The sequence below is a fragment of the Aricia agestis genome, chromosome 7 (genome assembly GCF_905147365.1).
Source record: "Aricia agestis chromosome 7, ilAriAges1.1, whole genome shotgun sequence".
Lineage (NCBI taxonomy): Eukaryota > Metazoa > Arthropoda > Insecta > Lepidoptera > Lycaenidae > Aricia > Aricia agestis.
Genome location: NC_056412.1, coordinates 17,969,169 through 18,113,347, shown reverse-complemented (window position 1 = coordinate 18,113,347; position 144,179 = coordinate 17,969,169). Strand labels below are relative to the sequence as shown.

Here is a 144,179-nt window from a genome sequence, read left to right as displayed (position 1 = left end):
TCACATTCCTACCATTCTGTCAATGTTTATTTGACATCTGCTTCGTAGCCACAGTAGCCACGCCTACAGCGTCATCAAGCTCAAAAACAGCCTCGTAAGTTTACAACATAATAATATGAATAATAGTCATAATTATTTAGGGTGTGTAGAATTGTATAGTATTCCTATTATATTAATAAAGTTATTTTAATTATTGTGTAGGCTCTATTAACGACGGCGACGTTGGAAGAGCATTTCTTATAGAAACATAGCAATCAGAAGTAACTCAGCGCTACTAATTTCCGAGAGAACTATATAAGGGACAATATACAATATACATACCCTAAAGCATTATCACTAATATTTTAATTTTACACCTTGTAAAAGTATGTATGTAGCTGACACACATAATATTATTATTAAAGCAATATTATTGTATAGTGTGTGTGCTACTTGGCTGGACAGTGGACTTGTTATTAGATCAATAATAATCCTTGCAAAAACTTGAAAACCTTGAGGCTGTTTCCATATTTTTCTAAATTAGTCTTTATAACAGGAAAGATGAGTTCGCTTCCTTTACTATCAAAAATATTCCTAGCTAGATGTTACGCGCTACTTCGTTTGTGCAGATATAATTTTAATAAAACTATACAGGATGTAATAAAACATTGATTTTGTTAGATACGCCATCCACTACAAAGCGCGCGGCGCGGCGCGGTGGTTGCATGGCTCACGGGCCAATATCTATATATTAAGAGGATACACCAGGGGCTAGAGAAATGAATAAAAAGTACGTGTAATATCTATAGCTGTCTCCCTTACCTCAAGCCTATACCGCAGAACGCGATAGAGACAACTGCAGAAAATCCAGAAAATCAACGATTCGTTGTCCCCTGATTCCTTCTCCTAAACTTAACCGATTTAAGTACTTTTTTCACTAAGGATTAAAGAAAGGCTTGAGCTGTGTTCCTATGTTTTGCTTTTTTTTGTATAATCTAGCCAAATCTGTTTTCTGGACGTTTAAACACAGCGGAAAATCTGGCCATTTTTTTGGGTTTTGGAACGTTCATATCTTATTTAATAATTAAATTATGAAAAAAAAAAGAAAACATAGGGACATTGTATTAGTGGCCGTAGATATTCAGGAAAAAAATTATAACTTTACGAGCATTATCCAGGGAGGAAACAGGGGACAACGTTTGTATGGAAAAAAGGGCGGTGTGGACTCCTCTTAATACGTGAGCCAAAAACTTTGTATCCCTTTTGACGAAAAATGGGGAAACGTAGGTGAATGAAATTTTGCACAGTTATAGTTTATATGGTGAAGGAGTGCATTGAGCTAATATTATTTTGAAATTATGCTTTTATCATACATTTTTTTACAAATAAAACATTACACACACTACAACATACACACAAGGAAAAATGACAGATTTTTTATTAACAAGCCTATGCACACGAATTATACTCTTTTATTTATGGTTGAAGTCTGTTGACAACAAGGTGACAAATTGAAAATGGATTAAATAGTTAATGGAATCAGGCGTTACTTTGCGAAAATCCATAGTTATTATTTTTAGCAATATTCCGCGAAAACAAATTTGTTTTCGCGGAATATTGCTAAAAATAATAACAAACTAAATTTTGAAAATGGATTGTAGTTTTTTATTGAATCTTAGATACTATGAGACAATAACTGATCAGCTGAGTCCCAGAGACGAGAGTTGAAAAAAATATGATAAAGTCAATATTTTTTTTAAATATAGGTAGAGTTGAAATTAAGGTTGAATTTCGACCATTGGGCGATCTCTAGTTGGTTGAAAAGCTTATAGCGTAATTTTATTTCAATTTTTGTCGATCGCGGTCATTTGCCGTGTTGATCGGAACGGAATAGCAAAATATTCTTCTATCTGCTAAGCAAACGTCAAACTACCACTTTTGGTGTTATTACTAATGAGAGCGCGTTTTCGTAGTTTAAGGTGACGCCGCGTTAAAGTAAAAAACCGTGTTGAATATGTTTGTTTTCTATGAGAGGCCGGGCAGGCCTCTCATAGAAGAAAACAAGCAATGGAACAGCAAAAAATGGAAATGGCGTAAGCGACAAAATGGTTTTTGTAGCGTAATTTAAAAACCATCAATACATTTCATATAAGCTATGGGCAAATTAAAGTGTATGCTTGAACCAATCTATGTACAAATTTTGAAAGCTTAAAATAATTTAAATCACTCTCCACTGTTGGCAAAACAGGAATCCTTTTTTTACAGAGGTCTTTTTGATTGATTATTCTGTGTTATAAAAGTTGATCAATCGTACTATGCTATGGGTGATTCAAAGACAAAGACATGATGAATACTGGCAATGAACTTTAATATCTTAGCTTAAGTTATTGCTGAGAAAAATCGATATCGCTACAGCCAAATTATCAAGGCGTCGCCTTAACAGAAAAAGAGGAACTGGACGGAACAAGGATCAGCGGGGCTAAAATGGTTGCTTTGGAGAGTCATGATATAAATCATAATATTATGATTCATTTTTTTTAAATCGCAAAACGTAACTCTGCTGGCAATTCATGTCACGTCAGCAAATGAATTGTGAAAACTGTCAAACTGACAAAATATGTCAAATCAGTATGAATTACTAGACATGAATTGCAAGCAGTTTTGCATTTTGCGATAAAAAAAAATGAATCATAATATTAAGATTCAAAGCGACCATTTTAGCCCCGCGGACCTGTATTAACATTGCATTAATTTTAGCTTCTAAGCCTACTCGAGAAATTATATGGTGAGCTCTATAGTCCCCAGTACACGGAACTAACTTTTTTCTGATACATACAAATTTACCACTTTGTGAGTGCCTTGTTTACGATGAGTCCGACAAACTTTTCTATGCGAAAAATTTCGGCGCTGCTGCTTTTGCGAATGCGTGACTCCTGGAATTGTCGATATGACGTCACCATGGCTCCTCGTACATACTTTTTACTTAACTTTCATTTTTTTTAATTTGTTTAATAAAGTTAATTTAAAAACTGTGGTCAACTTGTCCGACAAGAATCACGCTGCGTATGGAGTGTCCGACACTCCAAAGATGTCGCTATGACGTCACTATGACTCTTCGTACATACAACTTTAATTTTTTCAAATTTGTTTAATAAAGTCAATTTAAAAACTATGGTCCAGTTGTCCGACAAGAATCACGCTGCGTATGGAGTGTCCGACACCCCAAAGATGTTGATATTACGTCACTATGGCTCTTCGTACATACAATATGTCGGACAAAAATACCAATGATAGATAATGTTATTCTAAATGCTTATATTAACTTGTCCGACAAATATACTGAGTTAAATATTCAGTCCGACAAGAAAATGAAAAAAAAACATGAACGAGATATCTAGTTAGTAGTTTTTTTTATACGTCATAAATTGTAAATCTTCATTAAACTTTCATTAAATCAACTGAAATATAAAAATAAATCAAAAACCTTTTATGTAGTTTCATAGAAATAAACCTTATTGCTACTGCGGAACCCTTCATAGGTGAGTCCAACTCGCACTTGGCCGGTTTTTTAGGGTTCCGTACGCAAAGGGTAAAAATGGGACCCTATTACTAAGACTTCGTTGTATGACCGTCTGTGTGTCTTCAGGCTGTAACTCAAGAAAGATAATAGCTACAGATTTGAAATTTTCACAGATTATGTATATCTGTTGCCACTATAACAACAAATAAGAAAAATTTATACGTGGGAGAGCCATGCTTCGGTCCAATTGGGCCGGCTCGACCGAAGAAATACCACGTTCTCACAGAAAACCGGCGTGAAACTGCGCTTGCGCTGTGTTTCGCCGAGTGAGTGAGTTTACCGGGGGCCCAATCCCCTACCCTATTCCCTTCCCTACTCTCCCCTATTCCCTTCCCTTCCCATCCCTACCCTCTCCTATTACCCTATTCCCTCTTAAAAGGCCGGCAACGCACCTGCAGCTCTTCTGATGCTGCGAGTGTCCATGGGCGACGGAAGTTGCTTTCCATCAGGTGACCCGTTTGCTTGTTTGCCCCCTTATTTCATAAAAAAAAACAAATAAAAATAAAAAATAATTTCCCATACCACAAATGTGATTTTTTGGCCTTTTTTGCTCTATACTAATAATGACAACAGGTAGGTACTTGAATTTTTCACAAAATCCTTAATTATATTATGTTTACTTTAATATTTAATAATAAAATTTATATAAAATAAAAAAATCCCATACAAAAAACACAATGTATGGTCTAATTTTGCTCTATACTTAATGGTACGGATAACGGAACCCTTCGTGAGCGAGTCCGACTCGCACTTGGCCGATTATTTAAATATTGAAGAATAAGAATAAGAATGGATTTATTTTTAGCATCACACAATACATCATAATATAAGTATACAGTTCGACTATAATATTATTATAAAATTAACTACTACAATGCTGTGTGACACCAAAAATTGGCCCCAGCTCAGTAAACGCAGCAAGCAAGCCCGCTGCACTGATTTTCTGCAGAGGCCAATGAGTGGCTTCACAACGCTTAAACTAAACTAAACACAAAATTATTTACAGAAAAAAACAAATAATAATAGCGACAAGAAGTCAAGAACTAGCAAATTAATTTACGGAGTAGGTGTTGTTGTCTTAACTTTGAAAAGAAAAAAAAAATACAAATTTGACAGATGGTAAAAATAAAAAAATAAAATAAGACTAAAATGGTGGTTTGACATCTGCGGACTGCGTTACTAAAACGTGGTTTATGACGTGGCAATAATAAAAAAAATCTAAATAGGAATACATGAAATATCTAAACAAATTACGTGTAAATTTATAATTCCAAGTGAAGTGGCAATATATAACAAGACACCGAGAAAAAGCAACCGGCCATTATGGGATATTGTTATGTGCCTCACGCCGTTCGACAACCTTCACTACAAGCCAGTGGTGCATACACCTCAGGTCCACCACCACTGTCCGTTGAATTGAAAGTAAGTGACGTCTGTAATGCAAACTAAAGGTTTTTTTTGGTTTTCAGCGCCCGGAGAGGAGGTGGGAGGTTGTTCCAACAGCGAGAGGCCGCATACTTAAAAGATCCTCGGAATGTGGCCGTCCTATGCTGTGGTGTCAAGAATTCAAGATGCGGTACCGGGAGGCTCTAGTACGAGTGTTAACCTCACTTGCCCAGGATAATTTCTCATACAAATAGGAAGGAGTTTGGGTGCTTATGATGTCAAAAAGGAGTACGGCAAAATGAAGTTTTCTGCGTGCTTTCATCTTAAGGAGGTTAGCATTATTAATAAAAGGTGTAACATGGGCGGCATGAAGGGCTTTCTCTTCCCCTTCCCCTCTATAATATTTACTAAGGTTGCTTAAAAACTGCCTGTTTTTCTTTAAAATCAGGCGTTCTATTACTTTAAAAAAGGCAGTTTTTAAAGCAACCTTAATAAATATTGTATTTTTGTGTTTTTTCCAATGACTGGCACTGTCCAATCACTAGTCATTTACCCTAACTACTTAATTTAAAGTTGCATGTACGGGGAGACATAATGACGTCACATCAACATTTTTGGGCTGCTGGAAACTCCAATATGCAGCGTGATTCTTGTCGTACAAGTTGACCACAGTTTTTACATTAACTTTATTAAACAAATTTGAATAAAATTAAAGTTGTATGTACGAAGAGCCATAGTGACGTAACATCAACATCTTTGGGGTGTCGGACACTCCATACGCAGCGTGATTCTTGTCGGACAAGTTGACCATAGTTTTTAAATTAACTTTATTAAACAAATTTGAAAAAATTAAAGTTGTATGTAGGAAGAGTCATAGTGACGTCATAGCGACATCTTTGGAGTGTCGGACACTCCATACGCAGCGTGATTCTTGTCGGACAAGTTGACCACAGTTTTTAAATTAACTTTATTAAACAAATTCCAAAAATTGAAAGTTGTATGTACGAGGAGCCATGGTGACGTCATATCGACAATTCCAGGAGTCAAGCATTCGCAAAAGCAGCAGCGCCTAAATTTTTCGCATAGAAAAGTTTGTCGGACTCATCGTAAACAAGGCACTCACAAAGTGGTAAATTTGTATGTATCAGAAAAAAGTTAGTTCCGTGTACTGGGGACTACTATATTATAAGGGACAAACACTAAAGCATGCACATTATTTTTTACTTACTATATTTTGCTACCATATTTGCCCCGGGATTGTAATTAGAACCGCACAAAACTTGATCAAAATCAGTTCCCTAAGTTAAGCTACACTAAAATACGCATCAAGACGTACAGATAGACAGACGGATACTTGCGGATAGTATTAGTAAATATCTCGTTAGCATTCGAAATCTATAAATAAAATGATGGTATATAAGGTAAATTCGGCGGATATTTGGGTATATTTTAATAAACTATAACAATGAGGTGGATCGCAATTTTGTTCGCCGTGCTTCTGGCCTTCGTCAGTCTTTCTGCCGCTGGTAAGTGTGCTCAATTGATCACAAAGTGACCAATATTGTCCCTCTTTTGGCACCAACAGAGAAATTCCGTACTCCAGAAGCACTTACCTACTCCACTTTTAGCTTATTTTATCTTATGAAAACTATTCCAATCGCAAAACTAAACATTGGTGTGTGACAATAAATCCAAGGATAAAGACAATTATTACGACCACAACAGCTTTGATTAGTTTACCACGTTTGGCATCTTATTTTATACTTGTATACTTCTAACAGAGTAGACAGAATGATAGAGTATGCCGACTTAGAACTGATGTTGAAATTTTTAAATTTGACGTATTATGACGAAAATCGTCGCTAGGGTTGTTAACTGTTACCTACGAATTTTAAAATATGACATATTCGATGGACGTGTTCCTCTTTGGTCGTATTGTTGTTCGTGTTTTGGCACATGCGATTAAAATTGTCAGAATCCAATTTTGAAATCTTTATTTTAATCCTTCGATCGCGGATTCTTGGAAATGCTATTGTATTCTATTGCTGTCGCAATCACCGGTGCTCTTATGGGGCTTGAAGGATTAAATATTTAAAAATAAATTAAATCAGCCAGCGCGAGGCACATTCCGTTTATAATCCTAGTGAAACCCGACGAATTTGACAGATATTGAAACATGTCCGTCTCTTTGCAGTCGAACTACTGGTCGTTATGTCTATTGTGTCGTTATGTCTATTGTGCTTCTAAAGCGTGTCACACACAGAGCAGGTAATGTAAAGATGTATATTATAGCACGATACATCTCAATACATCTTTCTATAGAAATCGTCAGGAGACCACACACAGCAGCTATAATGTATATTTTTACATCTTCGTATCTTAAGATACCGAGCTATATGAAAATATATATTTACATTTTGATACATCTAAATACATCTCAATACATCTCAATATATTTCTGTATATTACGATACATCTCTTCTCTTCATAGGGTGTTCAAAAATTTCTTTGATTATATTATTATTATGTACTAGCGACCCGCCCCGGCGTCGCACGGGTATAAAATATATAGCCACCGAAAAAATTATTAAAATCGATAGCCTATGATCCTTCACGTGGTTTACTTCTTATGTGTGCCAAATAACATAAAAATTGCTCCAGTAGTAATTAGCGAGATAAGCCATTTCAAATAATTTCTCCCGTTTTTTTCCACATTCTCCTATATAATTAGTCTTAGCGTGATAAAAAGCGTGACCTATAGCCTTCCTCAATAAATGGGCTATCTAACACTGAAATAATTTTTCCTAATCGGACCAGTAGTTAATGAGATTAGTGCGTTCAAGTTATAATTTTCCCCTTTTTTTCCACATTTTCCTCTATTTCTTCGCTCCTATTAGTCTTAGCGTGATAGAATATAGCCTTCCTCGATAAATGGGCTATCTAACACTGGAAGAATCATCAAAATCCGCTGCGTAGTAGTAGTAGATTAAAGGGAACAAAGGGACATGAGCGAAAAAAAGCTACTTTGTCTATACATCATATAATAAATAGGTAGAAATGAAAATTCTGTACATTATGGCGCAGTTTCACTGGTTGATAGGGCCCGCATGCGGGGTGCGGGAGATCATGCCATGACCAATAGACATGCGCCATTCGTTGTCATAGACTCCCCGTATGCTGTATACCGTACGAGTTAACGACTAATGCAAATGCGCCCTTAAAGATATTCAAAAAATAATAAGCGGGGGGTGTCACTACATCGCTATAGAAGCCAAAACTGTGGTTAGTTTTTTGTCTGACTGTCTGTATGTTTGTTCCAGCATCACAAGAAAACTACTGATCCGATTTGAATGTGGTTTTCGCAGATATATTTGTCTTCTTCCAACTTAAAATCTGGTGTATAAATCCCCCCCCTCTAAGGGGACAAAAGAGGGGGTCAGATTTTGTATCAAACTTTTTTCTTTAATGGAGTTACTTCACGTTATTTACTGTGTTTTTCAACTTAACATCTGGTGTATAAAATTTCCCCCTCCCCTCTTAGGGGATAAAAAAGGGGGTAAGATTTTGTATTAACTGATAAAGTAGAAATACTTTAAATGGCAAAACAAATTTTGCTGGGACAGCTAATTTTATAATAATATGTATAGATGATAGAGAGAGACACACGGTGTTACCACCTCAGCACAGCACTTCACAGCAGGCACTGCAGGCAGTCTGTTCCCCAGAGCCTTAATTTTCAATCAAATATCTTCAATTCACATCGTTCTGTTTTGAGCACATATTGTAACATTTTGCGCGCATCAAAATCACAATCCGAATCATCTTCTGATAAACTATCTAGTAAATCTAATATCAAGTAACTCGAAGGGTCCATAGTATTACGATTTACGATATTAAAAATATAAGAACAGCCTGTATAACACCTCAGCAGCTGAAATGTGCGTCAAGCGGGGCGGCTACCATTGAAAAGTAGCGAAATATACATTACATTACCTGTTGTGTGTGTGATAGATTAATATAATGTAAAGATGTACATCCCGGGATGTAATAAACATTACCTGCTCTGTCTGTGACACGCTTTAGGTAAAGAATTGATAATTTAATATTTAAGACTGTCTAACTCTATCAATAGTTCCCTACAACTAGAAGCTATTTATAAATTTTCCAAGAGCACAAGAGACTCTCTTTCTTTACTCTCTAATCTATTTGAATGAATGACCGACTCGACCAGCGAGAAATAGATACAGGAACCAGGTTTATATGCATATACAATGCATAGATTATTCTTGTGGAACAAAATTTGTTTGCTGAAAAGAAATACAGAAATCCTTAATTGTTGGATTCTTGAACCATGAAAACATTTAGTGCTACTAAACTTTAAAGCTTACATGTTATATTATCATCTCAACTGTAAGCATTAGGCACGAAGACGTACAAACGGACACTCTTTTCCATTATGTAAAACTAAGTAGGATGTATAGAATGTAACAAAACAAACTTTTACTAGTATTCGTAGTATATTGTGTCCCCACTCTCCTGTATATACTTTACTATGACAGAAGCAGCTCTGAAGTAGTTAAGATTTGTTTGGGAAAACTCATCATGCTGCGGCGCTGGCCCACACAAAAATTTGCGCAAACAGTTTGAAGCGTATGACTACAAAACTTTTTTTTACTTTTTAGAGGGACCTTCGCCTTGTAAGTTCAAGGCGTGCCTCAAATACTGCGAGGACAAATACGGCAAAGTGGACAACGCTATATGCATTCAAGGAAGTTGCAAGTGCCTATGGAATAAGAAAAATTAAAACAACCCCAAAAGTAGCGACTATGTAGGTTTAATGGCAAAATAAAGTGTTAATGTTTCACAAACGTGTTTTATTAGTTGATGCCCGCAAATCCATGCATAAATTTGTTTGCATGAATCGTATATTTTTCCGCGATGCTACGTCCTTTCTCGGAAGTCTTGAAGTATCTTCATCCTAATATTCATCAAATTGCAATCGGTTGAAGCAGAAAGACAGACTTTCGCATTTATAATATCAGTAAGGATTATATATTATATAGTATTGTATAGTAAGGACTATATACTAGATATATTTTAGGATGTTGTATCACCAGTGCAAATACCAACTTGTCATTGCTATTTCAATTATTTTCAATCATCAAAATTGGTGAATTCGAGCTCGGAAATTAAAGAAATTTTGTTGGTCATAAAGACGATGCTTGGACCTAACTGCCTTACAATGAGATTTTTTTTATTTGCAGGGGCATTATTTATTAAAAAGCATTGGGCAACAATAATATTGCTGTTCATAAGAACTATGTCGCTAGGAATATTGTTAATGTGCCAATTTTTCAGTCAAAGAAAAATTGGCACTTTAACAGTTCTTCGAAGAGACTTGGGATGCTAAGAGGGCTAGTTGGGATGCAAAGCTATTTCCTATATTTTGTTCCATGACCGTCATTATTTTTACGCTGACGTCGAACACCGTACACCCCTTACTTTTTGTTATCCAGGGCACGTCACCAATAGGAATTCAGCACTGATACCTCGTATCAGTACTAAACAGTATAAAATAGTAGAGTATCTTGATACTTGTTACTGTACTATTTTTACTTCAAGTTATCTGTAGTATGTAGTCAGCATGAGTCAGTAATTGGCATTGCAATGTGACGCGGTAAAGACGCGCATTATATTCCGTGCATTCAAAATTGAAATATTTCCTACACAAGAACAATGCAATAAATTAATAATAACTTGTAAGCTGCTACTTTCACAATAAACTCAATACGAGGTACACAGTACGCACCCTATTATTACTTTAATATATACTCACATAATATGGTAAACCCCGGTCAAATATAAAGCCAAAATATATGCATTCCCAAATCCAAATGACTTAGGGCCGGGACACAAAAACACGACACGACGCGACGTCGTTTCACGATGCGACGTCTTGTCGTGGGAATCTACGACGCGCGTCGTAAAAAACTACGACACGACATCGCACGACGTCGCGTCGTAGAAACTCATCATTGAATTGACGTGATTTTTTACGACGCGACGTCGTACGATGTCGTGTCGTAGTTTTTTACGACGCGCGTCGTAGATTCCAACGACAAGACGTCGCATCGTGTAACGACGTCACGCCGTGGTACAACACGACGTCGTATCGTGTTTTTGTGTCCCTTCCCTTCCCATAATAACAATATGCAAAATTTTAAATTACGTAATATCTCCTTTTAAATTATAATCAAGCCTTTGCCATTTTGTGTCATCAAACTAACACCATAAACGAGTCCATTCCAGTTTTACTGTCATTTTAAATTGAGTAACATTATTATATTTTACAGCAAAAGAAAATTTAAATCACCTTTTGATAAGAATAAGAGTAATGAAGGTTATGTATTTCAGAGAGGGAATCGTAGATTTTACGAGAAAAGCGATAAAAGACAAAGTATTTTACCGGATTCTAAGGGTTTTAAATGAATATAAAATTCGTTTTATCCATAATAGTGTTTTAAATGTGTCAGTCTGTTACCATCTTATTGTTGATTTGTGAGAAGTCTAGATTTATAGTTCACATAGATTCTGATGATAGACCTACCTACTTTGATTTATGGAGTTAAGTTTAAAATGTTTGGCTCCAAATAATCTCATGGCATGATGTTTGCTTTTACAGCAATCCTTTTAATTTTTTGTTGTAAAACAAAACGTAATACATCTGAAATATTTTGCTAACACCCACCTTGAACGGATATCTCTCAAAGTGGATATTTTAAATTAATTTAGAAATATGTAGAGAACAGAACTGATAAACCTGCAATGTAATTAGTACTAACTATGTTATTCAATACTGTAAAAATACAAATATGAAATAATACATGTAACACCATTATGTGGCTTTTTGGGGCTTACCGCTCATTGTCTTGAACGATGCCAAAATTCAAGATTTAATCGCCCCCATTGTCTTAAAAACATAGCAACTCAGAAGGGTTTTGGTGTCATTATTTACTTTTTAAAGGTTGCATTACTTATTTTTGTCTTGTCCATGTTTGTCACGCAAGAGGTTGCATATACTAATGAAACATTTTCAGATCTGGAGTACATAAAACGGACCCTCGAACGGTGAGGCAAAACATCACCAGGGAACCCGCACATGGTTAGTCCGAGACGTATTGACCTCTACCATGACTACGTAAATAATTAGTATGGCGATTTTAGTTCCGTAAGTGACCACTAGAGGCGCTGTAAAATTTGCCACACTAGATTTTTACGTAGTCGGTATCGAGTATCGATAAAAACTATAGCTTTGAACTCATACCGCCCTACGTTGATACGTACGTGCGGAGTTCGTTCCGTTCGGAAAAAAGCGAACGTGTGCGGCTGCTAATGTATTTTCTACTGATCATAGTATTTTACTCTTCCATCCAATAGAATCAATAAGTAAGAATTGAGATGCTACTCTTCTTTTGACTTCGGCGTAGCTTTAACATAATCCATAATAATATTATAAATGCGAAAGTGTGTCTGTCTGTCCGTTTATGTGTCTGTCTGTCTGTTCCCACGCCATAAAATAATTTTGGCGGAACGGAATTACGGGCGTCATTAAGTAGTTTACAAATTATTCTACTGAGTCCTTCAGTGATGTATTGAGTGGAAATTGATGTTGAGTGGTCCTTCACAAATTCTTGGACTCCTTAGATAGATACAATAAGGTATTCAATAATGACAATTTCATAGAATTTGCCTGTGAAACTCAAGGCTAATAAACGAACTTCGTTTCCGAAGTTATTTAATTAATAATCATCGTCTGTTTATAATTTTATTGACAGCTTCCTAAGGCAAAATGAATAACAGTAGATACTCGTACTCGTACGAAATATTTTCCTTGTAGCCCAAGAGCCAGCCACTGCCAGATTTTCGTAATTTTTTAAAAGCTGAAAGTTTACCTGTTTACCCCTATAAAGGTAAGAACGATCAGCAGCTATGCGAAACCATATTTGCTGGTCGTTCTCACCTCTATAAACAACTAAGCTTTTAATAAATGATGAAAGTCTGGCTGTCGTTGGCTCTTGGTTTATAGAACTTACACATTGGCAACAATTTAAAAAAATCTAAAGAACTCGTCAAACTAACAAAACTCATCTTTCCATCGGCGTGGCGATGGAAAACTGTTTTAAAGTAGTTTAGGTTAACATGCACGGATTTTCTAAGCTTTTAAACTATTTTTACTCTTCCCCTAAAAAACTGTTGGCCAGCAAAACCTGTCAGAACCAATCAACTAAGACTCAAAGGCTTACAATGGTCCTATGCTTTTAAAAGCTGGAAACAATTACGGTTCGTGAGGTTGAAAACTTAAAAATTCTAACATTCAATTTACACTTTCTTAAGTAAACAATTTGGTTTGGGAAATATTTTTATGCTATTTTGGATTCAAATGTCTTTTATAGCTTTGATTTTAGGCTTTGTATCTGTTACGGGCGATTTATACAGAATTTTCCGACTGAAGTATACTTGTAAGTTCTCTACAAATACTGAATCATAATCAAAGGAAAAGACGGCGCGTTTGCGCGTGAAAATAATCGGCCAGGTGCGAGTCGGACTCGCGCACGAGGGGTTCCGAACCGTTATAGAGCGAAAATATAGAAAAAAAAAATGTATTTTTTGTATTATAAAAAAAGAGCCCCCCTTAATTATTTATTTTATTTTAATTTTATTATTTAATATTAAAGTACACATAAAATTTAGGATTTTGTGAAAATTTCAAGTGTCTATTATGTTACCATTATGGATTACGAGCCAAAAAGAACAAAAAAATAACGTTTGCTGTATGGGAGCCCCCCTTAAATATTAACTTTATTTTGTTTTTAGTATTTTTTGTTATAGCGGCACCAGAAATACATAATCTGTGAAAATTTCAGAAGTCTAGCTATAGCGGTTCTTGAGTTACAGCCTGGAGACAGACAGACAGACAGACGGACAGACAGACGCACTATGAAAAATGGTAGAACTAGAGCATATCATAAATGGTTTTTAAAAATATCACAATTTGAACGAAATATTTATTGAATTCGATACTCTAATAACCAAATAATCCTAATCAGACATTTTTTCTACTAAAACTGCATAAATATTTTTTTATCATAGGTTGAAGTAAGTTGAAGTAGCGGATGGTTCATTCAAATGTTTGCATACACACAATTCAAATGAATATTGTGAAAAAAATATTTAGCACATGCATGCGGTTTTAAACATTTTTAAAAAGGATATTTTATGTTCTTAATAATGAGCTATTAACTTTTTTAAATATGCTTTTTATTTTTGAGTAAGTACTTAAAAATTGACATGCCCTATTTTTCACTTCTTTTTTTTTTCGTCGAAGGTTTTCACATTTACCCACGTCTCCCCACGCGCAACTTTATATGTTATTTGATAGCCTAATTATTCATAAATGAAAAATTAAAAAAATCAACTGCGGAAGTTTGCGGTCCTGGAAGTTATGGGGAAAAATGTGATAGCGGTCGGAGTAGATAGTTCGGTATATTTTGCGGTTACTGCTGACATAGTTTACAAAAACAATATTAACCACAATATTTTGATAGCAATAGCTTATCATCTATTTTGCACCTTTCCACTGATGGTATCAATTAGGTACTTGGGACGTTTTACCTATAATACATTTATTTATTTATGGTATTTCGGACTCTTTTACAAACCCTTGAGATATTTTTTCTGTCGTTAAGTATTTTTTAACAAACCGTAATCATATCAAAAATTCGATATAGTCAATTTTACTCGCCGAAACTAAGATAATAGGTGGCGCTTGGTAACCTTTTACCTGCCGTTTTATCTATAAATTTTGTTACTTGGATACCAATTGCTGAAATAATTATTTAATTTTAAATGTGGTTAGCCCAAACAAACACTTGACGCGTTGTCGCTTGTCCCCGCTGTAAATCATACCTAATATGGTGGATAGTAACGGTTTTTTCGATCAGTCGTAGTTCCACTGTCGCTTAGGCAACCAGCGTGCCCGCTCTCGCGCATTTCCTTACTAATGTTTTGTGCGATACGACACTTGGTATCTATTAAAATTATTATTTTCAAGCTAATTTGATTTTTTGAGTTTTCTGTTTTAAATATAAGAACTTAGTACTTACCGCATCGGTAAGTTCTTATATTAATTTTATAATAAACTCATACCAAATATTTTACTGATTCCGTAGCAAAAGTTGATTATAAAATAAACGAATTTGTGAAGAGAATCATCTTTTTATTTTGAACCGACTTCCAAAAAAAGGAGGGTTCTCAATTCGATAGTATGTTCGTTATTTAGTTATGTTTGTTCGCAGATAACTCCACTATTTGTAGACCGATTTTTAAGATACTTCTGTATAGGACATAGTTGAAATTTGGTACCACGTTCACAAAAGTTGTGATCTGATGATGCGATCCACGATGAATCGAGGCAACTCCTTAAAATTTGTAAGGAGACATGTACATTGTACAGGGGTATTACTGTAGTGATTTTGACTTTTTCTGAAGGATTTCAAACATATTATGTACTACCAAAAAGTAACATTCTGCAAAAATGTATAGGTACCTTGGTTCCGAAGGTGCTGTATAGGATTTTTCAATCCTCATAGATAGATGTTCAGGGATTTCAGCATTTAAACAACTAATTTAAGCATAATAATATGCCAATATATCAATTTCATAAATTGTCATCATCATCACCATAAAGTTATTATGCCACGCTGCACGAACCGTCAATCATGACCCTATTATTGGTACTTCTCATGGTCGTAAATCAATCACATCATAATGTGTATTTTTTTTAAATACACCCAGGTACAGTTAACTTTTGTGGTAGTTATATACACTTAGATAAAATTATCCACCACTGACTGCGTACAATAATATGCGTAATAGACATCTAGATAACTAAAAAAAACCGGCCAAGTGCGTATCGGGCCACGCACAATATAGGGTTCCGTAGTAACGCTAGTTTTTGATAATTTTTCACCATCTCAGTAACATTTAAAGGAATTTTAACGAAAAATTCCTTTATACTTTTCATACATTTTGTTTATGTCATCGACTATTACTAAATAACATGTTAAGTCTTCTTAGCCGTGAGTGTTTTCCTTTTAAATTCAGCATCTTTGCTACTCCCGTGAATATTTTCACATTTCCATTAGACACATCCACAGTAGAATGGGGGGGCGGGGCACTGGACTCTTAACGTATTTTTCCACTTTAGAACTTCATATTTCACAAATTGACCCCGAAATCGGAAAATGATTTTTGAAATGAAAATGTTTTGGGATGGACACGAAAAAAAAACCGGCCAAGTGCGTGTCGGGCGACGCGCAATATAGGGTTCCGTAGTACCGCTAGTTTTTGATAATTTTTGTATAAAAAAATAAAAATAAAAAATGTTTTATTTCTGAGTAGATTTTAAGAAAATACTTTCAGAATGTTAATATTAGCTACGGTACCTGGAGTATAGTTAATGAATGTACATTTATAGCGTGTTTTACATTACTAACAACATCATCTCAGTTACATTCACACTTGGGCACTATAAAATTACTCCTGCGTAGCTGGCCTGGTTTCAATGAAACCGGCCACCGTCACCGAAACCGGTGTGGGAGCTATTATTATTATTATCAGTTACATTCAAAGGAATTTGAAGTTTAAACGAAAATTTCCTTTGTACTTCTACGAATACAATCTTTTAGTTGATCGACTATTACTCAATAACTCATGAATGTCTTCTTAGCCGTGATAACTTTCCTTTTAAATTCAGCATATTTCTTACCCCCGTGAATTTTTTCACATTTCCAGAAGCAACCGTTTAGCTGGTAGAAGGGGGGGACACTAGACTCTAGCGATTTGTTCCACTTTAAAACTTCATATGTTATGATTTACGTAATTCAGTACTTAGTTTATTGTTTTTAGAATACTAAATTATTGTAACTTAACTATTTTATACTAAATTAGATGGTAGTTTTAATATTTAGATCTGGCCACACTGACAACGTGTATAATCCCAAGGCTACGTTCGCTTCACTTGGAGTGGGGGTTGACGGGTAAAAATTGTGTATAAATTCCCCAAGAGCGCAGTATGATACGAATTTTGACGGAAGAACAATTGTAAGAGGGATCTCTGCCCGAAAGTGTACCACTGTATAATATTGTAGAATAAATGTATTTGAAAGTCATCATGCAGTTTCTTATCACATATTTCACAAATGGATCCCTAAATCGGAAAATTGTCTTTGAATACTCATAATATTTTCAAAAAACCTATCCAACGACACTCCACACGGTGGGGTGGACGCGGAAAAAATAAATCAACCCCGCTTAATGTGTATCGAAGGTACCACAAAAAAAATTAAAGGTTTTATATTCTTACCATTTTGTCGGTTTGATTAAGATGTACATTCATGCCGAATTACAGCTTTATAGGCCTCATAGTCTCTGAGAAAAACCGCGGACAGACAGACGGACAGACCGAAACTATAAGGGTTCCTTGTTGACTAGCCGTAAAAAAGAGAAAAATAAATTATTATCAAACAAAAAATTGGAACTGACTTCCATGGCAAAAACAAAATTAATATTCTTATGAATAAACTAAAAAGTGTTACATAATTCTTATTTTATAGTAGTGCTTTTTTAGGGTTCCGTACCCAAAGGGTAAAAACGGGACCCTATTACTAAAACTTCGATGTCTGTCTGTCTGTCTGTCTCCAGTCTGTATCTCAAGAACGGCTACAGATAGACATCTGTAATTTTTACAGATAGTGTATTTCCGTTGCCGCTGTAACAACAAATTCTAAAAAAAAATAATTTTCCCATACAACAAACCTGATTTTTTGGCCTTTTTTGCTAGATATTTAGCTTATAACACTTTTTTTGACGATTTTAAGATGTTTTATGATTTATGCTTCCCGTTAAAGTTAACATCTGTAAAGACCATAAACAAGCCAAAGTGGGTATCTAAAGGCATAAAGAAATGCAGTAAAAATAAACGAAAACTCCTTTGGAAATATAGGTTAAGCCCAAACAGCCAAAATAAGTCGAAATATCTCCGATATAGCGCAATACTTAAAAAAATAGTAAGACTAACACAGCGATCTCAAAATAATTATAAAATAAAAGCAACAAAAAATATAAATAAAACTATTTGGAAAATAATAAATAAACATAAAATTAAACATTCTGATTATATTACTAAATTAATTAATAAATCCAATACAATAATTAACCCAGATCAAATCGCCAATACATTTAATAATTATTTCATCGATAAAATTAATCCAATATCTGATTATGGTAAGAACGTTTGTGCAAATATTAAAGGACGCAGCGAATCAATGTTTATGGCACCTTGCATTCCCTCTGACATTATAGACATTATTTCACAATTGCCATGTAAAAATAGTATGGGATACGATGACATATCAACCAAAATAATTAAATCCGTAAAAACTATTATTGCTAAACCCTTATGCCATATATTAAATTTAAGTATCTCTACAGGTATTTATCCAGACAAACTAAAGACGGCCATCATAAAACCATTATTTAAAAGAGATAACCGTGAAAACGTAGAATGCTATCGGCCAATTGCTCTTTTACCTGTTTTTTCTAAGATTATGGAAAAATACATATATAAAAATATATACTCGTACTTCGAAAGCTACCATTTGTTTGCTAAGGAACAAAAAGGTTTTCGAAAAAATAAAACAATTAATAGAGCAATATATGATTTTTTGAACATCATAGTAAGTAAAGTAGATAAAAAAATACCTGTTTCTGCAATTTTTTGTGACATGACTCAAGCTTTCGATTATGTGGACCATGAGATACTGTTGAAGAAATTAAATGCGTATGGTATTAGAGGCAATGTATTAAAATTAATTAAATGTTATTTAAGTAACCGATCGCAATTTACTGAAATTAAATACTTAAACAAAAATACAAAGACTGAAGAAAAGGTATTTTCCAAGAAGCGATCAGTTAGGTATGGCGTACCGCAAGGTAGTGTGTTGGGTCCTTTATTATTTATTATCTACATTAATGATTTGCCATTTGCTATAAAGAAAAATATGTCCCTTTTTGCGGATGATAGCACTGTTATAATAGAATGTAATGATAGAAACCAATATGAATATGATATAAATATGACATTAAAATTAATTATAGAATGGATGACTAACAATAATTTAAAAATTAATTTAAATAAAACTAATATAATACAATTCTGCCAAAAATTATCACCTTTAACATTAAGAATAAATTATAATAACATTGACATTAAAGAAGTGACTAATACAAAATTCTTAGGCTTATTTATTGACAGTAAAATTAATTGGAAAACACAAATAGATAATTTATGTAAAAAAATTAGTAAATCCGCGTACGCACTCTCTCGACTTTCATCAATTATAAACACAGATGCTTTGATTACAGCGTATCACGGTTTGGCCGAGTCACATCTACGTTACGGAATTATACACTGGGGCAATTCCGTACAACGTGATTTAGTATTTAAAGCTCAAAAGCGGTGCATCAGATCCATGTTCAAATTGAAAACGATAGATAGTTGCTTACCATGGTTTAAGAAATTTAAAATCCTTACAGTTCCATCCTTATATATTTACGAAATCGCGGTTTTTGTTAAAAATAATCCTGAATTATTTGAGACCTTTGCTTCTATTCCACGGAATCGAAGACACAATAATAGATTAAGAAGTATTAAGGCCAATACCGAATTAATGCACAGAAGTATATTCTGCATGGCAATTCAAATATTCAATAAAATACCGGAGCAAATAAAACTTTTACAAATTAGACAATTCAAAAAACTTTTAAAGGAATATTTGATAGACAAATGTTATTACTCTGTTAGAGACTTTTTAAATTCACAATAACTATATTGAGTACTTACTAAACATTTTATACATAAATTTATTGGATTTTTTATCTAAATTTAATATATTAACATAATATGATTATTTATTTTTAAGTAGGAATTTTAATAATTACATTTTTTATTTTATGTTATTGACAATGAATTATATTTGCTATTTGGATTTATTTATTTTTTGACATTATTTAAAGTAAGTGCTGATAATAATAATTATCTATCATGTAATAAACTCAAAATGATTAATTATAAGAAGAAATAAAAATGTAATTTGTAACGCGTATTTGACATTTAGTTAAACGAAAAATATAATTATTACGGTGACAATATTCACACACCAATGTAATGGTATGATGTGTAGGTACGTACCAATGATTAAACCATCTTTGTAAAACCACATCAAGTGAATAAATGATTATTATTATTATTATTATTATTATTATTATTATTATTATTATTATCAATAATGGCAACAGCTAGGCACTTGAAATGTTCACAAAATACTCAATTGTATTTATACTTTTATAATTAATAATAAAATTAAAATAAAATACATAAATAATCCTATACAAAAAACCTATTTTAGCCTATTTTTGCTCTATAATGGTACGGAACCCTTCGAGCTGTGCACGAGTCAAACTCACACTTGGCCAATTTTTACGATTGGACTAAGCCTAAACTATATAATATCTGTACTCAATCTTCATACATTTTAGAAGTCGGTAAGTAAGTTACGGTTCATTGGAATACTGAATATTGTTTTTACCGAGGAACTCGGCTTCAATTATTTGTTTGAAAATTATTTATTCAAAGGCATATTTCAAATATTGTATACTTGATAGGTTTTTCTTCAACAGTTTAACTTCAGTTATTTTCGATTGCAGCATATCAAGCAAATTTCCTCACTGAGTCTAAAAAGTAAAAACTTTTGAGTTCTAGCTCAAATTTATTTGGCGGCTGGTAAATAATTACTTACACTAACAGAATTTTATTTGTCGTATAGTAAACATTGCTTGTTATAATAATGGGATATTATGAAATTTAGACCCCTTTGCTTGTTCAATTAATAAAAAAAATCTCTACTTAACCCTTTTCGAACCATTTGGAAAAAAATATATATTTAGATATCTTTACTAGATTGAAAGATAAAACGTTTTTGTCGGTTGGTAACTTTTACCTGCTTCTAAATTTAGGTAAATTGTAACCAAACGCCACTTCTACGCTAAGTATACAGAAATACCTTTTTTTAATAAACCAATTAATAAAGGCATTAAAATACTTTAAAAATCCATTGGATTTTTTAAAATATCTCTAATAGCTAATTTTCTACGATTTTTTAAAGAAAAAATGAATCTTTAAACGGCTCTCCTGTAAAAATAGCTATATGTCGCTTGGTAACTTTTGCCTTTCCACCGTCGATTTATACTAACGCTTCTATATAAACATTTCAAGTTTAAGAAAACCTTATGTGAGAAATGTGAAGGATCTTGATGAACAGGCACTAAGCCTTTTGAAGGTGGTACCTGATGGTGATCCTACATTTACACCGGAAGTAATTTTAGTTAGGAATAGCGAGGATAATAACAATTAGATATAACATTAAGTAACTAAAACCTAGTTATATAAAACCAATAATATTATAAGATTTGTCTAATCTGAGATCAATTAGTTTGGTGTGAGGTATAGATAGGTACTATACTTTTATATTTTGATGTTATTTGATTTTATAATTTTATGTATTTTATTATGCTTGTGTGATAAGTAATTGTTTAAGTTTTCTTAATTTTACTCATATTAGTACTTACTTATAAAAAATAAACATATAAATACTACTCGTATTACTTTTTTCTCTTTTCTTTTTTATTTAACCTAAAATAAATATGTATACATTGAAAAAAAAAACAAAAATTGATTATTTTTAAAATCTTTCTATATCACTGTATACATGTGCCAAATCTCAATACAATACGATGAAAAACCTTGAAGTTACAGATTTTTGATCCGATACGGACCCAAATTTTCCACTGTGAGACGGACAGACATCGAAGTCTCAGTAATAGGGTCCCGTTTTTACCCTTTGGGTACGGAACCCTAAAAAACCAACGTTTACACTAAACACACGGAATTCATTAGGAAATCTAATATGGAATACGCGTGTATGCGGCCAGCCTAAGGCTAATTCTAATACTAGTCACAGCCAAAGCATCCATGAAACTTTTTAGTAAGTACTTACATACTTTTTTTAGACTAAAATATTATTATATAATAATACTAGCTGTCCCGGCAAACGTTTCTTTGCCATATATATTTCGCCCGTATTATTTTATTGAAGTGACTAAATAAGTATGTCACCATATCAACGTCCATCGCTATCCCGTCGCACAAACAATGGTCGCCGTCAGTCTCGAGTTGTAATAATTTACTATTATTTATTCAACAAATTAATGCACTTATAAATATAAAAAGTACCCAGTAGCCGATTCTCAGACCCACTGAATATGCATATAAAATTTGGTTAAAATCAGTAAAGCCGTTTCGGAAAAGTACGCGGCGTAACATTGTGACACGAGAATTTTATATATAAGATAATATTCTATTCGATATAAGTAAATATAACGTCAATCTCTTTTATAAATAGCATGAATAATTAAAATCAGGTCGTAGTGAAAAAACGACGTAAAATATTACCATAATCTAGGGGCAGGTGTTCAAACAACCACTAAAAGGGTGAGCGCTTTTAGGGAGCGGCAATTTTCATAAAAATAAAGTTTACGTTTGACTATATTTAGTGAAATCTGCCTTAGGCTCAATTTATGCCAGCGCGGAATGGAATGGAAGCGACTTTTTGCAACAGTATACCACACAAATTAATTCATCAAGCCCCATACGGTCACCGGTAACCGAGACACAATATAAATTCATTGTGTCTCGTTTTTCCACGATCGACGGGTTAAATACGAGTCAAAAAATTGGACGCGTAGAATTCTCAAGAATTCTCCGATGCCAATATCCTCGCATGAGGCTTCCGTTCCGATCCATTCCGCGGCGGTGTAAATCGAGCCTTAGAGTTTAGGATAGGGTCGTGATGGACCTCATTTCCAAAAATAGATATCAGCATCTAGGTTGCTGGTCTTTTAAAAAGTTTTTAGGTACGGTCATAATTTTTAACCTACTACAACACTAAAAGGAAGCATAATAAGTCACTCTATGTACTATCAGAGAAATTGATTCCTAGGCAGATGAGGGACCTACGTAGATGGTCTTACGTCAAACCCTCAATTCATATTGTCAACAGTATGATCCGACCAAATGACGTTAGTCTGTCAACTGCCTAGGAATCAATTTCCTCGATGGTACATAATTAATATTATGTACTAGATGATCATTTATCGCGCAGAAACTGTACCAGGATAAATAGTATTATATGTCCATTCCCGGGACTCAAAGTATCTCCAATCTCCATACCCAGCAAAGTCCGTTCAGCGGTTTGGGCGTAAAGAGGTAATAGGCGGACAGACTGACGCATTTATAATATTAGTATAGATGTGCCCTCGTAGCCGCTATAAGGTTGGTCTAATGAGGTGTCAACAGAATATTATAAGGGTGGGTTGCACCAGAGGCGTAGTTAAGGTTAAGGTTATCGTCAAATATGGCATCCATTATGGACTTTTACCTTGTACTATTATCTATTCTGTGCCTTTATTTGAATTTGACAGTTCATTTGACATTCTGAGGTTAAAGTTATAGTAAAAGTAAGTTGGTGCAACCCACCCTAAGTAGGCGAGTTGTAGACTCGTAAGTTTTTTAAACTTATTACTTGTTTCTAATAAATTATACATCGTAGAATTGTTACAAAAGTATATTTTCCGATTTCAGTACAGTATGCGTTAAATATATTTTCTGTACACTCAAAAAAGCTACATTTAAGAAAAAAACTTCCTATTCATAAATATTAAAATGTCTGCTTTAGAATCTCTGAGAGATAAATTTAAAGAAATTGGTATTCTAACTGTTGCTTCTCAATACATTTTGGATAATGTAATATATGTTAGAAAAAATATAAATAAATTTAAAGTTAAAAGTGACATTCACTGTAGAAATACTAGAAATAAGCACAAGCTGGACATGCCAGTGATCAGACTTAGTAAAGTCAGTAAATCTTTTAAAGGTCAATGTATACGCCTTTACAATAAAATCCCAGAAAACGTTCAAAATCTTTCCATTAATAAATTTAAAAAAGTAGTCAAAGAGCGTTTGTGTGCCAAAGCTTATTATAAGGTCAATGATTTCATAGAAGATGGCACATCTTGGGAGTAGGATGGCTTCTTGCAAGGCTACTTCTACATCATTATATTATGACTTACAATTATGTATGTTGACATTGTATATAATATTAAGTTACAAAATTGTAAACTTTATTTTAAAAGAATAATTTTTCTCTCACTTTTTTGGTAAAAAGTGGAACCCGTGCGAGTTTCTTACGCCGGTTCTTCTCGCCGGGGTAGTTCCCGAACCGGTGGTAGGCATCAGGTAGACATTCTGAAAAAATTTGATTCTAATTTATTCAGAAATAAAACATTTTTTATTTTTATTTTATTTATTATACTAAACTAACCGGTTTCAAATAGTCTGTTGCCTGTTGCTAGTCGTCCGGTAATCGGATGAATAAAATAAATCTTAGTCATCCGATTACCGGGTGAATTAAAAAAAAATTTATCCGATTACCGGACGACTATTTATTTTATTCATCCGGTAATCGGACGACTAGACACTTCGTTTCAAATACAACAACATCAAATTGTTCATTTACATGTAACACAAAAACCCTTGTCTGTTTGTTTATTCAGGTATCGTACAAGAGGAGCAACGTATAGCGAGTATAAACACAACAACATGATTTACCCACAGCAAATATGTCAAGTTTACGGGTAACTCATTAAAAACATTTGGCGCAATGTTCGTACAAGCGAGGTAAGCTCAAGCCACACTGGCATCTGGAGGCCTATAATTCTCATGACTCGAAGGGCTTCAAATTCGAGCGCAGGCTGTCTCACTTTTTAAGGCACAACAATTTTTAAGGCAAGAAAATAGGGAACTAGGTTTAGTAGATTTTCTAATTATTATCCAAGATCCCAGAGCCTTGAGACATATTATATTTTCAAATAGTAACTTAACCTAACCTTAGGGTCAACCCACACGTACCACAACCACACGACATCGCAACGACAAAATGTCGTCGAGTAGTGGTTACGTGTGAATGGTGTCGCTGCAGCTTTTTGTAGTTGCGTTGTGGTACCGACAAAATGCCTACGTGGTTGCGTTGTCGCCAGTGGTTGCGATGTACGTACGAAAGTCAATATGTCGTTGCATATCGACGCAACGTTATGGTTGCGATGTGGTCGGTATCATACATAATCGTTGAACATAAAAAAAAAAAACTCCACAGCAGAACATATAACCTCCTCCTTTTTGGAAGTCGGTTAAAAATATAGTCGACAACGACTGCGCTTGATAGACAATGTTTAGTTATTTTAGGTTTAGTTAAAGTATTTTTAGCCAACTACGACGTAGCCGAAAGGAATGTTATTATTTTGTCTGATGTATGTGCCCTATTAGCGACTAAACCACTAATCCGATTTAAATAAATGAGGTATCGTTAGATTAGTAATAATCCCGTCACTCACAACGTGACGACCTCTGTGGCTCAGTTGGTGGGCAGTTGGTAGCTCAAGCCGGGGGTCGCGGGTTCGAATCCCGCCGAGGGAACAAAAAGTTTTCAAAGTTCCTGGGTCATGGATGTGTATTAAATATGTGTATAATATAATAAAAATCTTAAACATATGTATAGTATAAAAGTATTAAATATATTTCCGTTGCCTGGTACCCGTAACACAAGTCCTTCAGGTACTTAGCACGGGGCCAGACTGGCGTGGTGTGAAGCGTCCATAGTGATAATATATTATCACAACTTATTCTTTACATAGTCGGGTTATACTTTTCTAAACTTATTACTTGTTATCTGTTTGTAGCTATAGTTCAGCGCCCTCTCTACGGCGACGCTGTAAGCTGCAAACAAGCTTGATTGTTAGAACTGATAGGAAACTTCGGAGCTCTAAGATAAGACTCCAATAACTCCACTTCCAATCACTCGCTATCTGTAATGGAAAACAAATAGTTTTAAAACTAAGAAAGCAGTTTTCATGAGTTTTCTAATCTGTGTAACTGAAAATTTGTTGCTTTAAACAGAGATAAGATGTAAAATGTATGAGACATACGATTTTGATAATGAAAATTTCGCAGAAGTTATTTCTTCATACACTTAGACTGGAGATAACGTGCTACACTTTATCGGAATCGTATAGCTTAGGAGTCTGAAAGCTGAAACACGAAGGGTTTTTAGTTTTTCATGATTCCGCACTGAAATATTCTCTATTTATAATTTATTATCTTTTATATAGTTCATTACCCTTAATAATTATGATATTTTAATAATGATAAAAACAAAATATTAATATACTATGGCGAAACAAGGTTACCAGGCCATAACAGTATAAAGAACATTGTCTAAAATTGTTACATACCTACCTAATACCTATACTATAAACTATAATAATAACAATGATTATTTTACTCCTCATGCGCTATGTTTGCTGTAAGTTGTAACTCGTAACCCGCTGCGTCAAAATAATATTATGGCATTTGATATTTACCGGGCCTGGAGGCACTCGTTGGGGTGTTTGTTTGGGTGAAGCTATAATTGACTAATAATTATACCCTATAAAGCCAAATTTATATCTATGGACGAAGCGAAATACGTTGATTAAGCCACCAATTCCTAACCTATCAATTTCTATCCTTTATGGCAGAAGCGATTTTCATTAAGAATTTGGTTGAATTTCGATTTGTATAATAATATTATTATTATCATAGAGCTGTGTTATGTGTACTTTAAGTTTGTCATATTGGGCTGGTTGACATAATATGGATTGGTAGCATTAATAACTCCCACAACGGTTTCGGTGACGTTGGCCAGTTTCATTGAAAGCAGGCCCTGGTTACGCAGGAGGAATTTTATAGTGCCCAAGTGTGTGCGCAGTTCACAAGAGCACTCTCTATTCAGTATTCCTTTACTAGCATAGCCCAGGACGGACGACCGACACTACTGGCGAGAGATCAGGTGCAGGACCTACTTTTTACATGCCCATCCGACGCATGGATCATCTTACTTGTCAGACAATCAGCTGATCAGCCTGCATTGTCCTAACCAAACTTGGAAATAACAAGTTTCCAATGTGGGAATCGAGCCCATGACCTCCGAGTCAAGAGCCGCGCTCTAAACCACTGGACTATGGAGGCGTTTGGTAGCATTATACTAAGCTTTATAATTACATAAGAGCGTCCGTGGCCTAGTGGGAGGCCTAGAGGGTGCAGGTTCGATCCCGGGTGGAGGCGTGTACCAATGTGATATTTTCAGATCTCTAGTACATAATATTACGGATTGCTCGCACGGTGAAAGAAAATATCGTGAAGAAACTTAGTAATTAATCCCATACGTATTGATCTTGTGGCGGTACCCACAATTCGCCTAACATTGCTGCATCGCGCTATCGAAGTTTCGGAGAACGGCAAGATATATACAACGTCTGAAATGACATCAGTGGGCTTCGGCCTGACCGAGCATGCTATCTCGCTCGGTCGGAAGATCTTCCTTTTCGGCCGCCACTAACAACGTTAAAACCTGTTCATTCCTCTGGATTAGGCTGACTATAGTAAAACTGCCGTATGTGCTTGGGTAACTATTCGGACATTTGAAATCCTCTCCCAAGCACTGCAGTATATTTCGATAAGTTCTTACTATGCTCTAAAAATACTGTTTTAAGCTGCGCGTCCACTGGATCGGAATCGGAGCTTACAGAGCATACGGAGCGTCGGCATTTATGAAATGCCGATGGGGTGCGTCCACTGCATTCGGATTCAGCATCGGCATTTAGTTATTCTTTGTCCGTCATAGCTCATAGCCTGTTAACGTGCATTTGCATTATGGAGAATAGTGACGAGGATATCTCTGTTGCTGTATGCTGAGCTCTATTTTATCAGAACCACTTTCATTCATTATTTTCCCAATTTCAACCCAAATATTGTCTCTCCTCAGTTGGTCATGAATTATGATAATGTTGATGTTTTAGATTGTAAAGTTCTTCATATTTTCCACTTAAGTTATTAAAATATCGTCATTCATCGTGAATAAGTATTTATGTATAATAGCCGTCGCGTCGTCGCAAACACGTCAGAATTGGAAACTTTCGGAATCCGAATGACGCGTTCACTGCGGATGACGTCATCGGCAATAATACCGGTCTCAGGCGCAGAAATGCCGATCCAGTGGACGCAGTACCATAGAAATCAATACAAAGCAACAAATCCGTACGCTGCGTACGCTCTGATTCCGATCTAATGGACGCGTAGCTTAAATCATCCACAAATAATGCAAAGGCCTTCTTATATACATTAAGATCAAAATTGAAACGGACTATACTGCCCACTACTCGACATAGTTCTTAGCATAGTCCGACAAACTCCTGACCCTAACGAGACATGAGACATGGTATGTTCGTTTAGTAGACCTGAGAAGAGAATGAACCTTATGGCCTTGGTATAGAGGTAATGCAGAGGTATAATATTTGCGGATACACCCAACGAAGATAATCCAAGTTGGCCAGACCTTCAACCTTATGTCTTTAAAATTAAGGTCCTATGAGAGGTAAAATAATCTGAACGGACATAGTCAACAAAGATAATCCAAGTTGGCCAAACTTGGTCAAATCGTTGATGGCTGCACTCAGCCTTTGTAACTAGGTAGTAATTGAAAACTAACTTCCTATAGTTTATACTGAACTAGATGTAAGATGATGCCCATGGACTCCAGGAATTCGTTTATCGCACAGGAACCGTACATGTTTAGAGCACAAAATGTATCATATTATATCTTTTTCCACGACTCAAAGTATATTCATACCAAATTTCATCATAATCGGTTAAGCCGTTTTGGCATGAAGAAGTAACAGACAGACACACTAATTCCACATTTATTATATTACTAGTTTTTGCCCACGGCTTCGCTCACGTTAAGAAGTATTATTATTAATTAAGTAGGTATCAAAATCTAAGCCCGATCGGTTTAAAGTTGACAAAGTTTCATACAAACTTTCATCCCCTATTCTATCCCCTTGGGGGTAGAATTAATCAAAATCCTTTCTTACCTACGTTATAACATCTGCCAAATTTCAGTCCGATCCGTCCAGTAGTTTGGGCTGTGCGTTGATAGATCATTATGTCAGTCATTTTACTTTTTTATCGAGTGTGTATGCTATGAATATAATTTTTTTAACTCTCCTACTTAATGTATCAATCTTTTTAATTTTTGTTGTTTCCTTTTCTGAAAACATGGTTCTTTCGACCTCTGGCGACCGACGGGGGGACCCACGGGTTTAAAAATACTGGGCCAGATCAAAAGGCGAGCTTTAAAACAAGAATCGGTCCACCCCTTTTGATGCTACGATTCCACGGACAGACACGAAGAACGGACAGACATGATGAAATGTGTCATGAATATACTGATGTCCTGCCTGAATACCACCATTTCCTGATAAGGAACTTAACTTGACAGATAAAGTATGGAGAATCTGTCAAAAAAGTTGTGAATAGCATAGTCAGCACTTTATCAGAAAGTGGTGAAACAGACGTGTTTAGACGTGTTTTTCAACCTTTTTATTCATGATGTAAAATATATTATGTTTTATGAATAAGTATATCAAATGTGGGAAAGCCATGCTTCGGCACGAATGGGCCGGCTCGACAGAGCGAGAGAGATATTACTTTCTCACAGAAAACCGGCGTGAAACAGCGCTTGCGCTGTGTTTCGCCGAGTGAGTGAGTTTACCGGAGGCCCAATCCCCTTCCCTTCCCTTCCCTTCCTTACCCTCCCCTATTACCCTGTTCCCTCTTAAAAGGCTGGCAACGCACTTGCAGCTCTTCTGATGCTGCGAGTGTCCATGGGCGACGGAAGTTGCTTTCCATCAGGTGACCCGTTTGCTCGTTTGCCCCCTTATTTAATAAAAAAATGTTGTCCTATCAATGTTTTTAATTTTTAATTTTACTGAAATAGTTTTGTCGACCTCTGGCGCCTACTACAGAAGCTTTACAACCTCTGGTGAACCACGGGTTGAAAAAAATGGACTATAATAGTTTGTATAAAGCTGTTTGAACGTCTAAAACTAATATTGACATTGCTAAGCGGGCTTTTAACCCGACGATGTGTTTTATTTGCGAGAAATGTTGAATTTTTATTCACAGTCATCATTATCACCAAGAAAAAAAAACAAAGCTAGGCTATAAAATATATAAAGGGACTTGGCTGTTATCAGGATAGGTCTTCATCGTAAAGTTCTGCTTCAAGACAGTGGCGTGGGAAAACGGGCTAGGAGAATTCAGTACGAAAAGATACCACCTTATAATCTCTCTACTATAATTGTTATTGAGTTTCTATTATTAGAGATTATGAAACAACGACAATTAGTCGTAATAATTTCCAATTGAAACTATGGCGTCCGCCAAACACTTGAATTGCGAGCGGCGCGTTCAACACCGGTCACCGGAATCATCTTTTCTCCATTTTCTCCTTCTCCTTCTTTTTTATCCACAGACAATAAATCATAGTTGATAGTTTTGCCATATTCGGCCAGTATCATTTTAATTGGCCGCCTATTCAGTGTTTAGCGTTACGTCAGAGCGATAACTCTATTTCGTTTGGAAATTACGAATTACAATATTAATCTACCAAAAATCATATTTGAAGTAAAACTATTTCCGCAGCGCCGTCATATAAATAAAGAAAATGAAAACACTTCTACGACAATAATATTATGATTTGAAATTAAATTGAGGAAATAATGTTTTAGGTTAGGTACAGGCACAGAATATATATTAGTTGGTACAGGCTTTCAAAATAAAATAATCTATAATGTTACAAATGCAATTTAATTGAAAATTAACCAAAGTATAAAAAAATTACCAGTTTATCAACAGGAAAGAATTATTAACAATCATGATATTTTAAATTTAGGGATATTGCTCGTCGAAAATGGTAGGGGCAACAAACGCATATTATTGTGTCCAATAATAGTATTATTGTCTACATAACACGCAATGCACAATAGTTAACTAATAATGTCTCACTTCTTCTTCTCTACCTCTTCTTGTCTCTTCATCTACCAATCACGACCCGTCTGATCACTGACCTACCATTAGCTTGTCCCCTGAATAACGCTCTCTCCCCGCCCCACCAAAGAGACCTAAAAATCTAATACAGTGTCTTCTCCTACCAAATTTTGCCGAGCAATCTTAAGGTTGTGTGAGAAACATAATTTTTTATTGTTTAATCAATATTAATTATTAAAAGTAAAAAAAGGAATTGAGCAAGATTAGTAATTACTCCTGTCTCTACCACTGCCTTGGATGCCAATGGTACATCACATTTTCCTAGTCTATTCTATTCATATTATATTACCCTACAAGAACTATAAAACATTGTAAAGATAACTAGAGATACAATAATTATTTGGTTACAATTATCAGGTTATCCGTTATTCAATAACATAAAACGTTTATAATTTAACTAACAAGGTATATTCACATATTTACAAGTTTCATCGTATCTATGTTTTTGATAACTCTTTGATATTAATGTTAGACACTAAATAACTAGTTTTTAAAAGTTTTAATGACAAATAATTATTTATGTCTTCTTCAATTGTCACAATATGGCCGCACTTAGAGAAATTAATTATGACTGTAGGTATTTAACATTATTTTAATAAAGGTTTATACATGTCCTTACATTTTCTGTCAAATTCTTCATTAATTATTTTAAGTTAACTAATTATTAACTGTCTCTGACTGCGGCCGTCAAATTATTGTTGATTGATTGTATTAAATCGGTTAAAAAACAAAAACCGATTTGTTTTAAAAAATACAGGGTGCAATTTAACCTTCCTGCCAAATTTAGATATATTGATCCTTGTTAAAAATAAAAATACACGTATTTCTTCTTTTATAATCACTCAGTACTAAAATTTTGAGAAATAGCCTCTGAAAGTTATCCTACCAAACACTACAAAATATGGACACATGCGCGGCCCGGCCCCGCCCCGCCCTTCCATTGACATTCTTGCAGTGACGGATTAAGACTACTTGATGCCCTAAGCAATCCATGCCTGTGGGGCCCCCCCTATCCGTATCTCAAATAGAATCGGTCTTTGAACCTTTACTCTCTCAGACGTGATGCCCTAGGCAATTGCTTAATTTGATTAAGGGCTAATCCGTCACTGCATACTTGTTATTATCAAAAGTTGAGAATTTTTCCTTCATACTTTGACGAACTTAGGACCGTCAAATGTAAAGGACGTAGACAGGTATGTTTAGAATAAAATTAATTGATACACATCAAAAGAATGGAAAATTACAACTTTTTAGTTACGAAAAATAAGCAGTTTAGAACTTTATAATAAATCTAAACCACATCCTTTGCATTTAGGCGTATTTATAAAATTCAATTAACTTATGTACACAGTACAACTAATTAAAAATCAAAACAACCCACCTCTAAATCTTATTTACTTCCATCTTGTCTACACTTAACATAGTTCAAACCATAAACCTATAATGCTAAAGACCAACAAAGAGTGCGAGAGAGAAGAAAATCCTTTATGGAATTATAACAAGATGAAAAGAGAGAGGCAGTCTAATGAAAATTGTAACCACTTTTATTTGACAGGTCAGGTCAGGTCGCCAAAAGTCGTCAGTCGTTTTTATGCCCTTCCGGTATTTCCAATATATTGTTCAATTTGTTTGCTATTTTTAATAAATATTATTATATTTCAAAATGGTGACTTGTGCTGTAAGTATTTCCAGTGTAAATCATAAGAATAATCCTGAAAAATATACATTTCACAGGTAATTAATCTTCATGTCCTAATTGCTACAATGTGTTTATTTTTGCTATATTCCGTCTTTAGTTCTCCATTTCAAATAAAATATTGTGAATCCTCCCTTTTACTTTCATATTTTGGTACTAAAGGTACTATTTATTGTTCTTAATAATAGTATATAAGTTGCAGTTATACCTATTCTGTCAGAGAACTGGCGATTAGGTTAGCTGGTACCGATTGCAAAATAATGAAGATTGAGAACAGAATTAATACTGAGTACAGAATAAGAATTATTTAATACTTTTTAGTTCATTTAAGTATGATATTACTATTGTCATTACCTTGGAAGTCGGTTTTAATTTTTTGTTTAAAAATAATAATTTTACTCTTTTTAGCTGTCCTGGTTTTCTATACTTACAGTTGGTGTTTTAAAGAATCAAAATCAAAATTGCTTTATTTCTAAAAAATCTAAAATAAAATATATTTTCAGAATACATGGTGCCTACCACCAGTTCGGGAACTAAGCCGACGAGAAGGACCGGCGTAAGAAACTCGCACGGGCCCACTTTTTACCAAAAAAAGTGAGAAAAAAAATATCTTTTAAAATAAAATTTACAATGCTGTAACTAAAAATTATACAATGTAAACATAGATACATACATAATAATTGTAAATCATGTAAAAGTAGCCTTGCAAGCAGTCATTCAGCATTCTACTCCCAAGATGTGCCATTTTTCATGAAATCATTGACCTTATTATATGAGCATTAAGCATTAATAAATTTAAAAAAGTAGCCAAAGCCAGGCTTTGGCACAAAACGTTCTTTGACTACTTTTTTAAATTTATTAATCGAAAGATTTTGAACGTTTTCTGGGACCATATGTTCCCATTTGAATATCAAGGAGTCACCTCGATTTCTCATGGTTTCCATCACCAGACCACCACTTTTGTGAACATGATACCTACTCGGAACAATACAATGTACAACAAAAGAAAAATTTTGAAAATCGGTTCATAAACGGCGGAGTAATCGTTGCACATACATAAAAAATATATCCACAGCCGAACGTCTAGACTCCTCCTGTTTGGAAGTCGGTTAAAAATAATTGTAATAAAAATATTATGATACTAGATGTCCCGCGCGGCTTCGCCCGCGTAAATTACGAATTTTACGGAAAGCGTACATTTTCCCATAAAAAATAGCTTATGTCCCTACTCCCTTCACTTGGTCTACTTTATATTTGTGCCAAATATTGCCATAAAAATTGCTCCAGTAGTTCGTAATTTCTAATATTTCCCCTGTTTTTCACACATTTTCCTGAGTTTTATTAGTCTTAGCGTGATGATATATTATAGCCTATAGTCTTAACTCTTACTCGATAAATGAGCTATCTAACACTGAAATAAGTTTTTATATCGGACCTGTAGTTCCTGAGATTAACGCGTTCAAGCAAACATACTCTTCAGGTTTATAATATTAGATAGGTATAGATTTTTTTAATTATCGCTTTACAAATTCGAGACTCGATCTAAAAGACTATGAAAAGTACCTATAACAGGGTCTTTATAGGCTCATAAGTCATAACCATAGGACGATGCATGGTATAATATGGTAGCGATGATGATGATGAATGTAATTTGCAAAGTAGCATATGCTTTCCATTCTTAAAACAACGCCAAAATTCCCAAATTTGTATCTATAAAGAATCAGGAGTTCTCTCAGCACCTTCCGAACCACGGTATACCAGGTATATCTCGGTGCAAAATTTGACTTGTTGGTAGCATATGCTTAGAATACTTCTCACGAAACCGAAGTCACCACATGTTTCCCTATAAATTTTGAGGAGTTCCCTCGGTTACTTATGGATCCTTCATTAGATCACCACTTTTGTGAATATAATACCAAATTGGGATGATACCCTATATATCAAAAGAAAAATTTGAAAATCGGTTAACAAACGGCGGAGTAATCGTTGAACATAAGAAAACGAACATAACACCTCCCCTATTTTGAAAGTCGGTTAAAATTGTAGCCTATGTGTTATTCTGATGTATTAGCTATGTTATTGTAAAGTTTCATTGAAATCCGTTCAGTAGTTTTTGCGTGAAAGAGTAACAAACATTCATACATCCAAACAAACTTTCGCCTTTATAATATTAGTAGGATTTTATGATATGTATTTAATTTAAGAATAAAATATAATATACTAGCTGTTGCCCGCGACTTCGTCCGCGTGGACTTCAGTTAATAGCGCGCGGTGTCAATAAAATTGGTGTCAAAAGCTTTTTAAAACCCTGGTACCCCTTAAATCAAAATACCCAAAACAGCCGTGTAGTGTGCACATAATATGATATTTACTTTTGAACTTAGCTGCATAATGCATTACAGAACTTTAGCTTTGCCCAATAGCCAATACCCATAGGCCATAAACTATTTAGTATTTATTATTGGTAGACTGTTGTTTCTGATTTCTATGTTGGTACGTGAGTTATTTAATAACATGTATAACAATCGAAAGCATCGAAATATTAACTCAACATGGTACCACCTCTTATAGAAATACATATGAGCAAGCGATAGCGCGATCTAGGCGACTCTTGGCGCCATCTGTTCCAGTTTTTGGAACTAACTTAATTTGAACAAATTTACGCATAAACACCCCCTTACAACCCCTTTTTCCAGTAAGAAGTAGCCTATGTCCTTTCTCAGGCTTTAGACTATCTGTGTACAAAATTTCATTACAATCGGTTCAGCAGTTTTGGCGCTGTTGTTTTTGAATTTGATATCTAATCTAAGTTGGTAGGTGAGTTCTTAGTTAATAACGTGTATAAGAATCTAAAAACATAGTACATCATGGTACCACCTCTTATAGAAATACGCATGAGCAAGCAATAGCGCGATCTAGGGGACTCTTGGTGCCATCTATTTTGAGTTTTTGGAACTAACTTAATTTGACCAAATTTACGTATTTTCACCCCCTTACAACCCCTTTTTCCAGTTAAAAAGTAGCCTATGTCCTTTCTCAGGCCTTAGACTATCTGTGTACAAAATTTCATTACAATCGGTTCAGTAGTTTTCGCGTGAAAGCGAGACAAACAGACAGACAGACAGACAGACAGAGATACTTTCGCATTTATAATATTAGTATAGACTATGTGTGTTATTTACTTTCAATGTAAGGGCTGATTTACCAGATAGATTTTACCTGAGTAATAAATAAGTAACTTACTAGTTGGTAAATAATATACACATATACATATAATGTGTTATGTGTATATTATTTACCCCTATAAGAACCTCATGTCATAACATATCCGACGATTGAAAAATCATTCCAAAAGAAAATGTGTACCTATCTACTTTTCAATCGTCACCTTTTTTTGCCAATTAAAATTTATGATACCTACCTAATTTGAAATACAAATCTGTCAAAGTTGCATATTATTTATTTCTTATAGAAACTCAGGTATAATAACTCGAACGGACTATACTATCGATAGTAAAATATACATCACTAACACACGCACACATTGACAGATCGAAAATGGTCACGCATTTTCGGGTTGTCAGGTCACCTGACCTGACTCAGGTGGTCTATACGACAGTATGTATATTAAAGTGTATGGTTCAAACTGCAATCCGTTTTGCTCTAAGCAGAGTCTAGCGCGTTTTGCACATTGTCTTTAAGACTTTGAAAGTTTGTTAAGCACAACTTTGTCACTTTTAACCTCGTCAGAGGCATGTCTTCGAGGCTGGCTAGGCGTGTGCAGGTGTTGAGAAGTTGCGAACTGTCCATAATCCGAGTCTTTGATTGTTTCGCGATTCAGATTCAGGATACAGCTGCTGCAATCGAGAGTCATCAATCAGCTGTTACGAAGACGAGGAGGGCTTTCTTGCTCGTACAGTCTCTGGGTTCCGCGTAAATTTCGCCACTCAAAATGTAGCACCTCCACCTATGCCTCCACATTTCATAACACTCGATCGTGGTTAGGGTACATTGTAACAGACACTAATTAAAGCGCGGGGGCCGGGGGGGCCGTGACGAACAAAATAATTACGTGTAAGCTATACAACTACGCGCGTGGTACTAAACGGTCGCCGGCGCCCGGCGCGGCGGGCCTCCCGCCTCCCTATCCCGCGCGTCACCCCCGCTTTACCCCTACGCATAACCGGTCTTTCGACTGGATATCAGCTGTGCGGCGCGAACTTATGAAGTGACCATTGTGCATCGATTTTTTTTGGGATAAAATATGTTATTGTAAAAAAATTAACACCCCATTTTTTTGGTTTAATGGACTCACCTAATGATACCTAAGCCCCAAAAAAAATTTGGCAGGTAGGTTTAATTGCACCCTGTATTATAAGAGCAATTGAAAATTGCCACTTTGCTATTCAAAGCCACCAGGAACATTATATTCCGAATATTATAATAAAGTGTTAAGATACATTATATTTACATGTTAAAGTTATATTTACAGTTTCAACACTTTATTATAACTAGTGCCCTCTATTCAACTGTCAAGTTTACTTTGACTTGTGTTTCTCGATATGACGTCGGAGGAACCGTTCTTTATCGCATTGTCGCTTAGCACAGGTCGAGCTGTAAAAAAATTGCATTATAATAAATTGGCAATAAAGCATTCAAAACACCGAAATAACACATAACAAAAAACTTTACTTTAAATAGCAAAGAAAGATAATATTATATTCCTTTAATTCGCGACTTGATCACAGTCTATTAATAATTCAAATTCAAATTCGCATTCACTTAAACAGTTCGGTTGCTTAGAAGAAACTGCTTCCAGCGGTCCGCCACTCCGGACTTTTTTTTGTTAATTTTTGTAAATTGTTTTTTTGTTATACTCACATATAAGTCGTAAGATGGTCTTCTCAATCCCATGTAGAGGGGACTCGAACATCACACACAGGATCATCCCCAGGAGAAACGTCAGTAACACGTGCGACGTGCCATTCGCCAGCTGAAATGTCAAAGTCTATTATATTCGGGTGTGTTCCGAACTATATCCCAGTATACTGGGCAAGACTCATGACGTCATTACTCGGTGCCATACGGTCTAGTCGGTACAGGTTTGATGAGGATGGTCATTAGTCATACTCTTTTATCACGGGAACATATTACAGTTCCTGCGGGTTTTCTCGTTACGGGGAGCTATATAACATACGGCAGTCCCAGAGTTCATCGGAGAGCTGCAAGGTTTGATGGGGATCGTCATAAGTACGGTCCCGTCGGGTCTTTTACGTTACGGAGAGCTATATAACATACCACAGTGAAGAACGTGATGTGCACTGGATGTCGAAGCTGACCGAGGTAGTACAACTCCACAATTCCGTTGACGAGGTAAGCGCAGAACGTCAGCCGGGCGATCGGCACGAATATCTTGTATGTCAGCAACCGCCCTAGTATACCTGCACAAAAGCACACAAAAGTTTTATTTTTGAAGTACCTTTATTTGCGCCCAGAAAATGCTTTCTGCAATCTTGCGGGGATAGGGGTCCTATTCGCAAATATGTGGGTCTCTGCTGCGTTCGAAGATGGTTGTGAACGCAGCCCAGAGCCCTACCACTAATCAAACTTATAACACCCCTCTTTTTTGTCGGGGGTAAAAGCTCGGCGGTACTCCACTATGCGGGTGTGCCGCGGGAACTCATGACACTACACTACGACGAGCCAGCGAGCGCTTGCTAAAGCGCAGGCTCCTCTCTGTGGGAGCTTTTGGACCCCCCAAGGCCAAGCAGACGCCCCAAGGGGCTTGCATGAGCCATTTCTGGCTTGCGTGCGATGCACAGGAGTGCGTTGTGCATCACGAGACAACTCGGGATTAATAAAGTATCAAGGCAACTTATATTGGGTAGTTTGAAAACTGTCTCACAAGTCACAACACGACTCACCAATAAACCGATAAACCTTGGTTTGGCGAGGTTTAATTGTAGTAGTTTTAAGTTTTATTTAAATTAAAAAAAAAAAATTAAATGGAACACGGCTGCGCCTTACACATCCACTTTTGACAAGCGATTTCTAAAGGTCCCGGTTGGAAGCGGACGACATGAAATAACAGCAGACAACGTTTCACTACGTAACCACTGGTTTCAATGAGTTCCAATGAAATTTCCTCCGTAATTACGTGAAGGTCTCACACAAACTCATAAAAACTAGACGTGTCGCTGCGACAAGCTGACTGCTGCTGCTGCGCGCGGTCGCGTTTCAACCGGTGCATCATGTTGTGTGCGTATAGAATTATAATAAAAAATCCCACTTTAAGTAAGGCTGACATACAAAGTTCACTGCTTATAATATCGTAAAGTAAAAAAGTCTAAAAAACTTACCTCCATTACCAGTAGCGCAGGCGATGATGAGCCACGCGTTAGTGATACTCCAGGAGAAGCCATGAAGGGAGACGTACGCGGCGGCCTCTATCGCGTTATACTTGTACCAGTCCTGGTAGAATACTGATATGGAGAAGGTGGTGATGGTGCCGAGGATCACGCTGGTCGTCCATCCGAAGACCTTCAGGAGTTTGGAGAACTCGTAACTGGAAGGACAAATTGGTTTTTAACCGAAGTATACCAGCGTCGAACGAGGGTCAATTCAGACCACAACGCGACGCAGAGATGTATTACTAAAGTTATATGGATTTGACAGACTTCAACTGCGTCGAGCAAATGCATGTACGCGTCGTGTTGCGGACTGCGGTCTGAATTAACTTTCAGGGTCAACTTTGCAAACTTGCAATATGATGCAACGCCCGACATATTTGTAACTTCCGAAGAGAAAAGAGAGGTGATAAGTACCACCCCTCTTTTTTATCGGTTCAATATTTTGCCTTCAGATACCTGGTACTTATTAGAATTTCGAATTTGGCAAATTAAAAACAAACCCGCTTTTAATTTTCTTTTAAGTTTAAAAATTTTAAAATGAGCTATTCGGAACAGGAACCCATCACTGCGGTAAGTCTGTCAAATCAATGTGAAGTAAATTATTTTCGATTTCCCGTCACGTTGCAATGTGTATTGACCCGCTCGTGAACCAATGAGAAGGTCGCATGAAAGGAGGAAAAGTGCACAGATATACAATTTTTATACAGAAAACATTTTTCTCTCGCCTTCAAAAAAATGTTAATTACAATCCAAATTGACTTTTTAATTAATGCCATGTCAAATTAATATTCTTTCAATATTTTAGATTAAAAGTATTGGCAACTGGCAATAGTCACGCGATTTAAGTAATTAAAAATGTTACTACCGTTACGTAAAGTACAAAACAACTGTGTTCCGTTGAATCGTGTTTTTCGCTTAGGAACCGAACATTTTTCCAGGGTAAAAGCTAATCCTTTTCTAGCCTTCGGGATTCAAAATATATACTTATTCATCTAAATTAAACGAGCAGTAGAACGACTTAATCGTTAATTTTGTCCTGGAAGTATGTCCATACTTCCGTGGTACCAAAATTGTCACCAAAGGCATTGTATCGAGGCTATGCAAGTCGGACTTAACTTATCCACAGCGTATAATGACAAAATCGCACACTCAGTACTATAAATATACGTTAGTCAATAAATACTATAAATAAGTTGTTTAGTGTTTACTTACTTTTGTTTTTGTATCTTATGTAATATGAATCCTGTCAGTATTCCCATTATATACGATGTTATTTTGTTGTGCGTCTTCATATACACGTCTCGGAAATATGGGTTCGTTGCGAAATCAGTCAACTCCCTGTAACAATGTAGAAGAGTCATAAATAAGCATTAATAGTAATAAAATATTTATTACCGTGTTAGTCGTTAATAATAACATTGATTTTATACATAAATCAAGTAATTACAACTTTTAAAACTTGTAATAATAATAATAGTAATAAAAAGGCCTATAAATGCCTATAACTAGCTAAAAGCCGAGCTTTGTGAGGGCTCGAGTCGTCACACCTTGAGTGACTGATGATAACACAATATCTACATAATGTACATAATATTATATACCACAAAATGTACATATTATAATATTATACTAGATACCTATTATGATATACTAGGGCTCGCTTTGCTCGCCCTGATAATGAACCGCTCTCAGCTTCCTAAGATGGTCTTTATCTTTTTGATAACAAGAACGTGTTGCACTGAAGTCAAGGTTTGACCACTTTCAATAAGCAGTTTTTCAAGTAACAGATTTACAACACATTTGAATGCTAAGTTTCGTTCACGTTTTGTACTCAGTTTATGTGCCATACATAAGTGCAGTACTTACAACTTTCTTGAACACTAATGTTTGTTATGGTACGTTCACTTTAGATTACAAGCTTAAAACAACTATCAAAGGGCGGATTAGGTGCTTGTCATCTGAACAAACTCTTACACACCTTCGACTCACATTGAGTATTTGAGTAACTCTACAAAATTGATTATATCCAAATCTTTTCAATTCTCAGACCATTTTTTCTTACTTACTTGGCATAGATCAGCAACGTCGGATCCAAGCGGCCCCTGTACGTGATGATGGACGGTATAGCCAAGGATACCAGCGTCATGCACGCAGTCAGCACCAGCCCGAACCGTCTCCAGTGCCACAGGCTGTATATGAAGATCGGAGCCAGGAAGAACAGCTGAGTGTCCACCGCTAGGTACCACGATTGGAACATGCACTAAAATTGAACGATATTTACTTAAATATTTGAAACTAGCCGACGCCCGGAACTCCGTTTCGCAAGTACATTTTTCCGTACATTTTTTCGATGTGAAAAGTATCTTATGTCCTTTTCCGGCACTCAAAGTATCTCCGTGCCCAGCTAAATCGGTTCAGCGGAGGTTGCAGACAGACAAACAGATAGACAGCCAGACAGACACACTTTCGCAATATAATATAAGTATAGATAATTCATATCCATACTGATAGTAAAGATGTAAAGTATCTGTCCGATATTTATTCAGGATAAAACCACTGAACCTATTCTGAGGAAATTAAAAGATCTTTGTTGAATGCAAAAAAAAATATTTTTGTTCTGAAAAATCACGGTTCCCGAACGATAAACGAATTTTGACGTCGGCAGCTACATCAACAAGGTATTAAATAAATTAACATTTGTTTAGTCCTTCCAGATGTGTAGGGCATAAGCCTTCTAACCGGTCGCACGCGGCCACTGTGACATTTATTTAGGACTGAATTGTATGAGTTATTGAGACGTGACTTAAATACATTAGACATATCGAATAAAGGCTTTAAACTAAGCTCTCAATATAAATGAATTATATAGGAGACCACCTTCACACAAGACGGTCTTCTGTGGGATGCTTATTCGTACACATTGTTCAGATAAGTTTAATTATAACATAACGATGGTGACGTATCAATGTATATAATATTATATTATAGAATAAGGTAAAACACACATTTATTGCCACTTTATGACACTGTAGAAACTCATATTCCTTTCTTGTATCTCACACAAAAATTTAAGGTAATAGGATTGCCAATGAGTTTGCCCTATACTATTGTTGTGAGTGTCCATGAGCGACGGCGTTGCTTTCCATCAGGTGTCCCGTCTACTCGTTTGCCCCCTTATTTTATAAAAGAGGTGTCAAGAGACACCCGGATGGAACGAAGTTTTAAATTTCTCGCCAGTTGACGTCATCGCCACATCAACGCTCTCTGTCCCTACTTCGCAGGTACTAAAATATTTGTCGATCAAAAAGTGTCGTTCCGTCTAGCCCATGTCTAGCCCCCTTTCGCAACGTGCGATAAAAAACTTCGTTCCAAAGATAAACTATTATTCTCACCAAGTAATCAGTGTTGACGTAGTTGTTGACATACAGTATATTGGCCCACCAGGAGGCGAGGCAGCGCTCCTGCTCGAGCCTCATGCGGTCTTCCCACAGCGGCCCAACACCGATCTTGGGCAGCCACGTCATGTAGAACAGTATCACCACGAAGTACGCTGGCGTTACCCTGAAAAGAAGGAATTAATAGGGAATATGCATAGAAATTGGGAAGAGAGGAGGATGTATTTTTCCTTCCACTATTTTGGGTTAAAATGTATAGAATGACGAAAAATCTCTGATTTCTTTTGATAAATCACTTGATTTTTGCAATCAGAGTTTTATGTGTATCTCGTTCTCGCATAGCCTTGGCCTTCAAAACCAAAACACTCGTTTATCGTGATCAGCTAGATAGTTATTTAAGACCCAACTTCACCAACGTCTGTTAGTGTTAACAGCTAGATAAATGTCATGTCTTCTCTTTCATTTATATGAAAAAAGAAAGATGTAACGTGATACAAATTCGAGCAATAACTTTAACGGTCGTTGATGATAATGGACCTTAAGCCAAATTCTCTGAAAGGACCTGAGTCTTACCTGATGTACCGGACTATCAGTATCGGCAGTACGTTCAGCCGCCCCCTCCTCTTGTCCAACTCTATCAGCAGCAGTCTGCTGAACAGGAACGCGCTGAGGAAGAGGAAGGAGTCCACCAGCAGAGTGTTACTCAGCATGAACGAGTTCGCCGGATTACGGATCAGCTGGAACAATAACAGTAAAATAATAAAGAAACAAATATTTTCAGAAAGCCTGCATGGTGCCTATCACTGGTTGGGGTAACCCGGCGAGAAGAACCAGCGTAAGAAACTCGCACTTATTACCAAATAAGTGGGAAAAAGTGTTAATGTTAACAGTGTTAATGCTAATGGGGAGGATGCAGTATTTTTTAATGAATTTCATGTAAGGAAGGAGATCACTAGTATGGTTTTAAATGCAAAATTTTATTATTATAAGCTGCAAGCTTAAATTTGGAAGCGAAAACGGTAAGTGACGTCACTCTTGTTAGAAAAATTCTAAAAAAGAATGCAGCATTGTACTTAAAATCAAGTGTGACGTCTGTTTTTAAAAACGTTCTCATCCACGTTTTTCAAATTCATATTTTGATAATGAGGATTCTCTCACAAATTCCTTATATTTTCTGACAAGCTCATTATATTGAAATGTAGGTACCTAGCACTTACACGTGTCTCTGAGGTCGGCCGAGCCATCTTTAATCAAATATTTTTGAAGTGAAAACTTCATTAGCGGCGTTGAGCACTTTTGTGGGATGGGTAAAAACTGTGAAACTCGCGTCAGATTCTCGTGCTGATCGAAAAACCGTAAGACGGTTGGAGAGTAGTGTTGTAACATCGAAATCGATTTATCGAACAATCGATTGTTTTTTTTCGATTGTCGATATTTTTAATCGATTGTAAGGGTTTCGATTAATTAAAAAAAACGATTTTTTAAAAATCGATTTTCATAAAACATGGGTTAAAATTTAATTGATTGTCAGGGTTTCGATTATTTAAAAAAAACGATTTTTAAAAATCGATTCTCATAAAAAATGGGTGAAAAAAAATGCACAACGTTAATAATCAAGTTTTCACTTCTGCCGGCACTCCAGAGTGCAACCCGTCTTTTTTTTAAATTAAATAAGTAAAATACTAGATTATCTTAATATGTAACTTTTGTTACTAAATGTAGAGTGTAGTAAATTTGTTAAGGTAATTCTATTTACTTATATACATCGTAGTTGTCATGTGCAATGCAATACTCTGTGTAATTTTAGTTTTATAATAAAAAATTACATTATGTGGTAGTACTTAATATATAAATAAATAACTTACCCGATCCCAAGCCTCCGAATCCATGACGGGTCCACTAGCTATGAAGGTACACGCATGGCCAGCCAAAATGAATATCATGGCTATAGCCTTGATACCGGCGATACATTCCAAGCCCAGGGTATTATTCTGCTTCGTCGATATGATCTTCTTCACGTTGTTAATAATTGAGAAGGATATTAATATCTCATGCGCGGTGCCTTTATTTTGACCCCATTTGATAGAGTAGATCTCGTACACCGTAGTAAATAGGAGAATCATACCGAAAAACATTATCAGAGATCTGTAAAAGATACAATAACTTTATGTCAGATTTTCAGAAAATTACCCTTTATATTTTCTGTGGTCATTTATTAGAAAACTTTATTGTTTTGGCTAAGGCCGCTAAATTGAGAGACATAGATTCGTGCTGTGGTGTTTGTTTATAAACTCCTCCGAAACGACTGGACCGATATTGCTGAAATTTTGAGTGTCGTGTCAAATATGACAGTTCCTCGCTCGGTCGAAACATCACCACAACGTTACAGTTGAACAATATTTGCTGGATCAGATTTGAACAGTTGCCGGAGCATATAAAAATGCTTACCACGGACTCACAGAAAACCGGCGTGAACCAGCGCTTGCGCTGTGTTTCGCCGAGTGAGTGAGTTTACCCTTCCCTTCCCTATTCCCTTCCTTACTTCCCCTACCCTGTAATCCTATTCCCTCTTAAAAGGCGGGCAACGCACCTGCAGCTCTTCTGATGTTTGTTGCGTGTGTCCATGGGCGACGGAAGTTGCTTTCCATCAGGTGACCCGTTTGCTCGTTTGCCCCCTTATTTCATAAAAAAAAACTTACAGGAACGCAATATCCAGCCTATTGATGTCAATGGGTCGTCGCGTATAGCAGTCTCTCTCTGATACCACGACCCTGGTCTTGTTCCCGACGGACAGAGCCAGGACATCGCTAACGAAGCCCTCCACTGATTGGGCGTCACACGCGCTCGGGACGCACACCGCCCAACGGAGAGTCTCCCCTCTGCCTGTTCTGACCTGAAAAAAAAATTTGGAATGCAAATGATGGCTTGGGTGTCTAAGGCCTTGAATACCTAAGCTATTAAAACATTCTTCATTACAACCGCATCAGTACCCTAATTGTATTGTTCAGAGTCTTCGGACACAGCGACCGAGCGGTTACCATTTGTAATAAGCTGCGAGCGGTAAAAACGCACGGGTCCAAACTGCGCACTTCCCGCTGTGTCTGACTGAACAAGCACTAAGAACTATTTCGCACTAAGTCCGATCGGAAACCAAAGCTGTTCAAAACAGTTCTACTAAGAGTTAGTAGAACTGTTTTGAACAGTTCGTTTCGGGCTTCAGCCGAACTTGCGTTAAAGTGAATGTTCGAAAGTGGCCTCTTTTTTATGTAATAAGGGGACAAACGAGCAAACGGGTCACCTGATGGAAAGCAACTTCCGTCGCCCATGGACACTCGCAGCATCAGAAGAGCTGCAGGTGGGGTGCCGGCCTTTTAAGAGGGAATAGGGTAATAGGAGAGGGTAGGGAAGGGAAATACCACGTTCTCACAGAAAACCGGCGTGAAACAGCGCTTGCGCTGTGTTTCGCCGAGTGAGTGAGTTTACCGGGGGCCCAATCCCCTACCCTATTCCCTTCCCTACTCTCCCCTATTCCCTTCCCTTCCCATCCCTACCCTCCCCTATTACCCGATTACCACTTAAAAGGCCGGCAACGCACGCGCAGCTCTTCTGATGCTGCGAGTGTCCATGGCGACGGAAGTTGCTTTCCATCAGGTAACCCGTTTGCTCGTTTGCCCCCTTATTTCATAAAAAAAAAGGGTAGGGGATTGGGCCTCCGGTAAACTAACTCACTCGGCGAAACACAGCGTAAGCGCTGTCTGCGTTTTTATCCCGGAAAAATGTACAGTTCCCACGCTATGGGAACTGTACATTTTTGGCGAGTTGCGAGGGTCATCTTATATATATATATATATATATATATATATATATATATATATATATATATATATATATATATATATATATATATATATATATATATATATATATATATATATATATATATATATATATATATATATATATATATATATATATAAGATGACCCTCGCAACTCGCCAAAAATGTACAGTTCCCATAGCGTGGGAACTGTACATTTTTCCGGGATAAAAACGCAGACAGCGCTTACGCTGTGTTTCGCCGAGTGAGTTAGTTTACCGGAGGCCCAATCCCCTACCCTTTTTTTTTATGAAATAAGGGGGCAAACGAGCAAACGGGTTACCTGATGGAAAGCAACTTCCGTCGCCATGGACACTCGCAGCATCAGAAGAGCTGCGCGTGCGTTGCCGGCCTTTTAAGTGGTAATCGGGTAATAGGGGAGGGTAGGGATGGGAAGGGAAGGGAATAGGGGAGAGTAGGGAAGGGAATAGGGTAGGGGATTGGGCCCCCGGTAAACTCACTCACTCGGCGAAACACAGCGCAAGCGCTGTTTCACGCCGGTTTTCTGTGAGAACGTGGTATTTCCCTTCCCTACCCTCTCCTATTACCCTATTCCCTCTTAAAAGGCCGGCACCCCACCTGCAGCTCTTCTGATGCTGCGAGTGTCCATGGGCGACGGAAGTTGCTTTCCATCAGGTGACCCGTTTGCTCGTTTGTCCCCTTATATATATATATATATATATATATATATATATATATATATATATATATATATATATATATATATATATATATATATATATATATATATATAAAACTCAAAGGTGACTGACTGACCGAATGATATAGTGATCTATCAACGCACAGCCCAAACCACTCGACGGATCGGGCTGAAATTTGGCATGCGGGTAGATGTAATGACGTAGGCATCCGCTAAGAAAGGATTTTGATAAATTCCAACCCCAAGGGGTTTAAATAGGGGATGAAAGTTTGTATATAATAATACTTCTTAACGCGAGCGTAGCCGCGGGCAAAAGCTCGTATAGGTATATATGACAAGCTTTTCATGTCGCCTATCATATCAATTGAAATCTGTGACTACATTTTACCAGTAGTACCTCTAAAATTAATTACAGCTTCATAACTCCCCCATGCCTGCCCATACTTACCTGCCCCTTAAAAACGTGGAAAGCATACAACAGTAGCAAGCTATTAGCTTTGTCCAGCCCACGAGCACCTACTCCTATTATGGAGCTAACAAGCGTATGACCTATTTAAGCCATAATAGTGCCACCGCAAAAGGTGACCTGATAGGCCACAATTTAAAAGTTTACTTGTAAAACGTATAAGGTGTACTTTTACTCGTAACCATGCTATATAGCTTAAAAAACGAGGCAAAGTTTAACGAAAGTTATATACTTAGACTAAATTACCGCACATTTTTCCGGAATAAAAAATAGTTTTGCATTTGAATGATGTGGCATCTGCGTTTGGTCCATCATGGATTACCAGTGATCACGAACGGGTATGGTCAATTATTGTGTACTAGATGACGCCCGCAACTCCGTTGCGCCAAAACTCGTTTATCGGGGACCGTACTTTTTTTCGGAACAAAAAGTATCCTATGTCCTTTCCCGGGACTCAAAATATCTTGACGTAAAATTTCAGCAAAATCGGTTCAGCGGTTTGGGCGTGAAGAGGTAACAGACAGACAGACACACTTTCGCATTTATAATATTAGTATGGATGTCGCAGTCGACTGGTTATTAAAGGCAATCAATCAAACAGCTAGCCCTTTGACTGAACAACGCCATTCAATCACACGGCTATACGTTTAGCCGACCTGTTGACTGCAACGTTCAACACTACAGCTAGATGAAGCTTAGCCAACTGATTAAATGGTAAATTAACTAAGATGTCCATTAGTTTAGTGCTAATATTATAACACAAGCGTAATGATAACAAGCAGATTAATTGTATTCTAACTCATTTTGAACACAATAATTGCAATAAATACCTTGGTGATGCATTTCATAACCCGGTAATTTCTTAATATTTCTCCACGAATATTAGTTTAAATTTTGACTAACTCGTATGTGCCCCCATAATTTCTGACTCTTTAATAATACGTCTTGTAACGTATATTTATGAAAAATATCTAAATAGAATCACAAAACACCGGTTAGTTGAAGCCATATCATTGTAAACAAAACGCACCTAGCGCCGCGGTGGTGCGCGCTGAACTAATTCAATCAAACGGCGGCTTTAGAATCAGCTACAGCTGATGAGATGAGCTGTTGACCGTTTTGAGCGACTTCAATATTCAATTAAAAAGCTAGACGTGTGATTGAATAGCGTTCTTCAGTCAAAGGGCTAGCTGTTTGACTGCCGTTCAGTCAAACAGCTAGCCCTTTGACCAGTTTGCTACGCCACGGATTTGGGTAGCTTGGCTTCTATACGTGGGAGAGCCATGCATCGGCACGAATTGGCCGGCTCGACCGGAGAAATACCACGTTCTCACAGAAAACCGGCGTGAAACAGCGCTTACGCTGTGTTTCGCCGAGTGAGTGAGTTTACCGGAGGCCCAATTCCCTACCCTATTCCCTTCCCTACCCTCCCCTATTCCCTTCCCTTCCCATCCCTACCCTCCCCTATTACCCCATTCCCTCCAGCAACGCACCTGCAGCTCTTCTGATGCTGCGAGTGTCCATGGGCGACGGAAGTTGCTTTCCATCAGGTGACCCGTTTGCTCGTTTGCCCCCTTATTTCATAAAAAAAAGCTTCGCAATAATTGTAGGTGTTGCTCACAAAATAACACAGGAACTGTACATGTTTCCGTGATAAAAACTGTCTTTTGCCCTTTTCAGGGACTCAAGGTATCTCTTTACAAAATTTCATCTTAGACGTTTTAACAGCTAAAACGTGAAGAGGTAAGAGATAGACAAACATACAGAATGACAGAAGGAGAATATCGCGTATGTGTGTATTCTAGATTCAATCGAGCGACGGGTTATCAAAAATGGACATTACTCTATAACTGAGGCAGCATATGTCGTGATAACATTTTATCACACTACACTTTTTTGGAAGCAAAATCAACATAGTAACGTAATTTGCACCTTCAAGGTACTTTTCTTTCAATGTTCCATAAACAGATAAGGCGTAAGTTTGTGATTCTTATTAACAGATTTTAACCTTGGTTTGAGGATTTAGACTTAAAGGTGCTAATAATAATTTGTACTTGTATCTTTTTATAGAATGATGAGCACCATTTTTATATTTTTAGCATTCAAGTGGGTATTTTTTATGTATCCTGAGTAATAATGTTGTAGCTTTGGTTTGTAATTTCACCATTTCCAAACTATTAAGGCTAGAGAATTGTAAAGGTAGAATATGTTTGTAGGACTTGCTTTATTTTCATTAAATTATTTTGAGTAAATTCTGGTATTACATTCTTAAGCGGGGATTAATCTCAATCAAAAACGATAACCTTGCACACAACCAAAGACCAAGCGTATACGCATCGCAATAAGATTCATTTTAGCATAGCATAAAACTGTAACTACTCGGGCGGATCTTCTCTATTTTTCATGTTTTTTTAAATATCTTTGGAAATAAATATTAAGAAACAAAATTGTTCGGTTAAAGAGATTTTAATATAGATTTACTAACAATTTATTCAAATAAAATGTATAATTATCCTAGTTAATACTTATATTTCGATGAAATAGATTTTTTCGGAGGTAAATTTGTAAATTAATTACAGCCAAAGTATTACGTTTTATTAAAATGTTTATGGTTTAAGGTATTTTAAATATTGTGCTTTATATCTCATATTTTAACACTTCGTTATTATATTTTAACTAGGTAAACTGGGAGTCACCCACGGTGTTAAAACTATGCCTCTACGTTCGATTTTTTCTAAATTTACTAATAAATAAAAAATATGAAATTTCAAAAATCGCAACGTAAGTTTTCCGTTTCCCCGTTTTTAGTCAGTTGAGTCCGGGCAAAGTCCTGTATTTACATACTAATTACTAAGTCCATCTTTTGAAACAATATATTAGTTCCCATAACTCCATCCGGGGGTTTGCGCAGGAACCGTACATTTTCTCATGGCACAGAGAAGAGATGGAAGTAGTAAGTACCTATACTAAAAGTCTATTATAAGAATTAACGACTAAGAGATCGTCGAACTTTGTAAACAAGAGGAATCTTCTAGAACAAAACGTTAGAGGAAGTGTACGGTCGGTATGTGTTTTGAATACGGCTCGTTGTCTACGAACGTGGAATTACTAAGTTACTGCAATTAGATATATAATTATTTTCCCTCTACCATGGAACTAGCGCGTCTTATGCTAAGTACATACGGTTTGCTCGATCGAGCAATCGCGTAGAGTAAAACCCACAGCTTGGGCTTTCGTCCACACATTCAGTATTGCTTGATAGTTTTACTCCAAATCGAAAGAAATTAGATACTTAAATTTAATTACATCGACCCGGCTCGATGCGAGCCTTGGAGCTGTGAGTTTTGCGGTCCACACTTGGTTTTTGCTCGATTTGGAGTAAAACTGTATGTGAGTACCTACTTAGTATTAGCTTCGCACGAGTTCACATTTCTAAGACTAACAGTAATTTTTCCTACTATATCATACAAACTCAAAACTAAAACCTTTTGCGCATCAACACAATATATTTTAACAAAGATGAATAATTTTATCCGTCCTTTTCCACTGGTTTTGCTCGGACTATTGGTTGCTGTGATTATTATAAACCCTCAATACTTTTTCGATAAACTGACACAAACACTCAAGGAATTTTCTAATTCGAACCAGTGGTTCCTAGGCTGATATTAGAGTATCCTTTTCCGCTGCCAAAGAAACTCTATACCAAACACCACCAAGATTCAGCCGCGTGAAGTAGCAGTAGACAGATTCACTTCCGTATAAGTATGCGAAATGGTATACTTCCATACTAATCCATACTAATATTATAAATGCGAAAGTGTGTCTGTCTATCTGGCTGTCTGTTACGTCTTCACGCCCAAACCGCTAAACCGATTTTGCTGAAATTAGGTATGGAGATACTTTGAGTCCCGGCAAAGGACATAGGATACTTTTTATCTAGGAAAAATGTACGGTTCTCGCGCGATAAACGGATTTTGGCAGAATTGCGGCTGGCGTCATCTAGTGTAGAACATTTAAAAGGATGATATAGCTTTTAGTTTACAATATTAGTAAGGATGTACCTTTTTAACCTCATCCCCATGTCGCCACTTGATGGTGGCGAGGCAGTACTGTCCGCGGCTGGTGGTGCCGTTGTCCACCACGTCGACGCCCACACACTCGTCGAAGTTGCCCAGGTGGTACGACGAACCGAACAGCAGACCTTGCGGCGACTTCGCCGACGCGTCGAACACTGAAAATTATTATGTATTTTAGGTGCCGCTATACTAAAAACATAATAAAGTTAAATTATTAATGGGGGGGGGGGGGGCGACAACATCTTCAATTACATAAGTACACATATAATTGAAGATGTTAAGCAAATTTCCAGTTTATCATTATGGATTACGACCCAAAAAGACCAAAAAAATAACGTTTGTTGTATGCCCGTGTTTCACAATTATTATTGTTGTACGGTCTATCATAACTGCTGTCTTTAAAAAAATGTATACAATATTGACTGTCAATTGCCTGTTGCATAGTAATCAACGATCAAATAGATTTCTTATTATCACCCCATTTTTTTAAATGAACCAATACGACTCCTCTAGTAACATTCAGAATCTCTGCATGCTTTTCCACCCCATTTATAAAATGCGGTCCTCATATTATGGATACTCAACTTTCAACCCTACCCGCTCTACAGAACGATTACTTTCATTTTGCGTCAGCTATAGATTATTATATATATATAATTCTTATATATATATATATATATATATATATATATATATATATATATATACAAGAATTGCTCGTTTAAAGATATAAGATATTCTTTGTATGACGCTTTTTTCTATAATTTGTTCACGTACCAATGGTTCATTTAAAAAAAATGGGGTAATAATAAAAAAATTATTTGATGTTTTTCTAACTTCAACCCCATTTAGAAAATGTGGTCCTCATATTTTCCATACTGAACTCCATCCAGCGCTTGCCCTACTGGCTACTGCAGTCTTTCTTTAAATTCGGTTTACCAATTAGGAAACATAACAGGAGCGGAAGGCAGTTATTAAAAACTGGCACGACAACAGTATTTTGGACAACGACATCAGCAGGTATTTGTTAAGTGCATGACCTCGATATTTCGCTTGATAAATATTAATATACTTACCCTCAAAAAACAGCTTTTGAATAGTTCATTGAACTTCTTGCATTTTTTAATAAAATACGATGATTTTTCGAGCCTTGGGATTGCAGATTAATATAGTCTTGTTTCAATATGAAGTTTATATAATATGAACTTTTGAAAAAGTCAGTCCATACAAAAAAGTACTGGCTTGACACTTTATAATATTATGTAAAAGTGTTTATTTAGTTCACGTTAAAAAGCTTATTTTAAGTTACTTATATTTATTCTGAAAAAACGGAAACTTGTGTTATCTCTAATCAAGGTTTAATTATATGAACAACACTAAAATTTGACAATTATTAGTGAGCGCACTATGCTCTACCAACCACCGTTTAAAAAAATCTACCATCTGCATCGTTAAAAAAAATAATAAGACTCGCACACGAAGGTTTCCATACCGTTATACAGCGAAAATAAGGAGAAATCCATTTTTAAGTAAGTCTTACATTTTATTATTTATATCCAATAGATATATATAATAAAATGTAAGACTTACTTAAAAAGTCCTGAGGCATGATGGACTTAAAGAAGATTAAGAGGAACTGTAAAATTGGTACGTGAACAAATTATAGAAAATTTTGTGTTTTGTCATTTGTGTTTTATCGATAATCGATAAACTGAAAAATAAGACTCTTCCTGACATCTATTGGCGAATAATAATACTATTTTGTTGGCAACTAATTGTTTTAACGACCAGTAGATGGCGTTTTTAAGTAACACGAAGTCAATGAGTGTTTGCTATACCGAGCAAAGCTCGGTCATCCAGGTACTGGCATATTATATGAAAAGCCCTTAAATGATTAATTAGATATTACTTTACTAAAAAAAACTATTTAGCGTGAAGAACTGTATAAAGTTCCATTATATTATTAATAACTATGTATATCTATTTAATAATAATTATGTCGTAATAAACAGTGACATGTATAATAATAGTAGCATTATTATAGAATATTCGTTCGCGTTATATAAAAATAATTGATTTAAGTCATTATAATAATTATAAACGTGACCACTACTCCAATCATTATAACCGCTATATTCAAATAGTCACAATATTATTATATATTATTAAAATAATAACATTTTGAATATAATGAATAATTATTGTTCACAATAATTATTTGTTAAAAAACGGCCAAGTGCGAGTTTATTATTATTATTAGTTGGACTCGCCCACGAACGGGTACGTAAGTCGTAATCCTTACCTACAATTATAGAGCGAAAGTAGGAAAAAAATGTGTTTTTGTATGGGAGCCCCAATCAATTATTATTTTATTTGAATTTTATTATTAAATATTAAAGTACACATATAATTGAGGATTTTGTAAAAAATTCAGACAGATGGTCAGACATGGAAGTCTCAGTAATAGAGTCCCGTTTTTACCCTTTGTGTACAGAACCCTAATAACAAACATGCAATTTTCGGTTCAAAAGTTCACAAGCAATTGTTTTAAAATATCATGAAATATACCATCGTCATAATTTAATCGACAAGAAACAATACTAGGCAACAAGATTGATAATAAATGAAATGTTTCATGAGAAAGTCTTGCATATTGTTGCATAATTCGGCTCTCAGCAAAGTTTCTAGTACATCCATGAACCTAAGAGGTTTAAGGATCATCAGAATAGTTCTAGCAAACTTCACACGTTTGTAATAATTGATTCAAACTACTGTAACTCAGAGCAAAATAAAAAGTCAAGTTTTTTATTATTTTTACACGTATGTGAACTAAAACAATTAACAACGACATGCGTAAAAAGCTATAATGTCCCTATAAGGTTTTGTTTGTTGAATAATTTTCAGTTTTACAAAAACCTCTATTATCAATCCATTATCACATTATATGACGTACGATACGTACGACGACACATTCGTGTAACGCCCGCTGTACACATTGGCCAAATCATGGAGCCAGCGTATTAGCTTTGTCCACGCTGTGCCTTTTTCTGTTCGTCAAGGGCATGCTTTATAGCGCAGTCAACAGCGAACGTGAGGCATGCCCGTGACGCATGCCCTTTGACCGTATCCAAAACTTCAAAAATGACAATATTGGCGTTGCGTTCCTTTTTGAAGTTTTGGATACGGTCAGAGGGCATGCGTCGCGGGCATGCCTCACGTTCGCTGTTGACTGCGCTATAACGCATGCCCTTGATGAACAGAAAAAGGCACAGTGTGGACAAAGCTAACGGCCGTTTTTCCATCGCTGCCGTCGCCGGAACGTCACCGACAAAAATTAAAATAAAATGCAACTTTATGACTAAGGCTGGTTTCATTTTGCTCTACGCCACTACAAACCGGCGTCGGCATGGGTCGCTACTCGCTAGACAAATGTCGATAGAAAATGAAAGATATAGCCTAGGTCATAGTGGCATTTTAATGAGTTTTTGGCAGTGAAGTCCCGGTGATAGTGGATAAACGATTATTGGGACGAGGCCTACTTGACAGTACAGCACACATATCAACTCGGAAAGGGATCGGCACCGTACCGCCTCGAGCCGTTCAATATTGTTTGTATAACTCCCTACTGCAACGCACACTAAGCGGAACCGTAACGTAATCGCCTCGCCTCGGAAGGGGACAGCGGTCGGCGAGCAGTAAGCGAGGCGTCGCCTAGCCGTAGCCGAGTTGACATACAGGCGCTACTGATACGCTTTGGTAATACGTGCATACGTTAAGTTGACACCTTGTTGACGGCGAGGCGAAGGCGATACGGTGACGATCCCTTTCCGAGTTGATATGTGCGATTTTTTTTATGAAATAAGGGGGCAAACGAGCAAACGGGTCACCTGATGGAAAGCAACTTCCGTCGCCCATGTACACTCGAAGCATCAGAAGAGCTGCAGGTGCGTTGCCGGCCTTTTAAGAGGGAATAGGGTAATAGGGTAGGGATGGGAAGGAATTAGGGGAGGGTAGAGAAGGGAATAAGGTAGGGGATTGGGCCTCCGGTAAACTCACTCACTCGGCGAAACACAGCGCTAGCGTTGTTTCACGCCGGTTTTCTGTGAGAACGTGGTATTTCTCCGGTCGAGCCGGCTCATTCGTGCCGAAGCATGACTCTCCCACGTAATAACATAACCCATGACGATATCTTGAACGTGCCAAAATCAGATATTTGATCAGATTATTTAAAAAAGAAAAGTTATGGGCATCAACTTTGTAATTAGTATTCTGTGACGTAGCTAACCAAACCTAGGTCTTAGGTTCTAAGTCAATACTGGCGTGGCTTACCATTGCGTAACCCGACCATATTACACCGCGTGCATTGTATCAATTAGCAGAATCGCCGATCCGGTGAATCGCATTATTTGGGTTGACGCGTCATAATCTACGTGACATATTTGTATGTTCTTTTGCATATCTTCGATCTTTGCCTATGTTACAATCGATGTGCCTTACTCCCAAAACTGGTTCATTTACAATTTAAAACGAACTTCGATTTACGAGTAGCGTTTAGGCTCGACTATACAGGGTGTAACAAAACTAAATGATAATACTTTTGGGTGTGTATGTGTCCCCTATATGAGTTCGCTGTGAAAGAAGAATCGCTGAAAAAGGAACTTTTTTACTTTTGTATAGAAAAATCCATGACGCTGCACTGAGGCGCTTGCCTATACTAATAACAAAAGAAATGCACATTCCGCGCTTCAACTTTCACAGTGAACTCTATACAGGAGACTCATACACACTCTTAAGTATTATCACTTTTGTTACAGCCTGTATAACATGGAACTTTATGTTATTATGTTAAATTCCACTTTCAAGTCACTTTTGGTTGAGTAAATCAGCATCCAAGCTTAATTCGCCATTTTCGCAGAGGACGTGCGACTTTTAACACCTCCATCGTGGGTATCGCAGACACATTGAATGTTTAATTGCTATGCGGCAGCCAGATGGGTTGAATTCAGAATTTAGATCGCAAAATAATGCCCAAATGACAGCAGACATAATTAATATATTGTTTCCGAGTTCGGACAATGCAGCTGTTTTTGCATTCACATAAAACCTTCTTACCAGAATTAACCTGATGACAAAATACACAATAATTGATTTGACTTCTCTGACATGCACACTGCACAGATGAGGACATTGAACGTTTCTAGGGTTCCGTACCCAAAGGGTAAAAACGGGGACCCTATTACTGAGATTTCGATGTCTGTCCGTCTGTCTCCAGGCTGTAACTCAAGATTGGTAACAGCTGGAGAGTTGAAATTTTCATGGATTATGCATTTCCGTTGCTGCTATACATACTATATATTATATAACAACAAATATTAAAAACAAAATAAATTAAATATAAGGGGATACAACAAACGTGATTTTTCAAACATTTTTACTCGGTATCAATGATGACAACAGGTAGGTACTTGAAATTTTCACAAAAGCCTTAATTATAATAAGTGTACTTTAATAATTAATAATAATATTTAAATAAAATAAAAATTTAAGGGGGCATCCCATACTAAACACATTTTTGGGTCTATTTCTGCTCTATAAGGGTACGGAAACCTTCGTGCGCGAATCGGGCTCGCACTTGGCCGATTATATTTTAGTTTGAAATGCACAAGAAATCTGTGCAGGGTATAAAGTTAAATTGCATTCGTTAATTTGGGCAGCAAAGTGAGTACAAAATAAATGGGATTTGACAGATATCACTAATAGTAGGGGAGGGGAGGACTCGAGACAGGAGGAGAGACTCGAGCGTCATGGAGGTTTTGTACATTAGGTAAAACTGATAAAAAATAATAAGAGCTCTTTTTATTTTAGCGGTCAGTTCAGAAACTGCAGCCATTTTAATGTTATGATTTATGAATAAGAAAATATATTTAGAAAATTGCTTATTTAGGTAAATTATAAAAAGATTTTAGACACCAAGGACTAAATCATTAGTTTAGTGCAACATAAAATGTCTGCGAAGCTTAGTTAGGGAAATATGAAGCTTAATCGAGCTTGTCGCGAAATCCCCTCTTCCCCTTCCTAACCATAAATAATATTTCGATGTATATCGAAATATTAAAAAAAAATCACATTATTTTGCATAGCTTTTTATCGCGGCCTTTGAGAGCGGCGACCGAATCAAAAAATGCCGTAACCAAAATAAACCTAACACACCCCACTCCGACCGGCACAACGCCAGTGGTGCGGCGTCTAACGTCGTTACTCGTTTCTGTTAGGCAGTTTTCGGCACGGTGTTTGTGTTCGTGCGAGTTGACGTATGCGTGTAGACAAGCTATTACTGTGCAATACCTTCACCGCGGCAGTCTTCAGCTGGTGCCACACGTATTTTCTAGTTTCGATGTCGAAAATCTTATTTGATTCGACATAAGCTGATTCAGAATACGCTATAATTAAGCACTTGGCGAGACTGGAAATAAGATAGAACAAAAAAGTTTAGGCACCTATTCATTAATGATTCATAAAATATAATCTCTCTAAAAATATAAATATAATATGTAAATACCCATGACGCAGAAAAAATACGTAAGTACTACGTAGCACGTGCAAAGTGAACTAAAAATATTATGTTCTATTTTTTTCGAGTACTAGAACCAATGATAACGTACGTAGTACATACTATGTCAGTGACTGGAACATAATATGTATACAAATTAATTACCTTTATATTATGTAGGTATGTGGTATTTTCCGCAAATATTTGGGGCTAAATTTCAAACTGCATGGGAACCGTAGATTATCGCTGGATAAACCCTATGTCATTTTCCGGAACTCCCTATGCTAATTTTATTAAAACCGGTTCAGCGGTTTAGGCGCAGAGGTAACGAGTAAAGATAAAAACTAAATTTTTTGGCGTAACTTTTCCATACAAAGCACACACATTTCAATGGTACTTGAGGAATTTCTGGTTCATTTCCGATGAGACTTTTTGGGCAACGACTCGCGCTTGGCCGGTGTCGCAATGGGGTCACCTGGCCGACACGGGGCGACTCCCAAACACTACTTGTGTATTCCAGTCGTCTGCCAAGGGCGATCGCAATGTGTTGTAACTATGGGACGCTGATTGCTGCCATCAGCATCGCTTAAAACCTCCTTTCTCTGTTCCTTTTATTAACCGACTTAAAAAAAGCAGGTTATCAATTCAACCCCGAAGTATGTAACATTTCCAGAACTTTTTTTGTATGTGTTAGTTTATATCAGCGTCTGAACAAATGTGCCAAATTTCAAAACTGTATAATATGTATGTATGTTTTTAAGTTTGTGTTCGCACATCTCCGGAACTACAAGTCCGATTTGAGTGATTCTCTTCTTGTTAAACTAGTTAGTATTCAACATAGGGAATGCTGCAAGTTTCATCAAAATCGGTTCAGTAGTTTTTGTGATATTTTAGTTCAAAATTACTTACTACTTTGAAGTCGGTTTTATCTTTTTATTAAATACTAAATATTATAAAAAAGAAGTTTTAACGAATAAAAGAAGATTTGTGTTGTAACTTGTATGTTATGTTAATTACTCCTTTCTTTATTATTTTTAAAATACCGGTTACTCCATAATCGTAAATAAGTATCGTTCGCTCTTCTCATTTATCGCGCGTAAACCGTACTTACATTGAACTACAAAAATATGTACACTTGAAATAACTTAATTATTAATAACAAAGAATTTCATACGTGAAACGGTTACAGACGGACACATTTCTACATTAATATTATTAGTAGAGATTAATAAAACAGTCATAATTCATAAATAATTTAGATTAGTTTCGGAAGACAAGACGTCTTATAATAATATTATTCATCCAAAATAACATCTGCTATTTAACCGTAAGTTTTAATTTGGGACGGTTTTATATTATTTATTATGGTTTTGGTATGGTTTATTGAACTCTTTAATAACCTGACCTAATAATTTATTACCGATAAGCTTTTTATTTTTTGTAGTGAACATGGGGGGGGGGGGGGGGGGACCATGATACCAGTTCTTACGTCAATGGGAAAGTTTGGTTGCGAGATAAAAAATGTTTTCTTTCGTCAATTATTCGTATTCTCATGGTGGGGACTGGAGACTGAAGTAAAAAAATAATATTATTTATAGAATTCCTAATTTTGAATATTTAGCTTACATCAAATAATTATTATTGTATGACTATTAAAAGTAATATTGTACTAACAAACTATTAATAGAATCAGTCGCTATCTTGTTAAAATCCATAACATTTATTTCTATTATAATCCATACTAATATTATAAATGTGAAAGTGTGTCTGTCTGTCTGTCCGTCTGTCTGTCTGTCTATTACCTCTTCACGCTCAAACCGCTGTACCGATTTTGCTGAAATTTGGCATGGAGATACTTTGGGTCCCGGGAAATGGCATAGGATAATTTTTATCCCGGTAAACGGAGTTTAATTAACTTAAAAAAAATATGATTTTTTACCATTTTAGGGTTCCGTAGTCAACAAAGAACCCTTATAGTTTCGGTCTGTCCGAACGTCTGTCCGTCTGTCCGTACGTCCGTCTGTCTCTCCGTGGTTTTGCTCAGAGACTATAGGACCTATAAAGCTGTAATTTGGCATGAATGCACATCTTGATGATGGCGACAAAGTGGTATATAAAATCTTAAAAAATATATTTCTTTACGGTACCTCCCCTACACATCAATGCAGGGGTGATTTTTTTCGCGTCCACCCCACAGTGTGGGGTATCGTTGGATAGGTTTTTCAAAAATATTACGAGTATTCAAAGATCATTTTCCGATTTAGGGATCCATTTCTGAAATGTGAAGTTTTAAAGTGGAAAAAATCGTTGGAGTCCAGTGTCTTACCCGACACGGTTACAGGGAGGATTTTCATTAAATTTTATGTTTTTCGTCATGTCCAGATCTAAATGTTAAGAAAATTCTGTTGGAGGTCATATTTCTACTTATGCAGAACCACTAGCGTCTTGTTTAGTTTCCACTTGACCGGATTTTTATTCGGCCAACCGTGATGGACAAGTGATCGGGGTAAACAAATGTTTTTGTGTTATTTTATCTCTTTAATATCTGACGTTTAAGTAGTTATGATGTCATCCAAATTTAGCCAATGGCGACCCAAATTAGATACCTATCAAATCATAATACCCCCAAAATCGGTTTCGGCATGTGCCCGGTTTCAATGAATCCAGGATAGTTCATCATCATCATCATCATATCAGCCTATAGTCGTCCACTGCTGGACATAGGCCAGGACAGTTACGCATGGGTTATTTAATATTTTATATATAGAGCCCAAGTGTGTGCGCAGTAGCCAAACGCCCTTTTTTTTACTCTTGTAACCGTAACCAAACTTGGAAATAATACGTTTTCAACGCGGAATTCGAACCCACGTCGACCTCCGATTCAAGAGGCACGCTCTAAATCACTGGACCAAGAAGGCGTTACAATTTTTTCATTAAATTGTAACGCATACTTACATAAAAATTTACTGCGTAGCTTTGTTTTGACGAGCTACTAAAGCTTAAACTCTATGTAGAAACTACTATTGTTGTCGGTGGTCTTACTTATTACCACCAGTTTTTCATCAAACCAATTTATATAGAGTCATTTACCTCTTATGACCAGAGACATAAGGATCATGATTGTGTAAAACTCTAAAGCAAATTAACTCTGAACGTCTCGTCTCAATTTTCGTCGAAACGTTTAGAATTCAACGCACATAACATCATGTTTTGCGGAAGACTGTAATTCTAAACAGAATAATCTTATTCTCATCTAGATTGTAATTCTAATCTCATTCTGATCTAAGCATGACTAAGTTTGGGTTTGCTCAAAATCTTCCACCTGGAACATACTAGTATTACAGTTTACGCAAACAATAAAACACTATGTAACTAGTATACGCAGGAATTATTTTTTGCTAGCCGTTAGCTCAGACGCCAATGCGACGGCCGCACTTAGGCTGTGTTCAAAGTAGTTCAAACCAAACTGACTGAGCTGCCGATTGTGAGCGGACGTTACGCAGTTTATTGTATACATATTCAATTTTTCGTTCACACCTAACCGACAATACGTTATTACGCTGGGCGTAGGCGCGGATATTCGGCGGCCGATTAATATAACACGTCACTACTCTCCGCGGACGCTGATGGCTATAATACTTAGTTATGTCAGCTATAGCGTATAGTCGGCATTCTGTGAACGAGAAAGCGGGCCTCACCCGCCGCGGCTCGCTTGGTGTGGACCCGCCTATTCACTAATGGCCCGCACTAGTTACCTGCACTTAATCACTAATCAAAGTGAATACAGTTCTAATCACGTGACTGCGCAGCCGGCTAATCACTTGCACTAGTCAGTCGCTGTCCACACTTACTTTCTCCTAATAACTAATTACCTGCCCTAATAACTTGCACTTACTACTAAGTGAATACGGGCCTTTAAAGGTAGTTAATACTATTTCATTACTTTTCAAAGTTGTTTGGCGGGGTTTTATTTTTAAAATTTCTTAATTTAATTAACACAGTGTTCTCAACATGAGTGACTAACCGTAAAAGCCCAAGTAGTAAAACGACCCTTTTGTTAAACATAATTTGTGAGAAATATAAGACAATGCCAATGTTAAAATTATTGTTTACTCCTATTATATTGCATACCTAATACCGATTGTTTAACGTAAAATAAATCAAATGATAGAAAATCAATGTAATATAAACGATAATTAATGATATGGGTTCCTTGTAGTTACTGCGGATCCCTAAAAATCACTGGGAAAGGTGAATGCCCAAAAAAACCCATTGTCGATTAAAATAATTTATATGCAGCAAAGTAGACCATTAATAGTAGATTGTAAATATTTAACTCATTTTATTCAAAACCATAACCGAAACGGATAATTTGAAAAAAAATGAGATTTTGAGACAGCGCTTTGAATCAACTATGTAGTTTCTTCCTTTGTTTTTGTGTTTTCTTCGTAAACACGATGGTGACACGTATAATGTCGGCTGTACACTCTCGCCGAGACACAGCGAGGCGGCCCGAGTGCGAGAGTGTAAATGGGTGCGCTCGCATCGTCTCGCCTGTCTCGGACCCTCTCGGTCCAGTGTCGGTATTTTGCGCCCGAGACAAAGGGTCTCGCGAGGAAAGCGAGCGCATTACTGTACACTCTCGCGTTTTCATTACTAGTCGCGCCGCTAGACAGTGCAGAACAGAAAAATAACAATAATAAACGTCATTATCAGTGATTATCTGTGAGAAATATAATTAAATATGATTATAGATCTTTGGATTACAATGATATCTTTCGATGCATAGAGAAAAACAAAGGTCCATCTTCTCTGAGTTCATAACTGCGATTGAACATAAGCGAGAATGTACATGATCGCACTCGGGCAAGGAGCTCTCGCACGAGACTCTCGCCCGAGAGCTCTCGGCGAGAGTGTACAGCCGACATAAGAATATACAATTTAGAGAAAATAAAGTCAAAACTGGCCAAGTGCGAGTCGGGCCACCGGCAATATATAAGGTTCCGTACTCCGTAGTACCGCTAGTTTTTGATATTTTTGGAATGGTCAATAAATGTACATATTTTATAACGTGTTATACATTACTAACAACATCAACTCAGTTACGTTTTTAAAGGAATTTAAATTATAAGTTAGTAGTTACATTTTTTTAGTTGATCGACTTTTACTCAATAACTTATGAAGTCTTCTTAGCCATGATAGTTTTTCTTTTAAATTCAGCATATTTCCTACTCCTATGAATATTTTTCCAGAAGCAACCGTTTAGCTGGTAGAAGGGGGGACACTGCAGGACCCTAAAATATTTTTTTCTACTTTAAAACTTCATATTTCACATCTCTAAATCGGAAAATGATATGTAATACTCATAATATTTTTAAAAACCTATCCAACGACACCTCACACGGTGGGGTGGACGCGAAAAAAAAATTTATCCCCGCTAAAATACGTGTAGGAGAGGTACTAACCTTAAACATTTTTTAAAAGATCGTATATACAATTTTGTCGGCATCATTAATATGTGCATTCATGCGGAATTACAGCTTTGTTGGTCCTATAGTCTCCGAGCAAAACCGCGGTCCGCGGACAGACAGACGGACAGACAGACGGGCGGACGGACAGACCGAAACTAAAAGACTTCCTTGTTGACTACGGAACTTTAAAAAGAGATGTCACCGTACGTTTTTCGGAAGAAAGCGTATTCCCTCTTAAACGCACCCGTAGCTCTACTAATGTTGCGAGTGTCCATGAGTGACGGTAATTACTTTCTATCAGGTGACCCGTTTGCTCGTTTGCCCTTTTATTTTCGAAAAGACGTGGATAGTTAACTGATATCATGACGTGATAATCGTTAAAAATAAATTGTACAGATCATACCATTTCTGTACCAATCTGACATTCTATACTTTCAGACAAAAAAATGATAAATGTTTTAATATTAAATACGTGAATATAAGAATCAGTAGACAAATATAAATGTGTTTTTACTACGTACTAATCGTCACAATATCGTTTGTAGCATCATGTCGTCCTAAATATCATAGAGTCCTATAAGAAAAGTCAATTGGTTACGATCGTTTTTAAAGTACTTGGTGATTGTTTAATCCAAATAGAACATTGTATTTGGGATCCGGTAGATGTAGTCTACTATGCCACATATAAATGGATTGAATCGATTACGGGTTTTTGGTCCATACTTTTTTGGGCATTCACCTTTGGCTTTTAAATAAGTATTGCAAATTCAAAGCTATTTTTCCGGCTCTTAAAGTTTTAAATTTCATTCAAAATAACAAATAGATGTCATATTATACGGTCACTCCTTCCTATTTGTAACAATATTAAATTGCGCGGGAACCGTAATTTTTTCCAGCATAAACAGTATCCTATGCCCTTTCCCGGCTCAAAGTATCTCCATAAGTTCATACCCAGCAAAATAGGTTCAGCCCATAGATAAAGTATAATTATAGTATAGATGTCATCTTAGCCCGTCATCGCGTGGCCATTTTGTGCTTATTTTCATACAAGTAGTGTGCGTTTGTTTTCTTGAATACATATTTCTATTTGTCGATTATTTCGAAGTACATTATAATCCAGAAAAGAAAGTCATTTAGTTCATGATATCGATAAACTATAGTTCAAGTAATAAGAATCTAAGTTCTAAGATAAACTATAGTTCAAGTAATAAGAATCTAAGTTCTAAGATAAACTATAGTTCAAGTAATATAAAAAGGGAAGCCAAGCAGATATATACAACTACAGGCCTATTTTCATTCTCTCATGTTTTTCAAAATTATTTGAAGCTACAATACTACCAACGATCACTTCTTTCACCGAGGCTAGTTTGTCTGATTATCAACATGGTTTCCGAAATGGACGTTCGACTTTGACTAATCTTGTGCCATATATTTCCGATTTATGCGAAAATGTAGACAATGGTGACGAAATCGATGCGATATATACCGATTTTAGTAGCGCATTTGACAAGGTGAATCATCGTCAGCTAATACAAAAACTTAGAAAATTTGGCTTAACGGGTTCTCTTTTGGAGTGGTTCTAATCATATCTTTCAAATCGACCGCAAAATGTAGTTGTAAACGGTTTTGTGTCTCGCACATATTACGCAGAGTCAGGCGTTCCACAAGGTTCTCATTTGGGTCCTGAACTTTTTTTACTATTTATTAATGATATTACATCCCGAATAAAACACTGTCAGAAATCTTTATATGCAGATGACTTAAAAATATACAAAATTATTAAAAACCATAGTGACGTCGCTCTAATCCAAAAGGATCTAAATGAAATAAAATCTTGGTGTGATTCTAATAACATGACGCTCAACGCAAATAAATGTTTCCACATAAAAGTTTCGCGAAAATTAAAACCTGTAGCTTCTAAATATGATATCGATGGCACCACTGTAAAAGAGGTAGGCGAAATTAAAGACCTAGGCGTAATTGTGGATAGCAAATTAAAATTTACTAAACATTATGATAGCATCTTAGCAAAAGCAGCCCGCATGCTTGGTTTTGTTAAGAGAAATTCTAAAAAATTTAAGCAGCTCCAAACTAAAGTCCTATTATACAATGCTCTGGTCCGTAGCCACCTTGAATACGGTAGTATAGTCTGGAGTCCTTATTATGTAGTGCATTCTCAGAGAATTCAAAACATACAGCGAGCTTTTACTAGATATCTAGCATATGGCACTAGCGGATTTTCACATCGGCAACCATATGAACAACGTTTGCATAAATTTGCTATGACCACCTTAAAAAATAGAAGAACATTATTGGACTTATGCTTTCTGTATAAAATTATCAATGGGAAAATTAAATGCAATAGTCTTCATGGTCGTATAACACTGAATGTACCATACAAATATCCTCGAAAAAAAATAACTAAGACTTTCTATGTACCTCCCCGCAAAACCAATCTTGGGTTACAATCTCCGATGGCTAAAATATTTACTCAATATAATAAAATTAATAGTATCAAAGATCTAGATGTGTATAATGATAAATACTTTTTTTTTCTAAAAAGGTAACAGATTCATTTGTTTAAGTTTAAATTATTTTGTTGAAATTTTAATATAAGAATACATACATAATATTGTTATTAATGCTATGTACACCGTAGCTGTCGTGTACATCAGATATAATACCAATTGTTATTTTAGTTGTAAGTAAAAAAATGTATACGATGTGGTTGTACTTTATCAATAAATAAAATAAAAATAAAATAAAATAAGAATCCGTATGCACACGTAAAAAGTTATGCAATTTTTGTAGTCAAATTATTAAATGATGTGACATTTTTAGCACTTATGCCTTATATAGCACGAATAAGGGATTATTAAACTTATAAATTATCTTTTAGCTTACAAAAATACCGATTGAAAAGCCGTTGTTCGTTGTTCAAAACTTACGTGTTAAATGTTAAGAGGATACCACAGCGGCTAGAGAAATGAAAAAAAAGTACGTGTAATATCTATAGCTGTCTCCCTTACCTCAAGTCTATACCGCAGAACGCGATAGAGACAACTGCAGAAAATCCAGAAAATCAACGATTCGTTGTCCCCTGATTCCTTCTCCAAAACTTAACCGATTTAAGTACTTTTTTCATTAAAGATTAAAAAAAGGCTTGAGCTGTGTTCCTATGTTTTGCTTTTTTTGTATAATCTATCCAAATCTGTTTTCTGGACGTTTGAACACAGTGGAAAATCTGGCCATTTTTTTGGGTTTTTGAACGTTCATATCTTATTTAATAATTAAATTATGAAAAAAAAGAAAACATAGGGACATTGTATTAGTGGCCGTAGATATTCAGGAAAAAAATTATAACTCTACTAGCATTATCCAGGGAGGAAACAGGGGACAACGTTTGTATGGAAAAAATGGCGGTGTGGAATCCTCTTAAACCCACGTGTTTGAGGCACTCTTTGGACATTCTTATGGTTTATTATTTAGCAGAACCACAAAACTCAACAATATCTAGCATAAAATGTTCACTAAAAACTTTATTAACACTTTTACTACATGAAATATGCAGACCGACTCCTTTGTTATGTCCTAGTAGGTAGGACATAACATTACACGCTTTTGACGCTTATATAACCGATATAAGGCTCTCCCTTATAAATAGTATCTCAATGGTTCAGCCTAAAGGGGTAATTAGACAGACTGACAGAAAGGCAGGCAGACACACTTTCGTATTTATAATATAAGAATAAAGTATGAATTTTATCTCCTCCGGTAGGCACAATGAAACGTCTATTACTGGATTTATTTGTAAGTATTTCCATAACCAAAGCCGGAAAATGATGAAAAAAATCATAGTTTACCGACGTCTGTAGGAAAATCACAAGGCTGGTAATTACACCATTTATACTTCAATGGTAACGAAATTATAACTCCGCTGACTCAACATTTTCAAGTGTAATGAAACGAAGGTATCTTTTAAGCTTTGTCCATACTGTGCCTTTTTCTGTGCGCCAAGAGCATACGTTATAGTGCAGTCGAAAATTGAAGACGAAAGCGCATAGTGTGGACATAGCTATCGTAGAGGTTCCCTAGAATATTCTTTTTTTATTACTATCAAATTAATTTTTCGTGAGTAGCTTCATTTTGATAACACGAACAACAATTTCCTCTGCGAAAAATCCCGAAAGTGGCAGCTTGACAGAGATAGAAAGGATTTAATATAAATTCGATTTGATGGTCCTAAACTAGTCCTAAAATATGGATTGTTCTATTTATAGGACAATGTTACTCTTAAATTATTATATTTTATAACTATTAACCATTGACATAAGATTGTAACCTATCAGTATACAAAAAAATCAGCTGGTTAGGGAGAGGCTTCAAAACTACTGGACCGATTTCGATAAAATTTGTCACAGCTGTATGTAGAGTAGGCCATGAAAAGGACAAAGGTCTTTGCTCTTTATCCTTTTTATTACGGTAAAATGTACGATTTCCGCAAGATTCTACTTGACAAGTACAAGACAAGTAGTACTTGTCGCGACATAGATCTTTAAATTGTAATACCTACGTATTCTCTTGCCGCTATCATCTTCATACTACTGTATTAAGTTATTTTAATCCGTCTCTCATTGAATACTTTCCGTTTTAGGGTCCAGTAGTCAACGAGGACTTGTGTTGTTGATTAAACTTAATTAAACCACATAACTAATTTTAATGGAATTTGGCCTGTTTTTACTTGAGTCTACTACGGAAAAGGCAGTAAAAATTAATATATTTTCTAAATTTAAAATATTCTATTTTAGATGATGATAATAATAACATGTTTGTGTGTCGTAGTAAAATCGGCTAAGGTCAAGCTTCATAGCGGGATTCATTTTTTTTGTTCCATAATATTTACGATAACACAAGTTTTCGTCTGATATGGTAAGCCAAGTAACAATATAATATTATAACCTCTACAAACAAAAAAAACTAATCCGGCCTTTTTACGTTGGTACGAACATATTCGTCTATGATTGCCCATGGTTAATCTCGATCGGGTGTACTAATGACTTCACAATCATGGTGCTAAATCTGGTTACGTCGCCCATGTCGACACTCGCAACATCAAAAGAGTTGCAAGTACGTTACCTGCTTTTTAAGAGGGAATACTCTCTTTTCTTGGAGGTTTGCAGGTCGTAATGGTCAGGAAATACTACTGGCGACAGTTTATTCCAGAATTTCACCGTGCGTGGCAGAGTCGAGTTACGTGGAAAATGTACGGTGGACGACTCAAGGGTCAAGGAGGATGAAACTATAAAAAGGAGTGTGTTTATTTCGTCAATGTACGTTGCAGCCTGCCAAATAATATTGTAAGTGATTCACACAAGGCCTTATGAATGAAAAGTAATTATTAGCATTGAATACTTTTTCTAGATTGTTCTAACGATGATAACGCCCAGCCAAGTACAGTCAAGTCTTTCTTTAGATATTGTTCCCACAAAAACATTTTCATGTAAAATCAATGAGTTTCTAAAATAGTAACATAATTCATAATTCATAATTCATAATAATATATAGAATATCATTGTGTAAAATAATGCCAAGATCATACTATCATAAATTATTACAGTTTTGCGAAAAGTAGTGAACTTGGTAAGCATAAACAGTTTGAATTGCATTGAGCTATAACTTTAAATTTTAACTAATTCCCCTGTTTTCGTCCTTATGATGATAACTTCGATTACAAAATATGTCCAATAAAATTGAGTGTAAACATGACATTCGAAACTTTCTTTGACCAATCATAATAGACTTATTAACTTATTAAAACAGATGTAGAAGGTACTTACAATATTTAAAAGGAAATGACTTTGAATTTTTTTGAACTAAAAATAATTTTCGTCAAGTCGTAATCACGTCTGGGCATATATATTTATTTTTGGGATTAGCTCCGCTAAGACCTTTTGTGTCAATGATAAAACAATGTTCTATATTTACATGAATTTCCTTGTATGCTTGTCAAAATATAATCTGCAATAGCAAATAAAACATGTTTGACACTATTGTAGATATTGCATACTTATTAGTTCTTATAGTATGTAATTCGTGATTATTTCACTAATAATATAATCACAATACTGAGCGCTTTGTTTGCGCTTGACATAAAATAATTATTATTTTTATATAATCTGTGTAGCACGCCGCACGGTACTACGCTCGCCAAGTCAAAAAAAGCTACTCGGCGATACCAACTATTTCTCGAAGCAGTCTCCATTTTCAACCCCTTAGCTATAACTCGATATTGATCCTGGATTTTTAGAATATCGTTATCCCATATAAAAACAATAAGCAATCAGCCAAAAGCATAAAAATTCCAAAATTTTGTAATATTTACATTAGCCTAACCAACCCAGTGATTGTCATAATATTATCACTTATAATACCACAAGAGCTTCAAAATTATCGGATATTTCCCGATAGGTTCGTTGCAAACAAATGAAGGATCTTCGCGCTCGTGATTTTTTAACCTGAAAAACTTGACGACTTTATTTGTTTGCAGGGAACCTTGAGGGAAATGCCAGATAATTTTGAAGCTCGTGTGGTATTCGGGGGATTATTTTTCCGTCCCAAATGTCGGCCAATATAATTGCACCATGAGACACAATTGAATTCAACCTGTCAGTTTGACGTGTTTGTCTTTTATATATAGCAACTACCAGAGAAAATTTTCAAAAAATTATCAGTATAATACCATGTAGGTTGTACCACGTGACGTCGAATGGTGCAATTCTATTGGTCGATATTTGGGTCGGAAAAATAATCGTGTAAATTTATCATTAAATACTAATAACACTGATTTTATTATGTTAGCACTTGGCTCTAGTTAGTTCAACAATCTTTGCGGAAAAATCCACCCTTTATGTTCTACTAGACGACCCGGTGAATTTCGTATCATTTCCCTTCTAATATAAACCTTTCGTGGACTTACCACGAATATTTCAATACTACAATTATCTCTGCCAAATTACAGAAAAATTGCTCTAGTAGTTCGTGAGATAAGCCCTTTCATATAACTTCCCACGTTTTTCCACATAAAAAACACTTCCTCGATAAATGGGCTATCTAACACTGAAAGAATTTTTCAAATCGGACCATTAGTTCCTGTGATTAGCGCGTTCAAACAAACAAACAAACTCTTCCCAATTATAATATTAGTATAGATATGGTGAAGGAGTGCATCGAGCTATTATTATATTATATTATGCTTTTATCATACATTTTTTTAACCAATAAAACATTACACACACTGCAATGTGCACACTACCATCTTTTTGAATGACAACTGACAAGCCTATGTACCTATAGGCTTGTCATTCAAAAAGATAGTAGTAGTGGGTATGTGCGAATTATACTCCTTTGGTTGAAGTATATTGTCAAATTAAAAATGAATTGTTGTTTTTTTATTATATCTCAAAATATAGACAATACTTTTTAAACGAGGAGCCAAAAGAAGAAGATAATTAAATATGGTCGAATTTTGACCATTGGGCGATCTCTACTTTATATAGATTTAGGTTAAGAAGGCAGTGAATCATGCGAACGAATCTTAAATGCTTACAAATCGAACGACGAACATGTCGCAAGTCGCAACAACGCTACATTTACCAAATCCGGTAAGCCATTTGGACGTTTGCTATATAATTCACTGACTTCTTACGTCTAAAATCAAATATAAATTATTGTCCTCAAAAACCTTTTATTTTTTTAATTATTTTGATATATTTATTCATAAAACTCTACATAATATTCTTACATTTAGACGTGGGAGAGCCATGCTTCGGCACGAATGGGCCGGCTCGACCGGAGAAATACCACGTCCTCACAGAAAACCGGCGTGAAACAGCGCTTCCGCTGTGTTTCGCCGAGTGAGTGAGTTTACCGGAGGCCCAATCCCCTACCCTTTTCCTTTCCCTACCCTCCCCTATTTCCTTCCGTACCCTCCCCTATTCCCTTCCGTACCCTCCCCTATTCCCTTCCCTATTACCCCTTAAAAGGCCGGCAACGCACCTGCAGCTCTTCTGATGCTGCGAGTGTCCACGGGCGACGGAAGTTGCTTTCCATCAGGTGACCCGTTTGCTCGTTTGCCCCCTTATTTAATAAAAAAAAAAACATTTTAAATCTCGGCAAACATTGTTTGACGTTATATTCTGCTAACGTCTGCATGTAACAAAATAAACGAGAATGCACGTACTCTCCGTTAATATTGTGATTTGTGACCTGAAATCAATTTAATATTCACGCTTTTGTAGAGGTTGATAAATTAATAACATATTAATATCATTGTGTCGTCTGTTTATCAATTTCGGTTTGTTACCGAAAACCGAAATTGATAAAAAAATGAGTTACCAAATTCATAAATTCGTCAATAAAGCATTCAACCTAACTGTAAAACGTTACATTTACAGTTAGGTTATTATATAAATATACAGTTATTAGATTCTATTGCTATATTATGTGGCTTTACTTAAATCTTAATAACAGAACGATAGCATATACCATTTTCTTTACATTGTTAAAATTAAAAGATTCCACTGAAAGACCCCACAAAAGTGTTTTATATTCAATTTAATTTATTTAATATGTCAATAAAATTTTAGTCCAACGATTTTAAGATCCAATTAGTGTCTTTGCACTCAAAAAATATACTACTTGAATGGTAAAAGTAAATCATACTTGTTTATATTGTAATTTATAATATGTTGTAACTGAAACTAGCCCATTTCGAGACCTAGGTCAACGCGTTCAAAAATTACATTCAAATTGTTTTTAATCTGCAAGTTGTTTGTTAAACCTCAAGTTAAGTGGATCTTTCATACTTGGTATTCTCATTGCAAATATCGTATTTACCTCTGCTGGCGATGGTAGATGACTGCAGCATACCTTTATAATAAAATATGTCCACTTACTTTTCAGCGCCCATCGCTGGTTCTTGATCAGTCCGTCCAGGAACCTGTAGCCCTGCTCCTTGCAGGCCTCGGCCTTCACGTTGGCCACTGCACTGCTGAGGGACAGCAAATCGCTGGCCAGGACCACGGAGGACGCATAATCCGGAGATTCGTCCACAGCGTCTATTCTGACGGTCCCATCGGAGTCGCCGTACGCGAAATCCGACTTTTCGGAAGTCAACTTTTCGGAGATTTTAGAAAGTATGCTCTCACTAACGCCTAGCGTGTGCGCAGTACGGTATAACCTGACCAAGTCCTTGGCGCCTAAAGTAATATTTTCGTTTTCGGCGCTAACTGCGCTAAGGAGCGCGAAGCAAACGCCGAGAGTTAACATTTTGCGTGCGCGCGCGCCGCTCGCTCTGGCATACTGAAGGCTGATGGCTCGCTCGATGAAAATAATACCTTGACTGTCCTGTTACCGTATTGTTTCATTGTGACGTGTTGCGAGAAACCATTTCTCTATTGTACAGTCGACGAAAATATATTTGTTATTAATCTAAAATTAGCTGCGTCACCTCAAAAAAGATTAAATAGTTATTTCACGGCAATATTGGAGTCTCATCTTATCCATATCCATACTATGTGCCCTGGGGTTCCCCGATAAACATAAACATAATCATCCATACTAATATCCATACTAATATTATAAATGCGAAAGTGTGTCGTCTGTCTGTCAGTCTGTATGTTACCTCTTCACACCAAAACGTTTTAACCTATGGAAAATTACCACATGAGACTAACGTATTTAAATAGAGGTATTTAAATTAAGGATTTAACTCCTTGTTTTGCATAATTTTCGGTAAAGTAATGCGTATATTTAAGATAGCAATAGTTTAGTTTGACCCTTTCTAGTTTTTCCGGTTGTCGAGCACGTGTGGGCTACCCTTTTGGTCCTTCAAGGTTTACACGTGTATCGAAGTTCTTAGTTCAACGTCAAAATTTGGACATCCATGTGAAACCCCAGCGTGTATGTTCACCTCATGCATGCTAATTAACACGTAAATAAAGGTTTTTTTTAATTAAACTTACTAACGCCTGGTAACAGAGGGTTTTTGAATGGGGTATTTCTATTCAATATATATACAAGGTGTAACAAAACTGAGTGATGATAAGTTTTTATGTGTCCCTTGTGTTATATAGAGTTTACTGTTAAACTAGCAAAATTTTTTGTGATTTGTATGGCCCCAGTCCGGCGCCTCGGCGTCATGAATTTTCCCATGCAAAGGTGAATAATTAGAAAAGTTTAATTCATAGCTAACTCTATAAAGGGGACCCATACACTCCCTAAAGTATTATCACTTACAGTTCGACAAGGCTTTAATTGAACGTGGGTGACATTGACGGGAGCGCGGCTGGTAAAGGAGAACTGTCAAACACATGTCAAAAATGTCGTTTTTGTATGATAGAAGCGTTCAGTTCCTTTTCTCGCCACGTTCAAATAATGCCTTGTAGTCAAAAGCGCTGTCAGTGAAACTTCTGTCAAAAAAGCTTCAAAAACCGGACGTGAATAACTTTTTTTCGGAAAACAGTGACTAAAAAAATCACAACTAAACTTTAAGCTGTACATTTTCCAGGAGATATCAATCATTTTCTTTACAATATATATTACTTGTATGAATTTATTTACTTCACGTCATTATTGCAGTAATTCATAAAACAAATAAATTTTGAAAAATTGCCATCGTATGTTTTCGTTGACTGTACCGAAGAGGCTTTTCCACGGCACCAAAAATAATCATCGCACATACTAATTGTTAATGTCAATAATGATAATATGACTGTGATGATTTTGATGCGGTTTCGAGTACTATATTTCATGGAAAGAGGACATCCGTTTGAGATGATACGACAAAGTCCGGTAGGGTTTTTTAAATGTGTAATGATAACGTGTTGTTGAATTGTCAAATCTTCTTAAGGTGCGTCCACATTTGTATCATTTGCGCGATCAGATCTCCGATCAGATCTCCGTTGCGATCATCGCGCCGTATCAAGTATGCGTATCATAGTGTGGACGCCTATTAGATCATTCTGCCGATAATGCGCGTATTTGTACCTGACTCGTATCGTAACACTTATCAGATACGCGGTTATTAGCGATCGGGGCGAATCCCCATTTTGATACGCTTCGATGATACGCGACGTAGATCTTCTGATCAGAGATCTGATCGCGCAAATAATACAAATGTGGACGAAGCCTTACAACTTATATTTTATGACGCTCTCAAATTATATAAAACTATGGTTTTATAAAATTATATAAAACTTTGACGACCTCTGTGGCTCAGTGGTGAGCGCGTTCGTAGCTCAAGCCGGGGGTCGCGGGTTCGAATCCCGCTGACGGAACAAAAAGTTCCCGGGTCTGGATGTGTATAAAATATGTGTATGATATAATAAAAATCTTAAATATATGTATAGTATAAATATAAAAGTATTAAATATATTTCCGTTGTCTGTTACCTGTAACACAAGTCCTTTAGGTACTTAGCACGGGGCCAGACTGGCGTGGTGTGAAGCGTCCATAGATATTATTATATTATTATTATTATAGTCTTTTCCTGGGACTCAAAGTATCTCCATACCAAATTTCGACAAAATCGATTCAGCGGTTCGGCGTGAAGAGGTAACAGACAGACTCTTTCGCACTTATAATATTAGTATGGAACTATGGATCTAAAAAAATTAATCACAGAATTTGTGAATTTTTGACAACCTCTATGGCTGAGTTGGTGGCGCGTTGAAAGCGCAAACCGGGGTTCGCGGGTTCGAATCCCGCCGACGCGGGAATAAAAAGTTTTCAATGTTCCTCGGTCTTGGATGTGTACCTATTAAATATAATTATGTATGATATAATAAATATAAAGTATTAAATATATTTCCAAGTCCTTCAGGTACTTATCACGGGACTAGACTGACGTGGTGTGAAGCGTCCATAGAGAAAAAAATATTTCCCAAGAAGAGAGAAGAGAGGAAGACGTCTAGAAAAATAATTGTTGCACTCCAAAAACATCTCTACGTTTGTCTTACTGGCATTGAGAGGAGAGTCGCATACATGAGATGAATATTTTACTTAGAGTGCGACGCAAACTTCTCCGTCTTTAAGTAGTTAAATAATACATATAATGAATAATGATATTTAACACATAGGGTGAAGCCAAACGAGGGTAATTTGTGAGTTGTGAGCAGAATTTCGGCTGGCAGAAATTCTGCTGCATTCAGTTTCATACGAAAGTCCTGATTAATTTTTTTTTTTTTTTATGAAATAAGGGGGCAAACGAGCTAACGGGTCACCTGATGGAAAGCAACTTCCGTCGCCCATGGACACTTGCAGCATCAGAAGAGCTGCAGGTGCGTTGCCGGCCTTTTAAGGGGTAATAGGGGAGGGTAGGGAAGGGAATAAGGGAGGGTACAAAAGGGAATAGGGGAGGGTACGGAAGGAAATAGGGGAGGGTAGGGAAGGGAAAAGGGTAGGAGATTGGGCCTCCGGTAAACTCACTCACTCGGCGAAACACAGCGGAAGCGCTGTTTCACGCCGGTTTTCTGTGAGGACGTGGTATTTCTCCAGTCGAGCCGGCCCATTCGTGCCGAAGCATGACGCTCCCACGTCTAAAAGTATGTTAGTCATGGTTTGTATGAAAAGATATATTATTCACAAAATTACGCTCGTTTGACTTCACCCATAAACCCAATGCTTACCTATTAAAAAACCATAAAGTAATATAGCCAACCCGCCTTCCGTCCAAAGACGTAGATCGATTAGCGATCCATTTCCTTGTTTTCCTGCCGTATTTGGAAAAATCTATATATATAAAACTCAAAGGTCTAACTGACATGGTGATCTATCAACGCACAGCCCAAACTACTGGACGAGTCAGGCTGCAATTTTGCATGCAGCTAGATGTTATGACGTAGGCATCCGCTAAGAAAGTATTTTGATCAATTCCAACCCTAAGGGGTTAAAATAGGGGATGAAAGTTTCTATATAATAATACTTCTTAACGCGAGCGAAGCCGCGGGCAAAAGCTCGTATAAAATATGCCGTATATATAATGATGAGATTATTTGTCTAGTTTCTAAAGGTGCTGCTTAAATTTCGTCTCAAAATATCTTCAGCAATATTATGTACGAAGGTGTTTTATATTTCCCATTCGTTGCAACATACTGAAGGTCGTATGTTCACGGAAGGAGGAACGATCGACCTGCATACATATGGTTGTTTGAACATAATCATAAAATATTGAACTTATATTGAACATCATTATAAATTTGACGCTCCAAAGCTCGGAATTTAGCGATTAAATGCGTCTAGAATATTTACCACTTTATTGGTAACCTAGGTTTTTTTGCGCAACACGTCGTTCCTGGTCTAACCGGTCGGTCAAATTAATTTTATGTTATGTGATACTGCAAAAGAACTGTTATTATAAGTCATAAAATATGTATTTACAAAATAATTTATTGACTTCGATTTGATATTCTCTGCAATATAGCAATGAGATTTTTTAGTTTGCCTTGGAAATTTTATGGATTTTAGGGTTATAAATATTGCTTTAGTGTTAAAATGCTAGTGCTGCGTTATAAATAATATCGATTTATTTAGAATAAATAACACATTCGTTATCTGGTGTAGCGGTATCTCTGGGGGCCGGTACCGTCGTTCCTGTCAGTCCACTCCCACTCCTCCGAGTCTTGGTTGTATCTCGAGTATCCATGGCTCTCATCTCTCTCCGTCCAATAGTCCTCCCCACCCTCTTCTTCCTCGATCACCTCTAATTCCTCATCCTCGATCCTCTCCATCATTTCCTCTTCCACATCTTCCTCCTCCTCCTCGACGATTCCCTCTAATCCTTCGTTCACGTCTCTCTGCTCCTCGTATTCTACATCAGCCTCCGGTATCTCCTCTAATATTTCTCTGTGAGCCATGAAAGAGTTTCTCGTATGTCTTTCTTCTTTTACGTTGTTCACTTCAGGTTTACTTTCCTCCTCTTTTTCTTCTGTCTCGCTTGCGGGCTCGGATTCTTCTTGGTTCTCACTTTCATCTTCTTTTTTAAATGTGAATGAAATTCGTGGGAGCGACTGAAGAGGTATTATGAAAAGGATAGTCAGAATAATGGATATGGAGAGTATCGTTGATATCTCGTGAATATCAAACTGCAACAAAAAAAAGCAATTATAATAATTATGTTATTGTCCAAAATCGCTAATAGGTACTCTCGATTAGATTAAATTTTCTCAATATTTAATTACTAAATTGTGTTTAAAATAATATCATTAATCCTCTTTTGGTTTTGCAAAGTTTCTTTAACACAAGTTTTAAGACGGCAAAGAATGTCCGAAATAAATATTACCTAGAACCATTCAATAAGATAGTTTGAAATTCTTACCAGGGAAATAATAGTGAATTCTCTGGAAGTTTTCACAATCGCCGAGTTAGTTAGGAACACTATAAATTGTGTAAGGTAGAGACCGTAAGAAATTCGACTTATGAAGAGAAGCGGTCGGCTACTTAGTAAACTGGCAAGAATACCTGCAAAGAATACAAATACAGGTTAAGATTTTAGTATAAAACTAGATGTTACCGGCAACTTTGTTTGCGCAAAAAAATATTATTCGGTGATCGTGCATTTTTCCGCAATAAAAACCGTCATATTTTGTCCTTTCCCGGGGTTCCAAGTATACCCATCGGCTCAACGATTTAAGCATAAAGCAACACACAGGCGGATAGACAGAGGCACATTCGCATGTAAACATTAGTGTAGGCATAGGTTTTTCAATTTTACCATGTAGTTCTATAGTATAGACTATACAGGTATAATATTATGCTTCTGTTTATGTTTGTTCGCGGATAATTTCGTCGTTTATGCACCGATTTCTATGATTCTCTTTTTTGTTGGAAAGGTGGTTTCACAGTTAGGAAATACTAATTAATATCGTTTTTTTTTAATTATTGATTTTATCTAAGATACTCACTAAAATATCCATTGTGCACGGTGTAGATGAGCCAAGCGAAGGACAGGCCGGCGGCGAGCGGAGCGAACGTCGCGTACTGCGCCGCAAATGTGACGTCATATCTGTACTGTAGATCGCCTGCGTCCGCGCCCGCCCAGAGCACGCCGCCCCAGAGCACAGCAAAGACCAGCCAGCCCAGAGTCAGGAGGAACTGCAAGGGAAGAGGTTATAGTCAAAAAGTAGAGGGCGCCACAGACTAGCCAGTTAACGGTAAGAATAGTTTTTATTATTCGTAGGGTAAGTAGGAGATGTAAATGAAGGTTACAGTCAAAATAGGGAGATGAGGCACTAGTGGTTATTGACCTTGCTGGAAGTCGGCCCCTAGACGATCAATTATTGATTTTGCAATATCACGCTTCAATTTTATTGAACAGTTAATTTGACAATTAGATTGAAGGCGTGCGATGTTCAAAGTCAACCCTTATAGACGGTCAATGATAATTATTACGAGTCAAAAATTTCTTCCTGTTACATGACCGAGCTGTATTATAGTGTGTGTGAGTCGGATTTTGTCTGTTCTACGGCTGGGCTATAGAATATAATATAATATAAATTATTCCACCATTATGGAAATATTAAGAAACCAAATAATTGCATCTACTGTGTGACCTCGTCAAAAACAATGCGCAAATTTATTTTGTAAAAATGAAATATTTAAAAGAATTTTACTATTATTATTATTTGTTATTATAATAAAATATTAATATTATTTTTAAGGTCTCAAATATTATATCAAAATAACGCTTATTTGAATTAACGAGGATGTAAAATTATTTTGTAATTTTATTTTAAATTAAGTACTTACTCAAAACGGTTTAGTAAGCATTAAAAAATTATCGTAATGAGTAGGTAATATAAAATCAATGAAAAAATATGACTTTTGGGCTTTCAGTTTTAAATATTATGTTTATCAAATTTATTATTGTATTACTAAAGTTAATATATTTTGTTTACTAATAATAATAATAATAATAATAATAATAATAAAACTACTAACTTGCTAGTTGCAAGTTTAGTAATCTATAATGTTATTAGTAACAGTTATACTCTTTTTTACGATTTTTCGACCATCACGAGTGACTGACTCCTAAGTCCTAACCTAACGCGAGTTTTAAAAATTTTAATCAGTCCAAAAAAAGTGCACATGACCGCTTAATAATTATTATTCTCTTAAAAAACACACCTTTTAAATTTTCGGAGGTTGTCACTGCAAAATAAACTTACTTTTCCATTTTTCCGAGGTTTCACTTCAAAATTAACTTACCTTACCAATTTTCTGTGGTTTTCTAAGCATGATTCCTAAGCTGAGGCCGATTAGGTATGGAGTACATCGAGCGAAGGTGGACGTGTAGCTCAACGTACCCGTCCGATACAGTTGACTCACACTGTAACAATATATCATCATTATAAACCAAATAAATCCGCCCAGGACAGTGAGCTGCAGGTCCAGAGCCAGCTGGTGGGTTTGAGGAGCGCACTGGAATTCAAGATTTTGGTTGTATAAGAACGTTTATTTATACGAGTATATGCAAATATTTTGAAAACAAAACTTTGCACTACCAATGAAAACTTAAGTTGGTCATAAAAGTACAGAAGTAAAAGCACAGAATACATATAAGTTTAACAAGTAAAAGGTAATATCAACCAGTAATGATAGTGTAATAGATATGGGTTATGGTATGGGTCGTTATAGTATCTAGTCAAAACTAAAAACTAGGCCTTTACATCCGTTGTGGATGATTTATACAGTATTTTTCAGAGCGAAGTAACCACTCCTCAAATACTGCAGTGCCTGGGACAAGATTTTTAAATGTCCGTATGGTTGCCCAAGCGCATTCGGCATTCTCGCATCATAGTCGGCCTAGTCCAGAGGAAAGAACTAGTCAATACGTCTGGGACCAACTATGTGCGGGTTTCCTCACGATGTTTTCCTTCACCGTACGAGCGTCCGTATTATGTACTTGAGATCAGTAAATGTCTCATAGGTACACGCCTCCACCCGGGTTCGAACCTGCACCCTCTAGGAGTGCGAACCGAAGGTCTGCCCATTAGGCCACGGACGCTCTTATCTCTAGTCAAAGCAATCAATAATTGCATAGTACGAAATTAAAAATTATTTCAATTTACATAAGGTTTGGGCAACTTGATTAACGTAATGCTTATAAGAACAATATCATCATTATAAACCAAATAAATACAAGATACATCATCAAAATGGGTTCAATCATTTTGACAACAGGGCGATTGCTTTGTCGACACTGTGCCTTTTTCTATTCATCAAGGGCATGCGTTATAGCGCAGTCAACAGCGAACGTGAGGCATGCCCGCGACGCATGCCCTCTGACCGTAACCAAAACTTAAAAAAATGACAATATTGGCATTGAGTTCCTTGACGCATTCAATTATTGAATGCGCCAATATGACAGTTGATGACGAAAATTGAAGATGTCGAAAGTGCACAGTGTGGACATACCAGAATTGGTTGCAGGCTGTTGTCGAGTGTCAAGGTGTACTATAAATAAAATAAAGTAATAATAGTAACTCCCACACCGGTTTCGGTGACGGTGGCCGGTTTCATTGAAACCAGGCCAGGTACGCAGGAGTAATTTTATAGTGCCCAAGTGTGTGCGCAGTACACAAGAGCACTCTCTATTCCTTTTACTCTCATAACCCAGTGGGACGGAAGACCGACACGACTGGCGAGAGAACAGGCGCAGGACCGACTGTTTACATGCCCATCCGACGCATGGATCATCTTACTTGTTGAGTTGAGCGCGTTGGTAGCTCAAGCCGGGGGTCGCGGGTTCGAATCCCGCCGACGGAACAAAAAGTTTTCAATGTTCCCGGGTCTGGATGTGTATTAAATATGTGTATAAAAGTATTAAATATATTTCCGTTGTCTGGTACCTGTAACACAAGTCCTTTAGGTACTTAGCACGGGGCCAGACTGACGTGGTGTGAAGCGTCCATAGATATTATTATTATTATTATTACTTGTCAGATCAGGTGATCAACCTGCATTGTCCTAACCAAACTTGGAAATAACACGTTTCCAACGCGGGAATCGAACCCACGACCTCTGAGTCAAGAGCCACGCTCCTAGTCTTCTGGTGCATAATATAAGAATCGCGTACGGCCAGTCCACGCACCGAGCATCTGTACCCGGACTCCCCGCAGTCCCCGCATTCACCCTACCGACATGACACGGTCGGAAAGTTGCTCTACTAAGTATTATTCAATATTAGTTTCTGTTGCATATCAAGGGGTATTAATACGGCCCGGTTTTTAATAGTATATATTATATGTTACCGGAAATGTATGTAATCTGTCATTGTATACAATTCCTAGGAAATGTATGTAATTCCTATACTTGCACGGAAATGTGTAAAATTAATTATATTAAACACATTTCCTAAATAGTAATAGGAAATATAAAACATTTGAGATATCAATGGTTACGCAGGGGATAGCGGGGCGGGACTTTGGTCAGTTACTAACCTACAATCCTCTGGAACCGGCCAAGGATTTAAAAATGCCTTTGCAAGAAAAGCTATACTACAGCAAGACGTCTGTGCTATAAAAATAAGTTTTTGTGTACCTACTTCCAAGTGCCCCGGAGTAAAATTACATTCATACGAAAAATATTAAATATGCAAAAAACAAACAGTTTTTTTATTTAGCGCATATTGTCCCACTGCAGCAGTGGGATAATATACGCTAAAAAAAATATTCTGTTATATTATTATGTAGGTACGCATTACAGAATTAATCTTCTGTTTTTATTTTTAAATACATCCACTACTTCATTCGTATCAATTTCTATCCCATAGTGAATGTTCATGAGAGCCAAGCCGTGGTCTTTTTCAAGCCAAGGCTTGAAAAAGAACTTTCTGGGGTAGCGGTGGAAACAGGTAAGGTAGCCAATATTTGCAACAATGTGTAAATATTTGGATACAGTTTTTTGTCGCACTTATCCAAACATTCTAAAGCTGATTTTGGAGTAGGGGAGGTGAGAGTCATAGCTGCTTTCCACACTTCAAGTTCTGCTTTAAAGACAGGTGTACTTTTTTCAGGCAGCACTACTGAATACATACAAAATGCCTCTTCAATTTCACAACCGGCCGCTAAATTTGACGGTAAGACACCAGATAGTGCCGATACTACTTTACGGTGCTTTGTAAACCTCTCAAACAATTGTTGAATTGTATAGTCGAGAAATGGGATGAATAAATTTATTTTGTAATACGTGGATATATCCGACGCAGGAATGTTAGAGCGATTTGTCTGCCTCCCGACGATACGTGGCATAAGCAGTATACCACCATTTTCTTCGAGCAACACCTTTACTTCTTCATAGAGATGGTTGATGGATGAAATTGTTTTTAGTGCAATAGTTACAACACGGTCAAATTAACTTGACGCATCGAAATTTATAAATAACATGCGAACTCTATAACGACGTCATTAAACCGTGCGTCTAGTTAATTTGACCGTGTTGTAGTAATAAATGATATATGCCGCACGCCTGTCCTTATTTTAATTTTATGAATGTTAATATCTTAACTTTTCGGGGGGGGGGGGGGGGTTTGAACCCCCTAAACCTGGCTACGCCCGTGGTCTATGTTATATGTTAAACTAGATGTTCCACGCGGCTTCGCCCGCGTAATTTAGGAATTTCACGGAAACCGTACATTTTTCCAGAAAAATAGCCTATGGCCTGTTTCACCACTTTCTGTTAAAGTGCCGAATAGGCTATTCACAGCTTTTTTGACAGATTCTTCATACTTCATCTGTCAAGTTGAGTGGTGGATAGCCTATTCGGCACTTACCAGGAAGTGGTGAAAGGTTTTTTAATCGTCAGATAACCTTTAACTTAGGAATTATTTTGACGCTTTGACATTTTTTTCATACAAAACCTGTCAAAGCGTCATATTTATTCCTCAGTTAAAAATTATCTGAAGATTGAAAAATCAGACCTTTTTTAATATTGTGACGTAAGTATATGACATATAATTACTTACCTAAATAACAGACTTATTACTTACTAAACGAAAGTTTGACTGTATAACAATAATATAAATCGATTTTGTAATGAATATATTTTAAAAGTTACAATTATAGTTGATTTTTGAGGTTTTAATTAGTAATATATTATGAACGTTATTATATGTTAGATACGATTGAAACCTGAACGTTGTTATCTCAACGAGTACTTTACCAAAAATGATTATTATCATTGAAATCGGTGAATCATTGTTTTTGTGTGTTTTGTTATCCCCGACATAAAAAACTATATAATAGTGGAGCGTAATAGCTTATGAGTGTGGGGAGAAATAACGCTTCATACTCACACTTATAGGCTCCCCGCCTATATGTGAGTAGGAAGCGTTATTTTTAAGGTTAAAACAATACATACGCCTTATATTTATGTAAAGTAAGTTTATTATAATGCTTTAAGAAGTAGTTAGGCAAACACAATATTATTGTTTATTTGTTTCGCAAAATATACACGTAAGTCTATGTAACGACTCTTTGCAGAAATTACTTTGCCTGAACGGCAGCGTCTGCGGCAGAAGACGTGGACGCGTTAGTATTTTTTTTTTCGTACAAGCATATTTACAACGTTTACGATCCATATTGAAATCAAATATTTACAAAAGTATTAGGTACAGAAACACAAATATTTACAAAAACTACAGTTAAAATACTAATATTTACAAAACACTCAAAAAATTATATAAGTACATAAAATAATAAAGTAGAGCAACTTTTAGATTCACAACAGTGCGCAACCTACGTTAGAGCGAGAGCAAAATTAGAGCGAGAGGGTCAGTCTAAATTCGCCGTGGACCACACGTCTGAACGCTCCGGCCGTGCAGTGGCCACTAAGGAATTTCCCTTGCAATTCTAGTTTATAAACCCTTTTTTTGTAGGTCTTTTGAGATTATTATTATTGTTGGAGTAAGGTGATTTAGGTGGTTTTTTTTTGTATTTGCTTTATTGGAACTCTTGGAATCAAAATAATCTAATTATTACATACTTACGATGCATAGTTTTTATGAAATAACCCGTTTATTAAGAGATAAAAACAGAGAATTTTGATGAAATTGTGACCTCTTGATTAAGAAAATGAAAGATAATTAGAAAAAACTAATCAGCGCATTTTGAAGACGAGAATGTTGAGCTCATTATGCGCTGAATAGATTTTTAAATTATATTATTTATTGCCATAAACTAAGCGCACAAACACAACTCGAAATGACATTGGGCACGAAAGAGCTGTTTTTAACGCTTGATTTACCTAACATTATCCACATATATGAACTTAAAAAAAATAACTGGCTATTACTTATATTATACGCAATAATAATATTTCATGTTATTTTTTTAATGAGTGTTAGTTTGTCAAAAAAAAATATACAAAGTTGCGCAAATAATTCGCAGCGAGTGAATTTTGCAAGACTGCAGCCTTCGACCACGGTTAGTTTTACAGTGAACTCTGTACAAGGTATCATACATACTCTAAATTACTATCACTTAGTTTTGTTACACCCTGTAGAAGTGTCTGTATATGACTGTACTTCAGGTTATGTTTCCCTTATGTAGTAGTTCTCATAGTGCTATCCTCCGAATTTCTCAGTGCACAATATTATCGTGAACTCGAAATCTAATTCCTGCTGAGCGAACAATACACAATCACATCGCTGATACACTAATAGCCACTGCTATACTACGTACTACGTACTGTAATTGACGTTAGAGGATTACATGCTATCGGATATATGATACGTGGGAGAGCCATGCTTCGGCACGAATGGGCCGGCTCGACCGGAGAAATACCACGTTCTCACAGAAAACCACTCGGCGTGAAACAGCGCAAGCGCTGTTTCACGCCGAGTGAGTGAGTTTACCGGAGGCCCAATCCCCTACCCTATTCCCTTCCCTACCCTCCCCTATTCTCTTCCCTTCCCATCCCTACCCTCCCCTATTACCCTATTCCCTCTTAAAAGGCCGACAACGCACCTGCAGCTCTTCCGAAGCTGCGAGTGTCCATGGGCGCCGGAGTTGTTTTCCATCAGGTGACCCGTTTGCTCGTTTGCCCCCTTATTTCATAAAAAAAAAATATCCAATATACTATCCATAATATCCGTACTAATAAATGCGAAAGTGTGTCTGTCTGTTACCTCTTCACGCCCGAACCGGTGAAACGATTTGGCTGAAACATGGTTATGATACTTGAAGTGCCTTGAAGGACATAGGATACTTTTAATCCTGGTAATCCCAGGAAAACGAAAAGTTGAGGGCGTCATTTTGTACATAGCAGGATAGATTATTCTTGGTGAACATAAAGAAGTGATCATACCTTAGAGACATAATGTGTGGGTTCCATCTCTATAGAGAGCTCACTGTGAAAAAAAGCAGCTGACATGACACCGCGCACCATACAAATACTCGCGGACCTCCAGGAGCCCGCAGACCACAGGTTGAGAAACACTGAACTAGGTTATAAGTTATAACCCACCTTACTCCCTGATACGCTAGCGATGTCAGACGGTGGTCTCTATACGTGGTGTACCTCCAGTACCCCGACAGCAAATGCAGGGCGGGCATGACGGCTCCAGCCAGGTAGACCTCGGATTGAATCGCCCAGATAATGATGCCGCCCAGGACAGTGAGCTGCAGGTCCAGAGCCAGTTGGTGGGTTTGAGGAGCGCACTGGAATACAAGATTTTGGTTGTATAAGAACGTTTATTTATACGAGTATATGCAAATATTTTGAAAACAAAACTTTGCACTACCAATGAAATCTTAAGTTGGTCATAAAAGTACAGAAGTAAAAGCACAGAATACATATAAGTTTAACAAGTAAAAGGTAATATCAACCAGTAATGATAATGTAATAGATATGGGTTATTGTATGGGTCGTTATAGTATCTAGTCAAAGCAATCAATAATTGAATAGTACGAAATTAAAAATTATTTCAATTTACAAAAGGTTTGGGCCACTTGATTAAATTAACGTAATGCCATAGAGGAATAAAGTAATGCTTATAAGAAGCATTGGGTAAGGACCCAGATACAGTACGTTACATTCTTATTGCCAATTGATAATGTCTTTTACTTTTTAGTTTGTGGCTGGCACTTAAAAGACATGATTTTGTGAATTCTCCAAGGTTGGGCTGGCTCTGCTTCAGAGGGAAGCCTGAACATAGTAGCTACATAATATTTAGTAGTTTCCGCCCTTGCAGTCCATTATACTATCCAAAGACTATAATACATCATAAGAACTGGGATCCCTCAAATTGTTGGATGATAGGAAGCCTATAATAATAGAGTTATATGAAAACCTCTGCCTCTGTATCCTAGTCTTCATAATAAATTATGACGATACGTTAAGAACATAAATTAAGATGTATGTTGCATGTGACATGCATAATTCAACAAAATAAACTCAGATATATACTAAGCACAAGTCAAACTGTACTTAATATTCGAGTGTCCTGTCAATACCACAATATAAATAATAAACAGTAGACAATATTCATACAAGACTGCATCTGGCTGGAGCAAAACTCCATATGACTATTATTGTCTGTATTATATCTGTGGTAAGTGTGATTGATTTTACTTTTAGGACTTTAACTCACAAGCACGCTAAGGCAACGTCACCTATGCCACAGTATAGCAATATGACAACTAATATGTGCCTATGCATCAAAACGTAAGCTCAGAGCGCGAACCTTGCTAGATCTGTGATCCAAACTAAGCTTTAACTTTAGCTTTTTACTTGCTTTTTACTAGCCTCTGCCAATCAGTGAGTTAAGTCGATCATGGAGTCCTAGTGAATTACAGCAATAAAATTAAACTGTTTTTGCATCTATTCCACTTTATTATATATTTCTTACAAAATTGGATACTTATTGCTGCGAAATATTAATTTCCACCAAGAGTTACAGTACAGTATCAACATACTAGTGAGTTACAGTCCTAAACGTTAAAATTAAACTGTTATTACTCGCGTTTAACACGATACTTCAATTTGCTGCTTCAATATACCTGTAATCATGCTAATAAATGTGCGTGAGCCTTTAAACACGGGTTAGTTACTCTACTGTGTAATATTTATACTGTATCAATACTGCGTTTACTTGTTTACAAGAGTTTAGTTTCACATCACGGTTTAAAGTAGAAGTAGGTAACATTGTAATCTTGGAAAAGTTACTATATCAACACACATTTCAACATAACATCATACTTAAAATAAACATAATATTATGTATTCAATAATATGCATGTTTAATCTGTTGTGTATGTAATCTAGTGACTATATTATTATTATTATCGAGTGAAAAGTCTGTTGACTTTTGTGACCTTGTCGTATTTGAGGCTTCACAGCTATCCGGGACACTCGCAGGGGCTATTAATACGGGCGCCCGGATTGGAAGCGATAATTTTAGGGTTCCGCACCCAAAGGGTAAAAACGGTACCCTATTACTGAGACTTCGTAGTCTGTCCGACGTCCGTCTGTCTGTCTGTCTCCAGGCTGTTACTCAAGAACGGTAATAACTAGAGAGTTAAAATTTTCACAGATTATGTATATAATATTTATTATATTTCCACTATCACAATAAATACTAAAAACAAAATAAAAATAATATTTAACAAACGTATATTTTTGGCCTTTTTTGCTCTATATAAAATTAATAATGGCAACAGGTAGGTACTTGAATTTTTCACAAAGTCCTTACTTATATGTACTTTAATATTTAATAATAATATTAGAATAAAATAAAAAAATCAGGGGGGCTCCCATACAAAAAACACAGTTTTTGGACTACTTTTGCTCTATAATACGGAACTCTACGTGCGCGAGCCCGACTCGCACTTGGCTGATTATTTTGTGATTTGTATGGGCAAGCGCATGAGTTTTCCCGTACAAATTGCAAAAAAATAGCTTTTGCAGCAGTGCTACTACACACCCCTATTATCACTTTGTTTTGTTACACCCTCTGTAGTCCATACTAATATTACAAAGTGAAACTCAATCGATTTCGCTGAAATCTGGTATGGGGATACTTTGAGTCCCAGGAAAGGACATAGGATACTTTTTACCCCAGAAAAATGTACGGTTCGCGCGCGATAAACAAACTGTGGCGCAACGGACTTTCAGGCGTCATCTAGTACAAGTTATCTGTGAACATACCATATCCTGGAAGGCGAGGTAGTTCTGCGCATACAGGATGTTCCACCACCAGCTCTCCTGGCAGATCTCCGCGTTCCTGGTCACCAGAGTGCCCCACATTGGCCCTACGGAGATGTTGTCCCACACGTACGCGTAGAACAGGACCACGGCTAGCAGCGCGGGGGTTAACCTTGAAAGACAGTTGGGGGTTAACAATAGGTTGATGATGTATATTTTTTTATATATATAAAGGGACAAACGAGCAAACGGGTCACCTGATGTAAAGCAACTACCGTCACCCAATATGGACTCTCGCAACATTAGAAGAGCGTTGCCGGCCTTTTAAGAGGGAATACGGGCAGGCACTTGAGAGCAAATAGCATAATATCTGCTGTTTTTTACACTCCTGAACTCCTGTTTTTTTGCAAAGAACAGTTTGTGTCAAGAACTCCGAAAATACTGGGCCGACTTAGAAGAGATTTTTCGTAGATATACAGTTAACTACGGGAAAGGACATAGGACACGCTATTTTGCGGCAAAATGTACGGTTATTACGGGCAAGTGTTTTACGCGATCGGAGCCTTCTGCAACTTCTTGTATCTTATTTATCTATGTAGTTAAATTTTGCTTATTTACTACCTCGAAGAAAATTATATTCCAAAGAAATAAATATATTTTGTCGTAAACTTTTCATTGCTAATTTTAAGCCACTGATCGAAGAAAAGTCCTAAAAGTATGAACAGGTAAGTTGGAACTTTTAAAATGTTTAAAAGTAACGATAAAAGTTTTAATGAAAGAAACTGAAATTCTGATTAGCTCTTTCATTATAAAGTTTTCCTTGGTTTCCTTATAAAGTTCTTGAAAGTAGAAGAAAAATATTATGAATGGTCGTCATAGTCGACAGTCGACACACATTAGAGTAACAGCTGACTTATATACTTGAAATGTTGTTGCTAAATAGATACAAATTATTTTTATAGAATGGATCAACATCAATAAAGTGAAATAAATGTTTCTAGTCTAAGGGCGATAGGGTGATATCGTATATTACAAATTACAATATAATATACCTACTTGGTTAGAACTGAGTATGCACTATGCAGTCAATTATTGTTTTAAACTCTTGAAAGTTTGCAGTTATGAATGAATATTGCCTAAAGGTATTCCAATTAATTTTAATATTATTTATCGTATTTCAAAACTATTAAAAACATTAAAATTCGTAACAAATTCAAGCTCGCCTATAGATCAGTGGCATTGAGTCCCGTGATATAATGTTGGCAATATGGCACACGCGAGGAAGTAAGTAAAGTATAATTTTTCGCTTCTGCCACCATTTTGTGTGACTTGCGTCACGAAAATTACGTAACGTAACGAAAATAGACTATTTAGTTGGGGTTGGTTATGGCTCCTAATTCCTTACTCCTTAGCGCTTCCTATTCCGCGACATGAACAATATCTAGGTACCTACCTTAAAGTTAATATACCTAGCGGAATAGAGCATCAATCTCGAGTTGTCAAACGAAACCGAAATTGGTTTCATCTGTGTGTAAAAATATATTGTGTACGTATACAGTTACACACATGATTGAACATGATTTCTATGAGATTTAAATTTTAATTGTCAACATGCGGCACGTGCCAACTGGACGTCAAAAAAGAGTGCTGCTGTCATGTATCACACGTCTCTTTTTACCACGCAGTGTTACCGAAAGTGACATTTCGCTTGCTCAGGCCTTTGTTTCTCTATTCCGCTAGGTATATTAACTTTATGGTTACAATATTGTCCCATTTCCCATATTTACCACTGTTTTTGATAAAAAGGGAGCTCCGTGCGTGTTTTTTTACGCCGCTTCTTCTCACCGGGTTAGTTCCCGAACCGGTTGTAAAGGCACCAGTACTCAGTAACAACAACGTTCTAAAAGTATTAAGTAATTCAAATCTATTCAGAAACAAAACTATTTTTTTTTTTAATACGAGTGAGGCTGATGAGATAGAATGAAGAGCCTACCTCAAATACTTTGACAGCACTTTGGCGATGACGCTGTCATCCTTGGACGTTCTATACGAGGCGAGGGCCCCGCTGAGCAGCAGGAAGCAGTCGGTGAAGATCCAGCCAGCGCGGCACCAGGACAGAAGTGGTGATGACACTATCTGGAAACCATCATCTTATAAAGATATAAGAACCCTAAAAACGACGAGACACTTTGAGAAAAGGGCCTTTGTGCTTGTCTCGGCGATCATGAGGGAATTAGCCAAGCGGGTTCACAAAAACTCGATACTTCCTATTCCTTCTATCTTCTTCTGATTAATTTCTTTACGGGACCCAAGACAGCTTTAGCATATCCCTCGAGCTTCCTGAGATCATATCAAAGACTTTGTGGTTGGATAACGCTCCATGCACCAAAGCCCAAATTAAAGCGGGTTCACGGTATCTCTGCTTTCTTAACACGAGTTTGACTAATCAACGGCGTTTTTGATTGGGAGCGCAGGTGAAGATCCGCCGGAGACCCGATTCTTTAACTTAACCTCGAATGTCGGTAAGATCTCAGGTTGTGTCTTTGTGTCTGGGAAGTGGAAGAATTGCACCAAAGAATCACAATACTTTACACATTGGGTCATAACAAAATATTATGTTCGTCAACTACGAATAATAAAAACTATTATTCGTAAAATTATTCGTAGTTCGTCAACATAATAATTATTGCGAGTGTCAATAGCAAGCATTTTATCGATGTCAATAATAATATTATTATGTCCCTCTGAAAGCAGAGTTGCGGGCGTCATTTAGTATAGAAATATAAATAATAAGTACATAAGTACAATTATTTATTTTACATAATAGTACGACAAATATATTTTTTACGGACAAGAGTCTGTTTAAAATATGTTTCGATATAATAATATTATGTTTCGATAACTTTTAAACCTTTCACTACCGTCAGATATTGAAAAATTACTTCTTGCCTCCTGCTCCCAACATAATAAACACAAAATATCAAACTAGTATTTAATTGGACATGATTTCCTCAATATTTTCAAAAAAAAGTTTAAGGTTGTTGACTATCACTCCTGTGCAACAGAACAAGGAAACATCCCTTTCATTTAATACGAAGATTTTATATTCGCGTTATTGTTTACTAAAAGATGTTTTAATTCTATACTGCCTGTACTTTCTGAGCATGTTGAGTTTATCTATTTAACAGCGTTGCGCCAGTAATTTTGCGCGTTGTAGACCATAAAATAGTAGTACCATAAAAAAATTAGATTTTATGTAGCATTTTGTCGGCATTATTAATATATTTTGTATTCATGCCAAATTACAGCTTTGTAGGTCCTATAGTCTCTGATCAAAACCGCGGACAGACAGACGGACAGACGGACAGTGTAGACCATAAAATGGTAGTAGGTACCATAAAAAAACAAGATTATATAGCATTTTGTCGGCATTATTAATTTAATATATGTTGTATTCATGCCAAATTACAGCTTTGTAGGTCCTATAGTCTCTGAGCAAAACCGCGGACAGACAGACAGACAGACAGACAGACAGACAGACGAACAGACGGATAGACGGAAGTCTGGACAGAGAGACAGATGGACAGACGGACAGACGGCAGGACAGACCGAAACTGTAAGGGTTCCTTGTTGACTACGGAACCCTAAAAAGTAACCGTCACATAAGACGTGATGATGACGATCAAGGGACTAGACTAATGATCTTATTGATCAGTGGTCAGTCATCGTGTACAAGTATGCTCACAACTTGGCACCCCGCCAATATGTTCGTACGCCATCTTACATCAATGATTGTCTAATAATATAGACTAGTATTTTAGGACGATGACTAAGATGATAAAACAATTGTTACGAACTATGAATCATGAACTGATTAGATTTATCTTTTATTTACAATTGTAGATTTTCTTATAAAGTTCAGAAACGTGATAATTATTATTTAAACTTCTTTAGCAGTACCACAATAGACATAACTACCAGTAGTTCGACTGCAAAGAAACGGACAGGTTTCAATATCTGTCAAATTCCTCGGGTTTCGTTTCACTAGGATTATGAACGGAATGTGCCTCGCGCTGGCTGATATAATTTATTTTTAAATATTTAAAATAAAGATTTCAAAATTGGATTCTGACAATGTTAATCGCATGTGCCAAAACACAAACAACAATACGACCAAAGAGAAACACGTCCAGCGAATATGTCATAGTTTTTAATTCATAGGAAACAAGTTAACAACCCTAGCGACCATTTTCGTCATAATACGTCAAATTAAAAAATTTCAACATCAGTTCTAAGTCGGCATCCATACTAATATTATAAATGCGAAAGTATCTCTGTCTGTCTGTCTGTCTGTCTGTCTGTCTGTCTGTCTGTCTGTCTGTCTTGCTTTCACGCCAAAACTACTGAACCGATTGCAATGAAATTTTGTATACAGTTATTCTAGAGTCTGAGAAAGGACATAGGCTACATTTTGATGTGGGAAAATATCTTATTTCCATGAAAATTTCGATGAAAATGAATTCGCATTGCGCGTGGCCAGCGCTCATCCCGGGGGTCCTGGGTTCGAGTCCCGCAGGCGGAACAAAAAGTTTTCAATTTTCCTGGGTCTTGGATGTGTATTAAAATAAAATTTCAAAAATCTTAAACATATTTTATGTATAATATTATAAAAAATCCAGAAATATATCAATGGAATGAACATTTTAGTTCTAATACGATTCAACAGATGGCGTTTTATTTTTTACTTTATTGTAACATAGAACTAATCATACTTATTAGTTAGTATGTTTTTGTTTATAGTTTTTAATACGTTAGAATATGATGTTTAATAATATTATAATCCATACTAATATTATAAATGCGAAAGTATCTCTGTCTGTCTGTCTGTCTGTCTGTCTTGCTTTCACGCCAAAACTACTGAACCGATTGCAATGAAATTTTGTATACAGTTATTCTAGAGTCTGAGAAAGGACATAGGCTACATTTTGATGTGGGAAAATATCTTATTTCCATGAAAATTTCGATGAAAATGAATTCGCATTGCGCGTGGCCAGCGCTCATCCCGGGGGTCCTGGGTTCGAGTCCCGCAGGCGGAACAAAAAGTTTTAATTTTCCTGGGTCTTGGATGTGTATTAAAATAAAATTTCAAAAATCTTAAACATATTTTATGTATAATATTATAAAAAATCCAGAAATATATCAATGGAATGAACATTTTAGTTCTAATACGATTCAACAGATGGCGTTTTATTTTTTACTTTATTGTAACATAGAACTAATCATACTTATTAGTTAGTATGTTTTTGTTTATAGTTTTTAATACGTTAGAATATGATGTTTAATAATATTATAATCCATACTATACTAATATTATAAATGCGAAAGTATCTCTGTCTGTCTGTCTGTCTTGCTTTCACGCCAAAACTACTGAACCGATTGCAATGAAATTTTGTATACAGTTATTCTAGAGTCTGAGAAAGGACATAGGCTACATTTTGATGTGGGAAAATATCTTATTTCCATGAAAATTTCGATGAAAATGAATTCGCATTGCGCGTGGCCAGCGCTCATCCCGGGGGTTCTGGGTTCGAGTCCCGCAGGCGGAACAAAAAGTTTTCAATTTTCCTGGGTCTTGGATGTGTATTAAAATAAAATTTCAAAAATCTTAAACATATTTTATGTATAATATTATAAAAAATCCAGAAATATATCGATGGAATGAACATTTTAGTTCTAATACGATTCAACAGATGGCGTTTTATTTTTTACTTTATTGTAACATAGAACTAATCATACTTATTAGTTAGTATGTTTTTGTTTATAGTTTTTAATACGTTAGAATATGATGTTTAATAATATTATAATCCATACTAATATTATAAATGCGAAAGTATCTCTGTCTGTCTGTCTGTCTGTCTGTCTTGCTTTCACGCCAAAACTACTGAACCGATTGCAATGAAATGTTGTATACAGTTATTCTAGAGTCTGAGAAAGGACATAGGCTACATTTTGGTGTGGGAAAATATCTTATTTCCATGAAAATTTCGATGAAAATGAATTCGCATTGCGCGTGGCCAGCGCTCATCCCGGGGGTCCTGGGTTCGAGTCCCGCAGGCGGAACAAAAAGTTTTCAATTTTCCTGGGTCTTGGATGTGTATTAAAATAAAATTTCAAAAATCTTAAACATATTTTATGTATAATATTATAAAAAATCCAGAAATATATCAATGGAATGATCATTTTAGTTCTAATACGATTCAACAGATGGCGTTTTATTTTTTACTTTATTGTAACATAGAACTAATCATACTTATTAGTTAGTATGTTTATGTTTATAGTTTTTAATACGTTAGAATATGATGTTTAATAATATTATAATCCATACTAATATTATAAATGCGAAAGTATCTCTGTCTGTCTGTCTGTCTGTCTTGCTTTCACGCCAAAACTACTGAACCGATTGCAATGAAATTTTGTATACAGTTATTCTAGAGTCTGAGAAAGGACATAGGCTACATTTTGATGTGGGAAAATATCTTATTTCCATGAAAATTTCGATGGAAATGAATTCGCATTGCGCGTGGCCAGCGCTCATCCCGGGGGTCCTGGGTTCGAGTCCCGCAGGCGGAACAAAAAGTTTTCAATTTTACTGGGTCTTGGATGTGTATTAAAATAAAATTTCAAAAATCTTAAACATATTTTATGTATAATATTATAAAAAATCCAGAAATATATCAATGGAATGAACATTTTAGTTCTAATACGATTCAACAGATGGCGTTTTATTTTTTACTTTATTGTAACATAGAACTAATCATACTTATTAGTTAGTATGTTTTTGTTTATAGTTTTTAATACGTTAGAATATGATGTTTAATAATATTATAATCCATACTAATATTATAAATGCGAAAGTATCTCTGTCTGTCTGTCTGTCTGTCTGTCTTGCTTTCACGCCAAAACTACTGAACCGATTGCAATGAAATTTTGTATACAGTTATTCTAGAGTCTGAGAAAGGACATAGGCTACATTTTGATGTGGGAAAATATCTTATTTCCATGAAAATTTCGATGAAAATGAATTCGCATTGCGCGTGGCCAGCGCTCATCCCGGGGGTTCTGGGTTCGAGTCCCGCAGGCGGAACAAAAAGTTTTCAATTTTCCTGGGTCTTGGATGTGTATTAAAATAAAATTTCAAAAATCTTAAACATATTTTATGTATAATATTATAAAAAATCCAGAAATATATCGATGGAATGAACATTTTAGTTCTAATACGATTCAACAGATAGCGTTTTATTTTTTACTTTATTGTAACATAGAACTAATCATACTTATTAGTTAGTATGTTTTTGTTTATAGTTTTTAATACGTTAGAATATGATGTTTAATAATATTATAATAATATTATATATATACTAGCTGTTGCCCGCGACTTCGTCCGCGTGGACTTTAGTTTATAGCGCGCGGTGTCAACAAAATTTGTGTCAAATTTAAAAACTTTTTAAAACCCTGGTAAGTGGTACCCCTCTTAGGGCCGCGCTACACCGGAATGGCAGCGCTGAAAGTGCTCGCCTCGCCGCTGCCATTCCGGTGTAGCGCGGCCCTTAATTAATCAAAATACCCAAAAACAGCTGTGCAGTGTGCACATAATCTATACTAATATTATAAATGCGAAAGTATCTCTGTCTGTCTGTCAGTCTCGCTTTCACGCCAAACGCCAAAACTACCGAACCGATTGTAATGAAATTTTGTATACAGATAGTCTAAAGCCTGAGAAAGGACATAGGCTACTTTTTTACTGGAAAAAAGGGTTGTAAGGGTCGTAAATTTGTTCAAAAAATTCATAATAGATGGCGCCGTGCGTCTTCTACATCGCGCTGACGCTTGCTCAAAAGTCTTTCTATAAGAGGTGGTATCATCTTACATTTAAGTCTCGATTTTTTTCGATTGTTATATCTATTCTACGGTATTAAATAACTCAATACTTTATCTGTGCAGGCAGTGACGTAACCTTAAGACCAAATTTCACCAACGACTGTTAAAGTTAATGATCGAATTAGTATCACGTTAGCTGTTTCGTTTTTCATATGAATGAAAGAGAAGACAGGACATTTTAACAAGCTGTTAACACTAACAGACGTTGGTGAAATTGGGGCTAAACCTATCAATGATAAATAGTTTATGGGTAAAGTTGTGTAATTGGGGGGCTAAATATGCTTTGAAATTTGGCATAAAATATAAAGTTTAATATAAAAAATAAAGTACTTATTGTGTGCACACTACACAGCTGTATTGATTTAAGGGGTACCAGGGTTTTTTTATAAAAGCTTTTGACACCAATTTTGTTGACATCGCGCGCTATAAACTGAAGTCCACGCGGACGAAGTCGCGGGAAACAGCTAGTACTCTATAATTCTGAGTCACATTGAGATTAGTGGTGGTCGGTGGACTGGTGGCCCAATATCTCCCTTACCATTTGCTACTGTGCTGCGAAAATGTATGCATGCCTGTGCTGTTTTACTTTTGGGAAACTTTACTTTTTACTCCTGAAGTTTAACCCGTTTTTTTTTTTAATGTTAGGTCTAAGCATTTACCAAATAAAGCATTTTGAAGTTCTGAGCATCAACCTACATAATAATAATAAATATTAGTACGTTATTTAATAATATGTCGTGATAATATTTTTTGTATTGAAATTGATCCATATTATCTATGTTTTTGTAACATAAATTAATTTAATATATTATTGTAAGATATATTTTGAGCAAATCACGTTAATGCAAGTAATCGGACTAAAAATATCAGGCGCTTTTTAATAAAGTATTACTGCAGTCACTGCATTAATACTTTATTAAAAAGCGCCTGATATTTTTAGTCCGATTACTTGCATTAACGTTATAGTGCAGTCTGTCAATAATATAATTAACACCTAATATAACTTGACTTGGAAAACTAATAAGTACACAAGTGTTCACTGACCCAAAAAAAGGTCAAAATCAAACTTTGTTGAACGTTTAAAAAACTTTGAAATTTCGGAATTTCATTAATTAATTCTCACCTTTATTTCAGCACGAAGTTTTAATTAATATTTATTCAAGTAATGCAAAATTAAAAGTCCATCAAAATAAGATTTCAAAATGTTTGGTTTAAACTTAAAATTAATTTACTTTTTTGAAGATATTCGAAAATATTTTTCTTTACGACTCAAATACAACTCAAAAGCTTGTTTAATTAAGTGTGTACTTAAGAATAATGTACCTCGAGACATATTAAAGAAACAAATTAAGATTTAAGTGTATTTAGATATTCATTGATTTTAAGTCACACAGATCTTTTAAAAATTATGTGCTATTGCTAACTATTTTTATACAGGCAAATTATTTGCATGTTATCCATACTGACTAACGCCCGTTCCCAATATTTGATCTATCTCTGTCTTTGTTGAAATTTGGCATAAAATATAAAGTTTAATATAAAAAATAAAGTACTTATTGTGTGCACACTACACAGCTGTATTGATTTAAGGGGTACCAGGGTTTTTTTATAAAAGCTTTTGACACCAATTTTGTTGACATCGCGCGCTATAAACTGAAGTCCACGCGGACGAAGTCGCGGGAAACAGCTAGTACTCTATAATTCTGAGTCACATTGAGATTAGTGGTGGTCGGTGGACTGGTGGCCCAATATCTCCCTTACCATTTGCTACTGTGCTGCGAAAATGTATGCATGCCTGTGCTGTTTTACTTTTGGGAAACTTTACTTTTTACTCCTGAAGTTTAACCCGTTTTTTTTTTTAATGTTAGGTCTAAGCATTTACCAAATAAAGCATTTTGAAGTTCTGAGCATCAACCTACATAATAATAATAAATATTAGTACGTTATTTAATAATATGTCGTGATAATATTTTTTGTATTGAAATTGATCCATATTATCTATGTTTTTGTAACATAAATTAATTTAATATATTATTGTAAGATATATTTTGAGCAAATCACGTTAATGCAAGTAATCGGACTAAAAATATCAGGCGCTTTTTAATAAAGTATTACTGCAGTCACTGCATTAATACTTTATTAAAAAGCGCCTGATATTTTTAGTCCGATTACTTGCATTAACGTTATAGTGCAGTCTGTCAATAATATAATTAACACCTAATATAACTTGACTTGGAAAACTAATAAGTACACAAGTGTTCACTGACCCAAAAAAAGGTCAAAATCAAACTTTGTTGAACGTTTAAAAAACTTTGAAATTTCGGAATTTCATTAATTAATTCTCACCTTTATTTCAGCACGAAGTTTTAATTAATATTTATTCAAGTAATGCAAAATTAAAAGTCCATCAAAATAAGATTTCAAAATGTTTGGTTTAAACTTAAAATTAATTTACTTTTTTGAAGATATTCGAAAATATTTTTCTTTACGACTCAAATACAACTCAAAAGCTTGTTTAATTAAGTGTGTACTTAAGAATAATGTACCTCGAGACATATTAAAGAAACAAATTAAGATTTAAGTGTATTTAGATATTCATTGATTTTAAGTCACACAGATCTTTTAAAAATTATGTGCTATTGCTAACTATTTTTATACAGGCAAATTATTTGCATGTTATCCATACTGACTAACGCCCGTTCCCAATATTTGATCTATCTCTGGTTTTGCCCTACTAGAGATAGGAATAGCTCACATTAGACATTAGAGACATATATTTTATGTCAATTGTGAGCTATTCCTATCTCTAGTAGGGCAAAACCAGAGATAGATCAAATATTGGGAACCGCCGTTAATAATTTAACTGAAACAATTATGCTGAAATATTTATGAAGATACTAGCTGTTGCCCGCGACTTCGTCCGCGTGGACTTCAGTTTATAAAGCGCGATGTCAACAAAATTGGTGTCAAAAGCTTTTATAAAAAAAACCCTGGTCAAAAGCTTTTATAAAAAAATACAGCTGTGCAGTGTGCACACCAGGTCTGTAGCTAAAGTCAGATTTGAGGTAGGGCAGCATTGGTTACAGGTAGGGCGGAAGTAAAAAAAAAACATAATTGATTGATTTTCTTTGGTTTTGGTATTTTTAAGGTAGGGCATTATGATTTTAAGGTAGGGCATTGCCCCACAATGCCCCCCCCCCTAGCTACGGCCGTGGTGCACACAATAAGTATTTCATTTTTTTATATTAAACTTTATATTTTATGCCAAATTTTAAAGCTTATTTAGCCCCCCAATTACACAACTTTACCCATAAACTATTTATCATTGATAGGTTTAAGGTTACGTCACTGCACAGATAAAGTACTGAGTTATTTAATACCGTAGAATAGATATAACAATCGAAAAAAATCGAAACTTTAATTCGTGTATGTCATCTCACACCTGGCCCTAGATGTGGGCCTGGGTGGGGAAACATGGCCAGGGGCTAAGCCCGCTCTACATGTGAAGTTCCGTGATTAGAGACGCACCGGGTTACAGCCCTGGTGCGTGAAAGAGACTATTTTTAGGGGGTAAATCCCCACGTTATCGCAGGGCAAACCCAGGTTGAAACTTAAATGTAAGATGATACCATCTCTTATAGAAATACTTTTGAGCAAGCGTCAGCGCGATGTAGAAGACGCACGGCGCCATCATTTACACAATTATGAATTTTTGGAACTAACTTAATTTGAACAAATTTACGCATTTTCACCCCCTGACAACCCTTTTTTCCAGTAAAAAAGTAGCCTATGTCCTTTCTCAGGCTTTAGACTATCTGTATACAAAATTTCATTACAATCGGTTCGGTAGTTTTGGCGTTTGGCGTGAAAGCGAGACTGACAGACAGACAGAGATACTTTCGCATTTATTTATAATATTAGTATAGATTATGTGCACACTGCACAGCTGTTTTTGGGTATTTTGATTAATTAAGGGCCGCGCTACACCGGAATGGCAGCGGCGAGGCGAGCACTTTCAGCGCTGCCATTCCGGTGTAGCGCGGCCCTAAGAGGGGTACCACTTACCAGGGTTTTAAAAAGTTTTTAAATTTAACACAAATTTTGTTGACACCGCGCGCTATAAACTAAAGTCCACGCGGACGAAGTCGCGGGCAACAGCTAGTAACTAATAAGTATGATTAGTTCTATGTCACAATGAAGTAAAAAATAAAACGCCATCTGTTGAATCGTATTAGAACTAAAATGTTCATTGCATCGATATATTTCTGGATTTTTTATAATATTATACATAAAATATATTTAAGTAAAAGATAAAACGCCATCTGTTTTCATATATTAGAATTAAAATGTTGATTGAATTGATATATTATCTGGATGGAATATAGGCCAACACGGTACACTTGAACTTCTTTATTTTAGAGCGCCTTCTGTTGTCAACTTGTCACATATATTAGAAATGCAGTAAGAGTTCTATAAGATAAGATAGATTGATTATTATTATACCAAGTGATAATATTATTAAACATAATATTCTAACGTATTAAAAACTATAAACAAAAACATAATAACTAATAAGTATGATTAGTTCTATGTTACAATAAAGTAAAAAATAAAACGCCATCTGTTGAATCGTATTAGAACTAAAATGTTCATTGCCTCGATATATTTCTGGATTTTTTATAATATTATACATAAAATATATTTAAGATTTTTGAAATATTATTTTAATACACATCCAAGACCCAGGAACATTGAAAACTTTTTGTTCCGCCTGCGGGACTCGAACCCAGGACCCCCGGGATGAGCGCTGGCCACGCGCAATGCGAATTAATTTTCATCGATATTTTCATGGAAATAAGATATTTTCCCACATCAAAATGTAGCCTATGTCCTTTTTCAGACTTTAGAATAACTGTGTACAAAATTTCATTGCAATCGGTTCAGTAGTTTTGGCGTGAAAGCGAGACAGACAGACAGACAGACAGAGATACTTTCGCATTTATAATATTAGTATGGATTTTGAGTAGGTAGCGGAAAAGGACATAGGACACTTTTACGAATTTAAGTGCAACGGAGAATACGAAGCGTCGTCTAGTCCACAATAAGTTATAACGTTGTCATGCATAGACATTTTCATAGTTGAGGTGTTCAAATTAGAGGCTTACATATTAGCCTCATTGGCAGTAGCGGCGTTCTGGGGGAGGCGACGCTGGGCATAGTATTACAATATTGCAATATTGTAATACTGTGCGCTGGGCGACCTCCCAGGGCGCCGCGTAAAAAAGGCGCTGGAGGCAAACAAAAAGGGCGCCATTTTCTCTACAGTACCAGGACTGGTAGTGCTAAAACCGGCTCTGCTCATTGGAAGGAATGATGATCATGAACTTACCTCGCTGATCTTCAACCTATTGTTGTAAGGTGTGACGGCGACAGGCAGGAACTTGTGTGCGACCAGCAGGGCTACCGTCGCGATAGCCCGCAGGCCGTGGATGCAGGCGATCTCGCTCTCGTTGGCCGGAGCTATCAGCTTGTTGATGGAGCTGTACAGGGAGAAGGCTGCGAAGAAACCATCTGAAATGACAGTTTATGGTTGTCAGAAAAATCTCCAAATAAATAGTAAACTTGTTCAGTAGCCACGTTAGCGGGAGCGATGCTGGGCGACCGTCCAGAGCGCCGAACCAAAAGGGGCGCCGAAGGCAAACTAAAAGGGGCACCACAGGTGACCACTTTTTCGGCACATCCAGCGCCCTGTGCTCCGAATAAGTCTCGCCCAGGGCGCTGGTTATACTAAAACCGGCACTGAACTTGTTGTACAATAGGTAGATAATATTATCAATTTTCACTTGCTGCATTTCTGTAGCAATAGATAGGTACATAGTTATCAACTTGCCTGTATACCGGGCATATTTTAATGGTAAGTATAGGTCTATAACCAGTATCTGATGGCAAATTTGGATGGCAGATTTTCAAGAAATATCCTTTATCATTGGATACATTTTTGTATTTGAATGTTTCACACATAATAAGCCGCTATAAGAAAGAAAAGGATCTTAATATTTTATTCCAATTACCCCGGTATTGCTAGAGTCAATTTATTTTTTCACTTTTTGCCATCAGATCCTGATAGACCTAAAATTACTATGAAAATAACATTTAAAAAACCTATCAGTAAAGTCTAGTAACTAGATAATATTATGTCGGTTTGCTTTGATGAGTTATGGCTTATGACCCAAGCTAAATTATTATTCCGATGGATGTCAAGTGTAATAAGTATTACGCTCCTTGTAATAAAAATAGCAATGCGCTAAAATCGAAGTAGCTTTCTGTATTCAGTTTAAAAAGGCTTATTTCTTCTTACACAATTAATAATTAATATTTAATTGTACTCAACAATTAAAATAAAATATCAGTTATATTAATGATGCTAAACCTATTATTTACTAGCTGACTCAGAAAACATTTTTTAAGAAGTAAGTTGATTTTCACACAATTCAACAAAATCGGTCTTGCTGTTTCGGACTTCGGAGAAGTTTGACAACAAACAAAGAAACAATTAACGCGACATTTAAAAATTTTGCAATAATTATAGTTATTCATTTATCGATTTCGTTCACTTTTTTAACTCTATTAATACAGGATGTAACAAAACTAAGTGATAATACTTTAGGGTGTATATGTGTTCCTTGTAGAGAGTTCACTATGAAAGTAGCAGCGCTGAAAGACCAATTTTTTGTGACTTGTATACTGTATAGGCAAGCGCCCCAGCGTCACGAGTTTTTCCATAAATTTGCTCTTTCGGTGCTGCACTTTTACAGTGAATTCTATACATGGAATTCATACACACTTAATGATAAAAACTCAAAGCAGATATTATGTTACTACCGTGCGCGTTGTGAAGATTCAAATACGGCCCAATTGGGCCGTCTGTTGTTTAGTCCGCATCGAGCGCAGTCACGAACGTGCCGCGTCTTGTCTTACCTAAATAAATTGAAAATGACGTCGTGCGTGTATCGAAAATGTACCAATTATGACTCGAAAGTAAACAAAACACATGGAATCTCTTACCACATGTCTTGATTGCAATAAATGCCTCGATTATTTACATTTTCAATTATTTTTTCGAACAATCTGGAAAAAATCGAATTTTCGTCATAGCTCAGGCGAAGAAAGAGACAGCGATACGATTCGACGTTTAAAAATAGAACTGTCTCTTTTATGTAAATGGTTTTTCGTATCTTTTGTTTCACTTATCTGTCAAATTTGTCAATGTTTGCAATTTTGAATTTGAAAATTGTTCGGAAGAGATTTAAGCCGGAAAATAGTATGGACGTAACATATCTGTATATATAGAATATCATTGTACACATCCTAAAGTATTATCACTTAGTTTTCTTTCACCCTGTATAAAACACAGCAACTAAAACCGCGATGAAAAACTAGCATGAACTTTAAAAGCATATAAATAAAATATTAGAAGACAAAACATTGCGGCACTACAATGGATGTACCCTATTTACATAATAAATTATTTACAACCGAGGAACGACACGAGTTTTTGGGATCTACTTTATTTATGTGTTACGGTTAACGAAGAAACTTGGCCGTTTTAAGTTATTGCTAGAAAAAATTAAAGAAAAATAATAAATGTTTATAATCCATATTAATGTTATAGTCTGTCTGTATATTATAATATTATGTCAGCTGTCTGTCACCTCTTCACGCTTAAACCTCGTAACCGTTTTTAAAGAGCTGGTAATTGGTATACAGATTGCAGATACTTTATCGAATCCCGGAAAAGGACATAGGAAAGTTTCTTGTTGCGGAAATGTAACGAGTTGCAGGCATTATCTAGTATTTAATGATTGAATAATAAGTATCTAACAGTGCACTGTTAATGTTATTCTATTGTTATGTTAATATTATATTACTGCTGTTAATAAAATTACTATAACTATTTAATAACATTTATACGACCTTACAAAAATTAACCTTACGATTTTTTTCACATGCGACACCACGCCGGAAGCGTAAAGTGACAAGGAGTTTACCTTTAAAAATACTGTAAGACAGTTTCTAATGATTTTTAAACATACGAAAGTTTCTCGATAATACTGGCGACTTCGACCTTATACGTCGCAATTACTATTAAAAATAATAACCTATTTGTTATGTAGATATTATGTTTTTTTTTTATGAAATAAGGGGGCCAACGAGCAAACGGGTCACCTGATGGAAAGCAACTTCCGTCGCCCATGGACACTCGCAGCATCAGAAGAGCCGCAAGTGCGTTGCCGGCATTTTAAGAGGGAATAGGGTAATAGGGGAGGGTAGGGAAGGGAGGGGAAGGGAATAGGGGAGGGTAGGAAAGGGAATAGGGTAGGGGTCAGGGGATTGGGCCTCCGGTAAACTCACTCACTCGCCGAAACACAGCGCAAGCGCTGTTTCACGCCGGTTTTCTGTGAGAACGTGGTATTTCTCCGGTCGAGCCGGCCCATTCGTGCCGAAGCATGGCTCTCCCACGTAACGTACGTATGTTTGTCAAACTTTATCATTATCAGTCCAGTCACCAGTCAGTACGTGTTCACTTTAGCAATAATTTCATATTTTCGGCAAACTTGTAAATGTCTTCCGCCGACTTTGACCGCAACATTTCTTTCACGCTTCAACGTCAATAGCAAACATTAAACTTTGTAAATCCATGTCAATGTCAGCCTTTGATCAAATTAGGAGAAAGTTCATACCCTCGCATTCGTGCTCCACCTTATACAGAGTGATTTTAAGGCTTCGCAATAATATTATTGATCACGAGTGCCCAATATGCTTAATAAAATAATTATATCTTATATCTTTAAACGAGCAATTCTTGTATATATATACAGGGTATAACAAAAATGAGTGATAATACTTTAGGGTGTGTACCTGTTCCTTGCAGAGAGTTCACTGTGAAAGTGGCAGCGCTGAAAGATGAAAAAAAAATATCTTTTGTATGGGCAAAAGCCCGAGCGTCACGAGTTTTCCCATACAAAAGTGAAAAAAAATTTTGGTCTTTCAGCGCTGCTACTTTAACAGTGAACTCTCTACAAGGAACACGTACATACCCTAAAATATTATCACTTATTTTTGTTACACTCTGTATATATATATAATTGGAATCTCGGAATCGGCTCCAACGATTTTCATGAAATTTAGTATATAGGGGGTTTCGGGGGCGATAAATCGATCTAGCTAGGAATCATTTTTAGAAAATATCATTTTATTCGTGTTTTATCGAATACCGAGCAAAGCTCGGTCAAATAGCTAGTAATTTATAATACTAGATGTTGCCCGCAATTTTGTGGCGAAATTCCTTCTTATCTAAATACCTGGATATGGGATAAAAACTACCCTATGTCCTTTTCCGAATGCATATACAGTATCTCTATGCCGATAGTTTTAGTGTAAAGAGATAACATAATGATAAACTTTCACATTTTTAATGTTAGTGTGGATATTTCTGTGTCGGCGCCGACGGTCAGCGAGCGATCAATATAATATATCACTTATCAGCCTAAGGCCCAATTTCACCATCGTCTGTTAGTGATAATGGCTTGTTAAAATGTCATGTTTTCTCTTTCATTAGTAGAAACAAGACATGACAAAAAAGTAACGTGATAACTCGAACATTAACTTCAACAGACTTTGATGAAATTGGACCTTGTATAACAATTAACCCAGACTTAGCCGTCAATCGTCACGACTCACGGCATCAAACGTCCCGAGTATGTACTATGTAGTCACAAGTCACAACCTTGTCAGTTGGCTCGCACTATAAATATCACTTTAATAGTCGGCTTCAACTATATAATATAATGTATCGAATCTATAACACACTATACAACAAAAGCTTAAAGGAGAAAACTAGCCTATGTCCCCGTGGTCATTATCTAGCCAAGTTGGTTGATCCAATTTTGATCCAGTTTTCACGACTTTTACAGAGCTGTATAAAGTCGTGAAAAAATTATTGTATTGCCGTCTTACCATTTTTATAAAATATATTATTTGATTAGATGACGTGCGAGCGACTCTCCGTTGCAGCAAAAGTCGTTTAACGCCGAGAACCATAAAAAGTTGTATGTCCTTTACTGGGAATCAAAGTATCTCCATACCAAATTTCGGCAAAATCGGTCCAGCGGTTTGGGCGTGAAGAGGAAGAGACAGACTGTCTTTTACCCTTCATGCCCAAAACAACCTTTGCGTAGTAATAACGCAAAAGAGTAAACTTGAAACTTCTAGATGGTAACAGGGAAAATTATTTTCCCTATTACCATATAGAAGTTTCTAGTTCGTTGCTTGCGATGTCGATTTTGATTTCAGCAGCCTTACCCCCGAAACTGATACGATTTTGAGCTACGAGTCTGATTAGTTCCAAATTGAGCCGCAGCACGATCGTGCGCTAGTATAGCTGTCAGGAGTGGGAAAAGTCATTGAGATCAAATTAGTTCCAAATTGAGCCACGGCACGATTTTGCGCTAGTTAATATATGTCGGAAGTAGCAAAAGCTTTGAGATCGAGCTGACTCGATTCTCGATAGTAAGGAAGCTGTTTGTTCAGGGTAAGGATCACGATCGAAGCTTAATCAGAATCGGGATCGAATCGAATCGTAAATCGAAATCGTATAAGTTTCGGGAGTAGGGCGCCCGAGTCTATTTTAAACACAATCGAGTCGAATTCTCGTTGCATACAATTCAGGTTAAGGTCTTGATCCATAGGTGGGCTGTACGAACTTTTTGTTGATAATTTCGCAACGTATAGGGCAATTTCTGTTGCACAACTTGCACTTGGCTGCAGTTCTCGCTGCACCGGTCTACAGTCAACATTTTTAACAATTAACCGAAGGTTTTCTGCTTATTACGTGTAGACAGTACAAAATAATAAACCTTATTTCATTTTGTACTACACAATCCAAATATAAAACGAATAATGCCTTCTAATTTCGCTTATTAATTTCGTTTGCTTCATGATAACCATATCTTTCAGGGATGAAAAAAAATTGTATGTCCGTTATAAGTTATTACTCAACGTATCACCATACTAAGCGTTAAAATTAGTTTGGTTGTTTGAGCAATGAGCGTAAAGAAGTAAAAGACAGAATGACACTCAAAGTGAAACCCTTAGCCCGGCCGCACATTTTCCGAAATTTCTGATCAGAAAAATTCCGACGGCCGCCGGAACGCACTCTGTTCATATATTTTGTTGTAGACCCCGCACACTATCAGAATTTCTTACGTGTCAAAATGTATGAGCGGGCGGGGCATCTGAATTTTTCTGATCAGAAATTCGGAAAATGTGCGGCCGGGCTTAATATTATGGGTAAAACATTTTGTTTTTATTTGTTTATTTAATTTTAACTCGTTATCTCAATTACACCATGCTCATGCCAAATACTGATTCAGATAAGATGTTGTCCTCAACTTTAAATTGTTAAATGCGCAGGAACCGCACATTTTTCGTGATAAAACTATCTTTTGCTCTCTATCGTTAAGAGGATGTATCTTCTTCTGAGCACTTTATTTTTTATTTCTCTAGCCCCTGTAGTGCTAGCACGGCGACCAGCGGAAATGCGAAAGTATGGACAAACTGTGGAAATAAACCTAAGGTGCCGTTCCAATCTTTTTTCGTTCCGAATAATTCAATTAAAATGCCACTTTATGACAGACTATAGTCACAAACTGTGGAGATAAACTTAAGGTGCCGTTCCGATCTTTTTTAGTTCCGAATAATTCAATTAAAAAGCCACTTTATGAAAGAGTATAGTTCTAAAAATTCAAATAATATCCTACATTATGACATATACTATAGTGTGTCATAAAGTGGCATTTTAATTGAATTTTTCGGAACGAAAAAAGATCGGAACGGCACCTTAAGTTTATTTCCACAGTTTGTCCATACTTTCGCATTTCCGCTGGTCGCCGTGCTAGCACTACTGGTGTACCAGGGGCTAGAGAAATGAAAAAAAAGTCACTCACTCGGCAAAACACAGCGCAAGCGCTGTTTCACGCCGGTTTTCCGTGAGGCCGTGGTATTTCTCCGGTCGAGCCGGCCCATTCGTGCCGAAGCATGGCTCTCCCACGGACAGAAATCTGGCCATTTTTTTGGGTTTTTGAACGTTCATATCTTATTTAATAATTAAATTATGAAAAAAAAGAAAACATAGAGACATTGTATTAGTGGCCGTAAAAATTCAGGAAAAAAAATATAACTCTACTAGCATTATCCAGGGAGAAAACAGGGGACACCGTGTGTATGGGTGGTGTGGACTCCTCTTAATTGGCACACCCATCAAAATTAGTCCTATGGTTTAAACTGAAGAGGTAACGGACAGACTTTAACACACTTTTGGTAATATTAAGATGGATTAGCAATATAAATTGTAAATACTGTGCATTCGCGGGTTTTGTTACCAATTTCGTAATCTCTAGGGCAATTACACGGGGTTGCATAATTCGCCGCAAAACATGAAAAACCAGTCGAGCATTTTGAAGGGCAAGCACAATTTCATCGAACTTATTATGATACTTGGCCATATTTTTGAAGTTGTCCGAAGAAATTGTAACAAGTTTAAAAAAAAATTGAAAAAAAAAGTTTAATACAAAACTCCATTAAGAGTCAAAAATCATAATGCAAAGTATTGAACCTATCAAACCATAGGAAGAAGCTTTCATGAATCTAAATTTTCAAGCACTAAGCGGGCTGATGATTAACTATTTCAATTAATTCTAAAAAATCTCTCGTCATATTATCCGATTTCAAACAACAAAAAATTTTGATGAAAGATCCAAAATTAAAGGAATATGGTATAAGAGTTTATAATCTGAGCCTCCTCGTATACCGTGGTTTTTAGATTTCTGTATAAATAGGTTCAGATTGATTATTATTAGTTTCAGAATGCGTTCAGGACACCTTCCATTGAATTCCTTTGGGTATTTATTTAAGACAGATTCTCCAAATTGCGAAATATGTAACAAAGTTGAAGACTTACATCACGTACTAATGGAAAGTGTCCGATACGCCACTGAAAGAAACATACTTGTATCAAAATTTGGCTTAAATTTACAAGATATGGGTGCTTTTCACGGTTTATTGTCCGAGCCAAAATCAGTAGCTGCAAGTATGTTATTTGCATTGTATAGCCGACGTAGATAGTATCAATTGTATTATGTATATTGTATAGATTACGATGGGACTGACATATTCACTCTGTGAAAAAAGTTCCTTAAATAAAATAGAATAAAAAAAACAACAACAACAAAAAATATATCAAAATTCCAAATCCATTCACTCGTTTGGGTGCAGCGAATTAGCGACCTCCGATCACAATAGACATAACTACCAGTAGTTCGACTGCAAAGAAACGGACAGGTTTCAATATCTCTCAAATTCGTCGGGTTTCACTAGGATTATCAACGGAATGTGCCTCGCGCTGGCTGATATAATTTATTTTTAAATATTTAAAATAAAGAATTTAAAATTGAATTCTGACAATTTTAATCGCATGTGCCAAAACACAAACAACAATACAACCAAAGAGGAACACGTCCAGCAAATATGTCATAGTTTTAAATTCGTAGGTAACAATTTAACAACCCTAGCGACGATTTTCGTCATTTAAATAAGTCAAATTTAAAAATTTTTACATCAGTTCTAAGGGTCAATTCAGACCGCAACGCGACGCGTAGATGCATTTCTAAATTAGTAGGGATTTGACAGATTCGCAAGACGTCTCACGCTGACGACATCTGTCAAATCCATACAAATTTAGGTCGCCCCGCCTCGTCACGTTGCGGTCTGAATTGACCCTAAGTCGGCATATCTATACTAATATTATAATTCTGCAGAGTTTGTTAGTTTGTTTGTTTGTTTGAACGCGCTAATCTCAGGAACTACTGGTCCAATTTGAAAAATTATTTCAGTGTTAGATAGCCCATTTATCGAGGAAGGCTATAGGCTATATTTTATCACGCTAAGACTAATAGAAACGAAGAAATAGAGGAAAATGTGGGAAAAACGGGGGGAAATTATTTGAAAGGGCTTATTTGAACGCGCTAATCTCAGGAACTACTGGTCTGATTTGAAAAATTCTTTCAGTTTTAGATAGCTCATTGATCGAGGAAGGATAGGCCATATTTTATCACGCTAAGACTAATAGGAGCGAAGAAATAGTGGAAAATGTGAAAAAAACGGGGGAAATTATATGAACGGGCTTATTTGAACGGGCTAATCTCAGGAACTACTGGTCGGATTAAAAAAAAATTTCAGTGTTAGATAGCCCATTTGTTGAGGAAGGTTATAGGCTATATTTTATCACGCTAAGACTAATAAGAGCGAAGAAATAGAGGAAAGTGTAGAAAAAACGGGGGGAAATTATTTGAAAGGGCTTATTTGAACGTGCTAATCTCAGGAACGAGGAAGGCCATAAGCTATATTTTATTATTCTACAACTAATAGGAGCGAAGAAATAGAGGAAAATGTGGAAAAAACGGGGGAAATTATATGAAATTGCTTATTATCTTAAGATTCTTAAGAACTTCTGGAGCAATTTTTATGTTATTTGGCAAACATGAAGAATAGACCACGTTAAGGGACATAGGCTATTTTTTTGCGGAAAAATGTACGGTCGCGTGAAATTCCTAAATTACGCAAGCGAAGCCGCGCGGAACATCTATATAAATAAAATCGTAAGAAAGTCAATGCTGTTGAACATTGAATATTTTTGTACAATAAATAATACTTCGTCCGCGTTAGCATAGAAGATCACATGATCTACTATGCTAACGCGGACGAAGTATTATTCGAAAGTATTATTCGACGAAGCGACTTCGTCCGCGTTAGCATAGTAGATCAAGTGATCTTCTATGCTAACGCGGACGAAGTCGCGGGCAACAGCTAGTACTCTATAATTCTGTCTACTCTGCTCCGATGCCACGGACAGATATACAGATGATACGCAGACAGAGACGTCAAATGTATGACACATCAATTTTGGTCGAGGGTTAAAAACTAACGCAACTGTGCATCATGCTTCGAAAATTTCCGTGATTTTTCTAAGAACCCTCCTCCCACATTAGAGTTGGCACGATTTAGCTGAACCTACTTCCCCTAAACACCTTGCGTAATTTATGGAGACCTCAGTAACCTACCGCTCTTGACCTATCTGACGCATGTCTCATAATTGCAGATTTCGGTGACTATGTCGTGGTTCGTGGACGAAGGTCGTTTTAAACAGGATCTTTTCCCGACACTCAAAGTCCAAACTACTTATTATGTTAGACACACACCCATTTAATATTAAAGATGAAATATTATGTATAATTTTGTAGCATTATTTTTGGCAACAAAAATGTAAATTCCTCGGAGTCACCTTTTGCTCATACGGCATACTATGTTACAGGCTACGTGTAGATAGAAGTAAGATAAATAATAATAAAATATATTTTTATTCAAAATGGGTATCATGATACACTTTTTGAAAGTCGAACGAAGAAACTACGTTGTCTACCACCGGTTCGGGAAATACCCCGCCGAGAAGAACTAATAATATTAAAGCTAATAAACAACTTATCTACCTGCTCTTTTGCCAAAAGTTGTCAAAAGTTTTAACACCTTGAAAAAAGATATTCTTTTATATCACAATTAATTAGCTACCAACTTTTAACAACGTTATTTAAAAACATAATCTGAGAAATAATACTTAATTTCTTTTGATAAAATTAATTTTTTCTCACCTTGGGGCGAAAAACGTCAACAAATGTTGCCGTTTTCCTCCTCCGTCGATGAGACAAAAAGTATACGCACCATGGGCAGTAAAATATAAGAAAGCCTCAGATCACAATATATTTGAGAACGGCCAACAATAACATATTGTGATCTGAGACATTTCTTATTATCCTGCCCTAGGTACGTAATGTACTATTTCTGACTTTCATAACAGCTACCCTTAGACAAGGCTCATAACAGTTTCCCATGACCCCAGTCAGTATTATAATATTACCTTGGGTACTGTATTTAAGTAGTAATGACATGCCCGAACCCAATATTATGCAGTTAAGGAATCCTTGAATTTAAATAGCAATATACAAATATTTAACACTAATTAAATATGATTTGTTGCAGTTCTATATTATATCTGGAGGCTATCTGATGCTTTCTGACTTTTTGTAACATATGGCCTACAATATAACATAAAAAGTACTTCATAATAAAAAAAGATTTCTCAACCAGCGTAATAATGGCAATAAAAGAAAAATAAATACTTACACATACAAAAAAATACATTTTTAAATTCAAGTTACATAGAGCTGGATGATTATAAACGCACAGGCCAAACCCTAGGCCTGATGGAAACTACAGAGTAGAGTGGTGAGACCAGAGACGGTGCCCCGGCCGAGTACATCCATAATAGACATATCGAGTACTTGGCCGAGAGCACTGTCTTGCCATTTTGCTCGGTAGGTGTAATCAGGCCTTTAGAATTATTAGAAACTTATGCACGCGCATCTCTTAAAATTAAGGCTTAAAAAGTTATTTCAAAGTTATACCCCCGGGGTATTACCAGGCCTAAATTTCACAGGCGAAGCCTGTTAAAGGTATCAATATCTAACAATAATAACATTTGGTATAACATAGTAGCAGGACAATTTTCCTTTTGTCTGCAGACATAAATTGTTAGAAGTTCCTAAGTTTCAATTTTCACCCCAAAATTTTTAACCCTCTCATAAATTTTAAAGAAGGAGAGTAAGAAAATCTAAAACATGGAAAAAGAGAGAACTGACCCTTGCTTCTCTTCTCTTCTCTTTCTCTTATATTAACGTTCTCTCTTTTAACATATTATATGCCAAGGGCCATGGCCCATGTATGGAATGGACATAAGCGTTCGATATGATATTATGAACTTGACGTTCAAATCCATACATTTTGATCGGCGATTCTATAAAGAAGCGACATAGAAAACGTCTTGGCTAGGGGCTCAGGTTAATTTCTTACTTAAAAATTTTTCCTTACCCGTACTCTCCTTGCTTTCACTCTCTTCTGGTTCTTTTTCCCCATCCTTTTCTTCCTCCTCTGAACTCTCTGAACTGTGCCTGGCTAAGTACTCCTGTACTGTTGCTACTATTACTATCAGCACAACCACCAAATAGTATGATCTGAAAAAAATATGTATCTTGAGAAAATCAACTAATATTATAAATTCAAAGTGAGTCTGTGTCTCATTATATTGTGAAATTATGTGATCGGCCTTTTGACTTTTAACTATAAATTAAATAGATATACCAAATTTCCCATAGTATAATTATCACCGTAAAGTGTTTTATGACGATATACGTATTACTTGTTTAACTGGTTACTATACCTAAGCTGACTAGTTTGATATTTTTTTAACCTAGTACCTAAATAGTTATTTATTAAACGTGACCCTTTTGGTTAAAATTTATGTCTATTTTTATGGATTTTATTTGAGTGCTATGTACGAAAGTTTCCTGTTTTAAAATATTGTTGGATTCCAATAAAATTTTCAGACAGACCAAGTATCCAGTACAACTATCGTCTCAGTCAATAATTATCAAGTGATCTTTAGCAAAACAGTGCACTAGCACAGGTGACAATAATTCGTAAAACATAGAATAATAGAAAAAAGTTAAAGTTTTTAGTCAAAGTTAAAAAGGTTTGCAAATAAGAAAAAAAACTATATGGCGGAAAGCCCATAGATGCAAATTAAAGAAAAACAGCTATTCGATGTTTTTTACGTAACTAATTTATTATACAAAGTTTCTGTCTTAATCTGCAAAGTGACTTTTCCTGTGTAAAAAAGTCCAAGATTTTTTTGGGGTTCCGTAGTCAACAAGGAAGCCTTATAATTTCGGTCTGTCCATCCGTCTGTCCATCTGTCCGTCTATCTGTCCGCGGTTTTACTCAGAGACTATAGGACCTACAAAGCTGTAATTCGGCATGAATGCGGACAATATTAACGATGCCGACAAAATGCTACTTATACCTCCCCTACACATCAAACGGGGATGATATTATTTTTTTCGCGTCCACCCCAACGTGGGGTGTCGTTGGATAGGTTTTTAAAAAATATTCCGAGTATTCATATATATTATTTTCCGATATAGGGATCCATTTGTGAAATATTATGAAATTTCAAAGCGGAAAAAATCGTTAGAGTCCAGTGTCCCATCCTTCTACCAGCTAAACGGTTACTTCTGGAAATGTGAAAATATTCACGGGAGTAGGCTAAGAAGACTTCACAAGTTATTCAGTGATAGTCTATCAACAAAAAAAAAATAGATTTGAAAAATGTAATAAGTTATAACACTGTAATAGTGTAAACCAAGTCTAGGCTTGGTAGAAAACTAATTTTAAATATTTAGTGCAATAATCAAACTTCTCTTAAGCAGAAATAAACTTACAAAGTAAATATAGTGGGTAGTTCCAGCCAATCCTCCCAGTCGCCTTGCTTCACATGGCAGTCGTGTTCTTCCACCTTGATCCGTATCGTCACGCCCAGCTTCTTCTGGTAATGCTTGACAGCATCCCGCAGCATCAGCTCCACATCCTGGGGCTCGCAGGGCGAGGGTACGCAGACGCCCCAGCTCAGCGTAGAAAATCTTGGTACGAAGTGACCTGGCTGAACAAATTATCATCCAACTATTCATCAACTAAACCACTACGGTGCCAGTTACTTTTTGGATCCCGAGTAGGACATGTTGCATTCATTTTAATACTATAATTAATATAATAATAATAATAATAATAATAATCGTTATTTCATTAACAAAAGTTACAGTAAAAGTACAGTCGTGATAAGGCTACCTAGTAGGCTTAGCGTGTATCAGGCAACATCCCTCTTCCACATCTGCAAGGGAAATAACTAATTGTCTGTTTATCTATTACCGCTTAAGCCGCAAAACCGATGGGTAGGTACGCAAATACTTCAAGTCGTGGGATAGAATAGTTTTCATCCCGAAAAAATGTATGATTCACGTGCGCTAATGTCATTTTGATACAACGAAGTAAGAACATGTTGTATAAAATTTATAAGAAGTCGCATAAACGCAATTGTATTTCTAAATTAATATTTAAAATTCGATCCTTTGAATTTTACAGATTCATTTAGATCGAATATCGAATTGAACCGAATCCTAATGAAAAAGAAGTCGGTTAATTACATTTTAGACACAACAAAAATACCAGAATATACCTTTAATATATCAGAATATACCTTTAATGAAATTCAAACTCACATCGTCCAGTCTGCTCTTGAAGAGATGTTTTCCCTGCGCCAAATACACGGGTACCTCCAGCTCTGGCACGTTCGCTTTAACGTCCAGCATGGCCAGACAGTACTTCCCCTGGAGTTTGACCACGCTGCCCGTGTCGAGCTGTACCCTGGCCCGGGTGCCGAGGCACTGGTCGAAGTCGCCCAACTGTATGCCGTTGCCTTGTAACAGCCCCGAGGGTATTTTCGCCGTCGCATCCAACACTGTAATAATACATGACTTAAACCCCTAAGGACGAATGCCGACAGTTCGTGACGTTTGTGTTTTAAAGTTCCTGAATTCAAGCGATAGTTCTGTTTTATTTTTCGGGTGCAAAGTTTTTGGTTTCATCAGTTATGAGAGTTACTTTTAGATTCGACCTTTAGGGCAAATTTTAATTAGCAGGTGTAGTGACCTGAATTAGAAAGGTCTGTAAAAATACTTTTGTTTAAAAATACGTAGGTGATTAACGAGTGTTAACCAGACTATTTGAACAGTAACTTAACTAAATAAATTGATAAGCCAAACATAAATTAAACTTATTTTAAGAGATAAACAAATAGATATTGTTTATTCATAATTCCATCGCAGTGTTTACAGGAGCTCGACAAACGTTTGTTTAATAAAAGCCATACAACATATTTGTTTCATTTACGATGTTTGTGCTGTCAATATGTATATTGCTGATATAATATGTACTGGAGCATCTGATTATGTCTATCAAAACGCCTCTTGAATCTTGATACAACAAACTCGCAAGAATGATACACATTACACAATTAACACTAATCTCAAATGAGAACTCGAAATGTTAACATCAGAGGATCTAGTTAAAGTTTTTTTTATTCTCTAAATATCTTTGATGTAAATATAAAGTATTGTTGTAAAAAGTAACAAAACATTTTAATTGTAATTAAAATATCACACATAATAATTATTAATGTATAATTAAGTTCAACTAAAATTTTGTAACTCACAAAGCATTATGCCACGGTCAAAAATATACATACAAAAGTTATTTTATCAATGACATAGTATTGTATTTATAGTGTGAGGAATGTACTTCATTTAAAAACATCTGGCGCCTACTAAGCGCATGTTTTTTTCTATCAAATGTGCTGATGCTTTAGAATTTTAATGCGAATCATAAAAACATAAGGTACACTTAAGTTTGATTAATATTTAAATGAGTGTAAAGCACATAAATAACGTTTTATTCTTATTTATTCTTACATGTTATAGCTCCACGACAAACATAGTTTCAATAATTTAATTTTCACTAAATTAATTAGTATGACCTACGAATAACAAATACTATGGAAGAGTAACTGAAACTAAAAAGTGTCACACGTATTTCGTGGAACTTTTGAACTTTCAGTTGGTTGTCAAACTCGAACCAGTCATACATACAATATTCGTTGTCTTAGCTTCGTATATTTTATAAGTATTACCAAGCTACTAGAGCTACTGATGAATAATTAAAAAAAAATCGGCCAAGTGCGAGTCGACTCGCGCGCGAAGGGTTACCGTTACCGTTACCGCGCGTACCGTTGTAGAGCAAAAATTGTCCAAAAATTGGGTTTTTTGTATGGAAGCCCCCTTAAATTTTTGTTTTATTTTAATATTATTATTAATTATTTAAGTAGACATATAATTAGGGCTTTTGTGAAAGTATCAAGTGCCTACTTGTTGCCATTAATGATATCGAGCAATAAAGGCCAAAAAAATCACGTTAGTTGTATGGGGGCCCCCTTAAATATTTTGTTTTTAGTATTTGCTGTTATAGCGGCAACAGATACACAATCTGTGAAAATTTCAGAAGTCTAGCTATAACGGTTGTTGAGATACAGCCTGGAGACAGACAGACGGACGGACGGACGGACAGACGGACAGACGGTCAGACATCGAAGTCTCAGTAATAGGGTCCGTTTTTACCCTTTGGGTACGGAACCCTAAAAACTAAGGGAGAGTAAGTGTTTAAAAAAAATTGTTGCACGTGTCTACAAAATGAAACCCGAATGCATATTGCATACTTTATGCATGTATTCGGGCATCAATTTTGTGTATTAATACAAGTGACAAGTACAATTATTATTAGTGTAAATATAAGAGTGACAATTATTGTCAACGGTTTAATTTTGTAACGAGAGACTAACAAGTCTCTCGTTGCTATTGTCATATTTTAGTGTGCGAACCAAATTCAAAACGGTTGAAATATGGAAGTTGCGTTTCCTTAGTTTTTATTATTCGTAGTACTGTATCCATGTTTAAGCAGTTAAAACTATAACAGCTATCTGATCTACTATAATAATATTATTTCCATAAGTAACTTACTATTTAATGCCCATAGTTTGGTGCCTCGTAGTTGTCTCAGCAATATTTGGCCGTGGCGTCGACATTCGGCGTTGTGTATTCGGGAGAAATTTGGTGCGAATGATGGTAAAAACGCGTACATATCCTCGAATTCACTCTGCAGCAAATTCCTTCTTCTTAGAGCGTCGGTCATGAATTGGATATCACTCTTCTTCTCGTTTTTTTTAACTTCATCTCTTTCTTTTGTTTCACGTTTCTTCAAAAGCTTCTCTATATTACTTATAGATTCCTGCGAATCTCTACGTTTCCGTTCGTTTCCACTTGATTTTTCTGCTGAAGTTTTTGGAATAAGAAGTGGTTTTTCTTTCGGTTCGATTTTGAGTTCTTTCTGAATAACTTTTGCTTTATCATCACCCTCCGGTTTCTTGTCTTTGCTTTTTTCCAAAGTTTCTTTAGTAGACTTTTCAATATTACTTGTAAGTTTAACTTTATCTTCTTTTTTTGGTAATTTCACTTCTTCTGCTTTTTTATTATCACCCTTTTTAACTTGTTTATCATTGATGAGTGTTTTCTCGTCATCTTTTTTTGACGGCTTTAACTTTTCCTGTAATGTGGTAGGCTTATCTTTTTTCGGATCAATACTTTCCTTTACCTTGCTTTTCTGGTCTATTAAAGTCTCTGGCTTAGACTTTTCCATCGGTTTCTTTTTTTCTTTTTCAGTTTTGTGTTGTTTTTCTTCTAATAATACTTTTGACTTTTTAGAATCTAATGTTTTTGTGTCCTTTTTGTCGGTTTTTTCCTTTGAATGGGATTTTTCTGGTAAATCAGCTTCACTTGTGTGTATTAGGAGCTTAAGTTTTTCAATTTCATTATTAGTTTTTGAATTTTCATCACTTAAATCTTCACTCGAACGACCTTTTACAGCTTCGCTAGTTCTTTTCTTGATTAGTTTTATCATCCGCTCATAACTACTTTCTTCCTTTTCGTCCTCATCTTCATCATCTTCATCATCATCGTCGTCATCATCGTCATCATCTTCATCGTCGTCTTCATCATCATCGTCGTCATTGTCGTTACCATCATCATCGTCATCATCACCAAGCGCGTCTCTTTTTAAACTGCTCTTGCTATCATTTTCATCATCATTATCATCATCATCATCGTCGTCGTCATCATCGTCTTCGTCGTCATCATTATCGTTATTGTCATCTTCTTCTACACTAGCTTCGTCAACATCATTCTCGTCATCTTCTTTTTGCTTTTTCTCAATAATAATTTTATTTAAATGTTCGTGAGATGATTTTAATTTTGCAATATAATCTGATTTTAAGTCAGAGGACTTCAAAATTGCTTTTTCTGCACCATCATCCAGTTCATCACCATCGTCGTCGTCTATATCTTCGGAATCATCATCACCAAAATCAAACACAAACACTGGTTTTTTTATATTCGTATTTTTATCGTTTGATACTTCTTGTTTACTTTTAAGGCCTAGTTTTGTGTCACTTGTTACATGTTTATCGGCGGCGGGAGTTTTCTTGGCTTTCGTATCGCTAGAGAGAAGCCTCTTCACATTTTCGCTAGAATGTTTCACGATATCTGGCCTTTTAATGTTTACAATTTGGTCAAGGTTAGGTTCATTCACTTCACAATTTTCACATTTGTGTTTTTTCAAATCCGCTTTACCGTCGTGGGAATATCCTGGCAGCCGCACACGGAATGCACTTATCACTGTCACTAGGAGGGGAATACATAATAATATTACAACTAACGTCCATCTGTGGCACACCATGGCCGCGAGCGACTCTCACGGCGCCATCATCCGCGCAACTGAATGTTACAGCTTGCGGCCCGGGCTATTTCGGTCGCACGCGCAAAACTTCACTCGATAAACTGAAAATGTATAATCAAGGGAAATATATTAAATATAGCGATTTGAACTCTACCGCTCGGTAAAAATTAAAGAATTATATATACTTTCCCAGCCGAGGTTAATTCTAGTATACCAGCAAGGGAACGTCTCATGGCAGGGAGCCAACGGAGTTAAAAATAGAGTTGCAAAGGCGATTGTCCGGCTCACGAAACGGACTGATGGCGATCGGATTGATTGTGTTACAGAAGTTTGATTGATTGACACATTTTATTGTACCTCAGTATGAGCAGGATTCGATACAGTATGTAACAGCCTACAAGTATGAGTACAATAATATAATATATTCTGATTCGCAATGCAGCATAAAAAAACTATTAAGATTTTATGACATTTATCGTCATAATTTGTGTTTAATTTATATATTAATACGTGAGCCAAAAACTTTGTATCCCTTTTGACGAAAAATGGGGAAACGTAGGTGAATGAAATTTAACACAGTTATAGTTTATATAGTGAAGAAGTGCATCGAGCTAATATTATTTTGAAATTATGCTTTTATATTACATTTTTTTACCAAATAAAACATTACACACACTACAACACACACACTAGGAAAAATGACAGATTTTTGAGTGACAAGCCTATACATACGAATTGTACTCTTTTATTTATGGTTGAAGTGTGTTGACAACAAGGTGACAAATTAAAAATGGATTATAGTTTTTTTATTGAATCTTAGATACTATTAGACAATGCTTACTCGGCCAGTCTGAGATCAGCTAAGTCCCAGAGACAAGAGTTGAAAAAAATATGATAGTCAATATTTTTTTACAAAATATAGGTAGTAGTCCTAATGTCGTTGAAACTAAGGTCGAATTTTGACCATTGGGCGATCTCTAGTATATTTAAAACTGAATAAGAACATGACTTGCGTATTTTAAAAGCTCTCAAATAATAAAAAAACCGGCCAAGTGCGAGTCGGACTCGCGCACCGAGGGTTCCGTACAAACCTGCAAGGTTTACAAAGTTCGTTCATTACGACAATCGAGTCATAACTATGGTATTTTTATAGAATTTTTTTTTTTTCACGGGTTAAAGGCAATTAGATCTAAGTATTTGATATGAATTTCAACTTGATAGCTCTACGCGTTCATGAGGAAAAAAGTAATAAGTTTATATTTATTAAAAAATATATATTTTGTAATGTAACTAAAAATTTAAGGTTTTCGGAATTTTTCCTTTATGTGTGCTATAAAACGTTGCTTCATGCCAAATTTCAAGATTCTAGGTCGACTGGAAGTACCCTTTAGGTTTTGATTCCCTTGCGAGTACTTGCGAGTTTCAAAATATGCAGCTTAAATTGCTGTTTCTTTTGATTGCGTTGACATAGAAGTTTGATTTTGTTACAACTTAAAGGTATTATAGACCTGAGTATTTGGTATGAATTTCAATTTAATACCTCTACGCGTTTATGAGGAAATGGGTAGTAAGTTTAAAATTATTAAAAAAATATATATTATGTGATGTAACTAAAAATTTATGGTTTTCGTAATTTTTCCTTTATCTATGCTATAAGACGTTGCTTCGTACCAAATTTCAAGATTCTGAGTTCACGGGAAGCACCCTGTAGGTTTTGATTCCCTTGCAAGTGTCGAAAATTTGCGGCATAAACGGCTGTATCTTTTGATTGCGTTGGCTTAAAAGTTTGATTTTTTCACAGCTTCAAGGGACAGTAGACCTGAGTAATTGATATAAATTTCAGCTTCATACCTCCACGCGTTCCTGAGAAAAAGGGTCTTGACAGACGGACGGACGGACAGACGGACAACAAAGTGATCCTATAAGGGTTCCGTTTTTTCCTTTTGAGGTACGGAACCCTAAAAATATAAAGCTTAATAGGATGTAGAATATTGTAAATGCGAAACGGGGCCGTAGCGGACTTTAATACTTTATGATAAAAGATATATTATATTAAGGCTGCTTACACACGGCGCCGCCGCGGCGGTGGCGCCGTGTGTAAGGGCAAATAGAAATACAAGGATGAGTAAAGCGGCACCGCCGCGGTGCCGCTGCCGCTGCGGCGTGTATGTAAACAGCCTAACTGTGTCGAATGCATGTTTAAAACGGTTCTGATAGTAAATCCCAATCATAAAGTTGAACAAAAAGTCCTAAGCCGGTCACAAATACTTTCTTATGGTCAATTAGAAATTTATGTTCATGACCTTGATACGACAGAAACTTCGATAAAGCAATAAATTCAAAAAGGACCACAAAATATTAGATTGTCGAATGTGGGTGTATTGACGCACGTTTGATGATTATAATATTATAATATTATGTTTCTAGGTAGAAAAAATAACACCTACTTTGGTATGCTTTTTAAGTATTTTATTGTCTAATTTCTTTTGAAATATTGTATAATTTAATGGATGGTATCTTAAGTTATTATTATACAATTATATAAAAACAGTTAAACGTACGGTTGTTTACATTGAATAGGTTCCGAAATTACGGAACCGATTTAGAGGATATAATATTTTAACACAGATATTGAATAAACCACGGCGAAGGATTTATTTTTACCACAGGAAAATGAATTCCTGTGGGATTTTATTTTGCCCGTATGAAGTTACGGGATTTCTTTTCATTTACTTATGGTCGCTTAGAACAACATAGTCAGGTAGCCCTAGAACAATTTTTTTTTATTACTATCGAGCTAATTTTTTATGAGTAGCCTCATTTTGATAAGACAAACGACATTTTTATCCGCGAAAAATCTTGAATGTGGTAGCTAACAGACATAGAAAGGATTTCATACTTAGATTCCATGGTCCTAAAATATGGATTGTTCTATTTGCAGGACAATGTTACTCTTAAATTATATAACTGTTAACCTACCAACATACAAAAAAAACTGCTGGTTAGTTCCGTTTTAGGCTACCGTAGTCAACCAAGTTTTGTTGATTACAGAACCCTAAAACGGAACCCTAACCAGCTGGTTTTTTTTTTATATTGATATGTTAATAGTTATTTAATTTAAGAGTATCATTATTCGACAAATAGGACAATCCATATTTTAGGACCATCAAATCAAAGTATGAAATCCTTTCTATCTCTGTAGTGTTAACTACCACTTTCAAGATTTTTCGCAGATAAAAATGTTGTTTGTCTTATCAAAATGAAGCTACTTACAAAATATTAGCTTTATAGTAATAAAAAAAAGGTTCTAGGGCTCCCTGACTAACAAAGGTTATCTTTTATCAGCGACCACAAGCACATTTTATTTTAAATAAGATAACTATTTTGATGATCTTTATATTTTGTCAAAAATACCTACGGGAGAAAAGACAAAGTGACAGATAGACAAAGTAAATCCGCCATTTGGTCACTAGAATTGGTATGTCCATTCTTTTTTTTAAATGTTGTCATGCTAAGCCTGCAGATGGTGGTTTATGATCAAGAGGACGATAAAACCTTGGGGGGGGGGTGTCTCTACCTATCAGTGGAACAGCATAGGCTCTTTTAAAAACACGTTTCTTCACTGAACTATGCCTACCACACCGGTTTTGGTGACACAGACGGACGGTGGCAAGTTTTAGTTCAAAATTAATGCTACGGAAGAGTAATTTTTATAGTGCCAAAATGTGTGCGCAGTTCACGAGAACACTCTCTTTCTTTAATCTCTTAACCCAGTGGGACGAATATCCAGCTGGTGAGTGATTACTGATTAGGACCAGGACCGACCGACTTTTTACATGCCCATCCGACGCATATCATCTTATTTGTCAGACAATCAGGTAATGGGGATTGTCCATTTTTTTTTAATTTTGCTCATTACAAAAACATTTCGAGGAATAAGGTCAGTGATCGTTTTTCTGTATATAAACGAAAAAAATACCCATTAGTTACTTATATTTTTGAACAAATATGTTTAACCTTAGTTTGACCTTCAATGGCGTTAAATTAGCAATAAATTCGACCAACATTACGATTCGAACTTTTGGTAAGCTTCTCGTATCAGCTTTCACATAATGAGAACTTGCATTTGACGAACCAGCCGTTATAAATAAGATTGAAACGAAATTTAAAACATACTCAAGAGGTCAATTGTCCGCCGATGATGACGTCAGAGCGAAACATTAAAAATTTATTGAGAAAAAAACTAGCCAATGAATTTCAAAATTATTTAATTTATATTCTTAAAATACCCTATTTTAACGAAAAAATAAATAAAAAGTACATGTGATTTTTTTTGGACAATGCCCATTCAGCCTGCTTTGTGATTATCAAATTCGGTCACAACTTGTTTCGGTCGGTCACGACTCTCATTGGTTGATTTAAGAATATTAAATTGTGGACACTCGTTGAAGTGTTATCTGATTACCATATCTGTTTCAATGTCAACAAAAACAATAGAAATATTCAAATCAGATATAGAAACAATTGACGATTTCATCAATCGTTTGGTTTGAGATTTTTACAAATTCTACTGTGGTGTAGCAATCGGATGACACCGAGACACACTCAGGTCAGGAACGTAGGGCCAATGACCTTCTAAGGTCTGGTAACAATTTGATTCTGTCATCGTAATCAATTTGATAAGACGGGTCAAATGTTGACAGTCGTGGAGGTTGTGGCTGATCACGTGGCTTCGGCAAGGTCATGGTGTCACCGAGTTTTAGTGGGTGTGGCTGCGTCCGACTGGTAGGCAGTAGACTTTTCAGACACAACAAGTTCTACATACTCACGGTGGAAGACCCCGTGGGGTTTAAAACGGCATTTCTCAATGAGAAGAAAAAGATAAATTATTCTCAAGGAATGCAAATTATATCCATGGTAATTGCTAATATTATAGCGTAATATGCAAAAATTACATGGTAATATAATTTTAGTTTGTTGCAAAGATATGATAGATTGAAATGTCTAAAATGTATGGACATTGGACGGCCATACCATTGAATTTAACAGTTTCAATCCAAGGATATCCTTTGGACCCTGTTTTAGATAGGGTTAAGCTGAAAAGGTGAATGACAAGTTCGGTTTAACATTCATTTATCGACGTTCCTCTGCAGTACTGTATTTAGGGCCCTCTCCACCTTGGCTTGTAATAAACATGATTGCCATCATAAACACGCAATAGTCCGCGCAATCGTCGTCAATCTTTGACAAAGTCCACGCTAATAATAATCTCCTGTCAAAGTCAATCGCAGAGGTGGATACAGGGCCCGCTCTAAGGGGAGGCGAGCCGGGAATTTGCCCAGAGCGGAAAAAATGAGTGGTGGCAAAATTAACTTATTCTTCCAACCTAGCCATTAGCCATCCACCACCCAAGTTCGAGAATTTTACCTACAACTACAACCTTTATTAAGGTGGATAGTGGAAATATTCAAGTATTTCACTTAAATATTTCCCCTAATCCCAACAAAACTAGCTCATGAGTCATGACTTGTGATTTTTTGCATGTAAATGGCGGCGAAAATGATTTTTGACTGGATCGGCTAAATAGCTATATTGGGCTCTGCCCGTTTTGGTCTATCGTGGAGATGGAGAGGACTATGAATAATCGAAAATCAATAAATGCCTTCCTAATAACATTGTAAAGGCAAAATAAATATGGAAAATGTGAAGAGATCCGGGTACACAATCGAATGTATTATTAGTAACATAAAACCGATATTGTGTATTATATTAAATATTCATTCAACACTTATTGCGTCATAATACATAATAAAACGTGTCTTATTATAATAGAGTATTGTTTTCTATTGTAAATTTTTATCTTGACTAATTCTTTTTTTTTTCGAGATAGTAAATAAATTATAAAAATCTGGTAAGTACTTCTATAAGACGTATAATATGTACATCTATAATATAAACTACTACTAATAAAATTACTTGTAATAATAAAAGAACGCGCACTGTGTAGACTACTAGGACTTATAGCCATTTTTCAGCCGTACCAGACGAGGAAAAGCATCGTATAACTTTAACATCTGCATTTATACGTGGGAGAGCCATGCTTCGGCACGAATGGGCCGGCTCGACCGGAGATATACTGTTCTCACAGAAAACCGGCGTGAAACAGCGATTGCGCTGTGTTTCGCCGAGTGAGTGACTTTACCGGAGGCCCAATCCTTTACTTTAGGTAGGGAGGCTACCATTTTCCCTTCCCTACCCTCCCCTATTCCCTTCCCATCCCTAACCTCCCCTATTACCCTATTCCCTCTTAAAAGGCCGGCAACGCACCTGCAGCTCTTCTGATGCTGCGAGTGTCCATGGGCGACGGAAGTTGCTTTCCATCAGGTGACCCGTTTGCTCGTTTGCCCCCTTATTTCATTAAAAAAACGGCATATGCAGTATGCATGTTTTTAGGGTAAAAATAGCACCCTATTACTAAAACTTCGATGTCTGTCCTGTGCGTCAGTCTCCAGGCTGTAGCGGCTCTCGAACGGTATTAAAGAGTAGAAATTTTCACCTCTTATGTATTTCTCTTGCCGCAATAATAACAAATATTATTAAAAACAATTAAATTAAATATTTAAGAGGATACACCAGGGGCGAGAGAAATTGAAAATAGGTATTTGAAAATGTATTGCTGTCTCACCAATCTCAAGTCTCCCACCGCAGAGCGCGATAGAGACAATACGACAAAAGTTCTAATAAAAGAACAGAAAATCTTCGTTTCGTTGTCCGCTGATTCCTTCTCCAAAACTTAACCGATTTAAGTACTTTTTTCATCAAGAATTAAAGTAAGGTTTGAGCTGTGTTCCTATGTTTTATTTTTTTTGTATATTTTAGCCAGTTTTGTTTTCTGGGTGTTTGAACACAGAGGAAAATCTGACCATTTTTTTGGGTTTTTGGACGTTCTTATCTTTTTTAATCATAAAATTATGAAAAAAAAGAAAACATAGGGAAATGCTAATAGTGGCCATAGATATTCAGGAAAAAAATCATAACTTTACCGGCATTATCCAGGGAGGAAACAGGGGACAACGTTTGTATGGAAAATCGGCGGTGTGGAATCCTCTTAAATAATAAATATAAATATTTCCCATAATACAACAAAATATATTTTTTTTAACCCCCGACAAAAAGAGGGGTGTTATAAGTTTGACGTGTCTGTCTGTCTGTCTGTGGCATCGTAGCATCCAAACGGGTGGACCCATTTTGATCTAGTTTTTTTTGTTTGAAAGCTGACTTAATCGAGAGTGTTCTTAGCTATAATTCATCAGCCTGCTCCTGCTGGAAAATCGCGGTTCAATCGCGGAACTTGCAGTCGTTTGGTGGGCTTTATATTTTGCATTCTAGTTCGTGACATTTATGATTATTTACACATTAATGGAAAGTTAACCTGGTGCTGCAGCATCACCTGATAATCAATAGGAAACCCAACTCCTTACCAACTTAGAACAATGGTTTCGTGTTTTGGCTCATTTTAATTGCGACAACTAGTAAGACGTAGATAAACAGTAAATTTTTGCTTGCTGCTGCTGCAGCATCACTTGGATTCCATAGGAGCCGAGCTCCATATGAACCCAAAGTGGAGGTTTCATGTTTGGAGTACTCATATTGACGGCCTCATCCAAAAGGACATTCCTAGATGGTATTCATTGGGATATAATATTATGATCCTGTTGATAGGAATTATTCTGCACCATAACCAACAGAAGTTTAATCAAACTTATAACACCCCTCTTTTTTGTCGGGGGTTAAAAAGCATGAAATAAAATTAAATTAAGAAATTAAAAAAAAACCCCGCCAAACAACTTTAAAAAGTAATGACTGAATAATATATTTGACTGACTTTAAGTTTAAATAATTCCCAAGTGTAAAGTACGAGTAATGTTGTAGTCCATAATTGTTGTCAAGGTGTGTCGGGGGACCGCTAATGTAGATCATGTTTGATTTCACATAATATTATAGTTCAAGGGCCAGACAGCGAACCAAATCGAGACAATTAGTGATTAAATGGCGATACAAAATGCAAAAGACACTGTTGGGTGTCCCCCGCCCGACACACCGTGACAACAATTATGGACTAAAATATTACTTTACACTTGGGAATTATTTAAACTTAAAGTCAGTAAAATATATTATTTCATTACTTTTTAAAGTTGTTTGGCGGGGGTTTTTTTTAATTTCTTAATTTAATTTTTGCGATTTTTTCTCCTATTTCCAGGCTGTATCTCAAAAACCGTCATAGCTAGACAGCTAACAGATAGACAGACAACAAGTGATTTTTGGGCCTTTTTAGGGTTCCGTAGCTAAATGGCAAAAAACGGAACCCTTATAGATTCGTCATGTCTGTCTGTCTGTCGGTCCGTCCGTATGTCACAGCCACTTTTCTCCGAAACTATAAGAGACTAGCTGTCCCGGTGAACTTCGTGTCACTTTAAAACGTTCCCTGGATTTCTACGAATATTTTAAGACTAAAATCAGCCCAATCCGTTCAGCCGTTTTCGAGTTTTAGCGCGACTAACACATTTGAAAATCCATTTTTATACAATGTGTCCCGACACCGGTGTCCGATCCTTTAATGTCGTGATCTATGGCATATTTTATCGACAAATTGGCCCTCAAATTTTTTTTCTCTCTCATGGTTGTAAAATATCAGCCATTTTAGTTTTTCTCGGGCTTTCACACTAATCTGACCAGAACTGCTCTTTTAAATATCCTATAAAGATAAAAAACTCTTATTTGATAGCTAAATTTGTGGACTACGCTTACACAGGCAATATGTTATAAATTTCGTGGAATTAAACATAGAAAAACCCAAGTTTAAGAAAAAAAATGTGTATTTTTATTAATGGCTTTTTGTAAAAAATCTATCAGATTAAACTGATTCTTTTTTATTTTAAATAGAGGAAGTTTTCATCTTCTAAAATTCTTTTACTTCAATGCTCTTAGTCAGATAGTTTAGAAGTTATAACGATTTTCTTATGATGCGGTGGTCAGATAAGTATGAAGCCAGAGATTTTTTTTTTTTTCAAAAGTTGGAGAAAAAAATAATTTGAAAGCCAATTTTTCACTAATATAAGCCATACATCATGAGTTCAAAATTTTTTTCTCCAACTTTTGAAAAAAATATATTTCTCTGGCTTCATACTAATCTGACCACCTCATCATAAGAAAATCGTTATAACTTCTAAAATATCTGACTTAGAGCATTGAAGTAAAAGAATTTTAGAAGATGAAAACTTCTTCTATCTATTTAAAATAAAAAAGAACCAGTTTCATCTGCTAGATTTTCCACAAAAAGCCATTAATAAAAAATACACATTTTTTTTCTTAAACTTGGGTTTTTCTATGTTTAATTCTACGAAATTTATAACATATTGCCTATGTAAGCGTAGTCCACAAATTCAGCTATCAAATGAGACCTTTTTTATCTTCATAGGATATTTACATGTGAAGTACTGGTCAGATTAGTGTGAAAGCCCGAGAAAAATTAAAATAGCTGCCATTTTACAACCGTGACAGAGAGAAAAAATTTTAGAGCCAATTTGTCGATAAAATATGCCATAGATCATGACATAAAAGGATCGGACACCGGTGTCGGGACACATTGTATATAAGATATACTATTGAAACTTGGTAAGTAGATGTAGTCTGTGAACCGCATTAAGATTTTGATATAAAAATGGAAAAACTATTAAAAATTTTAGGCGTCCCAATAGGTACAACTGAAACAAAAAGAAATTTTTTCATCTAACCTATGCATGTGGGGTAGGTATAGGTCTTCAAAAATCGTATTGAGGTTCCTAATATTATTTTTTTCTAACCTGAATAGTTTGCGAGAGAGACTCTTCCAAAGTGGTAAAATGTGTGTCCCACCCCCCCCCCCCCCCTCTCTAACTTCTAAAGTAGGGGCATGATAAGTCTAATTAGTTTGAACAAGATCTAGCTAGTAGTTCTTTTATACGTCATAAATGGTAAACCTTAAATAAACTATCATAAAATCAACTGAATTATAAAAATATATCGAAAACTTTTTAATTTCATAAAAATAAACCTTATTCCTGCTGCGGAACCCTTCATGGGCGAGTCCAACTCGCACTTGGCCGGTTTTTTTTTATTTTCATCAACAATATTAACAGGTAGGCTCTTGAAGTATTCACAAAATATTCTATTTGTACTGTAGTAATAAAATATAATAAAATTAAAATTAAATAAACATTAATTAAAGGGGCTCCCATTCAAAAACACATTTTTTTACAAATTTTTCTCTATAATAGTACTGAACCCTTGGTACGCATGGCTCTAACTTGCCCGTTTTTTATTTTACTCATCAAAAGTGTCATACCTATACAAATTTCGAAGTTTTTAAATACCTGCTTACAGTATGAATCTTATATCTTTAAACGAGCAATTCTTGTATATATATATATATATATATATATATATATATATATATATATATATATAATTGGAATCTCGGAATCGGCTCCAACGATTTTCATGAAATTCAGTATATAGGGGGTTTATGGGGCGATAAATCGATCTAGCTAGGAATCATTTTCAGAAAATGTCATTTAATTCGTGTTTTATCGAATACAGAGCAAAGCTCGGTCAAATAGCTAGTATTTAATTAAAGAGGAAAAAACATAAAACATGAATATGAAAAAAAAACAAGAATGTAGTAAATTTTATACACGATAACATTATGTAACATATTATATAATATATTTTAAGTAAATATTAAATGTCATCTATAATTCGATGACCCGTGATTTTTTTTATTCGAACAAAACCATTTTTTTTACAAGTTTAGACAGTTTCTTCCGTGGTTATTTACTTAAAGCATTGTATCTACCACAGTTTTAAACGTTGTTTTGTAGTTAATGGTGTGGCTTTATTTTATTAATTACCTTATTATGTTGCGGTTAATGGACAATTAACTACAACAATGTTATTTTATAGGACTTAGTTAAAAGAGTTAGTTTACGTATTAATACTCGTATGTACTACTACGTTAAAAATCTCTTGAATAGAATATAATATTATACAGAAGAATCGGTATGCATGTCAAGGACTGTTAAGGCTTTTTTACCTCTATTATCCATTCTTAATACATAATAATAATATCAATGCGAAAGTGTGTCTGTCTGTCTGTTACCTCTTCACGCCCATGCCGCTGAACCGATTTTGCTGAAATTTGGTATGTTATGGTGGTAATATACATTGTGTCCCGGGAAAAAACAAAGGATACTTTTTAACCTGAAAAAATGTACGGTTCTCGCGCGACAATTTTTGACGCAACGGAGTTGCTGGCGTCATCTAGTTATAGATAAGCAAAGTGAATTTTTACTTTAGTAAACTTCCTTCCGTTGTCCGATGCGATATATTACGTTTTTTTTTTAGAAAACGCTAATAGAGGTCAGAACCTCAAGGCCAACACGTTTTCTTTTTATTATCTTTATAGTATGACTATTTCGATTCCATACATTCTTAATAGGATCGTAATTTCTAGTTTTATCGTAAGAGCCAACGGCAGCCAGACCCAGGAAAAACTTTGCCACTTGATACGTCCTGAAGCGACCGCGAACCAAACTCTATAGTTGCTGGTCGTTCTTACCTCCATTATAAGAAATTTATTCATAGGCAGATGGGGGAGCTACGTCAATTGGACAAGTTATGTCAATTCAGTATTTTTTATTTTTATTTATTTATTTATAGCAGGCTACGTAGGCCCATACAATATATACCTTAATGACTAACATACATATAAATTATATACACTTAATAACCACACTTTATCACGAGTTGCGGGCGGCGGGCTTCTTCTTCCTCCTCTCCACCAGTATGAAGCCCTCCTCATCGCACCCCCCTGCTCTCTTCCTTGCTAGGTCGAGAAGACTTGGCCTTGGGGCTCTTCGTAGCCTTGCGGCTATCCGTAGATTTACGGCTCTCCGTGGACTTACGGCTCTCCGAAGCCTTACGGCTCTCATTCTCCCCATTTTTATTCGCCCGCGGGGAAGGTGCGGGACGACCAGCAACAGTCGCGTAGTTTTGCTGAGTCGCCTGTGGACTCAGCGTCGGCGCAACCGGGAGGGGAACGCGGGCGGGGGTGGCAGCGGCGGTGTTCGTTGACCCGTCCGATAAATATGCTGACGGGCTAAACGTGATCGCCTGTGCGCCTCGGCCTCGGGTTACGTATGCAGCGTCAGGTGACCCACATAATGAATTATTACTTTTCAATTGTGATAATTCACTACGTAGGTCACTGATGATAGATTCCGACGCCTGCAATCTACCCCGAACTCCGGCCAGCTCTTCCTTCAGGAACCTGATGTCCTTCAGTAGGCTGACAACGTCGACGTGGTCCAGCGTGACGGGCGGCAGCTTATGCAGCTATTTAGCCACAAAAGCCGGTACCTCATCCGGATCCGTCTGCTTCAGCAGGGAGATGATGTCCTGCACGCTCCTTTCGGTTCCGTCTCTTCGTCGCGACGGCATGTTCGCGCTCTGGCCGAGCGTCTCATACAGCAGCTGCTTCCCTTGGCAAATCTCCTCGCTGGTGAAGGAAGACTTGCAGATCTGCATGATGCTGACCTCATCCATGGTGTCGATGGCGTGCTGGATAAACGCCAGCAACTCGTTGGCCACGAGCGCCATAGTCACGTGCAGCGGCAATGTGCCGCGCGATTCGCGAAATATTAATTAATAATTAATATTTGCAGCGTGTGTGACGTGGAGCACGACCGTTCGCTAGCTCGACACATTACACGCTGATATATATACGTATTAGTCGTGATCTGTTGACTGTGTTTAATATAATACGACCAAACTACGTAAGTCCGCCATCTGCGTAGGAATCAACTTCTCTCGTACACAAACATTTTCACCTCTTATAAAATGACGAAGGACTGATGGCTATCCATATAAAAAAAAACTCCCCCACTACTACGCACATAGTAAATCTTTGTTTAGAAACACGGCGTGTTTCCTGATTGCTTTAAGCGAGCTATTGTTCATTCGATCCACAAAAGTGGAAGCAGAGACTGCATAGATAACTACCGACCGATTTCAGTTCTCTCTGCTTTGTCAAAAATTATGGAAAAACTATTGAACACACGCTTAATGAATTATTTATTGCGAGAAAAAATTATATCTCAGGCTCAATGTGGCTTTCTCCAAAAAAGTCGACGGAAGACGCTGTCATACGCCTTGTTAACCACCTAGCTACAAATATGGACAATGGTAAAAAATGCATCGGGATTTTTCTGGACTTGGTAAAGGCGTTTGACACGGTTTATACCCCTATTCTTCTCCAAAAGCTTGAGAACATAGGCATAAGAGGAAACACCCTTAAAATATTTGAAAGTTTTTTGACAGGTAGGTCCCAACAAGTAAAAATTGACGATTATTTTTATTATTACTTATCATTTCCTCACTTACGGAGTCCCTCAGGGTAGCGTCTTGGGCCCAAGTCTCTTCCTGGTATATATTAATGATCTCTGTAATTACAAACATTCGTGCGGAAATATATACTCTTATGCAGATGACACCGCGCTAATATTTACAGGAGACACTTGGGCTGAAACATGACGAAACGCTGAGGAAGGGCTCATGCACGTCATAGCTTGGCTTCATAAAAATCTGTTGACGATAAACTTAAAGAAGACAAAATATTTAGCTTACTCTATTACAAAGAAAACACAACCCGGCCTTACCTTTAACATTAAGGCTCACACCTGTGGAACAAAATCAGCGTCATCAGCCTGCGATTGTCTAACACTGGAAAGAGTCAATGAGATTAAATACCTCGGTGCCATGTTAGATAACGCTTTGTCATGGAACGCCCACATAACTCTTCTTTCGGCTCGTACACGTAAACTAACTTGGATCTTTAAAACCCTTCGTGAAGTCCTTAAACCTAAACTTCTGCAAATTGTCTATTATCACACGCACACACTCACGCACACAAACACGCGCGCGCGCGCGCGCACACACACACACACACACACACACACACACACACACACACACACACACACACACACACACATATACACACACACACACACACACACACACACACACACAATTCTTATTTTCTCCTTTAAATAAAAATCTCATACGTTCTCCTCTAATCTACGGTTGGAACCTGGAGTCCTGAAATACAGGGTAAATCCTAGTTTAGGCTCCAGTTCACATGTTTAAATGTCTTTGGAATTGTATTCTGTACCATTATCTGTAAATTGTGTGAAAAATAAACCCTTTTTATTATTATTATTATTATCCCTGGCTTTTGGGTCATGTAGTCTAGTGTTTTCATTATAAGTCAACATTTCAGTCTCGATTCACTGCTTGTGCGTTGAAAATATCTTGAATTAGTTTTTCTACACAAGCTTCTGACTGGTGCTACTGATAACAATAGACTACTAAGTAAAATTTGTATACACGTTCCCACAAGATTACTCAGAAAAAACCATTATAAAACCTTTAATGTCAAATTTGCAAGAACCAACTTGGGCCATTACGCACCACTCAGAAGATTGTGTAGATCCTACAACGCTTTATCCAACTGCCCCAACATTTATATATTTTCCGACAAACTAAGTGCATTCAAATGTAAATTAAAACAACATTTTAGTGATAACAGTAATACAGTAAATGCGATTAATTAATTCCCCAAATATTGTTTCCCCGATCATAATAATAATACTTTTAACGTTATAATATATTGTATTGTAAAAAAAAGTGTTTTTATTTAGTTTATAAGAAGTTATTGTTTCTTTTTTCAATTTTATTTTTCTTTGTCTCCTACTATATATTTTAAATATAATATTGTTAATTAATAATACTCATTTCATTCACAATATTTCATTTCATCCCATTGTCGCAAAGCATGTTGTATTTCACCTTTCATTGTAACACATTTCATCCATAAAAAACTATGCTGTATTATTTTGTATTTTGTTAAATGTGATTCTGTTGGTGAATCAATAAATAAATAAATAAGCTGGGGTTGGCCCAGAGGTTAAGAGCGTGGCTCTTGATTCGGAGGTCATGGGTTCAAACATTATTTCCGAGTTTGATTAGGATAATGCAAGCTGATCACCTTATTGTTGACAAGTAGGTGAGATGATCCATGCGTCGGATGGGCATATAAAAGTCGGTCCTGCGCCTGATCTCCCGCCAGTCGTGTCGGTTGTCCAACTGGGTTATTTCAGTAAAGGAAAAGAGTGTGCACTCTTGTGTAGCGCTCGGACACTATAACATGGCCCCCGTGTAACTGGCCTGTTCACAATGAAACTGGCCACCATTACCGAAACCGGTGCGGGAAATATTATCAGGGCGAGCGACGCGAGCCCTTGTATATCCTACAACCTAAGCACTTGTGAGTTGTGGTACACTTTACGGAAAAACTATAACACATCTACATATAAATAATAAGTAATTATTATTTATATGTAGATATGTTATCATGGGTCAGTCAAGGTTTGGTTACCATTAAAATATAAAAAAAAAACTACCTTAAAGATTATTAGAAAAACGACGCAAGCCCTCACAAAGCTCGGATTTTATTATTATTAGCCCGATATCGGGTCGTATAATGCGAAAATGGTTTACCAGCAAACTAATCGTCAATTTACACTACACGTACTACAACAGTCACGAGTACGATTAATCAATGAATTCATATTGTTCTGAGAGCGGATGGGAACAAGTCGCGACTCACCAACCGCTCTTCCTGGGTTTTCTATGATCAACTGGGAGGACTACGTTATTTCTTTCATTCCCTTGAGATATCTTTTCACTATACAGGGTGTAACAAAACTAATTACTATTTAGTGATAATACTTTAAGGTGTGTATGTGTCCCCTTAATAGAGTTCGCTGTGAAAGTGGAAGCACTAAAAGAGTAACTTTTTTCACCTTTGTATGGAAAAATGCATGACGCTTGCCAATGCAAATTACAAAATAAAATTGCTCTTTCAGCGCTACTACTTTCACAGGGAACTCTATATAAGGGACATATTATACACATTCTAAAGTATAATATTATCACTTATTTTTGTTACACCTTGGACTTTCTGGGAAAATTAATATTATTAGCTACGAATATTATAGTTTTTATTATTCGTAGAGTATTAGGCTGTTTTAGGCTTTCCCCAGTACTCAAGTTCGTGTATAGTGCGATTAGATCGCGTATAAAGTAAATCATAAGTCCGCGTACTTACTCACACGTCTGTCACCCCTTTAATATCTTCCATCAATGAAACCGACTAATAGCTGGCCACTGTTACTGAAACCGGTGTAGGCAGTGGTCACTTTTATAAAATACTAAATGACGCCCGCAACTCCATTGCGTCGAAACTCGTTTATCGCGCGGGAACCGTACATTTTTTTTCGGGATAAAAAGTATCCTATGTCCTTTCCCGAGACTCAAAGTATCTCCACGTCAAATTTCAGCAAAATCGGTTTAGCGGTTTGGGCGTGAAGAGGTAAGAGTATGAATAGTTGGTATGGAAGTATGGACTGCCACTGCACGGCACGTTTTTCATCATGGAAAAACAGAAAAGATAGATAGGACGCAAATAGGATATATTACTGTAATGTTTTCACGCTAGAGTGCAGCACCCGCATGGACAGTAAATAAAACGTTTTGTTCCACATTTGACAACGTTTCTGTCAATATCCTGATATGACGTTTGCGACATGACTAATTATTAATTAATAATTATGGATTACTAACTGTATGTGCTAGTAGCGCCCTCTGCTCTGACCCTTGCATAATATTCCCTTTTGAATTGAAGTAAAAGATTTTCCGTTGACGACTCCATCACTACATACTATAAAACAAAGTCGTTTTTTTCTTTTCCTATGTCCCTTTGATCCCTTTAATCTTTAAAACTACGCAACGGATTTTAATGCGGTTTTCTTTAATAGCTATAGAATGATTGAAGAGGAAGGTTTATAAGTATAATAACATTCATTAAATAGTAGAGAAATACTGTTTTTTGAGGTTTCTAATGTGATGTCGTAAATAATTACTTTTTTTTCCGCTTACATTGCAAACGCAGGTTGAACCCTACGAGATTTATCAAAATAATGTACTAAGTATTGTGCGCAATGAAAAGGTCTTTTTTTTATGAAATAAGGGGGCAAACAAGCAAACGGGTCACCTGATGGAAAGCAACTTCCGTCGTCCATGTACACTCGCAGCATCAGAAGAGCTGCAAGTGCGTATAGGGGAGGGTAAGGAAAGGAAGGGAAGAGAATAGAGGAGGAATAAAGGAGTCTACATAAAACTTCGCGATTGTATCTCTTATGGATATCCCACAATAACATTTTTTGTCATTTACTCTTTACTACAAATAATGGCTAATTGTCGAAGCGATTTTAACAAATACGGAATCAATTCTTATTCAATTAAATACTTTATATACATTGTTGATTTAATATACATATATTGAAAGGAATATTTTCGAAGATAATACAGCCCCCGTAGACAAGTGGCAAAACGCTAACGCTAACGCTAGCGCTACAAAATGTATGGATTTGACATTAATATTCGCTAGCAAAGCGATGACTTATGTCAAATCGCATACATTTTGTAGCGATAGCGTTAGCGTTAGCGCTTTGCCACTTGTCTACAGGCCCATATTTAAAAATTGCGGGACGTAGCTATTGCGGCGGTACCGGCAGGGCGGGCCACGGGTAGTAATGAAGATAAATCAATTTTTTTTCAGTGAGTGGCATAGGCTATAATATATTTTATACCAGTGCGAAGCCGGGGTGGTTTGACCGAGCTTTGCCCGGTATTCAATAAAACACGAATAAAATGTCATTTCCTAGATCGATTTATCGCCCCCGAAACCCCCTATATACTAAATTTCATGAAAATCGTTGGAGCCGATTCCGAGATTCCAATTATATATATATACAAGAATTGCTCGTTTAAAGATATAAGTATTCGATATACTTACGCTGTCTGGTACCCGTTATTTTCTTAGATACTTAGCACGGGCCCAGATTGGCGTGGTTTGAAGAGTCCATGGATAAAAATCTATAGACTACGAAGGCGCTTTAAAGATACACAAGGTTAAGGTAAATCGTATGAAGTCAGTGCATAATATTATGTAACACATTAGACCCGTTTATAAGTGATGTAATAACAATTATGCATGCGTGATTAGGCGGGAAACGAGAAAATTACACTCGACATCTTCGTTTATGGCTTATGATTATGGTATATGTTTAACGGGGAACCCCACAGTTGGTTCCGCGTAAATTTTTGTAAAGAAATGGGTTGCAAACAAACAATTATTTTATTATTTTAAAAGTTTATGAACCTTTGCTGCGGTAAGTATAGTTTACGAGTCACACTGCAACCCGCCTAATTTTATTAAAATATTATCTTTGCTTTTTAACGAAATCGGTCGAATACTTCTAGGAACTTACAATGCTTATGAGAAAGTTTTTGTAAAGACTTTCCTATTCTTTTTAATCTGCAAAGAATTATAATCCAGATAATTTTGATAACCCAGAGCCTAAACTACTATAAAAAATATACCATTTCAGTATATCCGTGAAGAAGTCAAAAACATACCCACATACTTTCGCCTTAACAATATTCATATTAAGAAGACAGTGATTCATTTTTATGAGTGTCAAAATGGCAAAACTTTCTGCTGTCAAAATATTGTATGTGTTATTTTGACATTCGTACTAATATTAAAACGCAAGTAAACTATTATTTTTCCACTAGCATCGCTTGCGTTGAAGTCTTTTGCTCCATACAAACTTTGGACGGTGGACCCCTAGTCCATTAATTTTGAAACATTATTAAAAGTATTTTTATGCACCAAATCACTTTAGCTGTGTATATGTTACTGTTAGAATGCAGAATACGTTTACGTTCAAAAAATTATGTTAAATAATTCTCAACAACTAAATAACATGTTTTATTGCAAGAACCAGTTTTATGTAATTTAATGAGAATAGAATAAACTTTTTGCACTTTAAGTGACTCGCCCAGATAATCTGCAGAATACCTTGTTAATCTGCAGTCTAACTGATTTACGCACATTAACGGTAACATAATAATATTATATTTACAATACTAGAATATACCCCCTGGACTTCCACAAACATTTCAGGACAAAATGTTTTTTTCTTTAATAAAGACAGAGAAAATAATATTTTTTAAACTATAAATGTTATAACAACGTTTAAATAGTTGCATATATTTTACAAATTATAATTAACCTAGGTAATGCTAATTAATTAAAACTATACAATCACTTAGTGCTTAACTAATTGTGAAATTTTTTTTAATCGCCAACTGTTGCTAAATATGTCTACATTATTGAATTCATCAAAAATTTCAAAACTGAGGTCGCGGTGTGTATTTGACAAAAAGTCATACAGTACACAAACGAAATATAATAATATATTATGTCAATGCGCACAATCGCTACAAAAAAACTATGATACCTTATAATACTATATTATCAGAATGGGACCAAACAATTACCATTTTGTTACTTTTTAACCCCCGACAAGAAAGAGCGTGTTATAAGTTTGACGTGTCTGTCTGTCTGTTTGTCTCTGTGTGTATCTGTCCGTGGCATCGTAGCATCCATACGGGGGACCGATTTTGATCTAGTTTTTTTTGTTTGAAAGCTGACATGATTGAGAGTGTCCTTAGCTAAAATTATCATCATAAATCTGCTTAGTGCTGGAAAATCATGGTTTATCTGGTTCATAAAAGGCGGTTAGCAACTCGCAGTCGTTTGATGAGTTTAATAATTTTTTCCAGTGACATATACAATATACATAAACATTAAAGGAAAGTTGACCTGGTGCTGCAGTATCACCTGGTAATCAATAGGATATCCAACTGTTCACCAACTTAGAGCAGAGGTTTCATGTTTTAGCTCATTTTGATTGCGACAACCATATAGTTAGACGTAGATTAACACTAAATATTTGCATGCTGCTGCTGCAGCATCACCTGGATTCTACAGAGGCATGAGCTGCGTATGAACCCAGAGTGGAGGTTTCATGTTTGGGCTTATATTAAAGTCCTCATCGAAAACGACATTCAAAAGTAATCATGGGAATAATATGATCCTGCTGAAAGGAATTATTCTGTACTATAACCAACACAGGTTTGTGGGTTTAAAAGCTTGAAATAAAATTAAATTAAGAAAGAATTTATACGTGAGAGAGCCATGTTTCGGCACGAATGGGTCGGCTCGACCGGAGAAATACCACGTTCTCACAGAAAACTGGCGTGAAACAGCGCTTGCGCTGTGTTTCGCCGAGTGAGTGAGTTTACCGGAGGCCCAATCCCCTACGCTATTCCCTGTCCTCCCCTATTCCCTTCCCTTCCCTTCTCATCCCTACCCTTCCCTATTCCCTCTTAAAAGGCCGGCAACGCACCTGCAGCTCTTCTGATGCTGCGAGTGTCCATGGGCGACGGAAGTTGCTTTCCATCAGGTGACCCGTTTGCTCGTTTGCCCCCTTATTATCATTTAAAAAAAAAAGTAGTAGTATTAACTGACTTTAAATTCAATTAATTCCTAAGTGTAAAGTAATATTTTAGTCCATTATAATTGTTGTCAAGGTGTGTCGGGGTTTTTTTTTTTTAATTTCTTAATTTAATTTTATCTTCTCACCCCCTTACTAATAAACGGTGTATAAGCTTTGAATAGTTATACAGTGTTTTGTCTTCTTCAATCCAATTAAAAATGTCACTTGTGTGACAGGATCAAACCACTGTATAACTATTCAAAGCTTAATACAACGTTTATTAGTAAGGGGGTAAAAGTCTAGTCTATGTATATTGTATAAGTAGTTCTTGATTTCAATATGTAATAATTGGAATTTGATTGGCTGTTAAGCATTTGTGTATCATCCCACAAAAAAATAACGTTATTTTGAATTATGAATGCAGTTATATTTTTTAGATCATTAAGAATAAGACAGCATTCATAAATCAACAAAGACATTTTTTGTGAGTTAAGTACTACACAAATGCTTAACAGCGGTCAGCGACCGTACGACCGACGCGACCGACCGATTTTAGGAATCATTAATTTCGCTGCTACTAGTACATTATAACGGCAGCTAGTACATAACGGCAGACGAAAATCGTAAGATGGGTCAATGACCGATCCTGTGCACAATATATTGTTATTTTACATCAACATACACTTACATCACTTCGTTTACCTTCCCCTAAACAAATTTAACCATAGATACAGAATATAAAAATAGTACTCCGTAGTACTAATGCCATAGCTACTATTATAGCACTTGATAGTTTAGACTTTCTTTTGATTCTTTTTAATCATGGCGACCTTAGAGAGCCAATGTCAAAACTATAAAGTTAATAGTTATACCTAGAATAGAGCAACAATCTCGAGCTGTCAAACGAAACTGAAATTGGCTTACATCTGTTAGGTATATTAACTTTATGTGTATCACACGTCTTTTTTTACCACACAGTTAACTGATAGTGACATCTCGCTTGCTCAGGCCTTTGTTTCTCTATTCCGCTAGGTATATTAACTTTATGGTCAAAACCACTCGACTTTATAATATTATAATACTAAAATAATTGACGCCCGCAACTCCGTTGCGCCAAAATTCAGTAATTGCGCGGGAACCGTACATTTTTCGGGACAAAAAGTAATAGATAGACCGACAGACAGACAGATTAGTATGGATACTGTAGAGTGTAGACAGGCCGCGATCTTTATATATGCTATTGTTGTTCTAGAATTATCTTCTAGAATCTAGACCTTTAGACGTCGTGATCTAATACTAGTGTAGAGAAAATCATCAAAACCGGAATGATTTAGCATAATTCAGCCAGTTATTGATTAATGATATGCAACACATAATATCATAAATCAATAACAGTAATTCAATTTATTGAAAACAAAAAATATTTACGAATGACTGTGAATCGTAGATCTTTTGCGATTGACTACAATGATTAGTAGCTGTTAAGCATTAATTGTGTCCCAAAGCCCACAAAAAATATATTTTGTTGAGTTATGAGTATATCGAGCAAAGAAATCGTGTTTGTTGTATTGGATACCAGATAAAATCTAACTACATAAAATTACATCTAATAAGATAGGCAGAGACGCTTATGCAAATATTCAGTAAGGATTTAAACAATTTGTAGGAATCGGATTTCACAAAATTTCACCCCTTATGAGTAAAATGGAAGTTGGGACTTGGGAGTTTGTATGAAAACGCTGTTTTAGAAAATGCATTCTCTATAAATGGTTTAAGAAGAGGTGTAAACCAATCACCAATCTATATCTATAGATTTTCATCGTCGGTCGTGGGTTCGATTCCCGCGTTGAAAAAATGTTATTTCCAAGTTTGGTTAGGACAATGCAGGCTGACCGCTGATCACCTGATTGTCTGACAAGTAAGATGATCCATGCGTCGGATGGGCATGTAAAAAGTCGGTCTTGCGCCTGATCTCTCGCCAGTCGTGTCGGTCTTCCGTCCCACTGGGTTATGAGAGTAAAGGAATGGAGAGTACTCTTGTGTACTGCGCACACACTTGGGCACTATAAAATTACTCCTGCGTACCTGGCCTGTTTTCAATGAAACCGGCCACCGTCACCAAAACCGGTGTGGGGGGTTGATATAATATCTACAGAATTAAGCCCGCTTTTAAAGTTAAAAAGTGGATGTTAATTTATAAGATCAATTTGTGTTTTTAAGTTCCACCTCTAATGTCAAATCTTTTAAAAATAGAATCAGTGAATCAATAAATACTACATAATAAATTATGGTTGAGGCTTCTGGAATAAGCTAGTTTTTACTTTGTCTAGTCATGATGAGTACCAAAAATGAAAACCTTTTAATATAATATAGAAGAGTCTTAATAGGTCTATAACGACTCCTGTTTTAATTGCTTGATCGAAGTTCGTCTTAGTTTTCTTGATCACGGTGAATGGCCTATTATAAACTAAACGATACGTATATTCAATATTCATAGTTCTATTTTTAACTTAAGTATTTATTTGTATATGATTATGTAACAGATTTTTCCCTATAAACAAGCAAAATAAAATCTATTTTTTTTTCGTATGAATATTAAAGTACTGAATGTTTTTCATGTCTTTCGGCAAATTCTTAAAAAATTATACATTTTCCTTCAGCAAAATGTAGATTTCCTCCTTTCCCGTAATCCATGCCAGTTTTTTTTTTCATAAAATAAGTGGATAAAAGAGCAAACGGGTCACCTGATGGAAAGCAACTTCCGTCACCCATGGACACTCGCAACATCAGAAGAGCTGCAGGTGCGTTGCCCCCTTTTAAGAGGGAATAGGGTGATAGGGTAGGGTAGGGTAGGGAAGGGAATAGAGTAGGGTATTGGCCTCCGGTAAACTCACTCACTCGGCGAAACAGCGCAAGAGCTGATTCACGCCGGTTTTCTGTGAGCCCGTGGTATTTGGCAGTTGGGAGTTGAGTCACAGTTTATACTAGTATAGCAATAAGATGTATTGATTATGTTTCCATATACTTATGTAAAACTCATGTAATAATACTCATTTCATAATTAAAAATAGTAAAATTTATTCATTAATTTGAATAAATTTTATTATTAAAAAACAATAATCCGGTCGAGCCGGCCCATTCGTGCCGAAGCATGGCTCTTCCACGGTTACACGGATTTCGTAAAAATCGGTCTCGTACTTTTGAAGCTTATTCGATGCCAACAAACCCACCTCTTTATTATATTAGTACTCGCTAACCTAAGCCGCAATATTTATTTACTTTTATTATTCACTAGTTTACCCGGTGAACT

At 36.2% G+C, this 144,179-nt stretch overlaps 2 protein-coding genes across 2 annotated transcripts; both read right to left on the bottom strand.

Annotated features, from left to right (window-relative positions):
* Positions 1–37,206: 37,206 nt before the first annotated feature.
* LOC121728905 (nose resistant to fluoxetine protein 6-like) lies at positions 37,207–73,108 on the bottom strand. The gene is made up of 12 exons (XM_042117231.1): positions 72,719–73,108; positions 51,729–51,898; positions 45,364–45,557; positions 44,530–44,809; positions 43,238–43,401; positions 42,662–42,830; positions 41,336–41,529; positions 40,482–40,607; positions 39,219–39,424; positions 38,158–38,300; positions 37,741–37,852; positions 37,207–37,473 (listed from the first exon to the last, which is right to left on the bottom strand). The coding sequence occupies exons 1-12, from the start codon at positions 73,089–73,091 to the stop codon at positions 37,385–37,387; spliced, it is 2,220 nt and encodes a 739-aa protein (XP_041973165.1). The 5' UTR covers positions 73,092–73,108; the 3' UTR covers positions 37,207–37,384.
* A 4,221-nt stretch (positions 73,109–77,329) lies between these two features.
* On the bottom strand, positions 77,330–120,467 carry LOC121728684. The gene is made up of 12 exons (XM_042116912.1): positions 118,532–120,467; positions 116,183–116,421; positions 115,349–115,566; positions 113,940–114,082; positions 102,292–102,473; positions 90,958–91,100; positions 88,968–89,136; positions 86,286–86,479; positions 80,028–80,148; positions 78,725–78,914; positions 78,139–78,281; positions 77,330–77,905 (listed from the first exon to the last, which is right to left on the bottom strand). Exons 1-12 carry the CDS (start codon positions 120,300–120,302, stop codon positions 77,372–77,374), a joined length of 4,047 nt encoding a protein of 1,348 aa, XP_041972846.1. The 5' UTR covers positions 120,303–120,467; the 3' UTR covers positions 77,330–77,371.
* Between the last annotated feature and the right edge of the window lie 23,712 nt (positions 120,468–144,179).

Excerpts from the sequence above, each read along its gene's own strand:
- LOC121728905 (XM_042117231.1), bottom strand. The coding sequence starts at position 73,091 with ATGTTAACTCTCGGCGTTTGCTTCGCGCTCCTTAGCGCAGTTAGCGCC. Across the intron at positions 38,301-39,218 it reads CTGCGCTACTGGTAATGGAG|GTATACTAGGGCGGTTGCTG; the intron begins GTAAGTTTTTTA and ends GCTTTTGTGCAG. Across the intron at positions 37,474-37,740 it reads GACCATCTTACGACTTATAT|CTCGACCTGTGCTAAGCGAC; the intron begins GTGAGTATAACA and ends ATTTTTTTACAG.
- LOC121728684 (XM_042116912.1), bottom strand. The coding sequence starts at position 120,302 with ATGGTGTGCCACAGATGGACGTTAGTTGTAATATTATTATGTATTCCC. Across the intron at positions 102,474-113,939 it reads TGAAAGCAAGGAGAGTACGG|ATGGTTTCTTCGCAGCCTTC; the intron begins GTAAGGAAAAAT and ends CTGTCATTTCAG. Across the intron at positions 78,282-78,724 it reads CGTGCACAATGGATATTTTA|GTATTCTTGCCAGTTTACTA; the intron begins GTGAGTATCTTA and ends TATTCTTTGCAG.